The 143574-nt window shown below is 42.5% G+C and overlaps 8 protein-coding genes across 9 annotated transcripts; 4 read left to right on the top strand and 4 right to left on the bottom strand.

Annotated features, from left to right (window-relative positions):
- Nucleotides 1-380: 380 nt before the first annotated feature.
- arhgef49 (Rho guanine nucleotide exchange factor 49) lies at nucleotides 381-16417 on the top strand (the record flags this gene model as incomplete). The annotated part of the gene is made up of 7 exons (XM_083996002.1): nucleotides 381-999; nucleotides 1652-2696; nucleotides 7834-8029; nucleotides 9487-9694; nucleotides 12630-13210; nucleotides 14495-14640; nucleotides 15574-16417. 7 exons carry the CDS (start codon nucleotides 381-383, stop codon nucleotides 16415-16417), a joined length of 3639 nt encoding a protein of 1212 aa, XP_083852128.1.
- A 2617-nt stretch (nucleotides 16418-19034) lies between these two features.
- On the bottom strand, nucleotides 19035-23615 carry tsn (translin). The gene is made up of 6 exons (XM_083996185.1): nucleotides 23430-23615; nucleotides 22175-22268; nucleotides 21965-22061; nucleotides 21405-21520; nucleotides 21244-21323; nucleotides 19035-20220 (listed from the first exon to the last, which is right to left on the bottom strand). The coding sequence occupies exons 1-6, from the start codon at nucleotides 23493-23495 to the stop codon at nucleotides 19984-19986; spliced, it is 690 nt and encodes a 229-aa protein (XP_083852311.1). The 5' UTR covers nucleotides 23496-23615; the 3' UTR covers nucleotides 19035-19983.
- Nucleotides 23616-24790: 1175 nt separating this feature from the next.
- On the top strand, nucleotides 24791-62283 carry fam124a (family with sequence similarity 124 member A). The gene is made up of 4 exons (XM_083996670.1): nucleotides 24791-24892; nucleotides 29991-30022; nucleotides 52957-53723; nucleotides 61280-62283. The coding sequence occupies exons 1-4, from the start codon at nucleotides 24837-24839 to the stop codon at nucleotides 62096-62098; spliced, it is 1674 nt and encodes a 557-aa protein (XP_083852796.1). The 5' UTR covers nucleotides 24791-24836; the 3' UTR covers nucleotides 62099-62283.
- Nucleotides 38342-44772, bottom strand: LOC311004560 (polyunsaturated fatty acid lipoxygenase ALOX15B-like). Its single transcript, XM_083996671.1, has 14 exons — nucleotides 44348-44772; nucleotides 43792-43996; nucleotides 43593-43674; nucleotides 43164-43286; nucleotides 42967-43070; nucleotides 42379-42545; nucleotides 42117-42260; nucleotides 41659-41862; nucleotides 41406-41492; nucleotides 41112-41281; nucleotides 40637-40758; nucleotides 39975-40075; nucleotides 38662-38832; nucleotides 38342-38563 (listed from the first exon to the last, which is right to left on the bottom strand). The coding sequence occupies exons 1-14, from the start codon at nucleotides 44609-44611 to the stop codon at nucleotides 38384-38386; spliced, it is 2124 nt and encodes a 707-aa protein (XP_083852797.1). The 5' UTR covers nucleotides 44612-44772; the 3' UTR covers nucleotides 38342-38383.
- Nucleotides 62284-72687: 10404 nt separating the features above from the next.
- serpine3 (serpin peptidase inhibitor, clade E (nexin, plasminogen activator inhibitor type 1), member 3) lies at nucleotides 72688-78347 on the top strand (the record flags this gene model as incomplete). Its single annotated transcript, XM_083996191.1, has 8 exons — nucleotides 72688-72952; nucleotides 74598-74831; nucleotides 75472-75714; nucleotides 76107-76305; nucleotides 76877-76977; nucleotides 77064-77150; nucleotides 77243-77326; nucleotides 78295-78347. 8 exons carry the CDS (start codon nucleotides 72688-72690, stop codon nucleotides 78345-78347), a joined length of 1266 nt encoding a protein of 421 aa, XP_083852317.1.
- A 281-nt stretch (nucleotides 78348-78628) lies between these two features.
- ints6 (integrator complex subunit 6) lies at nucleotides 78629-104360 on the bottom strand. Of its 2 annotated transcripts, XM_083997512.1 has the most exons (19): nucleotides 104274-104360; nucleotides 100082-100167; nucleotides 99876-99953; nucleotides 99037-99186; nucleotides 93987-94076; nucleotides 92201-92384; nucleotides 87900-88025; nucleotides 87369-87520; nucleotides 86522-86674; nucleotides 86029-86161; nucleotides 85819-85913; nucleotides 85614-85724; nucleotides 84776-84991; nucleotides 84309-84435; nucleotides 84066-84208; nucleotides 83779-83965; nucleotides 82751-83155; nucleotides 81880-81973; nucleotides 78629-80618 (listed from the first exon to the last, which is right to left on the bottom strand). In XM_083997512.1, the coding sequence occupies exons 1-19, from the start codon at nucleotides 104305-104307 to the stop codon at nucleotides 80519-80521; spliced, it is 2664 nt and encodes an 887-aa protein (XP_083853638.1). In that variant the 5' UTR covers nucleotides 104308-104360; the 3' UTR covers nucleotides 78629-80518. The 2 variants fall into 2 exon arrangements, with proteins under 2 accessions (XP_083853638.1, XP_083853639.1); XM_083997513.1 differs by lacking the exon at nucleotides 104274-104360 and having other exon boundaries at nucleotides 100082-100504.
- Nucleotides 104361-105508: 1148 nt separating this feature from the next.
- wdfy2 (WD repeat and FYVE domain containing 2) lies at nucleotides 105509-123150 on the top strand. The gene is made up of 12 exons (XM_083996450.1): nucleotides 105509-105817; nucleotides 107981-108048; nucleotides 110164-110237; nucleotides 111831-111885; nucleotides 113672-113822; nucleotides 115129-115241; nucleotides 116561-116687; nucleotides 117247-117352; nucleotides 118292-118393; nucleotides 121285-121415; nucleotides 121534-121642; nucleotides 123006-123150. Exons 1-12 carry the CDS (start codon nucleotides 105681-105683, stop codon nucleotides 123033-123035), a joined length of 1203 nt encoding a protein of 400 aa, XP_083852576.1. The 5' UTR covers nucleotides 105509-105680; the 3' UTR covers nucleotides 123036-123150.
- Nucleotides 123151-126795: 3645 nt separating this feature from the next.
- On the bottom strand, nucleotides 126796-131604 carry dhrs12 (dehydrogenase/reductase (SDR family) member 12). Its single transcript, XM_083996540.1, has 10 exons — nucleotides 131449-131604; nucleotides 130471-130604; nucleotides 130130-130212; nucleotides 129286-129378; nucleotides 129102-129183; nucleotides 128902-128963; nucleotides 128656-128760; nucleotides 128463-128553; nucleotides 127606-127743; nucleotides 126796-127158 (listed from the first exon to the last, which is right to left on the bottom strand). Exons 1-10 carry the CDS (start codon nucleotides 131502-131504, stop codon nucleotides 127046-127048), a joined length of 957 nt encoding a protein of 318 aa, XP_083852666.1. The 5' UTR covers nucleotides 131505-131604; the 3' UTR covers nucleotides 126796-127045.
- Between the last annotated feature and the right edge of the window lie 11970 nt (nucleotides 131605-143574).

The raw sequence follows: 143574 nt of genomic DNA, 5'->3' as shown, positions 1-143574 counted from the left end.
TGGAGAATGTGCAGGTCACAACTTGTCCACCAGAGCGTTTTGGAGTTGTTGGATTGTGTATTTGATGAGTTTAATGAGGGAAACCAAGAAATCCCATGAGCCTCCGTAGCGTAGCTCTGAGCAGCTTACAGCTCTGCTCCGCTGTTCTAAAAATAGCTTGCACCGACAATTAAAGGTAACGAACCTACTGCTAAGACTATAGGGATTATGGCAATGGGCTAATGTGCCAAAATGTTGAACTATCCCTTTAAAACTTACATGGTTTTCTCTGTGCATACTGATACTGTGTCGTCTTTACATGTGTGATCTTGCTTTTGCAGGCTGCAGATCTCCGTAGCTGCTGACTGTGTGTCCGAGTGCTGCTCGCTCCGCCCGCAGCCATGCCAGACGTAAAGCCTCCTCCAACATGTGACTACCCCTCCACCACCTCCTCCGCCGCCGCCGCAGCCTCTCCCGGCTCTCCCGCTGGCTGCGCCTCTCCCCTCGACCTTGTGATAGACATGGAGCCCTGCATCGCCAACCTCCCCCTGTCCTCCCCCGACCCTCTGTCCTCCTTCCCCCGACACAGACCCGGCATCCCCCACTACCCGGGCCTCCACGGGCCGCACTACCCCCTCATGGCCCGGTGTAACAGCAGCACCCTGCTCACCAACCTGGGGCTGAGGTACTGCTCCGGCAGGCAGGGCCCTCTGGGTGTGGGGCCGGGGCATTATGGGATGGCCCCGGGCTCCTGCGGCCACACGAACGGCGTCAACGGCAGCAGCCGGCCTTACAGGAGTATGGAGAACCTGAACTGGAACGCGGTGGCGGACTCAGGCCTGTGTGCGTTCCCCTACCGGAGCGTGGACAGTGAGTTTATTCTGCGCTACACATCCACCAGCCACTGGTACGACGGACCCCCAGATGGATCTGTACCCAACCCCGAGAGCCTGGCCTTTTACCCTCGGCATGGCGTGCCCAGGAAGGACCTCCCGCTCTTCCCCCAGCTGCTGTTTCCAGGTGGAGTCTTTTCTTCTTCTTCTTCTCGTTTTACGGCGGTTGGCATCCAACTTTTTGGTGCATTACCGCCACCTTCTGTCCTGGAGTGTGAGCCAGACAAGACTTACATTCTACCCCATATCATACATACATAGAAAAATAAATAGGATAAATATACACAAAAAAAACCCACCCTCATCCTGCACTCCCTACAGCTGTCATCAATACCCTACCTTCTATTCCCGCCTATCCATCAAATTCTATAAAACACCCCTGTTTCCTTTAAATAACATAACAAAACTCTAATCTGTGCCCTCTCACTCAGTAATCCTTTTAGCGTGATTTCCTGCACCCCTAACTCCCTGATCCTGCTCTTCATCACCTCCAGAACCACATGCTCCACTGACTCCTCCTCCTGACACCCTTCACATAAACCTGTCTGATGCCTCCCCATTACTTTCAATGTTTTATTCAACGCACTATGCCCCAGCCTTAACCTTGACAACACAATATCCTCTCTCCTGCACCCACTGCCCATCCTCACACCTCTAACCCCCCCTCTGAACTTGATAAAGATGTCTCCCTTTCTCCTCTCTATCCCACCTCTCTTGCCACAATTGATTAGCCTTTCCCCAAATTACACACTTAATCTCTGCTTTACTAACACTTCCAGGTGGAGTCGACGAATGGGACGCAAGGAAAGGCCTGAGGGAGAAGCTCCGCCTCCAGAGCGCACGGTCAGCGGTGGAGCCTATGAAGCCCCTCCCGCTGCGGCCTCAGGTGAACCCGAGCGCCGCGCCCATCGAAAGGGAAGGTGTGCATCACGTGAGTTCGACAGGTGCCGGCTCCAGGTCGCCGTGCACGACATCGCCGCGCATCACCAGCCCCGAGGAGATCAAGCAGGAGGTCCTGAGGCGCTTGCAGCTGCGGCGGCAGAACAGCAGCCCCAACCTGACTCTCCACGGCTCCCCGACCATCCCGAAAGCGGTTAAAACAGCCTGCACCACAGACAACATCGCAGCAAACAGGAATGGAGCAGCAGACTGCGCGTCCGAGTGCCGCAGACCTCCTGTGGGACGCCTTCATATCCCGACGTTCGAGGAGTTCAAGAGGATGAGGCAGAAGGAGGGGGAGCAGAGCAGAGAGTCCACAGCTGGTTCTGTGGCATCTGGAAAACCTGATGTGAAGGAGGCGGGAGGGTCAGCGAGCGAGAAGCCCACCTCTGATCACCTCCTCCCTCTGTCTGGCTGTGGAGGAGGAGGAGGAGATCCTGAGGACTTCGATGGAGACAAGAGCACAGGTGACAGGACGGGCACCAGCGACGAAGGCCTGCAGACCATGACCCCCTCCTCCATCACCGAAGACCCCACCTCCTCCTCCACCTCCGTACACAGCACGTACTCTCCCATCCGCACCGGCCCGTCGCCGCGCTCGCCCCTGCAGCCGCTGGTGGCCAGCTCGGCCCAGGAGAAGGCGCTGCTCGCTGCGGGGGGAGAGGACGGGAGCGGGAGCAGCAGCGGCAGCAGCAGGCGGAGGAGGAGCAGCCTCGAACCAGCTGGGTCGGTTCCTTTCCCGCCCAGCAGGGAGAACTGGGAACGACCCTCCAGCTGCTGCCCGGCGCTCCTTCTGGAGGGGACGGACCTGTCCAGCTACGGAGCCAAGATTTACAAGATGAAGGACGGACTCATCGGCTCCGCACTGGACCTCATCAAGAAGAGGTAAGGCTGGGACGGGGAGAGGGTGGAGTCGAGTCTTTGTGTTTATGTGTTTATTGAATGAATGGATGAATGAATTTTTTTATTTTCGTGTCATGCCACCACTGTGGCCCATCCCATATGGGATTACAAGACACATTTAATGACAAATACAAGAAAAAAAAAGACTAGACAGTCCTTCCTGTTGGTGTTACCTGCCACACAAGTGTGACACATAAATAAACAATTTAAGATTACTTTCAGTATTCAACTATATATCGCTCTTCGTCTCATTGCCCAGGCCTTTTCAAGAAATAAAGAAAATGCAAATATATTCAACTGAAAAAGATGTTTTAGCTTCTCAGCATCATCTAACCACACAGATTCGTTATTTGGATCTACCTTACTAAGCAATTTTTGTCTTATAGAGTAATAGTTTATTTGTAACTATTGCTGTTGCTACCTTTGCAATTAATCCAAACACTTATGTCACCTCCACCAGTTCCAAGTAGATTAAAGCAATAACTGGATTGTCTTTAAATCCACTTAATCTTATTGATAGTGAAATGACATCTATATCCTATAGCAGCAGTACGCAACTACACTCCCATGTTTGTGCCATGCGGTGTTGGTGCACAATGTGTGTGTGTGTGAGTCCATCTGTTTAAGCCGGCGTGTGTTGTTGTGTTATCGATTTATCTCAGTTATTGTGATAACAGCTGTCGGAGCTAACAGCGTTGGCTCTGCAGACAAGGCTGTGGGCGGGAGGCTGGCATGAAGCATGACAGACTGGAAGAGTAGCACCGTCCCCACAGACCCCACTGCCTCTCTCTCTGTCTGTCTCTCTGTCTGTCTGTGGGCTAAATGAATGCAGGCTTCACTCCACTGTGGTTCATTCTGATCAAGGGCAAACAAGAGGGAGAGTGTGTTGTTGTTTCAGTTTTTTTCTACTTCTTTCACAGCACTGTGGTGTCATTTGGGTCCAGGCATCTGTGCGATGTAAATATTAGACGTTGAATACAGAGGAGCTGCTTGATGAGGCCTGTTGAAGGATATAAACTCCACCCCCTGCAGGCTGCAGGCCGTGATAGATGGGAGATAGACGGTGTCTTTCCCTGCCTGTCAGGACTCTCCACTCACTGTTGTTCCTTTGTTTGCACTGCTAGAAGGGATGATGGATGTCTGAAGCTCCTCTGCATGAAGGCAGCACAAAAATAAGTGCTGTGTGTGACTTTCACAATATGAGCCCCGGGTGCAGAGCCGCAGCTTTCCGGCTGTTTTTACAGTAAATCTTTAGGATTTATTAGATAGATAGTGGAAAAATTCCTTTTGTTAGTGATTTTCCAATAGATCCCAATGTGCACCATGACTCTGCAGCAATGTTAGCAGCTCTGTGTGTGAGGCTGCTCTGAGCTGAAGCATACTGTACCATGGCCAACACAGTTTAGCATGTCAGCATGATAACTAGTTCGAATGACACATAAAAAAGAGCTGAGGTATTACTTTACTCCCTTTGATGATGATGATGTTCAGGTATTTCATTCTGGCCAACATAGCATAGTCACATAGTAAAACATTTTCAGCTTGCAATGGTAAAAAACAGAGAAAAGCACCAAATTTTCAACCAGAGAGTGATTTCAAACTTTATTGATCAATTGGACAAGTCATCAATGATAATAATTGTTGATTTATGGTCTCCAATTTAGCACTACGATACTCCAGTCCTTTCTTAGAGCCTCCTTACTCACATTCAACATTGTTTATCCCAAGTGGTTTCATCTTTTATGTTCCAAAAAGCACCCACGATGCAACACTCGGTGCACTCCCTGTGTGATTTCAAATCAACCTCGGGCTCTGTGAATGTTAATACTTGGAGATTTATTAATTAAACATGGCAATATTCTGTGTGATCTCTGCACCCTGCGGTATTTGACTTCAACCAATATCATGCAGCAAGACCTGCACAAAGAGTATAATACGACAAGTGCAGCATTACCACGGTAATATTCATGTTATTACACCTGGGAGCAGTTTTATAGACCACAAATAGAGTGGAGCATTAAAGCAGCACCACTGGGTTAATTGTACTCTGCAGTAAAGGTGCACTGGTTATGTTTAGCGTTCATGGGGAGGCGTGCTGCTGCCATATTTACTGTAGTATTTCCCATTTGTTTCTATTAGATGCAGACACTCAAGAGAAAATATATTGGATTCGTAGGAGTGATGCATGCATCAGCGAAAGTGACAGACGGGCTAATTTAAGCGTCACATTGGGCCGTTTTGAGCAGATATCTATCACCTACGGTTTCCTGATAAATTAAGCTGCAGGTTATTGCTTCCCATGCATCATCTGAGGTGTGACAGCTAATACCATGAGGGGAGAGAGGGGCCTTTAATGACAGTTTGTCTGGGTGAACACCGATTGGATGCTTCGGAGATGAATCTTCAAAACTGTATTAATTACATCTTCCTTCCTCCTCACCGCTCCGCCACCAGTTCGAGCACTTGAGCCTTGTTGATTACATGTGTCGCCTTATGCTAAATAATACAGGTTGCCAGGGTTTGCTGTAGTTTTTAATATAAAATATGTGTGCACGCTGATGTGTCACAGTGCATCATGGGAATGCTGAGAAGTGTATTGTCATGACGTGGCCAGAACTGGGAGGACGGAGTTATGTAAGAACCATTAGAGTGATGAGACCTCGCCACAGGGATACACGAGAATACAAAACAGGCCGCAGCCGCAGTGTACTACATACTGTATCATCATGGCAGAGGTTACTGTGGTGCATTTAATCTATTAATGGATTGACATGAATTTGTTAATTGTTTGAGTTTGGTTTAGAGAGCTAATATGCAAACATTTGCAGTCGCTTCATCTCAAGTCTGAAGATTTGTTGATTTTCTTACTCTTAGATAAGTGTAAATTAAATGTCATGGAGTCTCACACTAATAGACTGTAAACGACCGGGATTTTTAGGGGGAGTAAATGCTGATGTAATGCTGAGTAAAACCTTCTGATTGATTCAGATTAATCATCTGATGTTCCTCGTGTTTATGTAAACACACATTTTTTGCAGTGATCCCTCAAATATGGCTCAATTGTTGTGACAACTACGTATTGGAGGTTCAACATGGTCCTGATAAATGATCAATAACTTGGCCTAAAATGGCTTCAGGGCAGCACTGCGGTAAACTAAGATAAGAAAGTAAATAAAATAAGTTTAAAAGGGCACAAAAGCCTATAATTACACACTTTCTTTTCACAGCCCATTCAGTCTCGAACCTATAGAAATTGAATGAACACAACACAAACATTAATCAGTCAGGCTCTAAATATGACATGTAGTTAGGCCTGTATCAAACAAACCAAATACCACAGTGACAGCAGCAGTTTAATTGATATTAACAAGGTAGTTTACATCAGAGGGAGGAAAAATATTAACATTAGACTGCAGCATTATACTCAATCACATGAGACTGTATCACTTATGTCTAATTTCTGTGTAGGTGCTGTTGTAACGTCGCCATGATTAAAACTAAACCAACCTGCTCCTGAGACCCTCCACCCCCCAACTTCCACCCAACACCCCTCCTCTGTTGTTACACACACTACTAAAGTCAATAAATCAGGAATGTACAGCCAGACGTTGTTGAGACTCTGTTGTGGTGTTTTGACCCTTGGGCCTATTAAACCTGCTCAGCCGATGGGAAAAAACCCACCAAAGCCTCGACTTTTAATTTTAATTGAATAAAATACTGTATATTAATCTCTAAAACTGCTGTTTTAGCAGAAACAGGTTTTTTTTCTTCCAGTCATAGCAGTAATATTATATTTTGCAATCGTGCCTGTTGGAGCATGACGCTCGCCAGCGTTTGAAAAACAAAATCAATACACTGTATATAGTTTGTAGTTCCTGTTGTTAATAATGTATGTATTAAGTCAAAGCTTGACTAATCAATATGACTACATCATGTAATGTGAAAAATGAGCACCGACATCGAGGAAAACCCACGGGGAATTGTTTAGCTTAGCTCAGTTAGCGTTTAGCTCACGGTTCTGGTTTCTTTGCACATTTATTGTTCTGTTAGTGAAGAAAGTGGAACATCTGGCTCATTATGTCAGGAATGTGGGTTTTGTAATTTGCGGTCCTCATCTGCTCCCAAGTGGCCAAAAAAATCCAACAGTGAGACTTGATCAGCCGTGAACATGCCAAGTGGAGTGTCTCCGTGTCTGACGACAGAAAATGAGGAGAGACAAGTGATGAAATGTAACAAAGGTCCCCAGACGGTCCCACCGGCCACATCATGGTGCATGGTTGGCGCCTTAACCCCTGAGCCTCCATAGGACGCCTCTGTTGCTTAGATGTCCTCTGTAGTGTGTGTGTTTTACTGTTTGTGTGCACTTATAAATGCATGCATGAGCCCCCAGAGGCATGCATTTGTTTCACTGTGGTGATATTTCAGTGTGTGTACGTGTATGTGTGTGTGTGTCACAGTCTGTGTGTTTTTGTGGGGTGTCTCAGATCACATGTTGGCTGTTTCGCTGCAAGAATCCAGAATGGATCCACACTTATCAGACAAAGGAATGATGGGAGTGTGCGATGGCTGGCTGACTGGGTGGGTGGGTGGGTGGGTTTTGTGTGTGTTTGCAGCCGGTGTCCCCGTGGTCCAGGGGTTCAGGTGTTAACGTCCACTGATGTGTCTAATTACTGTTCCTCCTGAAGAGGGTTTGAGAGGAATTGATTTGAGTGTTTGTGGTGAGGTGGAGGAGGGATGGTGGAGAAGGAGGAGGAGGAGGGTGGGTGGGGAGGATGGAGGAAGACACAGCAGGGAGGCATGTGAGCTGGAGACGGGAGAGTTAGGTGGAATAAATGGGCAGGGGTGCTGTAAGGAGACGTGAGCTCTGCCAGAATTATAATTTCAACCCTCCTCTCCCTCCTCCGACTTCCCCTCTCTCCTCATTTACTCCCCGTCTCCCACATCCTGCTTCTCCTCCCTCCCCTTTCCCCTCTCCTCCTTCTCCTCTCTTTTCTTCCCTTGCATCCCTCCCTTCCCCTTCCACTCCCTCCCTCCTCTCCATCCATCCATCCATCCATCCATCTCTCTCTCTCTCCCTGTTCTCTCCCTCTCTACCTCCGTCTCCTCCTCTCTTCACCAGCTGCAGTGCAGAGATCTCCGCCGAGGCCCCCGTCAGGCTGTCAGGTGACCGGCACGGAGGCTGTGACATCACCGCCCCCTCGACCGACTGTCAGCCCTCCGCCGTTGCCATGGCAACGTCGGCAACGGCCTGCGGAGCTGAGGCTGGCGACGAGACGCCTGCAGGAGAAGGAGGAAGAGAGGGAGCAGGAGAATGCGTAAGGGTTTTCCTTCTTTCGTTGTCTTTCGTCTTTTTCCTCTGCCTTTTTTTTTTAAATGTGTCGTCTGTGCGCGTCTGTGCTCGCCGCTTCGCGTTGTCGCCTCGCACTGTGCAGAAACACACAGATCTATTGGTATTCAAGGATGACAGGGACAAGCAAGGGGACTGCGACACACACACACACATCCACACATCCACACATGCACATCACTCACACATAGTGATGCAGAGGTATTTGTTGGGAAAAGAGCGAGCATGCAGCACTCTTGTTTTCCAGCAACAGCTCGACGTCTGAGGGTGCAGTAAAAAAAAAAAGAAAAAAAAAAAGAGGATTAAGCCCCCCTCCAGCTGCGGGCTGCTGGTAACTCAGCGCTTCATTCCCTGCTCTCTGCAGCTTGACACCAGCCTCAGCTGCAGCTAGCATTGTGCTCCTCTCTGTGCATCTGCAGAACAGAAGAGCCGGACTGACATGGAGTCGCATCTCGCCCGCTCGCTTGCATGCTACAGGGCTGCAGGTAGTTTAGAGAACAGATGTCGAGGTGCGTCGGATTCTCGCCTTTCTTCGTTCTTGGCTTTGAATCCACAATGGATCCTGCCTCTGCATTCCTAAAGTAAGAGCTGCTGTTCGATAATTCAGCGCAACATGAATTATTCTCCTCAGTTTTTTTTATGTGATTGCTGCAAGCTGTAGATCACGTTGCCTTGTGGTGGAGGGAGAGATGAAAACCTTTCTCCGCCTTTCAGTCATGCGTAGCTGTTAGTTGTCAGAGAACTGTCAACATTAAGGGGAGGTAATCATTGCAAAGCCAATATCTTCAAATGCAATGGACGCCAGCGATGCCCCCCCGGGGTGAGGAGCTGCATGTCAAAGCGGTGACCTTTGATCCTTCAACCTCAGGTCAGCTCTCGGGGGCTTGATAGACCCTGGAAGGATTTTTTTTAAAGCCACGTGAGGAGTGTTTGTGTCCACACAGGATGGTGCAGTGTGTGTCGGGGAATTCCTCACTTCACCTCCAAAAAAGAGAAGAAAAAAGAAAAGCTAGGGGATGCTTTGAATTGTCACTTGGGGGACGTCTCCCATCTTCAAGGCTGGGTGGCTTCAAGTTTTGATAAGAGCAGATATTTGGATGTGCGGCCTTGTTGTGTTCAGAGTCTCTTACAAGGCTTGGCAGACGCTCAGTGCCGAATCTCAGTATGAAATTTGGATTCTTGTCAGTTCCACAAGCCGGGATCAGAGAGATAACCAAGACTAGTTATGTAATGATGTCATGGTGAGTGTGAACATGTTGAGGACGTACACGAACAGACACACACGAGCTGTGATTTGCCTCTTATCACCGCTCTCTCCTTATCTCATCCGAAGAGTCTTGCTCCTTTTTTTTTCTTCTTTTTTTTTCATCTGTTGCCATAGAAACCTAACAGTTTGATTGACGCACGTGTCCTTCCACCTGGCAGCACACCGGTCTGGGCTGCAGGCGCTCCAGCTCAGACGCAGCCTATGAGCTGGCTGAGACGGTGAGGGCGCAGCGCGAGTGCCGCCTCCGGCCCCACTACAGCGACCCCATGCCGGCCGACGCCTCCAAGCGCAAACAGCTGGAGATGAAGATCGCTGCTGCCGCCCGGCTCCACAGCCACCGCCGAGACCGTGACCGAGACAGAGACAGTGGTGAGCACATGACACGTGTGTGTGACAGCTATGTTGCACACAGGCAAAGTGTTTGACATGCTTTCTGTGTGTAATGCATTAAATATTTCATTACAGCTGAGCAACTTTGTTAGCTGCAATGTGATATTATTATAAAACTAGAAAACATTCAGTATGCAAATTATGCAAAGAATGTAACTCAAGGCCCCATAAGCAAAGTCACATTTTTCATTGGAGATAAGAAATGTTTACATTTTTTTTGTTTTGATCTGCATCAAGACCTACACAGCGGTAGACAGTTAGGCTGAAGGGCTGATTGGTGACATTATATTTTGCAGGATTGCATCAGTGGTTGATCTCAGCATGTGTCTATTTTCGCAAGTTTATGCCAAATAGATGGAAAAGGGGAATGTGGAAACCATTTAGCAACATAGCTTTGGTTTTCATGACGCAAACTGTTGCCTAGACCAAAAGGTTTTTATTAATGGTGCTATGCTTATCACTTGATCCATGGTTGATTAGGCCATCAGTCACTTCTTGATCCAAACTTTCCACCTTTAATTTCTCTTTCCAGGAGCATAGGTTTTATGATTTGAGGTCCAATCACAATCCCCCGTTCACAATGTGTCATTATAGACAAGAAACTGTCGCTATGGCTGTAAAATTCATTCTTCCCTTATGTCCTCATCCTCCCTTCCATCCAGCCTCATAATACTTACACAACATATGAACTCGCCCGTTCAGTGGGATAATAAAACAAAACAGAAACATTTAAAAACCCTTAATGAGCTGAGCTTCCTATCACAACATAGGCCTACCTAATTTTTGTTCTCCGGTTTTGTAAAGTACGTCATGTCTTAAATCCACCAGAGTCTGGATTTGCATTTGAAGTAAAAGATGACGTCTTATTAGTGAAGATGTGAAGGCTGAAATGTCTGACTGCCTTGAGGTGAACAGGTTCCAGCCCACAGTGATGTCAAATATCCCAATAAAGGGAAGGCTATTAGTTTTAGTTTTGAAAATTTGGGGACATTGTATAACACCATGAATAAAACATGTGCATTCGATTAAATGAGGAAGCATCAGTCACAGATCTGTGACATCTGTCCTCTCCCTGGATATATTTCAAAAGGTGGACACAAGAAGAGCTTGTACCATTAACAATCCTCATCAGAAAAGTCAATTAAATCTCTATATAGTTATAAAGAGATTTAATCTTTAATTTCCAGAGAATTGTGTGGCTGCCATGAGACAGATGAACAAAAGAATAATTAAAATCTAAGCAACAGAAAGATATATTCAGAGAGGTCAAGGTTTAAAAACACTAGATCCTACATTTCCCATTATGCAATTATAGCCTAATCTTTTTGTTGACCCCTCCCTTCCTGTTAACGTGACAGCTCCAAAACCGAAGTAGCCTACGAAGCAACTACTTTAAGAAACACTGCAGCCTGAAAGAAAAGATAAACAAATGCACAATTTTTAAGTGGTAATTGTAACTTAACTTAAAGTAACTATGTCTAAGTTTTGCTTGTGCTACCACCACTAGTGTTAGCATTAATTGTTTAGGAGGTAAGGTTATATAACTCCCCATGCAATATGCCACTGTTCAGGGCAGCCTGGATGCTACAGTGACTCGGTATCGGAAAATGGTGAGACGAGACAGTCCAACCAGTTAGCATGCTAACTTCAGTAGCAGAAAAGAAGTAGCTAATAGAAATAGAAGCAAAACAAAGGGGTAGCTTTCAACCACTGGAGACAGCACTTGATAAATGAATATAAATAAGTAAATGAATGAACTTGCAACGTTTCCTCTAGACTATTAAGTAAACAGCTGTCAGTGCTAACCTTGGCTATGTAGCATTAGCAAAACTTTAACTGTCATTTTGCTGGAAAAATTTGATTGAACTTGGATGTGTTCAGAGCCCTGGGTAGTTTTATGTACACTCAGACTGAGAATGAATTCAATAGGCTATATTTTAACACATAAACACAACACACACTCAAACAGATCCTATAGACCCTGTCTGAAATATTAAGTTTATTCGAAAAGAAGCTTTGATCACAGCTTATTTTTGTGCGGTTATGACTTGATTATGACTTCCTTCCTGTGGAGAGCCACATCCAGTCTGCCCTGGCTGTTCGTAAATCCCTGGGCTTCAGAGAGCCCCATGTCCTCATTAAACCTCCCTCACCTCGTCAGTAAAAGGTGAATCACCATAAAATTGTGAATGAATTTCCATCTGACGCCGACATTTCGCAATCCATTGCATTTAAAAAAGATTAAGGCTATTAAGAGCTGCATTTGCTTTGTGCGTACATCTCTTATACAACTCAGTGTTAGCCTCACCTCACCTCCCCCACCAAACACACACATACACACACGCACACATATGCTCCCCTGCTAATACTGTGCTGTCAACAGAAGCTCTTTGACACTGGACGCCGGCCACAGAGTGTCAGTCAATATGGCATATGCTAATGGTGACCTTGTTGCTCTTTCCAGAAGATAAAAGGGAAATTCACTAGAAATTGTTTTTTTTCCACAGTGTGAAAAAAAAGGCATTGTGCAGCTTCATATATAATTCACAAAGCACCTGTATAATGAATCAGATGTTTGAAAGACTCATTTGAAACCTTGTCTAAGCAGCTCAGCAAACACAGAGACCCTCATTTTGAACACACGCACATACACCTACACACTTATATTGACATAATATGTATTGACAACAAAGGTTAAGTCCTTGACTGGAGGGTTAGGGATCTAATTATTGGAGAGAGATGATATCTATAATAGTTCCTTCATTTTGACATGGCCAATAATGACTGGTCCAGATTAAATGGGTGCCGCTGTTAATGGTCTGTGCGTCTGTGTGTGTGTGTGTTTATGAGTGTGTGGGTGGAGATTAAATCCATAAACACTAATGAATCTGCACCTCTGCAGCTCCAGCAGCAATTCGTGGTCGCTCAGAACCCCCTGGTGAGGAGCGCCAAGCAGGTCTGGGTGTGACTCGGTCCGGGCAGCATCGCTGGAGCACCATCAGCAGCCTGAGCGCCGACAGCGGCGTGGTGGGTCTGAGCGATGAGCGGGAGGAGGAGGACAGCGAGCCACGCCGCTACCGCAGGAACAGGGGAGCAGAGGTTGAGCGAGTGGACAGCGGCATCGGCCCGGGACTGTCCCGCACCTGGAAGAGACCATCCGCCTCCCTCAAGGCCTGGGAGGCTCAGAGACCCTGTCCAGACTGCGGACTGAGGGACGGGGCCTCCAAAGAGCGAGGAGAGCGCATGTGTGAACGCTGCTCCAAGCTGCGCATCGAGCGCAAAGAAGCCATCCTGGAGTTTCTGAACACAGAGTCGAGCTACGGCGAGGACCTGCGCATCATCAAAGAGGAGTTTTACGGCCCCATGCAGAACGCCGGGCTGCTGACGGCCGAACAGCTCACTGTGGTGTTTGGCAACGTTCAAGAGCTCATCGATGTCAATGACCGCTTCACAGAACACCTGCAGGACAGCATCGACCAGGCCTTTGACCAGGTGACCCACTCTCTGGCATGTTTTGATGATGTTTAATGCTGCCAAGCTTTTAGCACCTGCCCGTGTTACATAATCCACTTTCAGGGTCACATTTATAAAGGCATGCTTTCTCTGGAGTGCAAATACCTACAGTACACTGCAAAGAGGTTTGTAATAACAAAACACGAGGTAAAAAGAGTGAAAATGTGAAAACAAGAGGGACCAAAGCAAACCTCAAATGAGTCCAACTGAGCAACATGCGCTTAGTCAGCAAAGGATCTGCTGCCAAATGATGAAACCAATGTAGAAAGAGTGTATTAGAGATAGTAAGATGGGACATGTAGGGTAGAGCCAATCTGTTTATAACTCAGAGGGAGAGCTGTGGAAAACTGGTTCTTACTTGCAATGCAACAGAGTTGGGATTGTTGAAAGATGATGGATGATGAAGAGATGTAGATATAGGAAGGATGAGAACCACGAGTTGCTGCCATGGGGAGGTTAGAAAAAAGTGCATTGGAGTGGATGTGCAAGCCCTAATGCAACTTTTAGCAACTTAAAATGATCTGAAGGTTAAATAGCTTCAGACATTTCCAAAACAAACTTGTTTTTACATCTTTTTTTGGTGTCAAGACTGATTTTTAATGAGACTGGAAGTTTATTCTCGACCTCGGAAATGGGTCGAGAGAACAACTATTAAGTGGACCTTGAGGTAAAAAAAATGTTTGTTTAGCCAAGTACTGCTTGCAAGGCTGATAGCGAGCTGTGAATAGCCAATATGGACAGGAAGTTGTGCTGAGTGTAAATTAACTGGCTCTGACAGTGATCGCTTGATACATCTGGAAGAAGCTTTGTAAGCAACTTGAGGGTTACTTTACAGTATTTAGCAAACTTTATTTTTTATTCTTGTGTCTTGATGTGCATCCTGTTTTGAGATACTGCACTTACGATATATCCAAACCAATGCGCCTTTGCAATAAGTTGGTCACTCTTTTTGCTCTATCATCTCTGCTGCTTCACATTTCACCTGAAAGCCATTGTACTGCAACTGCTGCCATCCCAAAATATCCACATATACAACACCGCAGCATTTACCTGTAGGCAAAAAGCTTGTTTTTATCCTTATGGGAAGTGATGACGTCAGAGCCAAATTTAAAATCTGGAAATATTCTGCATGACTTTTGATGGATGGAAACTAATATAACCGTACCAGCAGATGACCTGCTAAGACAAATTGTTTCCCGGTGCAGGACATAAATGAGTTGAACGCTGACTTGGCTTGTTTTCTCTCCTGCGGTTCGGCCTCAGGGAGACGAGGACCTGCTGACGGTGTACATCGGAGAGATCTTCCTGGAGTTCGTCAACATGCTGCCCGCCTTCCAGACCTACTGTCTGCAGCAGCCCACCTCCGTCAACATGCTCAACACGCTGGAGAAAGAGAAAGAGCTGCTCCGGTCGGTACACACTATAGAACACAGGGCCTCATCTTTCTGTTGTTGGTCGGTCCGTGTGATGGAAAAGTTACTGTGGGAGCTTTCTCGAGTTCCTGCCACGGCCGCTCTGTGTAATTCTTAATGGAAAAGACAGGGGGTTATCACTTATTCAGAAGAAGGTCTATTTTGAGAGTAGAGCTGCAATGATTCATATTTTTAGACGGCACCAGAGCTCACCCATGAGTCAGGCTGTCCTGCGATTCCTATTAATCAACTTTTTAAGAGATCTCCCAGGACATGCACAGACTCAGGTCTCATCTTAAAGGGATAGTTCACCCAAAATTCAAATTTCTTCTCTGAGTTACGGGGGGGGGGGGGGGGGGGGGGGGGGGGTTCCGCGCAGCAGCAGTATTTGTGTATATAATGGTTGTCAATGGATACCAACTTTCTTCGTCCAAAAAGACACACCAGAAAACATCCAAATACCTCCATACTGCTCGTCTGTAATGTCCCTCTTGTATTGAAGCCCCAACATGAGAAATTGTTCCGCCGGTCAGTGCAAATCACGCGAGATTTGCACTGACACAGGAAGAGCAGTGAACCGAGACACTGGGAGCTTCCGCTACAAACAAGCTTAAAATATAGACTTATTTAATTTTTTTCGGAACAATTTCTCATGTCGGGGCTTCAATACACGAGGGACATTGCAGACGAGCAGTATGGAGGTATTTGGATGTTTTTTGGTGTGTCTTTTTGGACGAAGAAAGTTGGTATCCATTCACAACCATTATATGGACAAATACTGCTGCACGGACCCCCCTGCTGTAACTCAGAGAAGGCACGGAGGACTCTGAAAATTCTCACAGCTCTTAGTTGACATGAGGGTGAGTAGATAATGAGTGAAATTTGAATTTTGGGTGAACTATCCATTTAATTTCCTCTTTCTCTTTGCAGAATCTTCCTGGACGTCTCCCAGAACGACAACACGGCGCTGCGTCGCATGAACCTGCGCTCCTTCCTCATGGCGCCGCTCCAGCGCGTGACCAAATACCCGCTCCTGCTGAGCCGCATCATCAAGGTCACGCCCGAATGCCACCCGGACTACGCGCGTCTCCGAGAGGCCAAGAGTCGCGTGGAGTCCCACCTGGAGCACATCAACATGAAGACCAAGCAGGAGGGCAACGGCGTCACATGGTCGCTCCGGTCGTTCCGCCGGGACAGCCGCAAGAACCGCGAGGTGATCAACATCGAGATGCGAGAGGTGTCGATGAAGACGGTGGGATGGGCGCGGGAGAACACCCGCTTCGTCATGGAGGGGCCGCTCCAGCTGTCGCAGCCGGCCGACGGCCAGTGGGTGAAGAAGGGCAGCAAGGCCCTGAAGTTCCAAAACGTTCAGAGTCTGCTCATGGTGAGGACGCAGCGGACCGGCGAGGCCCCGGGACAGGGCAACGCCAACGACCCGGGCGCCCGGGGAGACCACGTGGAGGGCGTCGGCGGAGAGAGCGTCCGCGACGGAGTGCTGGTTCTAATCAAGGACAAGAGCAGCGGGAAGTTCACGGTGCTGAGAGAGCCCATCCGTCTGGCGAACTGCGTGGTGTCGACGGACCCGGAGAGCGAGGACACTTTCGAGGTGCTCGACATCCGACGGGAGTCTTTTGTTTTCCGCGCCTCGGACAAATCCCGTACCCAGCAGTGGTTCCACCAAATCAAGAGGTACGCTCGAGACTTGGGCACCTGGAGGAAAAGACGCAACGCTCTGCCCAACATCATGATCAACACAAACCAGACCCGCTCCTGAGACCGAGCAACTCCTGTTTCTTTGTTAACACTGTAAATACCCCCCGAACCCCTTCTACTGCAAAATCAGCGGAGAACAAGAAACATTTCTGAGTGACGCCACTAATGTGTGAGATTCAGTTAAAAAAAAAAAACAACTCTTTCTCACCGTCTCTTGAGGGTAGTCGGAGAAAGATCTAGCACTTTTTTCTTACAAAGCTATAAGTGCACCATACTGTCATGAAGTTAAGTACGAAGATTTAATTTAAAGCCGTTACATGAAAAAAAAAGAAAAGAATATCAGATTCTTGGACGACCAAAAAAAACTTGGGCTGCTGTCAGCCTTGATTGTAAAGACTGTTTGCTCTTGGAGAAAGAGAGCCGTGTTTTCAGTAAATAAGGCGTGTCTGTTGAATAGCATGACTGAACATAACTGACTGCAAAAAGAAAAATTGTAATGTCATTTTTTTTTATACAAGAAGACAGTGGTGGTGGTGGTGGTGGATGTGGATGTGGATGTGGGGGGACGGGGAAATGTTTGTTTTGCTATGTAAACGGTAGAGATGTGGTCAAGAGCATCCGTTCAGTGGTTTCCGTTTGTCGTCACTGCCCTTTCCTGTCTGTGCCGCCCTCTGCTGGACGTCGGCGGCAGAGCAACCTTCACTGCCAGAGATGCAGTTGAGCAGAGCCTCACTTATTAACGAGGCTGAACAGACCTCCTGTATCACTGTGTTTGAAATGACAACTCACGTAACAGCAATAATCTCTGCCAGTTTCAAAACAAGTAGCTACTGTATATGCATTTAGATTTTTTTTCTTCCCCCCTCTACAAGGTTTCCTTTGCCGTTCAGGTAGTTCACCTGCTCCGCTTCAGCACGCACTTGTGTGTTGTTGAGTTTGATTTGGTCGATTCAACTTCAAAGTCTCCGATCTGTTCACGTCGTCATCATCACAGTCTCCCCTCGTCAGTCCAACACTAAGGAAGTCTCATAATTGTAGTGCCATGAAAGCAGTTTGTGAGAAGTCTGGTCAGTCTCCTGTGTGTTAACATCACAGGTACAGCCACATCTTAGGGTTGTGGGACAGATATTTGTTTGGTCTACAAAATAAAACGTCAAATGGCATTCTTAAATTGTCAAAGCCAAAGGAAAGTATTTTTAATTTGTATTTTTGTCCAACCAATTGTCTAAATCCCCCAAATTCTTTATTCTATAATTTTATAACAATCATTTCAGAAAGAGGAACAAACATTTTTGGTTGTTTTCAAATAAATGGCTTATGATTTAGTATTTAAAACATGGTTTGAAATAACCTGGTTCTTCCTGTATTATCCCAACCTTGTCCCATGACCCTAAAAGTAGCAAACTGCCATGATAAAATCCTGTTTCTTGAGGTCTACTCACAAAACAAAAACCGTCTGGTGATAATGCGGTTTTAAAAGTGTTAAATTATAATGTGATGTAGCGATGAGCTGTTGTGCCTTGATCACTGTTGGGAATATATTGATAATCTGTCACAGTAGCTTTCCTGTCTGAGATGTGGACTACATCGCCCCCTGCTGGCACTGGATCGACACAAATTTACAGGCAATAGCATCGTTATCATTATTCCTCTGTCAGTCCCCGGCTGCCTGACCTCTCCCGCCCCTACTTAAGTGTGTTTTTACTTCTCTTGGTTGTGTGTTTTTATTTATGAAGGCTTTATTTTATTTAATGCACTTTATTCTGATTCAGTAATACAACTTTCTTCCTGTGTAGCTGCTGGTTAAAACAAAAAAATATTATGTCGAATGGTCTTGTTTATTCACAAATCTCCATGTTAGAAGGAACCTAGTCGGCAAAAAAGCTGATTTCGGTGCGAGTTGAGACGATGCAGTTGATCCCGTCATCAAACCAAAACCACTATTTAAGACCGATGCTGTTTTTGTTTGCAATGAAGTAGCACTAGAAGAGGTAGCAAATCACTGTGTTTGGGACGGCAGGGCTGCTCAACTCCACACCAACACTACTCCTGTGCTGTTGTGAGGGAGGGGGAGGGGGGGCGCTGTTTCAGATGAACCCTTTCAAAATGTACAAAAAGACAAAAACAAAACAAAGACTGCTGAGTTGCATACCATTATTTCCTTTTTCCCTCATTTGCATTTGAAAGGCCTGATGTATTATTTCCCCCAATGAATTCTATTAAAAAGATTTTAAACAACAACCTCTGCCTGAATTCTTCTGTGCGATGCGTTCAGGGGCAAAATCCGACAAAGCTTGAAACGTAGAATGTAGAAATGTATTTACAGTCTTTTTTTTTTTTTTTAAGCAACTGATTTAAACACATGGAAAACACACGGTACAAGTGGAATGCACTTAATACTCCAGGAAACAAAAAAAAAAAACACAAGATGCAAGAGTATGAAAGTGAAATATTTCTATAAAAACACAAGTCAGCTCCACTACAGTAAAGAGGCAAACAGAGGCTTGGATGCCGACAGTGGAAACAAACCTTCAAGACATTTTTCTTAAGTGGAGAGAGAGAAAAAAAAACAGTAAACACAGAACATGCAGTACGTGACATTCTGACCATTTTGTATTTTTGCTCATGGATCTCCAGAGGAAAGCTTCATCACAAGACATATTCATTGGCACTGCTCCGCAAGGGTTTTTCTTGCCATTGGAAAAAGAAAAGAAAGAAGTAATCTAACTAATCACAGAGTCGGTTTCTATTTATGTGAAGTGCATCTGTCTTTTCTTTGGCTCTTCCTCTCCTGGAACCTCTTTTATAGGAAGAAATCCGTGCTTTCAGGTCAGAAACTAATGATCGAAATCCAAAATGGAGACTCAACAATGATGCTGTAAAATGTATTTTACATTTAGGTTTTTGTGTTTAATCGTCTGATTGGTGAATCACAGATTTCCTTCATAAACGAAGCTCCTGGATCTCTGATTGGATGCATCTATTATTCTGACAATAAAATCGAAGAAATACCACCAGGCATCAACTTGTCTGGTCAACGATGAACACATTTTACGGTTTCGTTTTTTTTTTTTTTAGGTTGCTTTTGCAAATCAACACAACAGAACAACCACAGAGAAGAAGCTGTATGCAGCAGGAGCACTCTGGGCGGTCTCTGCCAGTCTTCTTGAATTAATTAAACATCGATTTACTAAAATTAACAAACAAAAGGAGGTTGACTGTTGCAAGTTAGATGAAAACAACTGCAAAAAACCAACTCAGGGAAACAGATGCATCAGATGAAGCTGAGAACACATTTCCAAAAAAACCATCAACAAACCGAACCTTCGATCTTAAAAGCACCTGAACGGGGGATGTCAAAGTGCGGCACCTTCCCTGCCACCCTTCTGACAGACTGCCATCCATCTGAAGCACATCTCATGCACACATACACACAAACACACACACTCACACAGTCTGTCCTAGGCTGCTGGGGCCTCAGGCAGATCCCTGGGTCTTGCCTTCTAGGTGGAGTAAGGTCTCCGATCTGCAGCAGCTGTGGAGAGGTTCCAGCCCTGGGGGGGGGGGTGTAGCTACCGCGCCTTCCTCCCGTCTCCCACAGCCAATCACAGCCTCCCAAAAAACTCTCTACTTGTCGCCGGCACTGGCAGTCTCGGACTCCTTGGCCAGGCCGCGGATCGACAGGTCGTACACCACCTCCTCGATCTTCTTCACGTCGTACTTGAGGCCGTCATAGCGCTTCCGCAGCGGGTCGTTCTTCAGGTTGAGCAGGCGGAAGCCCGAGTCCAGCTCGTTGATGAAGTTGGAGATGCGTAGGGGCCGGGTGTAGTCTCCTGCTGTGACGCTGTTGACTGCCAGTCGTGACTGAAGGGACAAAAAGAAGTACACATTAAACACTTAACTTTTCATTTACAAGAAAACATTGGTGGCTTAAACACATTGGAAACCACATGTCAAGGTATTAATCACAATTCCCCTTTTCCTGAATCCAACAAATACTAACTTACTAGGTTGTTAAAAACCAAGTGAGAGCTTTAGACTTCAAATAGGAAGTTCACTGGGTTTTATTTTTATTACCAATCCATCTATAACTCCAAGGTGACGTCTAATTTCTGGTTCGGTTCGACCAATAAAACTCAAAAAGGCTCAATTGACAGTGATACATGGTGATTTCTTACTGGACCAATTGACCAGATGTTACAACAGCAGCTGCCACTGAGAGAATCTGGACTCATCGGCCATAACATTAAAACAAGTGACTGGTTTTATGGGAGAAAATTACTAATGAGTCAGAATGAACTATTAAAAACAGGTCATGGATATAAACCTGTAAAACCAGTCACCTGTTTTAATGAAATGGCTCATCATCGCTGTATACGTTTATATCGTACATCATATTCAGTTAACAGTTTTAGGTATGGAGCTATAAAAGCTCTTGGCAGGATAATAAAACATCCCTGCAAGTCGTGATGTTCAGTTTCCCCTGAATAAATAAATCAAAAGCAATTAATACAAAACTGAACTAATATTGTTTCTCATTTGAATTATCACTTGATTATCTTCCAAATTAATCATCACCATGTATATAATATTTCAGAAAATAGCAAAAGGATGCACATGGTTTCCCAGGGCCAAACATAATGTATTCAAATTGCTTGATTTATGTATTCAAAAGAAGCTTTAACTCAGTAAATATTTTACAAATTTAGTTTAAAAAATGACTACAGAGATCAATTAGCAAGATCTCTTTGTTGAGTTTATAGAATACTGCATCTTATATTAACTTCATGATGGTTAGGTTGTTTATTTTAGGACTGAATTACAGTGCAGAATTTAAAAAATATATACATAATACACACATACACAGCGTACATACGACAGACTCACCAGTTCACTCGCCATGATCAGCACACCAGCCAGGTAGTCCTCTACGTCCAGGTGGAAGCCTTTCTCTCGCACCACCTCGACTGGAGGATTAAGACGTTGTCAGAGTGAGACGACGTTCCTCAGTAACAGTCACACAGCATCACACATGAACTGGTACTTACTGCCAAGAATCTGAGCCACAACCTCCCGAGTCACAAGAGCTTCACTCTCCAGGTAGACGACGAAGGCCGCTAGGAAAGCCAAGCGCTGCAGGACAAACCGCCAGTGTTCATGGAACCTGAAGGGAGATCACAGAGATCAGAAGGAGGGAAATAAAACATTTAATTTTCAAAAAGAAAACCCATCAAACAATAGGACAAGGGAATTGAAGTTAAAATTGAGTGCAGATTGACTGTAAACTGATGATTCGAGAAATGATTCTTGGTATTACCTGACAACCACAGCTCTGGTTGACTAATTAGACCTTAAGACCAGGGTTTTATCTAAAATGACTGAGTCAAATTTATTTATTTCTAAAAAAAAGAGTTGATTTAGGCAGAAGAAAAAAAGCTGAAGCAGATTGGACGACCTGTGAAATGTTGCTGAGAAGTTGGAAATATTATCTGAGCTAAAAGAAGAGTTCAGCACAGACACCGACACAAACAGACAAGAGGGTTGATTTGCTTTGTAAGCAGAACACACACACACACAAAAAAACAATCATGTGAGAGGTGGCTCGTACCTGTAATACTGCTCCACAGGAAATTTAGTTTTGAGGTCTGCAAGTTGCGTCCGGACTGTGCAGAACAGCTCGCGGGCCTTCGTACATTTATTGGGAACTAATGGGAGACAGGGAGAGAAAAAGATTGATTTAAAAAACTTCAGGTTCAAATATGAAGAAGCTAACATTAAATAACAGGTCAAAACAGTTCACACTGTGTCAAACACTCACTTTCTTTGAATCCCGTTGGCTGGTGGACACTTTGAAGAACTGTCAGGATTTCTCTAGCAGTCTGCTCCAAGGTCTGAACCACCTTACGGATATCCTACAATAAATAAAAGTCTGTAGTTTATACACATTTCTCTTCTAATGTGAGGAAATTTTGACTTCCTGAGCATCTTACAAACGATACTGATAACATGATTTTTAAGATGTATCTTTGTATGCATGGTATTTATGAGCCTCTCATTTACAGATTGATAAAAAGAGATCCAAAATCCCCTCTGTAAAAACTTTTGACTCTAATATGTAAACATGTGTTCAATAATCTTGTTCAAATGTATGCAAATTAGTGCATATTTAATTAGATATGGCTGCATTTGCATATTGAAACATAAAATGTGACAAATCATGTAATACAAAAAAAATGTCTTAATGTAAGTAATTAACTTGGGAAATGTCATGGTCATATTTGGTATCTTAAACTTTTACCCTATTCACCTGTAGTGTCTCACCTTTATGAGAGAAATTAAGCTACACTCGCTATACATTGACAGATAACACTGACAGAGTTAATATGATGATTTTTTTTTTTTAATGAAGCTTAGTGTTATCCCCTGTACTATCAGAACAAAACAACAGGGGCAGCAGAGCATCATGTAGCCTAATATATATTTATACCACTCAAGAAATGTAGTTCCCAGTATTTGCTTCATGTGTCATAATATTACATATTTATATATGATTATTTCATAGCGTGGTGAATGTGCAGGTCACAACTTGTCCACCAGAGCATTTTGGAGTTGTTGGATTGTGTATTTGATGAGTTTGATGAGGGGCAGGGGACCCTACAGTCTATGCAAGGGACCTGCACCATTCACCTCCATTGTGTTCGCTGAGCAGCTCACGTCTCTGCCCCGCGGATCTCAAAACAACATGCACCAACAATTAAAGGCAATGGACCTACTGCTATGACTAACTTATAGGGATTATGTCGATGTAATGGGCGAATTTGCCAAAATGTTGAACTATCCCTTTAACGGACACGTAAATTATGGATTTTTATCGACTGGGTAAAATTATTCTGTACAGATATTTATCGTAATCACTCAGTTGAGGCGCTGCTGCTCAATAAATGAGACTTCTGTCGCCTTTTCTGCAGTTTAACGTGGTGAAAATGTTCCCAGTGTGTCGGCTCGTGTTAGCAGCGAGCTAACCGTCCCCGGGAGCTAACGGTAACCACCGGTAACGGGCGGCTCATTCATACCTCTCGGACGTCCTGGTCGGCGCTCAGGAAGCCCTGGATGTAGCTGAACATCTCGGTGACAGACATTTGTTCTTGCCTCGGTGTCAAACTGACGATGGAGAAGATGAACTGTCGTCCGCTGCTAATTGGTACAGAAAAAACCACACACACACAAACATCAACGTGCACGAAAAACGTCCCCGCCGCTTGAACACAGGCGCGTAGAGATGACGTAGCGCTGCGACGTCACGCAGATTTTTTTTTTTTTAATGAGTTTGACTTGTGATTTTTTATTTTTTTTATTTATTAATTGAATTTAATTTATGTATTTCTATCTATCCCCAAGACTGCATTACCTCGAGTTGTCCTTGTTGACACTTACCTTGTACACTGCATTGTGTGAATAAAATGGGGGGAAAAAATGACAAAAAGTTTTCTGAAATAAATAAAAGAACAAGAAAAAAGAGTATACAATATATAAGTATACAAAAACACTACACAAAGTCCTAGTAGTTAGTAAATGATCAGAAAGAGGTAAAGTAGACATGTTGCTTTACCTCGTCCATCCTGTGGATGGAGCCAAAGCAGCGTCCTTCTCATGTTGCCTTCAAGTGCTGCTGGAAAACAGACACATTACCAGACACAGCCCCACCAAAGACGTTCTTTGACCCCACTCTACAATGAAACAAGCCTTAATCATATGAAACAGTAAATAAATATAAATCTCGATTTTCCATCTCATTAATCTGGAATACGCTTTCAAAATTGTGACATATCCAATCATGATCACTTCGGGTTTTTGGTTTACAAATCAAATCATTGTTTCATTCATTTTCATTTTAAAAGTGTAGTAGGGCTAGCTAGTTTTAGTTTCTAAGGTTCAAGTTAATTACAAACCCTTTATAAATCGTGTCTCAAAAACTAGAACAGACAGAGGTCAAATGATGAAGTGGTAGGAGATTAAGGAAAGTTGGAGTTCCACTAAATTAAGTGGGAAAAGTATGTCGTTGAGTGAAATTGCTGAGTTAGTAAAAACATCCCAGATAAATCTAAATTAAATCTAATGTTTTGTTAGTTTGTTTTGTTTAGTTTGTTTTTTAATCCAGTGTTTTATTCTACCTATTCACATTACACCTAATTTCCACATTTCCGACGGCTCCAGAAGGCATCATCGGGGAGCGCAGCTGACGCAAAGAAACAAGAGCAGTCAGTCACTCAGTCGCCTGTTGCTTCAACTAGTTCACCAGCAGACAGCGGCTTTCCGCAGGTCAGGAGTTACACACCGGCCGGTTCTCACTCCCATCCCGGGGTCACATTTACTCTCTTACGGTTTAAACGGTGCGGTGTTGGTGTTGTTTTCTTCGTTTTCTTCGTCACGTCGGGACTTTGAAACAATGCGGCTAAGTGTTGCTCGGCTCAGTGTTTGAGATGGAGAAAACCTCAGCAGAAGATGACTGCGTGGATTCGGGAGCCGAGACTGGAGGGTGAGTGAAGCAGAGGACTGACACATCCTGAATATCCATCTGTTTTTCTACCTCAGAGCTATTGACATATTCACATATAAAATTAGAATAAGATTAGCATAAGTTACTAAAAATTGAACAAGGTTGGCTAATTCAACTTTTTTTTTCTCTTGTAAATCATTCTAAAGAGAGCATTTTCTACATGTCGTAGGCTAGGTATAACATAACTTAAACAAGTGTTTTCATGTCCAGATGTGCCAAATTAAAGTTTGTAGCCTATAGTAACTCAGTTGCATTAGCTGAACCTTGTCAGATAAACTAGTCGGTATTAAATTGATGGATTCGTTTAAGAAGTTTGATTTCACCCACCAGACATAGGCTAATGAATGAGTTTAAAAGAGGGAAAGACAGTTTTTATATATATTTTTAGGGAAAACTGACACTTTAATGCATTGTTATCAGTCTGGATAGAAATTACATTGACTTAGGTACATTAACCTACATTAATTATTAAAGATAATATTTGGATGTAGTTGAGTCTATTGTTTATCAGATTTCTGTGCTGCACAAAGAAATTCATGTAATGTTAGATCAAAGTCTTGTTCATGAATTTCACCCCCTTTTGTAACTAACCAATGTTTGATGAGGACATATGGAGGAGGTGTAATCCTAATTCTTTAGTGGAAAGTTCAGCCTTAATCACCAACTCATTTGATAATGAGAGTCCAACCAACCAACCAACCACATGGATGGAGCTTAATTCAAGAACACTTTAGAGACAGTAGAGAGTTAAATGAATCACTGTGTTGTTCACTCTGTTTTCAGCCCTTAAACAAAGATGCGCCTCAGTTTTGCCAGTGGTACGTGTCCCTCAACTGCTTGATGTGGTTTTGTTGTTGTAGTGACAGGACTTGTGTTTTTGTGTTGTGTTTTAGTGAGAGACCCCACACTGACCCACAACCCCTTTTAAAGACATTATCATCATCATTATCATCAGTGTGACTAAACACCCATTGTGTTATGTCTAGATTGTTTACAAGCACAATTAGAGTAACTTCTGTTTGTGTTTCTTTTTGGAATAATGAAAACTCTATATAACGTTTTTTTTTTCATTTGTTTTCTTAATATCCCCAAACCTTGTAGTTCCCCTATAGAAATTAGATTGTGTATATTTAGACTAATTATAGCTTAATTGATATAGTTAGGCTATGTATTTAATTATGAAGGACAATGGTCACTATTGACATTAACCATATTCAGCTAAGGCGGCAGTTTTTATTTATAGTTCCTGAGAAGATGAAAGAGAAAGGACTGAAAGTACATGTGAATATCAGCGATAGATAGAACTAAACATTATAAAGTCAATATATAAGAGTCAATCAGATCTCGGACCAGTTTTGTTCTCTTTATCCTCGTCCATCAGTTTCCCAGTGTTGTCAGAGTAACATGGGACCCAGTTATGTCATTAGCTGTGAACTGGAACCAAACAACATAATGTGTGTGAGAGAGCATGTTTCATGGGAAAATGTTTTTTTTTTTTTTTTTTTTAAAGAGAGAGAGAGAGGGAAAGAATGCAGGAGAGCAGGAGATACCTTTGTGGAAAGTGCTGGTGTGAGAGGAAAAGCAGTGGCATCCAGCTGATAACCACAGAGCTGCTCCCTCCATCAGGTCACATCCTCCACCTCCGCCTCACTTCCTGCTCCGCTCCCACCACATCCACTGCTCTCCTCCACCTCTCGACCAATCACAGCTCACAGAGGCCATACTACTGTGCCAGTCTTTTTTTTTTTTACTGTGTTCAACTCATCAGCTCCACATTAACTCATAATTCTGCAGCAAATTAGTATCTCACTATACTCCAATAATGCTATAATTAATCGCTTGGTCCATAAATATTGATGGCCAATAATTTAGATGATTACTTGGTAATTTACTGTAGATCATATTGATTGTTTTAGATGCTGGTTTGACAAAACAAGTAATTTTATGGCCTGTACTAAATGCCTCTATGGAGACTTGTGGCTTGTTTGAGGTGATGCTGTATAGCGGCTTAGAGCTGCACTAATCAATAGTTTAGTCGGCTGTGTGTGATGTTTGTTTTACATCTTATTTGCTGTTTGGTTCAGTCTCATCAACCTCGTCTCCGGGAGCAGCAGGCGGCTGTTTTTAAGCAAACAAGCTCTGATTAACCCACTTTACTCCACCTGAGCAGCAGCACCCAGCAGCACACAGACAAAGTTAGAGACTCACTGTGGAGCATTAGCAGCTAATGAGCCGGATATTTATCTCAGGAGGAGGTGGAGGAGACCAAAGCAGAGCAAAAAAGCGACTGAGAAGAACTGGACTCGGATTTGTCAAACAGACTTCAAATGAACGCTGCTATGTGCCTGCTGGAAAAAAAAAATGTAGGCGATGATGTGTCAGTGTTGAGTTTATGGTTTTCCTTCTCAGCTGGCCAACAAAAGGATTGATGCTGCGTTGAATTTACTCAACGATAAATCTCGTATAATCATGTGAGTAATGACCGTTCATGGGGAAGTAGCGTGACAATGTCAAAGTCTTAAAGAGATTGGAGGAGGTCGGGCTTGAGTGATTGCATGTTCCATCTCCGATCGTCAATCAACTCTGCGTTTCTTTTTTTGGCTTATCATCTCGCCATCATCTTCATCTGTGCTCCTCATCCTCCTCCTCCTCTTCCTCTTCCCTTCCTCCCACCCACCTCCACCTTCCTGCGTCTAATCGAACCGAACCGAAGACACCTGAGTCCGTTCATCTCTCTCCATCTACGTCAAACCGGCTCCCTTGAAGACTCATCCCAGGTCCCCTGTGCAGTCGGAGCTGAGCTGCTGGTGTGTGTGTGTGTGTGTGTGTGCATGTGCATGACCGGGCTGCTGCCTGTCTTCGCTTCACTTTTGCGTTTATTGTCTTTGGGTGGAGATGAAGCGAGGCAGCGTGGCCAGACTGGAAAACGCCAAGTTGAGATGCTATCCGGCGCTGCTGCTGTGTGTGTGTGTGTGTGTGTGTGTATGTGTGTGTGGGGGGCTAGAGCTCTGCCAAACACACGCAACCCGGGGGAGCCGTCAAAACGGACCCACAACTTACTGCACACACCACTACCTCCAACTCTACAAAGAGTCATAAACCTTGAAAAGAAAGAAAGATCTTCTCATCTTTTTTTTCTTTTCCACATTCACTCTTTTTTTTCTTCTTTTTGCTCTCATCAAGGGACAAACCGATTGAGTGTCTCTGTCATTTCTCTGGAACCTTCCGGCCTTTTATTTTTCTTGTTCATTTCGATCCAACCTTTCCTCCCTTGCTGCAACACCCACATCATCATCTTTTGCTTTTTACCTTTCTCCGCTCACCTCCACTTCCTCCCACATTCCCATCCATCCATCCCTCTCTCTCTCTCCTTCTCTCTGCTAATGCCCGTTAGTTAGATTGATAACCTCCTGCTGCAGGAAACAGACTCGCTCCTCTGTTTCCTGTCGTCCCACAGCTCCAGAGGCCTTATTAGTTTAGAGACGGACTCACAGGGAGGGTGTACTGTATGTGTGTGTGTGTGTGGAGGAGAGCTGCTGGTCCTCTCTGGTCGTCAGCTGACTCCTGCGGGACTAATATTATACCCAGGTTGTGTCGTTGTCCATGTGAGCTGAGGTTTCACGGACTGGTTCAGGGGAATTAGAACCTGTGGGACGCAGCCTCGCTCCTCAATCAGTCTCATTGTATATGGCCATGCTAGCTCTGGTATGTCTCAGGTACACATATTTGTGTAATTGCACAAATTGACTTTTTTTTTCCTCCCCCAAGAGATCACATTAGCAAGAAATCTAATTCTGCTTCTCTCCCAGTTTGAAGATGGGAGCTTTAGATTAGACCAGTCGGAGCAAGAGCTTACATGCACATATGTGTGTGCGCACCGAGACATGAAAGTTAGAAACTTAACTTAAATAAGGAGCTTAAAAGTCTGATTATAAGATAAATACCTTCCTCATATCTGAAGTTAAGTGTGGAGCTGAGGTCAGGACACAATTAGCCTAGCTTAGCATAAAGATCAGAGGGAAGGAGTTTGGCTCTTTGTTGCCATTTCTTGACGAATGGTTGCATGAGATATAAATCATAAAACCACAAACTGTTATTGTAGTATTTCTCTTTGTGTTCACATCAAAGAAACAAAATACACTGTAGTTCAACTAGTGAGCTTTTCGGAAAAGCTAGGCCTCCTGACTTCTCTATTCATGCTGCATTCAGGCAACATCATGGGAATGGGAAAAATGAGAAAACCTCCAGTTATTCCAACAATGTGTTTACACATTTTTCCAGGATGGTTGACCCTAATGCTCACTTTTGAATAGATATACATAAATCAGCTACTTTATTATGTATATCCTACTTTATTAATTAGCTGAATCAGTATGAGGAGTTGTAAGTGCCAGAGATATAGGTAGATAGCCAGGTAGCTATCTGTACCTGTACCTGCAGTTTGTTAAACTCTTCTGTATCATCAATCACCACACTGAAAAGTCTGGAGCTGATTTGAAGTACATTCGATCTTATTGGTCCTTTAATTCTGCATTGATGCCCCATATTTTATAAGTAGCCTTTGTAAGAACTTAATATGTAAACCGAGTGGTAAGCACAGCAGTTACATAAAAGTCAAAAGCTTTTATCTCTGAAGTGTAGTGGAATTTGTTATGAAATAAAAATACCCAGGTATATTACAAGTGTCTGAGACCTGTACTTGGTCACAGAGAAGTGTGAGTATGAACAGCAGCACTTATTACAAACAGCACTCGGAGTGAATGTCCCTGTGTTTTATCCCTTCAGACAGAAACCGCAGTGAAATGTCTGAGTGCATTTTTGGTGACCTTTCCTCTCCAGTTGGACCTCTCCTACTATTTAGCCAGATGTCAGCACTTTATTTGAAATAGGAGTGTGTCGTCCTGTAAATCATGTTGATTGCACTTCATGCTGTAATATAAACTCCTGTCTCCTCTCTCTGTTTCTTGTCCTCTCTTTCTCTCTCCTCTCTCCCCCCATCTTCTCCCCTCTCATTCTCTCTGTGTCCACACATCCCCTCTGCCGTCCTCTTTGTCTCGTCTTCTGTTGTCCACTGCAGGTCTGACTACAGTCCCCTGTCCTCAACGAGCAGTAAGTAAACCACTGGTGACTTGAAACATTGTTAACAGTGACTCATGCACACACGCACACACATATACACACACAATCCTCCCCTGTTCATGGATTTATTTTGTCAGTGTGTATTAAGGAGATAAAGTCCTGGTCCTGAGCCTGTGTGTGTGTGTGTGTGTGAGTGTGTGCGTATGTGTGTGTCGTGTGCTTATTGCTCCTTAAGGCCTAAAACAGGTTTTAGGGAGGATTCATGGCGAGCTGCATGACTGATTATGTGGGTTCTCCTCCCTCCTTATTACAGCTAAACACTTCATATTTTTCACATTTGATTAGTAATTAACAATGAGTCAATTGTTAAGAAAATAATAGACAATGGATAATTAATCAAATAGCGATTAATCATCTTTAAACAAATAGTTCTCAGCCTCATTTATTACGATTGTCTGCTTCTCTCTGTTTTATATTTCTGTAAACTGTTTTAAACTCTTTGTCTGACAAAATGAAACACAAGAAGAGATCTTTTTCTCTATTTCTTGATATTTTACAGACTAAACACTTCATCCATTAATCGATCACATGGGATAAAATCAATCATTAGCACTACAGGGAAATTAGGAAAAGTAAAAAATGGAGCACAAATGTAAGCTTTGGGAAGGATGCACATTTCAGATAATCAGTCTAGTTGTGTGAGTGTGTTTGTGTGTGTGTGTGTGTGTGTGTGTGTGTGTGTGTGTGTGTGTGTGTGTGTGTGTGTGTGTGTGTGTGTGTGTGTGTGTGTGTGTGTGTGTGTGTGTGTGTGTGTGTGTGTGTGTGTGTGTGTGTGTGTGTGTGTGTGTGTGTGTGTGTGTGTGTGTGTAGATGTGTGTTTGCAGAGGTTGTGACCTCTGCCTACACTGGCTGCCAGGTCTCTAACCCTTGCACAATGGGAGGATTATATCCAATATTAGCCCATTAATCTGGTCCACAGGAAGCTGCATTATCCCACCCGCACCACACCCGCAAGTCAGGAAGTATAGGACCACATACACACACATACACACACACACACACACACACACACATACACACACACACACACACACACACACACACACATACACACACACACGTATCGAGAGATTCAGCAGTGTCTGGTTTGGTCTTTCCCCTCACGTTTCCTGTGTCATTCCCGTATCAGATGAGCTTCTGCCCACTATTGTCTCCGTCATTACTGGAGGTCAGAGAGGGAACGACACGTGCACTGGCACAAAAAAAACACACAAAAAGGAAAGTGTGTGACCACAAATAGAAAGACACAACTGCACTCGAGCTACTTTACTCAAAGTCATCGTGTGATTTAGGACTTTACCCGTCCTCACTGTAAAGACCTTTTTTTTTAGAAGTGACTGAAGCGGCTGGTAGGTGTTTGTTTACTTTGTGTAACCGGACAAACAATTGTTTATATTGTGTTTGTCACATTAGCAGTAAATTTTCACAGATGAAAAGAACCTGACTACAAACCGACTAAATACTTAAAGTGAAATCTGACCACAACAGAGCTGTTTGTGACTGTGGTTTAAAGGGCTGCTTCATATTAATGGCAATTAAGTAATTATTGTCTATGAGATTTTACTGCTACACCCCAAAGCAATAGTACTTTATTAGTTGTCTACATATTACATAGAACAAACATTAAAGCTATTGTCGGTTCAGAAATGTTTGTAGTAAAAATGACTGCAGGAGTTGTTAAGATATAACTCACCTGTGTTGTTTAGTGAAGGTAGACATTAGATACCAGCTACTGTATATCTCTTGAATGTTGGCACATACAAAACAGTTTTTTGTCATTTGGATTTTGTTCTCACACTTTTATTTATAAACATTTAAAATGGACATAACCACTAACTATAAACCAGCTTTGGAAAGATTTCTAAACTTGAACACAGTCATCAAACACTGCTTTTCTTCTGTAGTAGGTGGCTGCAGTATCATCACATTAATACACCCATGTAGAAACTATAACACAGAGTGAATGGTTGTTGCATTTTCACCTTGGTTTTCATCTGTCATTTTGTAATATCAGGACTTCCTGTCATGTAATGTCACTTAGTAGTGACTTTCTCCCACGCCTGTGCTCCCATACATGCTGCTAGTTCATCTTATTTTTCCCCTTCCCCTGGATGAATTGTGCTCCGTCTCCAGATGTGTGTTGACGGGTGTTGTGTGGCTGGATGAGCCTCCTGAATCTGCCCCTAAACGCCTTCAGAGCTTTCATTAATCATCCGCTGCTGCAGTATCTGTGATGTTTGCCCAAAAGGAAAAGCTGAGACTTCAGATTACTAAGCAGCTGGATGACTTACTGTGTGTCAAGCCTTTATTGCCATTCGGGGAGTATCTGTTGCTTGAGGGACCTTGACAAAATAAACCGAGAGAACGTTTTAAAGACATGGCAGGACTCTGTTGATGATCTCTGACATTATTGAAAGTCTCCTTCCAGCACTCGTTCTTTGTCTTAACAGCAGTTGTGATACTTTGTATAAGACAATGAGAAAACATGTTGTCCACATCCCACAGAGAGATTTGGTGAAAGTAGCAGCCTCTGTTTATTTGTCAAGGACGGGGGCAGATAGATGTGAACTGCTGTGGTGACAGATTTTTCCAAAGATGTGAAAGCAGAAAATCCTCATTTATCTGAGCAGCTCCGTGTGTGGCTGAATGTTTTTGTCCTCAGTGTGTGTGTGTGTGTGTGTGCGCACTCATGTGTTCATTGCAAAGGTGAACGCAGCATCAGTCGACCCTTGTCTGCAGCCTCCACAGAAGTATATTTAGGTTTTGGTGTAGAGCACGTTCATGTTTACACAGGTGGTCTTAACCCCTGACCCTTGACCCCGGCTCAGACCAGCTATAAGCCCCCTGGAGACAGACTGATAGGCCCTAAAAACCTCCATCAGTCTGATCGAGGTCACACTCTACTGAAGCAACTCCAATGGCAGAGAGTCTGTTCTGAAATGGACACTATAAAATATGTTTAAATATAACAAGCACTGAAATGTCAGTGTTGTCGCAGTGGCAGTTCAGGATGAAGCATTTGTTTTATCTTGCTTGTATCAAGACTTGTTTGTTTTTCTTTAACCAAATTTCAACATACAAGTTGCAGTTTGCATTATAAAAAAGTTTACGTTTTTCAGGTTGTGTATTTATAACAGTAACAAAAACAGAACAAATGTAATTGCTTTGAAAAGCGGAAACATCAAAATATAAATAATACAAATAATATTCGACTGCAAATAAGATTTGAAAACAAACACAGTACATTCATGTTTGTGAGAAGGTCCTTTCAAATCTAAAATATTTTTGTAAAATGAGATATTGTGACTATACAGATATTTGATCTCCTGCTGATTTGAAGAAGAAATGGACAGTCTACTCTGTATAGTTTATATGGTAACTTTATTTTAACATAGAGAGACAGAATATCAACAAAAAATCTGGAAATAATATCATCATGTAAAGGTTATAAATGAATGTACATTTGATCAAATGAAATAAGGGCAAAAATCAGCAGGGATCAAATACTTATTTTCCCCACTGTAGGTGGTCCGCATGTTAACAGCTCCAGCAGGATCAAGCAGGGCCCCGGGTCTCTGTGGTGGTAAATAAAAGCCAACCATGTGCCTGACATCTACAGTGTACGCTTCAAAAATGTCTCTATACAAGCTGCTGTGTCTTTAACATAAGCATCATCCTGCACTAGAATAACTTATGAAGATGTGGAGTTTGCTATATAGGACTGCATTTTTAATAAAAGACAAAATCTTAACCAAAACATTTTATCTAGTTAAAACTTTCAGGTTGCAAGCTGCTAAACTGCTGCAAGAGAACTGTTTCCTAACAACTACAACGAGATTTAAAAATGTTGTGTAACATTGTAGATTATCTCATTGACTTACAGTGAGGTTTTTTTTTTTGCAGTGTTTAAGATTAAAACCAGTCTGGGAAGTGGAGCAAGTGGCTCTTGCAGTCACACAAAAAAAAACTGCTAAAAAAAACAAACTTTCCTCTGTGAATTAGCATTTATTAAGTGCAATTTTCTTATCTCTCAGGTTTAAAGATTAGAAGTTGGAAATTGCAGTTGCAAGAATTTCAAGCACCAGCAGTGGTGTGACGTGACGTGATGATGGGGAAAATGCAAATTGCAGCCTGTCCTCTCTGCTGCCTACAGATGCTGTGTGTGAGTGTGTGTGTGTGTTTCTGAAGCATCTTTGAGCTTTCAATTGAAGGTAAATAGGTTTTGATTCAAGAGGCCTCAAGTGAGCCCCACCCCAAACACTTAATCACACAACCTCACTTTCTATTGGTCACAGCAGATGATTGTCCATTCAACCAGAGTGACCTGAGACCTCTGCCCCGAATGGTTTTCTGCATGTGTGTGTGTGTGTGTGTTCATACATGTAAGACAGAGGGGCTTGGCCGTCAGAGTAATGAATGTTTTTAGGCCAGACATGGGGGGGATATTCAAACTGCCCAGAGGTCAGACTGTAACAGAGAAGAGAGACGCATACAAATACACTAACAGAGATGTAAACAGACTCGAGAAAAGACGTGCTGGATTTGTCACACTTGAATTCCTGAAAAATATACTGTCAATGTATTTATTATGAGCAGATGGAGACTCATGAAAATTTATACCACAGCCTGAATCCAGGGGAGAGAAAAAATTGGATGAAAGATGAAAAGAAAACACGAGATGGATTCAGAAGATCTTGCTTTTTGCAGGTAGTGGTGAGCAAAACAAAGACTGTGAAAACACCCTTTTTTCCCCCCTGAAAGAGACGAGGAAGGAAATAAAGATTTAAAAAACAGTGAATTAAAAATAAATGTGCTTGAGCGTGTCGAACAGCTCAGTGGGTCTTTTATACCACAGAGGTCAAGATAGGATTGATAGTAGTGGTCTAACAAAAGAACAGGGAGTCACAGGGGGTTATATTTTCAGGGATCAACCTGTCACCAGCAGATGTTCAGTCAGTGAGACAAAGACACATATGTGTATGTAGGAGTCAAGAGGTAACATCCAGGGCTGAAAAATGAACCCACCATGCAAGTGAAAAGACTGCACTTCCTTGAATGGCCACATGAGGCTCTCTCCAAAAGCGAGTCAATCTCCACAGACTCCCATGTTAAAATAGAATTTATTTTTTTATACAACTCAGCTGTTTAAGTTTTATTGAGGCTTAAAGTTCTGTATAGTTGAGGGTCTGTTGCATTGAATGACAGATGGGTGAGCGTATGCCTGCCGCAACCTGGTATGCCCTGAAGTCTTGACTTCACACATGCCCCGCCCATTTTTGGATTAGCCAAGAAGGAGGCGGAGTCAGGCAATTCTAAAATGCCAACTCCTGTGTGTAATTTGAATCGTCTTGTGGACTCAAATGAGAGTTAAAATGACTATACACCCAAGTGTTTGGCACCGATATCTGTATCTTGGGTCACATTAATAATATTTGTTGTGATGTGTTCGTGTCAGTGGGAAAATTAAAAAGTAAAAAACACTTTGCCTGCCAGTGCATCCAGTGATGTTTTACTTAGACAGACAGTAGAATAGCAGGAGCAAGAACATGTGTGCGTGTGTGAGTCACTCCCAACTCCACTCTTTAAAATGTGTACATCACCAACACTGTTGTGTTTCAGCAGCTGGATCAAATATTTACCAGTGAAAGTACAGGGTCCAGTAAAAGTTTTACTTCCTTCTTTTAAATAATTCAAAGTTTTCTGTGGTTTTAAGTTGGCAGTTAGAACCACTGGGGGCATCACGCAGACATGTCAGACATGTACGATATAATATACACACAGGCTGATATAAAACACAGATGTATGTAACACAGATATTCTAGACATGAGCAAAACCAAACATCTGCTAAACATCACAATGCCAATTACCTAATGTTGATTCTCGGACGTTATGTTAATGTCCTGTGCCTGCTGGGCTTGTAGAGGCCCAAACCTATAGATCTTATAGATGCATCATTGAGGACGAGAACAAGCAAAGCTACACCCACACACAATTACAAATTATGTAGCTCTAGTGAGTATTTATCAACATATGTGTCCTGTCTCACACTTTAAATACAGGTTGAAAGGATGTCTCTGTGTGTTCAGTGTCTCTGTGCCCTTCATCAGGATAAACATGACGCACTTGTCTTTTTAGAGGAACAGAGCGGAGTATCTCTTTACATGCCAAACCACTCACAGTGATGCCAGCTGAGGTGTTTTCACACAGTCAATTAGCCAATTTAAATGGCACCTAATGGATCAAGGACCACCCATTACACCACACAAACACACACAGAGACACACAAACACACACAGACACACACTCTTGGGGCTTTATGCCTAGTTGAAAGTAGAATATATACTGTATAGAGCCGCGTTCTGCTATAAGGCTGCTTGGATTAAGTGTTACCAAATGTGCGTCTTCCAAAATGAGGTTTGGATCATGAGGCCAAGATCTCAGCTTAAATATGCTGCAGTTGGCAGTTTGTTAATGGTTTAATTGAAGCAGTGCTGTCTGTCAGCCTTGTTGTGGGCCTTTTCATTCAAGTGTGAGCTCACTCGGTGCATAGTCAGTGCACTATGTAGACAGAAACATGATGACTATGAGGTAGACGCTTTCGCAGATTCACTTCGTTCCTTTTCCCCAACCTGGGTCCAAACAGGACCACATTTGGGCCAGGTTCAATTTATATTCAGACTAATGAGAAGTTTGGTTCCATTGCATTACAGCTGTTCTCACATCTGCGTGTTAACGTGTCTTAATAACTGCACTGCATCCAAGATTTTTCCCTAATAATTTATGCGCAGCAGCTGTGTGCTGGTTTTCCATTGATTGATCAGATCTGGTTTTAAATATTTAACCAATAAAGACCTAAAACTGGTGGCATTCAGCTGTAATGTGAGGGTGTTGTTTATCTTTATTAAATAAACATGCACAGACTCTAAAAGCTATCTTCATTGGTGATGCTCTTTACTTTGTCTTCTTTATCCCATACCATTAGCTATGAAAAATACCCATGGGTTTGTGGGTTTACTGATGTTCATAGCTGAGAGACGTGTGTTAAATGTTCAGCTAAATGGACGTGAACGTCCTCTAATGTGTTCCAGTAAAGAGAAACAAACACCCCAATAAATCTGTCACCATCAGATCCATACAGAGCGCGCTGCATGTTAATGTTTGAGTGAAGTCATAGGGCCGTGGCGGCATCATGATATCTTCAACTCTCTGTCTGTCTGTTAAGCCAGACCGAGGTGTCCCTCCCTCCCAGGTCTGTCTGGACGGTGAAGATCACATGACATACATGAACTTGGACCAGCTCCTGGTCACTGACTCCTCACTAAACTGCTGCTTCTAATCTTTTCCCAACAACAGTCGCCTGTAACTCATCTAATCTATTTAATCCTTAAGTTTAAAACAAACATCTTTTTTATTTTTTGTTTTTTCAGCCAAGAATCGTGGCTCCACTTTACCGTCTGATTGCTTTTATCTCCTGTGAAACTGCAGGCTTGGCGGTGTTCGCATACAGACCTCTTTGTATATTTTGCTTTGGGAAAGGAAGTCGGCAATTCTCTTTTAGTTTCAGGTTCAGCTTATACTGCACTTAAAGAGTCGTATCAGGCAAAAAATACAGAGCCACGTCAATTTGAGTCTTCAAGACGTAAACAAGCATGTTTGCTCTCATTGTGTCATCATATGTAGTGTAATTTAAGGCTTTAATTACATGCAGAAATGCAGACTTGCATTTTTTTTCCATGAGCATTGAACTAATGAATGAGATGCAGCTGACAAGCAGAAAGCTTCATCAGACAAGAAAGAAATGTCTCAGTCTTTGTCATATGAGAAATAATTTTTCCTAACTAAGTGTGTGTTCATTTATTTCTCAGGACTTTCCCACCCTGTCTGTAACACACAGTCTCCATCTTATTGGTTCTTACTGAATGTAAACCTGTTTAAGTTTCTGCTTTTTTTTTTAGCAAATAGTAAATGGTGCATTTGTTGGTGAATTTTTTTTTTCAAGACTGATCTTCACAGAGGATTAGGACATTCAGCATTACGTTGCAATTAAAAAACGCCTAAGTCGAGTTATCTCGTCTTTGGCAATCTACGCTTGGTTTCACAGTTTCACAGCCCACAGCTACTAGACAACACACATACACTGCATTGGTCAGGAAAAATAACAGTTTGATTAACATTTGAGTTGAGACAAAAACAATCAAACATTTTTGTTCAATGAACATGTGGTACAACGATGTGACAAACTCTTCAGCGTAGCAGATTCACATCATATCTTTATCTTTTTATCATATCTAAAATTGACCAACAGCTGAGGGGGTCACACCCTCTGAGCTTCAAATGGCAACACTGTTTTCTACTTCCTCTGGATCCAAGTATGTGTATGGGATTTCCAGGCCCCTGTTTCGGACTTTGATGGCTGTGCTCAGCACTTCAAGTTCTCCCTGGAAGAGCTTGATCAGCTTGCGGGGAACCTCCTCAGTGAAATGGTCTTCATTGTACTGGCCAAGCTGAACCTAAAGAACAATGGTTCATTTTATTTTTTGTTCACCAACATTCAATGTAATGTAATGTTTACAGTATGTAACCTTTCAAAGTAGTCTTAAAAACTTACAAAGTCTGAAGACTGCTTGCTCAGTAGCCACATGATGGCCATGCCCTGAACTGTTGTGTTGACATCAGGGAAAGTCTGCAGCATCGTGGCCTCGCTTGTTGTCCCCTTTGCTGTTGGTGGAGGGAGTTGTAGGGCGATGGGAGTGTTGGGCATCCAGCCACCATAGTCATACTACGATAAACAGATATTTAATGGAGGACTGGTTAGAATGATTTGAGGGATGAGCGCACACTAAAATATTTCAACAATGGATGGATGGTCATAATATTTTGGGACAGAGACATTCATGGTCCCCAGAGGATGAATGCTATTTCACAATCCCCTGATTTTTCCTGTATCTCCACTACTAGGTACTATTTGTTCTGATAGAAATCTTTCAGGGCTGGATTGGCATTAAGTTTGGTTTACACGTCCATGTTTTTTCACTGGTATCACCACTGGAGCCAAATTAAAGCAGAAGCAAGCGATATTTTTATGTTAATACAGTATAAGTCTTAAATAGTTATTTCTTCCGACAGCAATCACTTACATAGAGTGTTTGGACCGAAACACGGGTCTCTCAGTCCCTCTGCTCTGCTCTGAGCCGAGGAGAAAACTTTTCTCGTATCCTACAAGTTTTATCCAATGAGGAGAGAGAACGGCATGCAGGGCTGTGTGTGCAGCCAAGGGATGCGCCTGAATGTGGTGACGTAGGGACGAGGACTGTTATGGTGCGTTCAAGGCAACTCGTAACTCGTGTTTTTCCGACCTGTGAAGTCGTACCAGTTCAATCTGGTACGAGTTAACGGGTCAGAAGTTACAAGTGGCCGTTATAGTGACTTTCACAGGTAAAACAGGTCGGAAAAACACGAGTGGGTTGCCTCTGCCTGAAACGCTACAAAGTCGTAAGTCGTGACTTGATGCTGTAATTTACGGTTTCAAAAGCCTGCCTGGAACGCAGCATTACCCAAAACGACCGGATCGCTTACTTCTGCTTAGTACCTTCACCTGTCATTACAATAAGCCTCAGTTGTATTTTGTCTTTTGTGTTAATTATGAAATGTTAAAATAAAAATCATAATGCATTGTTGGCATTGTCCTTGAGCATTTCAGCATTTGCTGTATTTACCTGGGAGCACCAGCAAGTACAGACTCAAAGTCCTGCTGCTTGTAGAGTTTTGGCTTTGTTTCCTAAAAGTTACCCTCAAGGTCAAATGTGGCCAGCATTCATCTATCTCTCTCCAGTAAAGAGAAAAACTCAGAGGACTCTTCAACCCATCCAAAAAATTACAGCCACACCTTAATTGAATAATCAGTAAATTAAAAGGATTCACCTGTCCAGCATTCACAGCTGCATGCTGGGCTGAGCCAGTGAAGATCACCATGGTTACAAACTTGATCAGCTCAGCCACCGTGGTAAATCTCTGAGGAATTCCTAAGAATTAGACAGCAAAGTAAAAGTTAAGTCTGAGTCATGATTGATGTCAAATATGTAAACACAGTCTATGTAGCCAACATGTATAGGACCATTTTTTCTTTTAAAGCAGTACTAAAGAACTTTCAGTTTTGGTTGAGTTTGGCGGCGCCTGTGGACCAAAGCGGTAGTGTTTTGCCTGAAGGAAGACTCCATTTCCCATGAACACTAGCATGAAGCCCTGTAAATATCCTGCATTCAAATTAACAGAAGACATCAAAACTAAGTTTCTGTTTCCAGTGGATCATTTCAAAGTGAAAACACAAACATAATCCATTGCTAAAGTGCTGTTTTGCCTGTTCCCCCCTTGTTGTGACTCGCAAAAGTGAAAGTGAAAGTAAAGTGAGAGCCGGGTTCCTACCATGCTCCTCAAAGCTGCTTAGTGCCAGAGAAAGAGATACAGACCCCCTCAGACCACGACAGAGGTGTCATTCAACTTGGTGTAAGTCGATGTATCATCACAAAAGTTATGAAAATATTTTATGAAGGTTGAAAAGTTACTTAGTGCTGCTTTAACCCCACCTGTCTCTGCTTGAGAAAGGAATCCGTGTTCAAAAATGTCCTCAATCCACTTCTGCAGCTCAGAGTCTTTCTGGACCTCAGCGTCATTCTTGTAGTAGTAGCTGAGTATTCCCTCCACAAACCTTTGAGAAATGTGGAGAAGTACTGTAAAACACATTTCTACTTGACTTGTAGTGTCTATTCCTTTAGTTCAAGACATTAGGGAATGGTGTTTTTTGGGAAGTTGGTGCCATGGCTGAGAGAGTGGACAACATAACTTTAAAGTAAGTTTTAAGTTAAAAGCTGAGATCTCCAAAGCTACCTATAACCATCATCTGACACACATTGTACAAACTGTGTTTTTCACCTCACTGCACTTTTTAGGTCTCTGAATTCATACAAATTAACCCAACCAAGGCAAATTAACCCAACCAAGGTGTAGCATAAGTCTCCATCTTGTATACAGAAAATGCTGAATGGAAACTGCCAAAAGTACCTGAAGATGATATCCCAAAGCCGCAGTCCATCATCCCTGTAGTAGTAGTTTGGCACATCCTGAAGTCCACGCTCAGCAATGTCTTCTGGCATACAGAGGGAGCTGTAGGTCACTGATGACAGCGATCGCTTCAGGATTTTCAGCATTGCCTCTCCACCAGAGGATGCAAACTAGAGAACAAGCACATATGAAAGCAATGTAGTGAACAACAAACAAACAGTAGTCGTGATACTGAAGAAAAAAAATAAACACCCTAATGTGCAAGTAATGGTTCACTGAAGGTGTCATTCTTACCCGGTTAAAAAATCCCTCCTCAGATATTAGACGCTGTCGAGCCAAGAAGTTGATCTGCAGACTGTAGCGTGCGTGAGGAATGAGCAACTGAGGGAAAGAGGGAACTCTGTTATTCACAATAGTACTTGTCGACCAAGTCAGAAATCTTGATGCCTCTACCCGTGTAGCAGATACAATTACAGTTCATCAAATTCAGTAGGTAGAAAAACAAACAGCAAATTACGGTCAATTCTTCACTCTCCCATTCAGTTACCTTGTACAGCGGATGCACCATGGGCACGTTGCGCAGCAGTGACACTGCAAAAACTTCAGCCAGCAGGTGAGTGCGCAGCAGGTGGACGTTGAGTTGATGCTCGCTGAAATCTGCACTTCTCACAAAAATCTTGGCCATCAACCAGTCGTACTCAGAATCAGCAGGGACAAAGATTGGATTGTCAGGTGCTGGTGTCTGCTTCAGCTATAGGGTGCAGACAGAGGATCACAGTTAATTCACCCTCATTGATCCAATACCAGCAGAGAGGATACTAAGAATACTAGCCACAGTAGCTGCTAGTTGCAAAAGATCCTAGTGTCTTTCTTTAGGGCACATTTATCAAAGCAAATGCCTCCTGAAGCAGCTGAGCCAACATCTCACCTTTCAGCGATATCCACCTTAATCAATACTCTAATTTCCACCCTTAATATCAACCATATTAATCTCGCTTATCTCACCTGAATAGCAATTGGCATCAACTTGTCATCAGGTGTTTTGTGGAGCAGAACGAGGGGAGCCATGAGGTAATGCTTCTTCCCATTAATGATGTTTGGTTCAAGTCCATCCAAACGCTTGTAGTCACACAGGTAGATGTTGCCATTCTGTTTGATTTTTTAGTGGGGACAAGAAATTACTTGACTTTCACCTATATTGCTTGGATATGAAATTTGCATACTGAGTTACTATTACTAAGTTTTTGAGTCAGTATGAAACACTTACCTTAATTTCATCTGCCAAGCTACACTGACCCCTGAGGAAGACCATGTCATCAGTGACAGGGAAATTTCTGGGCAGGACCTTGCAGCGTTGAATCAACATGGGGTTCACACCATTTAGAAACTGGTAGGCGAAGAGAGCATCCTCCCTCCAGTGTTGTTGGACATATTCTGGAGAAAGAGCAAATTTTAATGTCATTTTCATTATCTTAACTGGGACAACGAGGATATGATAAACAATGTGTTTCACAGACTGCAGTCTGGTATGAGGTGTTATTTATACTTTTTTCAAGGACAGCTCTGAGTCTTGATTGTTTGCAATTTACTACAGTCAATAGTTTTCTCATTAGCAAATCTGAAAATTATGGTGAAATTTCTTCATGTTTTGACCAATGTTTCCTCCTGCGTATTTTTATCCATTTAAGGAGGCAAGTAAAGGGGCCAATAGATTATTCAGTATTAATCTTATCACAGGGATAATAACTTTTGAATATTTCTTAGTTGGCGTAAAGGAATACTGGTGAATGTAAAGTATTATACATACAGTATCAAGTATTTTATTATCCTGTTTCCTGTTGCAATTGCACAGCACCTGATATTTTCGTCCGTTTGCAGCGGAATACCCGGTTGATGGCCTCAAGATCAGTCCACCTCTTTTTGTTATCATCCAGTCCCTTCAGGTGCAGTTCTGTCAGTCTGGAAAACAAAAACAGACACTTCGTCATGATTCCTTAACTAACTTTGATACGCAGACAGGTTGAAAGATTTAGATAGCTTTGAGAATTTTACACCGTTGCTGCAGTGAAGAGAAACTCTTTAGCCTTGGTGAAGGAGAAGCGGACCTCACAAGGCAGCGAACAAGGCCCATCCGCCTTCATGCAATGAGGTATTCCCTCTGCATACACATGCCAACTGGAAAAATAGCACAGGAACAGCAAATTTAAAACATAGTATGAACAGAGTTATGAGGGGATTTGAACAGTAAATCTGCAGATACCCTGGCTGCCATCTTGACAAACATTCATACATTCAGTATAACAACTGCCACATATGTCATAGTGTAATACATTTTAATAAACCTTGGCAGGTGTCACAGTGTCATAAGATGGTTAATATAACATTATGTGTGATAGATATATCCAAACAAATATGTGTGAGGTTTGGATCTACGTTAGCTCTGGGGTGCAAGATGCGCATGCACACGCTCTGATCTCTCACCGATAGTCCTCTGCTCGTTGTTTCAGTTCCTGCTCCCGATTGTACCGTCCAAGATGATGGTCGTCTTCAAAGATTTTCAGAGCTTGAAAAGAACAGAAAGATTTTAAAATGTTGAAATGGCTAATATTTTGGATGTTATTTTCTGTATTGTCTCCTGCCATTGTTGAACAGTATGTTCTGTAAACTATTTTCAACAAACCTGTTGCCTCTCTGAAGCGGTGCACCTCATTGTCAGTGATCCAGCGGTAGATGGGAAAGGTGTAGGTGTCTCCCTCGGGAGATTTCACTTCCACTTTGGTAAGGAACCATGACACCTCTGGTAGGAATGGAAGACGCGGTTTGTCTAGCTCTATCAGAACCAGCTTTCCCAGAGAGGTAGGGCAGGACGCAGTCGAAGTACACACCTGGAGGTAGAAACAGTTTGTGTACATGACATGGAGACGACATGTATTTGCTCACCAAGAACTGAGCTGTAGCACCCAAATAATTAGGATCCCTAATGAAAAGAGATGAGCAAACAAAACATGCCCTGAATATGATACCAATATTGTGAGGCTGATTATGGGGGCTTTTGGTTACTTTGGTCGTCTTTGTCACTGGAAGTTGCAGAGCTGCAAAAATCCTGTTGCTGCACACACAAGTCTGAATTGGCCAGAGTTTACATCAGCCTCTCTAAATTGGTATTGAATGTGCCTATAGGCAGAGATGAGCCAACATGCTGCACATTTAAACAGAGTGGGATATTCTCTACTTACTGCTCCTGTGACGATGGATGCGGCTCCTTTGAGGCCCACAAGCCGCTTACGATCACTTTGCCCATCTCTGCCCACCAGCTTTATGAAGACATTGATGAAAGTAGTGGCAGTGACACGACTGGTTGTGGATATTGTCACTTTGTAATCCACCATTTTCAATCTGGAAATCGTTATAAAAAATCCTGGTTGGAGAAGAACAACAACTAGAAAAGCACTTCCTAACGGAAAATGCGTGTGAATGCTGAAAGCCATTGCTGAAGCCATGCTAAATTAGCTGTAGAAATTGACAAAGACATACTGGAATGGCATGTAACACAAACAGCTAAGGCAGGAATCAAACCCTGGATCTCATGATTGGCAACTTGGCAAACTAACCTCTCAACCACAGAGAAGATAAAACATACTGAGTTTTATACCGTGATAAATCAAACACTGTCCGATGCAGCTGTAGTTTAAATAACAAGAAGCAAGTTATCAGAAATAAACAGGAAGACTGGGGGAATGATTCACTAACAAAGTTCTTGGGGCAAGATTTGAAACTGCAACCTTAGAGTCATCAGCCCAGTGATCTAACCACTTGACTATAGCTGCATTCCACGAGAGAAAGGTAGAAGAAACACCTGTATAACAGGCTCACTGCTTAAAAAAAGAAAGAAAGTGTAAATGAGCCACACCAAGTAAGCAGAGGACTTTTTTGTGACGTGTGACTATTTTTTGGTGAATTTTGACAAGCCCTTTCCAGCAAATTACAAAATTGAGCTCCTCCCAGGCTGCAATTAAAAAATATTTAAGATTGGGGTGGTGTTTAGCTCAGTTGGTATAGCACCCGTCCCATGTGTTAAGACTATAGTCCTCACTGCAGGCGACCCTGGTTATTCTCTAACTCTCTTTGCGTTTTTGACCAGATTTTTAGCCAGAAGACAAGTGTGGCTACAACCTGTGGACAAATTCTTGTGTGTAGAGTATAGCTTTGGTAGCAGTTTCAGAAGAAAAGATCCAGTCGCTTTTTTGGCTCTCCTGCACTCTAGCAATGATGTCACCACTCTGACCAAACGCCATACACACTCATTTAATTGAAAAGTGTGAAATTTGTTCTCAGTTGCTCATTAGGACGAGAGCTCCTAAAAAGCTCCACAAAAGGGTCTGACTCCGCCCATTAGTCTATTGACATGCATGTTAACAAATTATGTGCGTTATGGTCGGACATGGGCTCAAATAAGCCTCGAAACATAGTTAGAAAATCAGACACAGATGAAGAGAGAGCTCACGAGAGAATAAGAAAATATATAGACAAACCTCTTGTTAGGTAGGAATTTGTGGTGATGCCGGTGAAGAAGAAGAAGAAGTACCAGAGTCCTGGAGGTCTTATGCTGAAGGAGTTTATTTAGGCTCGATCGAGGAGAACAGAAGAGTCGTCAACACAGCATAAGTGCGTGATGCCACCTCAATTCTAAGGGTCAAACAGCAAAGCTCAGATTCTTATCTAGGGGTGGGGTGTTTAAGTCACATCGGCTCATAGTGCATAAACGCACCTCTTAGCAGGGCTTTGTATGAAGTTTCACAGGTTTCATAACGCTGGTTACTTATTTATAAATCAGTGTATGTCAGGGAAGGATGAGGAAGTGTTCGAGGTCAATCAGTGCAGAAATGTCTTGAATACAGCATATACATGTTACCCCTTGTTAGGATCACATTGTTGTTTGTTTTGGACACACCACAGACCTATATCTGATAAGATTTGTTTGCTTTAACACAATACTTACAATAGTCACCACACTCTATCATTGTGTAACTTAAGGGTGGATTTATACAGTGCTTGATTTGTGCCGGATCCTGCCTGAACAAGATCTGGCACCTTGCCGGCACCTCACCGATTGGATCCGGGACCTCCTCTGTCAATCAAATGTGTTATATGTGTTTAATGGCTTCTGAAGCTTAAAGCCCCAGTGTGTAACTTATTTGGCTTTTTATTAGCAAAAATCAAATATTGCTTTCATAAATACGTATTTCACTGAAGTCGAATCACACCCGCATACAAATGAAAGCTTTCTCGTACCTTAGAATGAGTTGTTACAAGTCGTTACAAATATACAAGGGGGGGCGCACCGAACCGAGGCTGCCATGTTGCATCGCCATTTTTTTTACGTTCAGTGGCAGCGTGACTGTAGGTAACCACGGAAACTCACCGGAGCTGTCGGCTCAGGGAGAACGTTTTCCAGGTAGCGCCTGTTAAAACTGTCACCACTGTGTAGTGTGAGGAAGGACAGGGCACTGATGTTGCATTCAGGTGCAGTCAGGCAGACGGCCGCGGCAAACCAACCGGATGTCATTTTACTCGAAGAGAGTAAGACGGGAAAACGTGTGTCAGGTAAACAATACGACATCACCATGACAACATATTGTCACGCCTGTGTTGTTTTGCCTCGTGCTGGCGGACCACTTGTTTACATAGCCGCTTGTTTATCCTGTTACATGCAGCGTCTGTTGTCTGTCTGACGTCTGCCTGATTTCACGTGAACACAACATCAAGAATACGTTCAGATATGCTGCAGCACCGCTAGATGGGGGTAATTCCTACATATTATACCTTTAAACTTATCAAAATGAAACACAGATGATTTCTGATCATTTATTTCTCAGACCGCCATAGCGGTCATATTGCAGCTGCTATGTCACAGGAGTTATTACAATGTTTCCATTTCGTGACTTCTGCCGCCGCGCTTTTTTTTTTTTCCAAATGCGCACCGGGGCAAACGCGCGCTATAGAAAGGACACAAGTGTGCACCAAATTTCACACACAACGTAAACAATGTGACTGTATACATGTAGATAGTGCAGCGGCAGAGGTCTGTTTTGGCCCAAGTCCCAAGGGAGTCGGTGTAGTAAAAAAAAGTTAATGAATTGTATTTAACAACAATTCACACGGTAATTTAGAGAAAAGTGCATGAATAAAGAGAAGCAGCGTGCTAATGAGCTGATCTGTGCGTGCGTGCGTGCGTGTGTGTGTTGATCTCTCTTGTGCTCTGTTTAGATTAAATAAACACAAACAGGCTACAAACACACACACATTGGCCTCTCGTATTTGTCAATCGTGGTGGTTTATTTTGAAAATTGTTATAATTTTGAAAATTGGCCTGATTCTCTCGTGATTCTTGGTTTGACTTCCTGCCCCAGGGCTTTGTATTAAGTTTCACAGGTTTCATAATTATACCACTGGTTACTTATTTATGAATATTGTATTGTGGGGTGATGTCAGGGAAGGATGAGGAAGTATGCAGCACAGACTTCACCAAATTCAAGGTAAATCAGTGCAGAAATGTCTTGAATACAGCGTATACAGTTACATGATTATTATCTCCTCTGCTCTAAGACACACTACTATTACCCCTTGTTAGGATCACATTGTTGTTGGTTTTGGACTTTTTAGTTGAAATATTTGACAATATGAAGTAAATTACAGAATATCACCGGCAGTCAGAGGTTCTCAAACCTTTTTTCACATCAAGGACCTTGAACACACCACGGACCTATATCTGATAAGATTTGTTTGCTTTTCAATGTTTTACTCCAGGAAGTGTTTTGAAGCCCATGACCACAATAGTCACCACGCTCTATCACTGTATAATTTAAGGGTGGATTTATAGTGAAAATAAATTATCCCCCTTTTTTTACAGGGGACCACCCTTGAGGACCTCCACCTCAAAACATGTCCCACATACAGATCATGTACATGGGAGACTTTAGAGAAGGTAACTTGGCACAATCTGAGTCACGGTGAAACGTCTGTGTGTTTAACTCTGAAATAATAAGCAGTTAAGGTTTTACTGAACTTTATATTAGAGTCAAGACTTAACATTTTAATTTCCTTGGCACCGCTCAAACTGACGTACGAGTATTGGACCTTATATCTTTTCTTTTTTCTTTTTTTTTATTCCTTCTTCTTTTTACCAGATGACAAAGAGGGGCCCCCATCTTGAATTTCCTCCTTCAGTTGTTTTGACTTAAGCTAAGGGCCAGGCTGGCGAAAGCATTGACTGCAGTGCTTACACACACACACACACACACACTGAAACACACGCACACACAAAACACACTCTGAGGCCTTCGTTGAGTTTTCGCTGCTAATCACTCTCATATGTGCAGGGGCCACTGGAAGGCGTGTTGTTTTATCTCACGTCATCATCTGCGCGTATGGCTGCGAGCATGTGTTGTCGGTTAACACTTAAACGCAGCGCGAAGGTAAAAGCCTCTGGGAATTGGAAACGACAGGCCCGTCTATAAAGGAGCAAATAGATTTTGTGTGTGTGTGTGTGTGTGTATCGAGGACAGTTGTGTGCATGGCATGAATGTGTGCGCAGTCAGTCGAGTCAGAACATCAGCATCGGCTTGAAGACTCGAGTGGATTAAAAGCTTAGAGACACACTCCTCCAGAGCTTTACACACAAACCCCCTTCATTCCCTTCACAGGATTGGGGTGACTTAATCTCTAATTTATTCTCCTCAGTGCCAGCTCCCCATTAACCCTTATTGCTGAAGGAAAAGCCTCAGTCAGACTGAACATGTACATGCTATTATAGTCCACTGTATCCAAAATAAACTAACTCAGCACTTTGAGTATTTGTCTGCTGCAGTTTGTTGTTTTGAATCCGTGACTGATGCATCTGTGAATCTTCAGAGTTTATATAATTAAACTTGTGCTAACAACTAATTTGTCAAACTCACAATAAAACACACAAGATTTTCTAAAAAGCTCTGGAGGTCTCTTGATGAAGCTGGATAGAAAAAGCCGACAAAGATGAAAGCTAAAGATAAATAAAAGGAAATCTGTAGTTTTTCAGGCTTTGTTTGTTACTTCTCCAACCTTTATTGAGACAAATAGTGCAAACACCTCTTTGTACTGTTCAGTGTAGTTCAACAGCACCAGAAACCGCAGCCTCCATAATGATGATGGAGTTGAATCAACAAAAATGAAACACTGTAACCTTCATGAAGGTTGGATTTATTGTAGGACTGCATAAATGTTGGGTTTATATGAGTTTATATATATTGATAAGAGCCCAAAGAAAAAGCATCAGCGGAAGATTTAAAGTGATATTCTGCTGAAACGGTGATATGCTGTCAGAGATTTTACATGCCTAAATATACAAACAACAGTATCAGATAAAGTACAAATTCCTTTTTTGTGTGTGCATATTTTACCTATTGACCTAAACAATAAAAACCTAGGTTAAAAGAAGGTTTGAGGAACAAATGTGTCTTTAAACAAGTCCAACGTGCTACTTAAGTCTTAAGACCTTAAATAAAGTTGATTATGTAACACACCTGTGTTAGGCCTGTTACAGTATCTCTGTGTGGATCAAGTTTCTAATTGAAGCATGAAGGACTGATATCTTCACATGATGATACTGCCTTCAGTTTCAATATCAGTGTTATGTTGTGATGAGGAAAGATGCAGCACAGACAATGTACATGAATAACGGCACAAACAACCTATAAAGTCTTATTATCATTCATGTTTTTGCAGAAAAACATGAATGATGAAAACATTTTGTGACAAATAGGAGGATATGTTTCTATGGATGCTTCGGTGGATTTTGATTGGCATGTAGCTTTTTGTTTGCAGTGTCTGTCAAGGATTTAAAAATCTAATTGGATCGCACTCGTCCACGTGTTTCACACTGTAGTTTGGGTCGAGATGTGAGATGCCAAAGAGATGGATAATGATTCTAATGCGATCAGGCAGAAGGAAACAAGGGTGTGTGCTGTGTGTGTGTGTGCAGCAGTGTGTCTGTGGCCTCGATCCAGACCCAAACTTAGGTTGTTATTTAATCCCTGTGTCATTTTAGTTACCGACATCCCAACAAGAACTTTGGCTAAATACAGAGAAATAAGGAAAAACAAGGAAGTAGCACTGGAGTGAGGAAAAGAAAAACCAGCGATCGAGACAAAACAGCTGAAAACATGGAAAGAAAAAGACGAATAAGAAGAGTAGAAACTTTAACAACATGAAACTGAGACGTTTGGACAGGAAGGAGTTTTGAACCGAAGCTGCAGTGACTCATTTTATCTCCTGATTTGCCGCCGCGCTGTTTTCTTTTTGTTTATCATCACTTCTATTGTGGCAGAACTTGGACAAAGGCCTCGGCTCTGTTGAGGCTGTTTTTCCGGCTCATTTGAGTTTCTGACTCCTGAGTGACTCCTACATGAGCTGAGTGAGTGTGGTGGAGGTTTGTGTTGTGTGTGTGTGTCTGTGTGTGAGACTGTGCGATGTGCTGTGCAGTAAATACCCTTAAAGATCCCTATCATCCCTGTGTTTGCAGCATTGATGCCACCCACATGTCAGGGAGACAGACATTGATTCTAATGGGATCAGGCGGACGTTAATGAACATCGGGCTCTGTGTGTGTGTGTGACGTGTGTGTATGTTTCTGGGCCAAGCCGTCTGTGCCCGGGCATACGGCTTATGCTTGCTGCAGATCCTTCCTTTATCTGGTTAGACTAAACTGAGCCACTTAAGGACACTTTGAGTCTTGGTTTGACAGCATTGTTTGAGTCAGAATCCAAACTTAAATCTGCTTATTGGACCTGATTCCTCTCAAATCACCTCATCCAATCGATTTACAGCTCAGTTTGTTGGAGTTTCAAGTTGTAAAAGTCGATGACTGACATTCAAGTCGTCTTTCTTTTTGTAGTGATATTGTCCATCACAGATAAGTCATGAAAACAGAATGAGGAAGTATTACAGTATAGATATACTTTAGAATTGCTCACTTCACATCATCCTCTGCAGAATAAGACTGGGAAAGTGCATTTTGATTTGCTTATACTTTGTGGTTTTGTTATTTTTGGTCTATTCTGCTATTTCATGTAAGTGATGAGGGATTCCTCCTCGGTTGCTCACTGGTTTCTTCCTTTGTCTCACCCATTAAAGTTCTTTATATGGGGATTTAGTTTGATTCTAACTATTTCAGTGGTTTCACTCCCAAATGGTTGTGGTTGTTTTAATTTATACAGTAAAAAGAAGATGAGAAGAAATATAAAATCTGGGTGAAGATGACGTCTGTTTTGTTGCCACCAGTTCAGGCTGATGAGACACAACTAGATCGAAATGTGTTTTTATCAAGTTCAAGAATGAAACTCTGCATAATGTACAAATATATCTTGAGATTCTATTATATATGAGAACATATCTATGGGAAATAAATGTTTTTTTTTACCTTCATCTTTCATTATAACGTATTTATTGAACCATAAACCCGGTCTTGTGTATGATCCTGGCCCCTGAGCTCACTGTGTTGTTGCTCCACCAAAGGCCACCTTTATAGCAATGTTTCACTGTAACCTAATCTTAACATTTAGTAAATGTCGCCTCTTTGGTCAAGTAGAAACTGTCCTTTTGCAAAAGGCCAGCAGGACTCCTGAGACAGAACCTGTCCCTGTTTGGCCTCTCTGTTTCATGGAGGGATTCTGGCAACAGTCAAACACTCTGCTGTGCCAGGGACAAGAAGTCTGTGTGTCCCCTTTTTTTCCCAAACCACTCCTCAAAGCACAAACGAAATGGGACAAAATCCCCCGAGGAGTCAGATAAAAGGCCGTAGGAAAAGTGCTCGCAAAATAAAGAATGAGAAAACACGGGAGATAAGAGGAGATACTGTCTGAGTGTGTAACAAGAGAGAGAGAGAGAGAAAACAACACTGGTTAATATGGCTGCAGTTTGGGAACATGTCAGCGGTCGTTGTGCAGCAGCACCTGTGCCAGGGTGCCAAGCTTTTCTGGGTCGGGGGTTCAGGAGGCGGCTACACCTGAATGCATCGCTCCTGCTGTGGTCTGGAACATTCCTCCGGGCTTCAGTAATGACCTCCTAATGGCACTAATGATCGTCGACAGGAGAGCCCTGCTGCAGATGAGGGGGGTGGAGAGAGGGAGGGAGGAAGGTAAACATAGAAATTTGGAGAAAGATGGAGTTAGTTGTGGATGAGTGAAATGGAGAAGGACAGGGGGGGTGAGAGATCTGTGGGTGGAGGGAAAGAGGGAGGATGAGAGAAGTCGAACAAAGAGGGAAACAGAGGAAAGGAGGAGGAAGGCGGAGGGATAGAGGAGCTGTACGTCACAGATCTACAGTCATGATCTTAACCAACCATTATGTTTTTACTCACTCAACCTAAACCACTGCTTGACCATATTTCCAGTCTTCAGATTCTGAACAAAAACCAGCTCCAAACCTGGTGTGTGGCTGGTGCACATATACCATCAGATCCTGATTTTATGAATGCAACACCATCGCTTATTGAGTGAGTCTGAAAAATCTTCAATTATTGTTCTGGCCGGCTTGTGCGGTCCAACCAAAAACATTGATATTGAGTGTCAAACTTCACTGATACTGAACCTACTGTAGCTAGATTTTTATTTACAGGGGAGAGGATTGAAAAATAAAGTGGGATTTCATCAGAACCATATGAGACACACGTAGCTTCTTTTTCTTTTGGCTTCACAAGTTTCTACTTGAAAAATATTGATTATAATTTTGTCTTCTCCTCCCCTTGTTTCCTTCACCTTGTCCTTTCCCTCCCTCCCTCTGTCCTCGTCCTGTCATGTTGTTGTATGTGGAGGTGAGTTATCCATGGGAGAGCTCCAGGATCCCTTCCTCGTCAGCGTCCATCTCATCGCCGACCCCGGCCAGGGCAAGTTCCTGCAGCGCGCCGCCGATGCCGTGCTGGCGTGGGTCCACCCTGAGCTGCAGCTCTTCCGGGTCTCGGAGCGGGCCTCCGTCTCCCAGCGGCCCTGGCCCAAGCACCATCCGAACGGCGGCCCGGTGGAGGCCTTCCAGCCGGCCCTCGCCGTCATCGTCTTCCTCCAGGAGGCGTACGGCGGCGAGGAGCAGATACTGATGCTGCACCGCGCACTGCAGAGGCCGCCGTGGAGGTACCACCACACCGAGAAGGTCAGCAACGGCCGGCGGATGCTGCCGCTGACTCCGTGCAGCCAGGACTTCTTCACGCTGTCTCCCGGGACGCCGCTCTGGGCCGTGCGACAGGTGCATTACGGGAAAGAAATAGTGCGATTTACAGTTTATTGCCGACATGAGAACTACGTGGACATGGTGCGGCTGTACAAGCTGCTGCTTCAGCGGAGGGTGGCGCAGAAGAAGGAGGACTTTTGCTTCTTCGTGGTGTACTCCAACCCAGACATGGAGATCCAGCTGTCGTTCAAGAGGCTGCCGCGAGGTCAGAGCCCGCTGGTGCTGGAGTCGGCCGTGGTGGAGGTGAGGGTGCGGGACGTCGGAGCCCTAGTGCCCCTGCTGCCGCACCCCTGCAGCCCCATCAGTGAGGTCCGCTGGCAGACGGAGGACTACGACGGGAATAAGATCCTCCTGCAGGTGAGAGTGCTTCCTGTCACTGTCAGATTTTAACCTGTGCAAAAAATGGATGGATGAAATTGGGAGTGTACCTATGTTCCCCAGGTCCTATGTTCCCCGATCGGGGAATATAGGACTCTCTTTTTGAAAAAGGGTCCTATATTCCCCGGTCGCAATACATACTGGGGAACATAGGACCCTTTTTCTGAAAAAGGGACCTACTGTATGTTCCCCACTGTTACCAGGGAACATAGGACCTTTTTTCAAAAAAAGGGTCCTATGTTCCACGTTGTTGCTGGTCGATGGACTCTCTCTACTTATCTGGACTCTCTATCTATCTGGCCTGTCTAGCCTCTACCTGGCCTCTACCTTTTTACTAAACTTAACAAACTCCTTTCTTCATTGCCTAAACCCAACCAATGGGACAACTACACTTCTCACTCAAAATCACAACTCAACTTCTCACTTAAATATAGGCAAATATATGCCAAGTCACTCACAACTCCACTACCAGGTATGGGTACAAAACTTGCATGTTCCCCGGGAACTTTTGGGGAAAAGCGGTCCCATACAAAGTGGGGAACATAGGGATGATCCCCTGAAATTTTAGCATGTGATTTTTGCGTCTTTCAAAAGATCCTCAAATAAAAATGGAGAGTGGTGAATCTTATCCACTATATAGTAAACTGGGAGTGAATTTGGATGCAGCCCCAGAATATAAATAGGATATAGACATAACATACTACTTGGAGGTACATTATCCACCAGTCATATATTATATATCTACAGTCAGTTATAAGGATATCCCCAAAACTACTGAACTGATTTTAATTCATTCTGATGAAAACTTGGACTAAAAAACATTTTAGCATTCTTTAACATGCTTTATATTCAGGCTCACGTCTCCTGAAGCGTATTTATTTCCCAGTTTGCCTTGCTCCAGACTAATCTGTCAGTTTCATTTTCTATTATTGAAATACGTTTTTATCTGCGAAGTTCATACAGAAGAGCAAGCAGCAGTAAGTGTCCTTAAACCCTCTTATCATCTAGACTGATTAAAGTTTGTGCATGACCACACTGTACCTACGATGCACTCTCACACAAAGATGGTCTTTGTTTCCTTGTTTGGAGGGTATCAGTTTCAGAGTGGGAAATGTGTCCAGGCAGCAGGGGGTAAGTAGTTTTTTGAAAGTTCAATCCGATTAGCCTGCAGTCCATTACTGGGATTGGAACAGCACTGAGGGAAACAATAAGCTGATCTATCATGACAAAGGACCATATGCATGATGTCGAACTGCCACCTGGCCTCAGGTCATGTGATCACTGCAACTCTCAGCCTGTCAAAAGTGACACAGCGAAGTGGTTCACAGGCAGAGCAGCAGCATGTGATCAACTGTTAATATCTAAACCTGTATTTTGATTTTATGACCATCAGTTGTGTCATAATGTGACAGGTTTGTATCAGTTTGTTGAGGCCGATGGATTAAAGGGAAGGTCACAGGGTTATGTTGGATAGTCATGAATAGTAGTATAACAGGTGTGCATAGTTCAGTGGTTGAAATTGTAGTGCAGTGGGAAAGTGCTGTTTTCATCAGAAGATAAACTGCTCAAAATATTCCTACATGAAACACATATTTTAAATGGTATTGAATTGTTTTGATGGACATGTTTAAAAGTGTCTAACGCACATTTTCCCCCCAAGTCCCCATGCACGGCAGCACACGGCTCTGTTAGTCTGTAGTGTTGATGTTCAGCTCTCCAAACTGGAATACAATGATGGGAATCTACTGGAGATAATGTGCCGACTACTTCACACAACCTCAGATATCCCTTTTTAGATCCAACTAAAAATCAGGCATCCAGTTTCTGAAAGTGTGTTTTTCTTCTTGAAGAATGGTGCTCAAGATAAAAGCTGCACAAAACACTTCACATCTTAAAGGTCATTGGAAGTTTTTTTTGTCATTGTCAGACTAGAGCGAATGTATCTTTGCCGTTTCTGTGCTGCAATATCTTGATTCTCATCAGACAGACGATCTGTCACGTATGAAATATCAGCTCAGGCTCTGAACACTGAGACTTCCCGTGAGTTTCAATCTGCTGTGAGAAGCGGCCGGTCACAGGCCTGAGCCCAAACAGCACCAAAACCAGAGCATTTACAGAACATGAACTGCAAGTGCACCATAGTTTTTTTATTTTTTGCATTCATCCAACACTGATCCAGAATGCGATCTGAAGGGAACCGATTTTAAACCACTTACTGTTTTGTCAGCTTGTAATTTGCAGCTTCAACCCTCCATTAGCGTTGCACAACACAGAATTTTTAGCGCTATGATTGGACGTTTCTGTCTTAACTCCCCGTCCTTCAGTTTTTAATGTCTATGGGCTTGTACCTTTGGACTTTCTATCAAAGAACCAGTTATTTTCTTGCACAGCTGCTCATCTCTTGTACCCACCATTCAACTCATTTCATGGCCACCCACGTCTAGAGAGGGCTCCAGCTGTCAATCATCTAATGTTGCCTAAACAGAAAATAAATGGGACTTTTATTTTCGGAGCGCTGTATGCCCAAAATAACTCCTCCAACTGTCATATTTAGGGTTTGTGGATTGGGAACATAAAACTGTGTTAGTACAGAATGGCAGTTAATGGTATTTTTCACATCGCTGATTTAAATGCCCATTATTCACTTGGATTTGTCTCAGTGACAGAAAAGTGATGTCTTCAAATGTTGAGTTTTGTTTGACCAACAATAAAAGATATTCGGTTTATTATTATATATATGACCAAGAACATTAGGGGGGAAAAACGATATTTTAGCAACTGGAACAAGAAAAGGTTTACATTTTTGTTAAAGGGACTACGAGAAGTGTTTTCACACCACATTTCCCATGAGCCTTCGTGTGCACAGTGAAATTCTTGGAGCAAAGCATTTGCCAAGAATGTTTTCATTAATCAAGAATGAAAGTCAGAGGTTCGAAGACGATCAGATACCGTCGTAGTTCCAACAGTAAATGATGCCAACTAGTAAACCGGCGGCGTTATTCCCATGACCCGCCGGGCAGCATCAGAGAAATTGAAACTCATAAATGCTGGGCGAGTCGACCACAAAATAACTATAAAGACAAAACGATATATTTATCGAAAATTGACCCATTATTAACAAGTGTGGGTAACGTAGATTCATCCACATTAATATGAGACTCTTTTATAACCAAAAGCAAACTCCTCGGGGTCTCTTTAAAAAAAAAACCCAAAGAATTAGTCCACTACTTCGATAATTGATTGATTCTCTCGTTTCAGCTCCTCAAACATTAACATTTTCTTTATTTTATAGTAAATATTTCAAACATGAAAAAGTTCAAGCTCCTCAAACGCTGCCCTTTGTCATATCTGATTGTAAACTCAGTATTACTGTGCTCTGAGATCTGACAACTTATTGATAGACTGAAGGAATGATGGACAGATGTTTTGATGATGAAAAATAATAGTAAACTGCAGCTCTAGTTGCAAATTAATATTCTGTTGACCCACTAATGAAATAATGAGCTCATCGTTTCAGCTTTAATGGGATCAAAGCTCTGAAAAGCACCACCAGGCTGCTGCGACCCAAACCTCTGAGCAGAAGAAGAAGAAAAACGGGTTTATGAAAATGAAATCTCATCATTTCTCCTGCCGTTCTGCAGGATGAGGATTAGTGTCGAGTTGTGCTGTTTTTTGGCTCGCTAAGGTCACATCTCTGGCTGACCTGGCTTATCCTGAGATAACTGAAGCTTACAAGAGAGAGGGTCTGATCATCGGCATGTCAACAACCTCATTACCCAGAACCCCCTGCTGGGGCTCCTCTCTAGCATCGTAGCATGTTGTCCTCATGGAAAACTGGACAGATCCTGTCATGTCGCATTAGCAAGACGGAGGCCCACAGGCTCCAATCCTCTGAACATGCACATGAAATCATTTTAATAAATAAGAGACATGTCGTGGATCTGCAGCATCCTCAGCTCAACACGGTTTCATCAGCAGGTAGTAACACTCACTGTCTGCTGCTCCACTGTGTGAGAGCATGAGAGAGGGAGGGAGGTTTGTAGTGTGTAGTCGTACAGCTGCTTCTTGGCTCACAGCGAGGGAAAGAGACGGAAGAAGAAAGACAAAGTGAAGGAGAGAATGAGCCAAAGATAAACAGGAGGAAGTGGAGTGGAGAGTGGAGAGAGAAGAGAAACAGAGGGAAAGATGGTTTAGAGGAGAGGCCGACACTGAGCAGGGAGGGAAAACACTGGGGCTTTGTTACACACACACACATACACACACACACACTTGTATTCCTGTGAGGACCCTCATAGACAATACAGTACATTCCCTTCACTTTTCCTACCATCACATCTACATTAATCCTCCCTAATGCTAATATAATGGCTGTGTGCACTGGCAAAGTTTGAATTTTCAGTTTGCATCATTAAAATGTAAAAACATAAAAGAATAATAATGAATAATGCACTGTTTAAGAGGAACACTAGATATATACTTTGTAAAAGGAAATATGTGTCTGTAGTAACCAAATTGACCTTTTTTTACTCAAATGTTACAGGCATTATAGTTTGTCATTTTAGGTCAAATATGTTCTTTTAGAAATGTACTGTCAAGTCTTTACATCATTATTAAACAGTGTTTATCAAGTTTTGGATCAGATATATCGACTGCTATTTGAAACACGGTAAGATTTACAGGCTAATGTTAATATTATCGATTGGTTGCTGTCAGCTACATGAGTCAACAGCTTAAATATGTATTTCTGCATTTCTTAAGAGTGATTTGTAAAATGTTGCTTAGTAAACACTAAGCTTGAACATCTTGTGTTACTGGCAGTAGTGCTTTTCTCACTCATTTCTCATCCAGCCAAGTGGATAGGTTTTGAAATACAGGCCAGACCAATATATTGGGACAGATACATAGCTATTTTTCTCCCCACATTTCCACACTTCTTGATTTTTTGCTTCAGGGCGTTCACATTAGAGTCATTTTTTAAAAGAAAATTAGACTTTTACGACTCAAAAGAGGGAGTTGAAGGCAAAACAGATTAAAAGAAACAGACAAGACGGGGAGGATTTTGGCAGGAAAAATAAATCCCACATTGAACCTCTCACATTGACCTCATACACTCATCATGGTGCAGTGCACAAAACACTCTAAAAACATAATGACAGGGAGCGACACTCACCTACCTGCTGTGTGTTAAAGCAGCAGATGATGAGAGAGCTGCAACACACTCCTATAAACAGGTGTCCTCTTTAACGAGCCATTAGCTTAACAAGATGTAAACACTTCTTTAGCATCACAATCACTTTTAATGCAAAAACAAAACAGTCCAACTTTAATATAAACTAAAAGAAAGGAGTAAATTCCCAATTTCCATCAGCAAATATGTAATTTGTTTCTGAATTAGTCTCTCAAATAATGAATTTGGGGTAATTCCCCCAGCTATATTTTCGTATTTGAGCCATTGTGATCAGCAGAAACACAGACATCACTTGTTCCCCGCGGTGGCTTCAGTCTGACAGGAGCAGATGGTAAATCACAGTTCAACTCTTGTTCTCAGGGCATTTAAAGTTCTGCTCCTATGATATTTATCGTTGTTGAATCTGAACATATGGAAATCTGCAAACTCTCCCTCCGTCCTCCGCGCACTCGGAAATAATTGTCTTGAGGCTGCCGTGTGGAAAGTTATTGCTTCTGCTTGTATTGTTTGGTCGGAAAGCCGGATGGCAGAGAAGAGGAACATTACTGTAGAACAGAAACATGGAGAAACTATCAGCGTCCAGAGGAGGACGAGGAGGAAGAGGCGGTGCCTGAACACGCCAACGTACGGAGAAGGAAAACACAAAGAGGAGAAACCAAACTGACAAGAGCAATGAAATGAAATCTGCTGCAGCAAGAACATTTTCACGTTCATTCCTTGTTTCTTACATTTACAGACCTGTTATTTTTGTGAATGATAATCACACTGTAGCTCTGAGCTAGTAGTTTGGAGATACTCTGGCCCATAAATGTAGGTGTGATGCTCTTGGGGCTCCTCTGGACGCTAATGGATTCTCCAGCTGCTGCCGTGATTCATAAAGTGGCCAGGCTGAGAACAGGGGGCAAGCGGGGGCCTTTTTGTAAACCCCGGGGTTCCCCTTGTTCTCCTTCCTCCATCGCCCCGCTGCCTGGTTTTCGTAGCGTGAGCAGTGCTTGGTTGCATGCGAGCCCACGGAGGGAGGTTAATGGTCTTGAATATGCACCTCTTTCCTTTGTATCCCCTGTGACCTCATATTTCACTACATCCACAAGAAGATGAGAGAGAGTGGCTTAACTCTCCTACACTACAACTCTTTTCCCTTTTCCACAAAACATGCAAATGATCTTGTCAAACCGCTGTTTCAATAGGTCAAGAATGAAGCTTCAACTTCAAGCAAAACATTGTGTGATCTTAAGAAGTGCGTTAGTGTCAAAAACACAAAAGGGGAAAACCCCCGAAATCTGAGCTTTTAAACAAGCAAACGAAAGTTCAGAAATTCAAGATAAATGTTCTTGACAGTGGACAAACCTCCAGGAGATTGGGGACATTGATTTCAAGTGGGCCATGTGTGTTTAAAGCCCCTATTGCTAAGGCAGCTGCTCTGAGTCGTAGCCAGAGGGTTGCCCGTGCTCAGTTAGGCTGAAACAAGGTCTCTCTGCAGTCCCTGCTTGACCAATGGGGCTCTTAAAGGAGCAGGTACTCGAAGCCCAGAAGGTCTGCAGCTGTGCACAGCTGTGTAGAAGGACGGGGCCGAGTTTGGCAAATAATCAGATGACTCAGGGAGGGAAGTCGGTGCTTAGCAGGGGTTTGGTCGTCTGTAGTGGAAGGAAGGCTTTCAGGAACTCTTGAACCCAATTGACGACCCGTCTGTGAGTGTGTGTATGTGTGTGTGGGAGGGCTGGGGGAAACCCGGGGTACATCTCAGTTCCCTTTATTTGATCAGTCCTTGATTGACCTGGGAGTTGTTCCAGTTCTCCATCTCGAAGGGGCATCCAAAAGCTTTTAAGTGTTGCTCTTTAGAGCGAGGACGGTTCTCTAAGGAGCCGCGAGCAAGAACAAGAGACTTCACCAGATGTAGACGATTCAAATTCATTTCTTCACGCAAGGAAAAGACACATACAGTACGAGGGACATATTAATGCAGCTGCTGCATGTCTCCCTGGATTTACAGCTGTTGGACTGTCTTTGAAGATTATCTGTGTTGGTCACAGTGTTGTCGGTTTTGTTTTTATGCATATAGCCGTATGGATTTAAGAGTGGTCTGATTCTTGAAACAGAGCCATAGAGTGCTCCTTGGAAGGATGTGTGGGATGAATATGATAATACACTCTTCAGACAGCTCTCATCTCATTTACCACCACCACCAGGCTCCAAGCTCTCGCTGAAAATAGCCTGAATATCTTTACAAAAACAATCAAAAACCTTGAAAGCTTGAAGTTTTGATTGGGGGTTTTAGATTTAAACACCCTAAAACTAGCTTTTCTGACTTATACAGTTCCTCATCTGTGTCTTTTTCTTTCTTGTTCAGGTGCAAAGTGCATACTCCAAACACAGACAGGATCCCGAATCAGCATCGGCTCCTTCCACCTTCACCCGCAGCGCCTCCTCCTCCTACAGGAACCGCCGTTACCATCACCGAGTGGCATCCCATCCCAGAGCCCACCCCCCAAACTCCCACATGTCCCTCCCCCTGGGCTGCGAGGAGCCCGATGAGCCGGAGCAGCAGCAGTGGCCCGACACCCGGCACCATCCGGACAGCTGGAGGCCCCAGTGGAGGGGCCACCGGTCCAGCTCGCTCTTCTCTCTACCAAACCTCGGTTCGGCCAGCTCCCGCTCCAACTGCTCCTCTCCGGGACCGGCCCCCACCCCCCATCACAGGAGTCAGTCCCTCAACAGGCGTTCCTCCCTCATCCCGCCCTTCCGACTCAACGTGGATGCTCTGGTCGGGGCGGAGGAGACGGACGTGGACACGGGGGACAAAGTAACGCCGGCAGCCAGCAGCGTGGACCTCTCGGTGGTGTCCGCGTACATCCAGTCCAACATGCCACAGACTTGTCGGCCGTTATCGGCGCCGCCCGAAGACATCGGACCCTCCCTCTCCCCCGACATCCCGGAGAAAACCTTCAAGGCAGCCACGCTGGGTCGCATCCCAAACAGCTTCTCCGCCACCGCGACCTTTATGGGGTCATGTCCCCAAAGCAGCGGCGGGACCACAAGTGCAGCTCCATCCCTGAGCGACATCTCCACAAACCAGTCGGACAGTTGCAGCATCATCAGCGCGCCAGTCGAAGGGGCCGACAAGGCAGAAGAAGAAGACGAAGAAGAAGACCAGGAGTTCTACATTTGATGGATTGAACTAATAAACTGTAAAGTGAGAGCAGTAACACTCAGCAGTAATGACAGTGGGAGCAGCTCTACTCTGCCCTCTGGTGTTTGTTAGTAAAACTACAGGCCAGTGACCGTGTGAACTGGAGCACAACACAAACTATAATATTTAATGCTCTCGGTGTATTTGTGAATTCTGCATGTAGATTTAAGCTTCGTAAATGTCAGGTCATACTGTATATGTAAATGAAGTAACACATTTAAAGGTTCAATCACATAACTGTGTACAGATACACTATTCAATAAAATTATTTCTCTTTCCAATGTCCTCCACACCGCTGCTTTAAGGGAACTCACCAACCTTGGTTCTCTGTTTTATTTACTTACCGTAGTTAAAGTTTGAGCATCAATGTGACTATACTATATATTTAACATACAGGAAAAAAATCCAAAAAGAGTCTGTGGTGTCTCTTAAATTGAAGGTAAGAGGTCATGGCATGATTTAGTGACAGTTTTTAGACTGAGTTTTATATTTAGTGCTGAATTCAAAAAGTTTAAAAAAGTGGGCAATATTCATGTTTAATGTTAATTATCACTATATCATTTTCTTTTCATTGGAATTATCAAACATGAGACGATAAGTCAGATGATTTGCCAGACACTCAAGCAGAAGAGGAGGAGGAAAACATTAAAATAAACTAGACATAGTAAACTAAACAGTGTAACAGCCGGACACCTACAGAATAATAATAGGCTACTATAAAATATAGTGGTCACTGGTCACAATAACTTGTACTGACTTAAGTTCTTGACAAATTGCAGTGAACAATGTCCTTGCAGAGGACCAATAAAGCATCTTTATCTTATCGGTGAAGTGCTTTGATAATACAATGCTGCCCTCTTGTGTTGAACTTTTAGGTTGGACAGATTTAATTTGGACAGGATTACCTCACCCAGAGATTTTATCATTTAAGAGCTGTATCTTGGTTTTTAAACTAATATCTACATGAATGACTGTGGTTTATCCACCCTGAAGTGTCTCGGGTCTTGTCAGAGCTGCTGACCTGAGGCCTGCGAGGCTCCTCTGCGTCTGGGGAAATCCTCAGCAGCCTCCTGTTTCAGCTCGGCCCGTGAAAAACTTGCGTCTCTCCGCAGCCTGAGCACTTTAACAGGTGTGACTGTCTGTGTGTGGCCTCTTCTACACGCTCTGAAGAGGGGAATCCAATAATAGTGCTCACTGGTTGTCATGGCGAAGTCTCCTTGCAGCCCTGCAGAGGTGATGTCATCGTCGGCCAATCAACACAGAGAGTTGTGTAACGTGTTGCTTCCACCGTGCAGAGGTTACACACGAAGAAGTCTGGAAAACAAATCAGTGTGCAAGTTGAGATCCCGACATCCGTGACAGTTTTACATATTTTATGCGAGAGTCTAAATTAAATTTATGCCCTAAATTTTACAGCTTGTGCATGAAAGTGAGGCAGAGCTGTGCAGGAAGCATTTTACACAAGTAGCACAAACTGATAAACTCTGGGCCTTATGAGTATTTCACTGCTTATTCTTACTGAACTGAAGCTCCAGTATTAACTATCACCTTAAAGTCATCCAGAGTGTTTATACACAGATTTTTGTTTTTATGTTTTACATAATTTAAGTCCTGTGTTGGGCCTCAGTCTCTCCCTAGTATCTCACAGTTATATATATCTGTAGGTATCTCTGGACACATTTGGTGCAATGAGTCCGGTGAGAGCAATCATCACTTGCAGCAGTTATTCCTAAACGAGGGTACTTGTACCTCAGGGGGTAGTTCTGCAGCTACAGCACCAGGGGGGGTAGTATGAGTGGGACAGGTTTAGGGCACTGGCTCAGCTGATTTACAGTATATCCACGTTTGAGTTTAGTAGGTAAAACAACACAAACATGCAGTGAGATGGTGTGTTTAGTGTCACAGTAACCAACAGACTACCATCTACTACTGTTGGCCAAATATTATTATAATTATTACAACTAAGAGAGGCCAGGAAAAATCATGAAGTGATCCAACAGAACATATCAAATGGTTGGCTGAAAGTAATAGAGGAAATAGTTCAAAGAACCACTGTGACTTACATGAATGTGCATGTGCAGATATAATGTAGATCCACCAAAAGATGCCATCTACTGTAGGGTTAGGTCACCTGACAGAGCTATTTCAGACATAGAAAACATGTTTTTATATATAAAGCATATCTTATCATCCATGGAGGCAAAAGAGAAAAAGTAATAAATAGTTTTGACATAATGTTCAACCTCCTGCTGGAGCCATTTCATCAAAAGATTTCAAAATACAGCCAGATGAAAAACAACATTCTTTGAATATTGTAGATAATAAAATGTAAAAATATGACATTTATTAAGTTTTTTTTTTTTTTAAATAGAGTGGGCATATTGAAATGATACTTTTAATGATACAGAACAAAAAAGATGGGATACGACCAGTCACGCAGTAAAACATTAAAGCATGGTGTTAATAAAAGAGCATCAGTATAAAAAGATGAAGTTCTTTTGATCACTGACTGCACATCTGATGAGGCTGCAAGAATCCCTAATTAGACGGTGTCTACCGAACCTTATTAGTGAACTTAACAAACGCCAAAAACATGTTAAAAAACTAATTTGTACTGAATTAATGAGTTATAAACATGAGTGCATTTATGAATGTGGCTATCCAAGTAAATAACCAGATGAGTTAAACCATAACAATTATATGTCATTCCAATTCAATTCATTTATTTAATTTCATTCATCATAATGGAGAATTTAATTGTGAATGCTGTCGTGCGTGCACATTATTGGAGAAGTGAGGAAGAAAATAAACCTAAAACCTGCTTAGAATTTAAATTCCAGTTGTTTCTTACAGTATGTTTGAATTGACAAAGACTCCGGTGAAACCTGAGTCAGTTAATCCATGCTGTTTAATAATCCCTGTTCATTGGATGTCTCTAATTCAGTTTCCCAAGAGACATCCATTGACGTGGATGCTTGTCAATCCTATTTGACTTTAACTGTACCTTGAAAACAGAGGACAGGGGCTTTCCACTTCAGCACTGGCAGCAGATGGCGCTAAAGTGCAACAACAGACACAGGTTGGTTGAAACTGTTTCTACAACTCCAATTTCACAAAATTTCACAAACCCGATTCTCAGGCTACTCAGTTCTTCAGAGAACATGTGAGATATTTCTCAAACAATTATTTCCCAGCATGTTCTCAGACGCCTTCATCATCTCCTGAGCGCTCACTTCACTCACCCACTCCCCTTCCTCTCCCTGTGCTCAAAACAACAACCAGCAGCATTTTTTTTCCCATGGTCCTCCTCCAGAGCCACGCTCGTGTTCCTGCGAGGTGAAGCCTACGTGGGACTCGTCCCCTCACGTCGCCCCTCTCCCAGTGCCAGCACTAGTGGCTCTAATCCGCCGTGGCGTACCTGGCAGATCGCTCTGGCGACACCGGCGTTGTTGCAGCCTGGCCCGGCCCCGCACACCGGCGTCCCCTCTAATCCCTCCCAAAGGCCCCGGAGCCTGAGGGGAAGTAGGGCACTGGAGGTGAAGCAGAATGAGTCAGTCAGTCAGTCACAGAGAGAAGAGAACTGTGCTCAGTGCATCTCAGTGCTGCTGCTCAACCACTATCACTTATAGAGCTGTCACTTCTACAGGCTGCCTCAGCACTCTGTGTGTTTCAACTGCAATATTTCAACTTTGACAGCCGTTTTCGTTCTTGTTTGATCTTTCTCTTCTTATCCTTGTTCTGCTGTTCTTGTTCTCCCTCTGATGTTGTTATCCTCCTTGGTCTGACAAAAACTTTAAAACACAGGATATGAAACCCAGAGTGGGTCTGTGTGGTGCAGTTTCTACCCTCCTCCTTCTCCCCCTCCTCCTCCTCCTACTTCTCCTTCTCCGTTCATTATCATTTTTCTCCTGCAAGGTCAATGGTCACGGGCTGGAGAGGGGACTCGGGGTGCGAGGTTTGAATGGAGAGCCTGGGGACAGTCTCCACCACTTAGGGATTAAGTTGCTGCCGTGTGGAGAAAGGCGGAGGCGTCGCAGAGTCTCACAGACACTCATCAATGAACATATCTGGTGATGGAAGGAGAAAATTCTCATGGAGCAGAAACAACAACAAGCTGCTGGAAACACAGACTGACAAGCATGTGCACATGTTCAGCATTAGCATCACCGTTAAGGACATTTCCCAACGTATATAACTTGATAAACAACTTACCCCAAACACTATAATGCTGACTTTCTATCATGAGGAGTGCCAGGAACTAGAAGCTCTGAAATCCTCTGGGGTGAAATGTTCTATTTATTTTTTGTGTTCATTGAAATTTCTGTGGTTTTTCAGAAAATTCACACAAAAACACGCCTGAATTGTAAAATACTTGAAAAATTCCTTTCTTAAAACACATGTCAGCGCCTTACACTCTCATGTTTAGGATGTTAGAGATTGCAAAGCAGTGTCAGCTTTTAAGACATTTTGATTATCAATAATTGATAATAATGGATTATTTAAAGAGTTTAGATTGAAGTCTGTCTTGAAGTCTGATCAATGAAAATGAATCAACAACTTTTTAAGTGTATGAAAGTGACTTTGCTTGTTCATGCCTCTCAGATGTGTGTAATTTCTGTTTTTTTTCTCATCATGAATCAAATATGTTTTTTTTTTGTTTTTTTTAAACAGCTGCTTTAATCAAAAGCAGCATTTCAAAGACATGTAGACTGGAAAATGATAAATATAATTTCCTGACACTTTAGAAACTAAATGATTAATCAGTGAATTCAAAAGTGAATCTGTTGGTATCAGCCTGAGTTTTAAGAACATGAATAACGACAATAAAAACTTCTTTGATATTAGGGGGGAAATAGAGATTTATATATTGTTTGCAGGGTTGGTGGTCAGATCCCGTCTGCATGTTGAACGGTCTCAAGCTGCTAATGGTCTGGGGACCATGAATTTTGTCAAATTTAATCTGTAGATGTTTAAAAACATTACAGACTGAGTGAAAAAGATTTGTCAGAGAAATTAAGTCAGTGTGGTTCATCCTCTGAGGAACATGAATAGTAGTATATGAATAAGTAGCCTAGTTCAGTCCACAGAGGACTCAGGACGATGTTGCAGCTTTGAATGGTCTTATCCATGCTTTTCTAAATTACAGTCTGTGTCCGTATTAACATTGTAAAAAGCTTCAATTTTGAGTTCCCATTTGCATATGAAGACTTGAGCCTTGACTCAGACTCCTAAAGGGCAGAGCAGCTCTGTCCTGTAGTATTGGCTGTAGCCTGGTACAGTACAAACTGGTTGGCATGCCAGGTCACTACTTCAGCTTGACCTGGCTGTAACCAGGTGGCAGCCGACCAAACTGTGGGGTAAACTGGCAGCTCAAAGAGCAGCGAGGGTGACTGTTGTTAATATTAGCATGTTGTAACGAACCGGTGCCAAGTGTACATAATTACCTGCGTGCATAAGTGAAGAAGAATTATATGACCTTTAGTGTGCATGCAGCAGCTGCCGGTCAGGCCGATCAGGCCTCCCGAACACACCGCTCCACCCTCCGTCGTCGTGACCCCTCGGAGCAGCGGCAGTTTTGCTTTGCAGTCGTTCCAGGGATCAGAAAACAAACAGCACAAATCATTATTTCTACTTCACAAATACAAACCTCTAACATAATGTTCCTCCAACAACAGGCCTCCCAGCCGCCAAAGATAAAAGCTGCTGTTTATGGTGGCATCTTTTCAAACAATTGTCTTTGGTCAGTTACCGTGTCATCTCATCTCCTCCATCAAAGTCCTTAAAATTCCAAATTCCCGCCGCGTCCAGAGTCGGGGCGTTGAGTTTTAAAGAATGTGGCGATTACATTTAATGAAGCCGAGCCATGGCTCCACTAATTAGTCAAGTCCAGTAATGGCCGGAATCCTCTGTTAGACAAAGCAGCCAAATACCTGATAGCTACCAATCATGTTCTCTCCATGGGAAAAAATGCCCACGATTTATTTTGCTGACTGTCATGTCCCCAATTAAGAGGGACAGTTGAGGGGAGATCACTCCTAAGCAGATTGATTTTAGGTGAAATAAAGGGCATACTATCATTCACTGTGGCCAATTCATTCAACTGCATGTGCATGTTGTGCTGGAATAAGTGTAATCTACACAGTATGCATATGTTGAATGATGACTAGTTAGACTATTCCCCTCCTTAATTTGCTTGCTCTCAAAGTCTCAACATCACAAGAGTTTAAAAAAAAAAAAGACAGATCTAGAGACTCTCCGATGATTTGTCAGTGTATAACTGCTTTAAAATGTGATGACATTCAAAGCTCTGATCCTTGTCGGGGAATTAAAAAGACATCTTGCAGTTTTATCTTTTTCACTAATGGAGAAAATGGAAGATTCGGCACCGATTGTTCTATTGCTGCTGCCACTTTTACTCCAAGGTTGTTTGCCACTTTTAATGACAATCACATCTGAATAGACAGGGGGAATGGTATAATGACCGGGTTGTACTTTGCAGAGTTCAAGTGTGTAATTTATTTCATTTTTCATTTTCTGATATGTTTCTTTCTCTCTCTCTCTACAATACGGTACTATACGATACAACACGACGCGATACGATACAATATGGTACAGTAGCCTACAGTATGGTACAACACAATATGATACGATACGAGATGATACGGTAAAGATGGATTGTCATAAAAAAAATGTTGTGGGCCCAAGTCTCCATTCTTAAAAGGCAAATGGAAAATGAAGACAGATATCCTTTACTGAACTGAAATGATACAAAAGTTTCACAATAGATTATTCAACCACCTGTTTGGTACAGACTGAATTATCTGGACAGATCTTGGATGCTTCGCTGTGATATTTTGTGGTTCCTGTAGGTTGAACCCTGGTGACTCAATCCTCTGACTTTTCCTGAGTAAAAACTGTGTTGACGAATATAGTCTAATCCCCTGATGACATTTGTGATTTTTAGTGAAGTAGTTTAACAAAGATAAAGAAACATTTTCCTTTTAGGATAAATCAGTATAGATGCTGTTATTTTGCACCAAGCGCCACCATCAGTTCAAAATTTTAAATTGTTCAGCACTTCGGTTCAAAATAAGAGGGTGAACATCGTAAACATCATTCCTGCAAAAATCAGCATGTTAGCTATGCTCGTGTTAGCATTTAGCTGAGTAGCCTATAGATTCTCTTATTCTCATCTTGATTTGAACAGATTTGGTCATCCATGTATTAGATTCGGAGTTAATATAATATACCCTTATTATTTGTTTTTTAAAACTCAATTCAACTTTGATTATATTTGGTCTAAATGAGCCTCTTACTGTAAGCTGCACATCAAGCTGATAAAATGTTTCCTGATGGCTGAGATGCTGTTGTTCATCACATGCTGGAGCAGCAACATGTCCATGATGAGTGAGTCCACATTCCACAGAGTGAAAGCAATTAGAAACACTGACGCAGCAGTGTGACGCTCAGAGCAGCAATGTCTTTTGATCAACACAACAAAAGGCTGAATGACTTGTATAACACAACGGATGTCTTAGTGTGTGTGTGAACCAGCGAAGTAATAATGACAGGATCTGACTTAAAGCCCCATTTATTTTAGATGATATTGTCTTATATTCATGTATCTCACATAGAGGTAGCTATAGGCTCGGGAAAGTTTTACAAAAACAAACTCTCTATGAATTAAAAATGTCTTTTATAAAGGTTGTTTATGGTGAAATTGCATAAGTTGCAATTGCATAACTGCAAGTGGCCACTATGACAATTTGGCATGTGTGATGGCACCATATTAATATAAAATATTATATAAGTTACCAGGGCCGTTAGGGGAGAAAGGTGATTTTTAGGGGCCCACAGCCCAGTAGGGGCCACAAAAAACTCCAGTAGCTTAATCTTACTATGACTAAATTATTCTCAATATAACCATGACTAATATTCATGCTGCATCAGCATGAAACATGCAATATTTTAGAAATTTCCAAAAATATAAATCTGGTTTCCAGAAAGGGGGGGGTTGGAAAAAAGGGGCTGGGAGCAGAGCCAGCAGGCAAGGAGCACAGAGCTTGAGAGCATCATTAAAGTGCCTACGAGGATTTTCGGAAAGCAAAGTGTTTTCACACTACATTTCCCATGAGCCCCCATGCGCACTGTGAAATTCTTGGACCGGTGCAAGTCAAGACGGACGAAAGCGAAAGCATTTGACAACAATGTTTTCATTAATCAAGAACGAAAGTCGGAGGTTCGAAGACGATCAGATACCATAAACAATGTCAACTAGTGATCCAACGGCATTATTCCCATGACCCGCCGGGCAGCGCCTGGGAAACCGAAACCAGGAAATGCTGGGCGAATCGACCACTAAATAATAATATCAAAATAACGATAAAGACAAAACAATATATTTATCGAAAATGGACCCAAGTGTGGGTAACGTAGATTCATCCACATATATCCACTAATATGAGACTCTATTATAACCAAAAGCAAACTCCTCGAGGGTCTCTCAGGTGTACAGGCGGGGCTAGCTAGCTACTAACTTACATTAGGGTTGCCAGCCGTCCCGAAGAAGAAGAAGCTTTTCTTCACTGAGGCCGTGTGGTGCTGTACAGCGCCTGCCCAAGCCTCCATGGATGTCTTTGTTGCAACCATGTGGCCACACGTGCACAGGCCTTCGTGCCAGCCCCATTCCCCCGAGAATGGCAGTGACCGTGTGGCCTGGGGCTTGGCCCACGCACGGGCCTTCACACCTGCCCCATCCTACCCTAGAGTCCCGGGGACCCCGTGGCCTTGGGCTTGGCCCTAATGTGCAGGTCTTTGCACCGGCCCCATCCACCTGAGAGCGTTGGGGACCATGTGGTCTGGGGCTCGGCCGACGTATGGGCCTTCGCAACCCCCCCCAAAGAGCATTGGGGACCACATGACCTGGGGCTTGACCTGTGCAAGCTTGTTATTACATAACACAGTAGGTACACAGGAATCCCTAAAGCATGGTTTAACATGATGAATAAACTGATAACAATACTGGATAATCCAGTATTGAGAATAAATGTGTTAATTGGTGAGTAAGAGCTGCTCAGTAATACTAGCTAGCTGTTTCCAGTCTTTATGGTGAGCTAAACTGGTAGGAGAGTCTCACAAGTCTGGTAAAGGGAATAAGTAGCCTACATTTCTCAAAATGTCACTCATTAATCAAATGCTCTGTGCTGCCATTTCGAGACTGACATTAATTAAGTCACGCATTTGACTTTAGGCCATAATTACAATACTAAAATAATAATAATGGTAATTTTCTCCTTACATTAATGTGTTTATGGCCTATTAATAGTTCCCAACAAGTTCACTTACAATTACCCAGACCGTGCATGCGTGCCGAGCCGTGCCGTGCTGTGCAGAGCGCGCGCGTGTGGGAGTTTTTCTTTCTTTCTTTTCTCTTTTTTTCCCCCTTCCCTCTGCCCGGTTTGGGATTTGCTGGTCGGTGACATGCCTCCCTCCGCCTGGCTCCTTATAGCCCCGGGGAGGCAGGAATCCCGGACGAGTGGTACGGACATCGCCGACGGAGACCGGCGGAGCTGTTCCCCTTTAAACACGGTCTTATGACTACAGGCTGCCTCAGTGAGAGACGACCGGAGGAAGCACCGGAGCACAGACCGACAGCACAGGACTCACTCAGTGACAAGAAGCCGGTGACAGTGACTGACAGACAGCCGGGGACAGCAGAGGACACTTCTTCCCCCCTGAAGAGGCTGAATGGTTGAGAACAAGTGGAGTTAACCGGATACTACCTCACCTGTCTGCAGGTAAGGACTTCTGAGTGAGGTCATCACGGCTGATACAGAACAGAAATAACATATTAAAAAAATCAATAGTCCATTAAGTCAGAAGGTCATTGTATTATGGATTTTGGTGACATTTTATTGGAATTGATCAGTTTATTGATGCATCATCTTATTATTCCTAGTGATCTTGCAGTACTTATTGATACTTCCCAGATGCAGTAGAGGTACAGAGATCATTGAGATAATTGCATTCAGTTTTGGCAGATAATATTCCCATCACTGGATACAGTCATTCCCCAATGTTACCTTTTAATGTTGCATAGGCCTAATTACTGAAGTGCAGCATTTACATAGTCAGTACTGTGTTATTTATGTTACTTATGGCACTTTGGCTTTGACTTAATTGATAATATCCTTCAGTGCCTCATGTTATCTGCAACCTCACCTATAATCCTGCGATTATTCTGCAGGACAGTTATGTCCTTGAATTATTCTGTGATAAACAGGCAGCTACTTTATCTATATCTCCAGTATTGATATTTATATCTGTATGTATTACAATAAGGCAAAATAAGATGTGCAATCAGGTGATTTCTGTGTTATGCATCACAGAAGAAAAAACTAAAACTCATGCATTATCATGCCACAGATCACTGAGAGTCTGTAGTCGGCCACTGGTCGACCTGACTGACCTGGACTATGCGTTTTCTCTCTCTTGCCTTCACAGGATTTTTGTTTTCGTGACCACCAGTTGCACCCTGAGGACAGCTCCCCTCCTGCAGCTCAGAGGAAATGTGTCGCCTGTCGGTGGCTTCACTCTTCATTTGCCTCTGGTTGGTGAGGAGAAGCCACTGCAACAGCAGCCTGCAGGACAGCATGGGAGAGCTGCACACCAGGTTCGCCGTCAGCCTCTATCAGACGCTCACCGAGACAGAGAACAACTCCAACCTGATCGTGTCTCCAGTGAGCGTCTCCTTGTCTCTGGGGCTGCTGCAGCTGGGTGCCAGGGGCAACACGCTGGCTCAGCTGGAGGGAAGCCTAGGATACAATGTGAACGGTAGGTAGGTTTCTACATATACGGAGGGGGGAAGGCTTTTTATTCAGGGGAGCATTAGCTGCTCCTCATGCGGGGAGAGTGAGGTTGGAGAGGTTGTTTGTGGCCCTCAGTGCTCGTTGGTACCAGGTGGTGTGGAGCGGTGCTGCTGCTGCTGTTGGCCCTACAGAGCACAGTGGTGTCTGGAGCCATAATACCTGCCTCCACGTCCACACCAACTCTAATCTCATTAACCACTCCTGCAGCTCGGCCCCAGGGTCGAGAGGTCACTGTGTTTAATTACAAACAAAATGCCAGTTGCAGCTGCTGTTTCTTTTACCTCCGTGATGTGATCTCACATGTCAATCAGGGATTGATTTATTGATTCGTGCAAATGTACACTCAGCCCCATTGAAGATGAGGATCTCTCTCTCAATGGGCCCAGAGTCCTAAATAAAGGTTTGGTTTAATGAATGAATGAATGAATGAATGAATGAATGAATGAATGAATGAATGAATGAATGAATGAATGAATGGCATGGAAAAGGTGGATACTGGGTGTAGGAAGATGGCTGAGCACATGACTTCTAGCTCCAAAAATAAAGTCTGACATTAATTATCACAATTATGTTGTACTGTTATTATCATTTTAATACATTTATTTTGTCAAACTGTTAGAAAAAAAAAAGTAAAAGCACTGCTTCTTGGAGCTTAAGATGACATCTTCACATCACTTGTTTTGTGTAATCAACAATACAAAGCCCAAATATGTTCTCTACAATCTACAATGATATCAAACAACAAAAAAACAGAAAAATTCTCATGTTTAAGAAGCAAATGTTTGACATTGTCGCTTAATAAACGACTTGATTAATTATCAAAATAATTTCTGATTCATTTTCTTATGATGAATTTATGGTTTCATCTACCCATACATGTAGTTATGTAAAACCGTTTGTTGTTATGAAGCAAAGACGTCACCTATTGGTAGAAATCATACTGTGTAGTAGCAACGATTTATTATGAGATGAATGTTAAACATAATACATGCCAGTGCAGAAGCTGATGTAAGCAAGTACACAGAACATTTTTGCGTGAAATAATGCAAAATAATTTAGCTGAACATTGTTGGAGGAATCAGAGAAATAAGGAACAAGGTTATTATAGATATAGATAGAAATCATTTTGAAGAAGTGAGGAAAACGGAAAACAAAAAATAACATAGTCGCAGTTCCACCTACTGAAAAGCCCACAGTGACAGGGATAAGAAAAAGAAAATAACAGCAGACTACAGCTGACTGCTTCTGCCCACTCATCATACTGTGACTGTTATGGACTCATTGAAATGTTGCAGTCATGATAAGAGAGAGTCTGTGTTCAACCTGAGTTTGGATCATCTCATCTGTAAATACTCAGAGTTTATCTGATGACACGCTGGCGCATCGCAAAAGAAGGAATCTGTGTCCTGCAGAGATACGCTATGAAGTCACAATCTGATTTTAAAGCAGAGCGAATGGTTGATAGATGCTGAATCTGATAAAGAGTTCACAGTGTTTCAGTCTTTCTCCAGATTAATGAAGGGGAACTATCAATCTACACACAGCTTTTCTTATACAACAATGAAAGTTTGAAGACTGACCTGTCCTCTCTGTGTCCTCCTGTGTTGCAGATGCTCAGGTACAAGACTTCCTGCTGCACTCGCAGGGCGACAGCAGCAACACCAGCCAGGCGATGTGGCTGCAGCAGACCTGCACGTTGTTCATCCAGAGCGGCGTCCAGCTCCTGACCGAGTTCACGCAACACGCAGCGACCTGGGCCAACACCAGCGTGATCCGGACCAACTTCAGCCAACCCAACCACACCCGCGGCCAGGCGGAGAGGGAGAGAGCGGCACACACACACGGTAAAGGGGTCAGCTTTATACTTAGAGCTCCATGGATGAAACTTGCTTTTGTCAGAGAATTATTATCATCTATGTCGCTTTAGCGTCTTTTAGCTCCTTGTTTTGCTTTTACGGGACATTAACTGTGTCGTTTAGCACCAAATGGATAAAGTTACTGACTGTCCGGTGAAGAAAGTGGATAGACAGACAGATATGGATATTTTCCTCTGGAGTTGTTGAAGGTCAAACCAGAGCTAACATGAGTTCCCAGTGGGAGGATGATGTCGCTCTATTTCCTCACGTCAGCCATTAGAGCTTCAGACAGAGTAATTACAGTTATTATGAACGGCATGTTGTTTGTTGTGTAGCTCATCTGTGCACCTGTGCCCAAAAAAAATTCAAATAATGCAGCTTTAATGTTTTCAAATTAAAATTCATAGTGCATTGGTTCCAACCAGCCAAAGAGTGAGTGTTACTATTGAGACACTTTTCTATTACCTTTAGGTGATATATACAGAAACATAAACACAACTCTCAGTCTTACCTGTACCGGTGCAGTATTGCATCAGAGCACTGCAGGCTGCTGACGTCCGACAGACGAGCTGCAGACCACATGCAACTTTACATTAAACTCTCCCCTTCCCTTTTTGTCACCCACCAGACGAGACGTGGCCCCTCCAGGCAGGAAGCAGCAGCGGGGAGCTGTCGGGCTCGGGCGAGGCCCAGGCAGAAGCCCTGTGGTGGGGCCACCGGCTGCAGATGGCCCTGGTCAACACGGTGGCCTTCAGGGGGGTCTGGCAGAAACAGTTCCTCTTCACCAACACCCAGAACCTGCCCTTCACGCTGTCCGACGGCAGCATCATCAAGGTGCCCATGATGTATCAGGCCACAGAGCTCAGCTTTGGTAAGAGACTCCATCCACTACGTTAAGACTTAAACTTATTAAAGCAGAAGTAAGCAGAATGTTTGTGTTAATATAAGTCTTAAATAGTTCTATCTTCCGACAGCAATCACTTATATAGAGTGTTTGGTCCGAAACACGGGTCTGTCAGTCACTCTGCTCTGCTGTAAGCCGAGGAGAAAACTTTCTTTGTATCCTACAACCTTAAAGGGGCGGTCCTCTCTGACGTAGGGATGAGGGCAGGGACTGCTAACTCCATCCGCTGACAGGAAGTTAGCCAAAACGACCGGATCGCTTACTTCTGCTTTAAACATTTAACTTCTAATCAATATCACTTCAATGAAAGAAAAAAAATCCACAAGTTGCACATCTGAACTCGTCGCCCTCCTCGCCAGGTCAGTTCAGGACGGCGTCAGACCAGCGCTACACCGTGTTGGAGCTGCCGTACCTGGGCCGCTCTCTGAGCCTGCAGGTGGTGCTGCCCAGCGAGAGGAAGACGCCGCTCTCCTCCCTCGAGTCCCAGCTCACCGCTCGTCAGCTGGCGTCCTGGGACACCGGCCTGCGCAGGACCAAGATGGACATTTTCCTGCCGAGGTAAAAAAAAAATGCAATTTTGGTATAAAAGATGAACTTGAATATACAAAGCGGGACAAATGCCTTTTGAGGGTGTTGTTAGTGGGATGTAAAAAGGCTTTGACCAGAAAATGGTTTAAGAAAGACAAACCAACAATAAATGAGTGGATTGGTATAATTTATAAAATATACATGATGGAGAGAATTACTTTCACACTAAGGACCCTAACCCAAACTGATCATTTCTGAAGAATATTGGTCAAAATGGCTCAGCTGTGTGTGAACTATAAGACCTGATTTCAAATAGATGGCAAAGATTAGGTCAAAACCTTTAATAGAAAATGTTTTTCCCTATTTCCAAGCCGGATCTTTATGTTTTTATGTATGATGTACTTATGTTGTCTGAATGTCCAAATCTTTCCTTTGTCATGTTATGTTATGTTATATTATGTTATGTTGTATGTCTTGTGCCCAGTTGGTGCATATGTGTGTTACAAAAAGAAAATGAATAAAAAGTTTTAAAAAGTAAAAGAAAAAAGTGGGTTCGATAACTCAGATTTGATGAACAAACTTTTTGTTTTGGTGTTTGCAGGTTCAGGATGCAGAACAAGTTCAACCTGAGGTCGGTGCTTCCTGCCATGGGCATCAGCGATGCCTTCAACCCGGCAGCTGCGGATTTCACTGGAATATCAGGTCAATACATCAACATATTTTATGAAAGCCGTTCCCTAAGTGACGGTGGCTGTGCTGGCAGCTGACAGTCTGTTTTCCTCCTGCAGTGGAGGAGGGTCTTTATGTGTCTGACGCCTTCCATGAAGTGCGGATAGAGGTCACGGAAGATGGGACGAAGGCATCTGCTGCCACAGGTGAAACAAAGTCCCATGCGATAATGATACAGAGCAGAAATGAGCGGTCATGACATGAAGTTGCTAAAAATAAGGTTTTCTTACCCTCGCAGCCATGGTGCTCCTCAAACGATCCCGTGCTCCGGTCTTCAAGGCGGACCGGCCGTTCTTATTCCTGCTACGACAAGTCAACACAGGTATTTACTTTACACTGGAGACACATCAAAGTGTTCACAGTTCAGGCCTGAAGCAGCATCGCATGTTGTCCTATGTGTTTTAGCTTCAACGTCATTTTAAAAAGATGTTCTAGCCAGAGGTTTGATATGAAAAACACTTGACATTTGCATGAGTTGTGAAACTGTCACAGTGAACATGAAGTCTGCGCTCATTTAAAATTTATATCTGGTGAAACTATTTATTTTCCCCTGATGAAAGATCCAATACAGCAACTGTCTCTGTGTCCAAAGCCTGACACGTCTCATTCCTCTGAGCTCTGTTGTTGTCCAGGAGCCATTAAAGCACATCAGTGAGCCACACACAGCTGCACTGGGTCACATTTTCCTTCAGCGGATAACACTTTATAAGTACACACTATTAAGCATTAATAAATACTGAATTCTTCATTTATAAAGCAGGAATAGACACATTAGTATATAGTTTATTAAGCATTAGTTAAGCTTTAAATATCTTAATTCATTAGTATGTAGTTTATGAAGTAAAAAATGTTTTACTCATCATTGATAAGCACTAACTGTAATTATAGTGTGTACTTATAAAGTGTTCGCCTGCAATTTTCTTACTGTAACAGTTGCTAAAAACATGTCAATTATAGAATATAATAATCCCCATTCTTAGGTCTGACTTGATCAATGCAGACTTGATTAATTATGCAACTCTGCTAATGATTTTCAGTATTTTAAAAGTAGTTGCCTACAATATTAAAGCCTCCGTGTGTAGGATTTGAACATTTCTGATTTAGTGACATCTAGTGGTGGGATTAAAAACACACAGCCAAGGGACAGTTTGGCCAATGAGCTGAGAGCAGAACTATTTCCATTCTTACACCTTCAGCAGAATTAAAATAAATTGCAATCACACCCTATATACATTGTGGCTTTGAGATTGTGCCTTAATGTGTGTTTTTTTGTGTTTTCTCTCATTGCAGGATCTGTCTTATTCATGGGTCGAGTGATGAACCCAGCGGACCAAGCGCCATAAAATCCTCATACACAAACACACAAACTCACACACACACACACTCAAACCCTGACCCCTATTTCACTACCGGTATTTATTTGTGGACCAACAGGAGGGTCCATGGACACTTCAGGAAGAGGGACAATATTTTTGTACATATCTGTAAATAAAATTTTAATACATGTTTTTACATTTTGTGTATTTTGATGCTTCCTTTCGTCAACGTGGATTTAAAAGAATTAGAGACCCAGAGTCACATCTTTACAGAACACTTTATTTACATGGCCCTTCACAGTGTAAAATAGAAACTTTATTCATGGAAATACTTACAAAAAGGCCATTTTCCACTGAACATTCTCTTTAAATAGTACTCTAGGGTTATTTACATCTTTACAGTGTATTCAAAATACTCTTTTGGTAGCGGCCTCTTCACAAACAAAGACAAGTATGGCAGATTTTGGTCCCTGTCCAAGGAGGGAGGGAACGGAAGAGGGCTGCCCTCTGAATCGGAAATCAACCCTTGACCTCTAGACCTTCATTCGGTTTATTTGTGTATATTTGAGAAAATTCAAATTTGAACAGGCCTTAAAGGAAAATGTGAGGATTGTTGTTGTGGTGGGCGGGGGAATAACAACAAATCTGCAACATAAAAAAAAGTAGTTTTCTCTTTTAAATTACATTAAATAAACATTCTCAAATTTACACAAGTGCATTCACGGTTAAGTGACAAGGAGTTGGTTTGAGATTCATGGCGAGGAGGAGAGAGGGAGTTCAGGGTGTAGGGGGAGGGGGGGGGGGGGGCAGGTGGGTTGGTGGGTTATGTTATTTGGCAGCGACCAGCACATTGGGACAAGCTGGCATCCAAGACCTTGGTTCATCAGCGCTCCGGAGAGGTTGGGGGGGGACAACAGTTTGTGTTGCATATCGGCTGTTTCAGGCTAAAATAAGACAAAGATGGAGGGATGGGGCTGGGGCGGTAAAACTATCTCCAATGTTATTGCTGATCGTGATGCATTAGTATCAGTTCCTGAGCTTTTTTGTCCCTGTATTTCAACATTTGTAACCAATGATGTTGCATCATTCATAAATGATTTTACTTTGTACTGCGTTGCCCTCTCGGAGAGCTCGCACTGCAAAAAGACACACTTTTTAAAGTTTACCGTCTCCAAGTGTAATGAAAGCTGTGGATCATTACTCCCTCCCTCCCTCCCTTTCTTTCTCACCCCCTGAGGGGAACAAATATTATTCATTCTTTAAGTTACTACTCAGTTATATAATAAACTGTCAGTCTGGTAGTTAAACCACAAGTTTGACAAATTCAAGATTTGAATTGAAGCATTTACCCATTTAAGAGCACAGCAGCGGAGTGCTTCAGTTAGTGGAGTGTAGAAAGTGAAAAGTTCAACAGTCACACACAGAACGACAGACGCTTCCTCCCACAGAACCAAACGCAAAGAAGAAGAAGAAGAAGAAGAAGAAGAAGAAGAAATGAGAAGACCCAACATGAAAACCGAGAACGAGAAAACCGAGAAGAGAACGAATGAACAGGCATGGGTGAGCCGAGCGTCTCTGCTGGATCCCATCCGCCCCTGAGTTGGCTGAGAAACGTGCACACGACTTGAACCCTTCCTACAAAGAAACTGAACATAAACATCTGTGTGTCCCCCCCACCCCCCCTCCCCAGAGGTGTCCCCCGTTTAGTCCTCCTCCCCCTTCATTTGAGAGATCATTCACTCTCATTCCTCGCTTTAAAAAAACAACAACGGACAGTCAATTCAGGGGAGGAGAAGTAACCGAGGTGGAGACGCCTGAGGACGGGTTCACAGGTCGGAGAGCAGGCCCAACAAATCTCATTGCATAAGGAAACACTTCCCCTGCAGCAATAAAATGCTCCCCCCCCCCCCCCTTTTTTTTTTGATATCTTGCATCATCCAGGGTCAACACTGCTTTTAATTCATACTGTATGGAAACCAACACGACCATCGCTGATATGGATTTAATGGAGATGAAGTGGTGAGAGCCGGAGAGCTGGATGCTGCCACGTCGTCTCGTTTCGTCTCCGCATTGGGGTCCCCCACCCTGGTACGGGAGGGTTTTTTTTTTTTTAGGTGTTTGGGGTGTGGTTGTTTAGGAGGATGTGGAGGGTTGTCGGGTTTCACTATCAGTAAGTTCAGTCTGGGAATGAGCCGGTCTCAGAGCGTGTCCACGTGGTTCAGGTTCATGTTATTGGATCTGTTGTGGATCTCCTCGAGGAAGTTCTCCAGCTGCTCGATGAGAACTCGCTTCTTGAACCTGTGCAGAAAACAAACACAACAACACATTATAACTCAGACTTAACAGTTCACATGTTTGTATAATTATATTTTCTTATTTAAGGAAGAAAATACAGATGTTGTGTTGGTTATCACAGCTCATGCACTGCAAAAACTCAAAATCTTTCCAAGAATATATGTCTTATTTCTTGTCAAAATGTCTCATTTCTAGTCAAAACTAATCTCTTTCCAATTTCCAAATTAACTTGTTTTTAGATAATTCTCACTTGTTTCAAACAAATTTTCACTTGAAATAAGTAAAAAAAATCTGCCAGTGAAAGCAAGTTTTTTTGTGCTTGTCATAAGAAAGAAACACTTGCTTCACTATCAGATTTTTCTACTTATTTCAAGTGAAAATATGCTTGAAAGAAGTAAAAAGTGTCTAAAAACAAGCTAATTTTTAATGTGACAACCCTTATTTTGAGTATAGTATATGATTTGTTTTGACTAGAAATGACATTTTGACTAGAAATAAGACAAATATTCTTGGAAAGATTTTGAGTTTTTGGAGTGTGGATATTCTGTTCACAGCGTATTACATACAGTATATTACATTGTATCAGCTGTGTGTGTTGTTCTGCCTCCTTGATTTCCATCAGTTAAATCGACCCTGGTTTGTTTGGCTAGGGGGAGTTCATTTTCTGATGTGGTGGCTGGTAACATGAGAACGCCTCAGGGGACGGTCCTGTCTCCGTGCCTCATCACCTCAGACTTCCAGCATCAATCTGAATCACGCCCCCTGCAGGCGCTCTGATGACTCTGCAGTGAAGCTGGTACAATAGCCACTGTAACTGTGAAGATGGTGTTTGACTTGAGGAGGAGAACTGTGACAGAACTGCGCAAAGCACTACGAGTACCGAGGTCTCCACTTGAAAAGGACCGACTCTTCTTTCTGAGGAAGTGCAGATCTTTTGATGCAAGACGGCGAAAATCTTCCACCAATCTTTGGAAGTGGGTGTAATCCACTGTGGTCTGGTGGGAGAGCAGCATCTGTGCCAGACAGGCCAGCACGATCAATACACTCATCATTTGGAGATGCTCTGTTTTTTTTTTTATACCGAACTGCATTTTGAGCAGTTCTTATTCCAACTAAACCTTATTTAAGATTGCACACCGCCCTACCATTCCTGATGAATATCTTTTTTGCAGCTGTGGTGGTTTTAATATTTAATTTTTAATTCCTTCCTGAACCTGAGTCTGATGTAACATGCCCTTATCTGTCTGTCAGTCAGTCTGGTTACCTGGCCGCCTCTTTGATGATGTTTTGGAGGAAGATGAGCCGCGTGTCCAGAGTTCCCTGGATCTGCTTCAGGAGGAGGAAGATCTTCTCATAGTCTGAAACAGAAAGAAGGCGACTGAGGATTAATGACATCCGAAGCCCTGGGTCCAATTCTCAAATAATATATAGAGACCATCAAACACTGATAACATACAATAATGTAATTTCTTCTTCGAAAAAGTCTCGTTATTGAGGTGTTTGCTTTCAGTTTGCAAATAATGATTATTTTCATTTACAGATTCTCATCTTGATTAGTGATAAAGAATTACACATAAGCTTTGATTGACCATGGTGACGTCCTAAAATATTTCTAGTTGGATTAACAGAAGTATTCAAGATATTTACATGATATAAAGAAAATCCTCATGATTTTACAGTTTTGCTTAATAAATTACTTTGACATTTCATTAATTTTTTTAATTTTCTTTCTGTCTGTTGACTGAAGCTGATACTAGTTCATCACAGATTAATTGATTATCAGTCCATGTCGGACAATAGTTCATAAGAAACTGCAGAAACAGATTTGTTATGACATTATACATAAACTGTAACTTAATTACATTTATGTTTTTAGTTTAAAATGTCTCACTACATATTTTAGTCACAATTTTTATTGATCAAATTTAAGTAATATATTTACCACTAGTTGATGCACAGAAATATATAGTTGCCATGTTCAACATTTTTAAGTTAATTTGGTAATTTTTCTAAAATTTGAAAATTTAAATAAGATTATTTTTGTTAATATAAAAAGTTAAACGCAAACACATGAGGATAAATATTTAAAAACAACATGCTGGGTGTTATATACAGTAGGAAGCCTTTCTACTCACGCCTGCCGGGTTTCCTGATCTCCTTGGTGATGAGCGCCCTCAGCTCGTTGTTGACCTTCGCCGTCTCCGTGTGAATGTGCTTCTTCAGAGCCGCGGGTGACAGGTAGCGCGGCGGCTGGTCCTCCACCAGCACCACCTCCATCCCCTCCTCGCTGCCCGGCGACAACTCTCCCATCCTGTGCCGCCCGTTCTCCTCCTCGTCCTCCTCCTCGTCCTCCTCCTCCTCGTCCCCGTGCCGGAGGAGGTCCTGGGGATCGGCAGCCGTGTGGTTCTCCAGGTGGTTGACGGGGCCCGAGGGGTGATCGGCCTCCGAGTCCGAGCCGCTGTCCGAGCTGTAGTGGTTCTGGTTGAGGTGGTTGATGATGATGATGTCTGGTTCAGGTGCTCCGTCACTCATGTCCAAGTCTGTGAGATCACAGATTTAAAAGATGCCACCATTTGTTTTTGTTTTTAAATTTTGGTGATAAATTAATAAAAAAACACATTGAGCCAGAAAGGTTTGTTTTATTTACTGTGATGTTAAAGGTCCAGTGTGTAATAATTAACAAGGTTTATTGGCAAAATCTGAATATACTTCCCAGAAATATATTTGAATAAGTGTATAATAAAATATAAAACATTTTTGGTTTTCGTAGCCTTATAATTATTCTTTTATGAATACATTTAGCAAGGGTCTTGCTTTAGAAAGTGTTGCCATCTTGCGGCGCCATGTTTGTACGGTTTGTTTCGCGAGTTTCACGTTCAAAAATTAACCAACGAAGAGGAAGGTGGAAGGAAAGAAGAAGGAGCAAGTAACAGCAGACATATCGTAAATCGATTTAGATCTTCACCTCATCGCTCCATGCTCCTGAAATACTCCCAGTCGTCCCAGTCGTGGAAGACAAGTTTTTTTGTCCTCCGAGGCCACTGTCACTTTTCCGACAAGAGGGGTATGCGTGAGCGAGCAATCTAGAATCTGAACGCTAGATGTCTCCCCCCATTTTACACACTGGACCTTTAATGTGTTGTTGTCCCATTATAAATCTCACCTGCTGTGGGTCGAGGGCTGGCCGGGGGCGTGACCGGAGGGGTGTAAGCCCGGCCCTGACGCAGCAGAGGCGACATACAGCGGCGTCTCTTTGGACCTCCGCCCTGCATGTTGTTGCTGTCTCCCGGTCTCTTTCCCTTGTTCTGCGGGCCCGTCACAAACTCATCCGCCTCGTCGATCATCATGCCCTGAGAGAAAAGCGAGAGAGGAAGACAGTTAACGATAAAGTGTAACCGTCGATCTGCGCGATTTTTCATCATAAAAAGATGATCGGTCTCTGGGATTAACCTTCTTGTCCAGTTTGAAGGGGTTGCCGAACGTGTGCAGGCGTTTGGGCTGCTCGGGGTCGGCGTCTCGAAGAGGCTGAGGAGCAGCTTTGAGGAAGTCCTGGTAGTTGCCCATCTGGGCGATTGGCACGCTGTGGAGCTGGTCTGGACGGGAGACAGGAGAAAGTCACCAACATGGAGGAAGAAGAGCAACTCGGACCTTCTTATGATGAAATAAATGTGGGGAAACTGCACGGCGACTTACCCGAGTCCTGCCCTCGGACAGCACAGACGCTGGTGTTGAGCAGATTCCTCCTCATTCGGCTCAGCTGGTCCAGCAGGTGGCTGCGGGGGATGTCGTAGGGATTCCTGAAGCTCTGAGGCTTCAGGCCCTGATGAAGACACACGAGACGGAGGGGAGAGGAAAGTGAGCGATGTGAGTTTGAAGGTTTTCTGTTGATATACCGTCATACTAGCTCTAACAGGGAGGATACAGCTTGAAAGAGGACAGCCATCTTTCAAATGACAGAAAGCTGAAGCGCTCAAACAGGCTACATAAAACATCCCAATAAACACATCAGGGGGAGAGTAGGATGGAAAGACGTGAAGGACGGAAAAGTCTGACACATTCACGAGACTGCTCTAAAGCTGGAAATCAAAATTGCTGTAAAATCAGTGTGGAGACAAACTTTGTTATATGAAGGTTGAATAATAATGTAAAAATAATCTGACCTTGTTGAGCAGTGCCAAGTGAAAGCCTTGAAACTCTTTGGGGTTGAGCTCCAGGGGCAGAGCCGGCCCCTCTCCTGTGAGACTCTGCAGCTGCTGGATGAAGTCTCTGCGCTGGGCCAGAGATATTCCTCCGGCTCGCCAGCGCACCTTGATGCCGGCCTCGGACGACGGCTTTTTACCAATCGAGGCGATCAATCTGTCGTACTCGATTTTTGACTGGAAATAAGAAAGAAGAAAAAAAAAAATCTGATATGAGACGTAATGCAGTGCAGGAGAAGTAGTAGCATTCACTCTTACTTGATGTAGAACATAATAAAAACAAGATAGCAAACACTTTCCTTTAATCCTCCTATTTAGCTTTTACGTGCAATGTATAAAATAAAATGATAAGGGTTTATAGTTTTAAGTGTAAGCGAATTTTTGTGTTTATGTATTTGAAAATAAGAAATCTTCTAGTTGACACTTGTGTGGTGACTGGTGACTGTATATAACAATACAATAAAACAGTTCTAGTATCTTCACATGAGAAGGTAAGATTTTACATTTTTAAATGTCCTTGCTGATACCTTCATTACATCGCTTCATTAATAAAATATAACATTTTATATACCATTTATTATTGCTGAAGAAGACCAATGGTAAATAATATAGTTTTTAAGTTTCTCAAATTATCAAAATAAGAGAAACATGTTAGATGCATTAGTATTTAATTATGTATTAATAAAACAGTCATACAAAAATAAACAAAAGTTCTAATCAACAACTTTATAATAAAAAACGACTCGCATAGACTATCTTCTATGATACATATGCGCCCAAACATAAAAAGACAGCTCACCTGCTGACTGAGCTTCTTCAGGTAGGAGACCACGCTGTAGCTCAGGCCGTACTCCATGTTGTCGGCCAGCAGGTTCGGAGCTCCCATGATTCTCAGAGCTTTCCTCAAAGACTGGAGAAGAAAAACAGAGATTGTTTAATGTAAAACCAGATTGTTTAATGTGTCAAATCAAAAGCTAAAGAGCTGCAGAGGGACCCCGACTCACCCCGATGTAATACGGAGGCATGGTCTTCAGGTAGTTCTCGAAGGATTGCCGCCACTTGATGGTTGGCTTGAACTTGTGCACTTTGATCAAGTCATCTGCAGAGAGACAAACGTTAAGTGGAATAATTGAGCGCTGTACAGGAAATAATGGCAGAGGATCACGTAGAGAGAAACTGAAGAGGAGGATTAGAAATCGATCCATCTCTCTTACCCAGAAGTGGCAGAAGTACGGGGTAGTTGTAGGGCATCACAAACAAGTTGACACAGTTGAGAGCCGTGCTGGCCTTTAAGTAGCCGAAGGGTTGGCCCAGGTCACTGTACTTGGCACTGTTACATACAAACACCTGAGAGACAGAGAGCAAGGGAAGTCAGCTCTATCACAAAACAAAAACAACCTTTAACACGTCCGCTAAATAATAATAATAATAATAAATGTATGAACCATCCTTTAGAAGAGAAACCTGCACTTTAAGCTGCTCAGCTGTTAATATTCAGGTGTGCACCGCAGGTAATTTACCATCAAACCACCAGGAGACTTGAATACAAATAATGTTACACAGCGTTTCACCTCGTTCCGCTTTAATTCCACCACTCAGAGAAAAATGAAGTAACTAAAAACAAAATGGATTTCAGCTTTTGTTCTAATGCCCTGTCTCAAAAACAATTTCTCATGTGTGAGTGTGTGTGTGTGAGTGGTGCTGTACCTGCCAGCAGGTGTGTGGGGACTTCCTCTCTAAAATATACTGTGTGAGAGGCGAAGGCTCCAGTTCGTACTTGTCGAAGGGCACCTTGTCTATCACCATGGGCTCAGCGTCCAGGCAGGAGAAACGGACGTGGGGGTGGGCTGAGCGAGGGGGCTGGAGAGAAGGAGGGAGGGAGGGAGGGGGGGTAAATACAGTTATAGTACATGTTAACACACAGGAACAATAAACACTTACTAAAACTGACCATCTAATTTTAGATCTAAATGTCCTTTTTAGCCCATCTACAAAAAGACTATCTATCTATCTATCTATCTATCTATCTATCTATCTATCTATCTATCTATCTATCTATCTATCTATCTATCTATCTATCTATCTATCTATCTATCTATCTATGTAAATAAAACATGTGTATTATTATCTATGATTATGACCTGTCCACTTACTTCTTGTACCTTTATTTACAATTGGTTTGCCTTTATTAATCTAGTTTTGACCTTTGTAATTCTGGTTTATTACCTTCATTACTTCCCTTTTAACTCGATTACCAAAGTAGGAACTGTTTTTTTTATGCTGTGTCCATGTAAACACATAAATAAGCCTGTTATGTGGTAACTCTTGCTGCTGATTATGTACCGACTCTTCTCAGACACAATTCTGCTTCAGTCCTTTTAAAAATGAAACATAAAAACCTATGATTACTCTGCTGTTGCTCTAGTGGGTGATGATAAAAACAAAACAACACAATTCTTGCATTCATATCTTTGACATTAACAGTGTACATGGTTAGAACATACAAACGATCTACTGTAATTTTGTTTGGACGATTCGTCCACAAGCGTCTTACCAGGGTCGGGGAGTTCTGGTCCGGCCAGAAGGCCTCGGGGACGGGCCAGTGGCCGATGGGAACTCCGGTTTTGGGGTTGGGTCGTACGTAGATGAGCTTGTGACAGCAGTGCCACGGCTGCGGGCCAGACTTGAGCGCCTCAGCCGGAGCGTCTGTGCAGGGGGAAAAAAACATAACGGGGGGGGGGGGGAGGAGGTTCACTTTACAGCGACTACAGCAGCTCCGACAAGAAGGTGTTTGTGAGATGTGACACAAAACAAAACTGTTTTGATAAACTGAAAACAGCGCGTAGGCTGTTAAAGCACGAAGGTGGGGGTTTAAACAGAGACATCCACCAGCTGTTTATGAACAACAGTGAAGAAAAGCTCAAAGAGGATTAAAAAAAAAAAAAAAAAAAACAGTGAGTGGGAGAAAGCAAAGAGCTTCTCCACTAATCAAACAGATGCAGTGCAGCGAGTTGTCAACGAGGTCTTTAGAAAAACTAAAAGCAGGGAATAAATATCATGTAGACAAACAGAGGCGTCTCTTTACCCTCGAGCGGAGGGGGGTCGGGCCCGGTCTTCTCGAAGTTTATCACCACTCCGCTCTGAATCTTCTGCACCAGAGACTCCAGACACTGATTCAACATACGCTGAGAAAACACACTGTAGGAACGACCTGCAACACACAGACACACACATTTAAGTATAAACACTGAAAAATATGAATGAGTCCAATAGAGCGTGTAGGATTGCACTTTACTGAATCTGATATAACTTAAAACAGTGTATACACTTGTTAATCTGGCTCCTTTCAACTCTAGTTTAGTTTAAAGCTGCATTAATTTGAAACAAATCTAATATTCTGTCTCTTTTCAGCTCTGCCAACACCTGAGAGAAATATCTGGCTCATTAGCTGCTAAACGCTCCACTTTCTTCTCCCGCTCGTCTCCGTCTTCGTGTGTCTGCCGCTTGATGCCGAGCAGGTAGTGCACGGAAGCGCGCAGGGTTTATCAAAGCTTGTTTGTTGGAAGCAGCTGTCTTACGCTGGACTCACAGTGTTTTATGAGCCATAAAAACAAAAGAATGAGCTAAAAGAGGCTAAAAAAAGAGAGACTCCGCGGTGCTGAGGGGAGCTACAGAGACGGGTGGGAACTCTCTGTGGGTTTGTTGTAAAGAGCAACCGCCTTTACTGGGTAATTACGTGTTATTTCATCCACACTTAATTTGGAAAATATTCAAAAGTGCAGATTTAAAAGCTGCAAATTACATCAAATTTAAAATCTCTCTTGATTTGTTTCATTTAAGTGGAGAAAACACAACTGATTGCTGCTCAGATGTCTTGTACTAAAGAGGCATGTTCTTCCTACATCTGGAGAATACATGTAATTTATTTTACTTTATTTAATCAGGTTATCTCATCAAGATTAAAATCTAATTTCCCAGAGGCCTGAGGGGGAAAAAAGCAGCCGCAACAACAAAGACAACAGACAAAGAAAATGAAATATAAAGAAAAGTATTTAAAATACCCATAAAAGACATCAAATAATGAAGATTTAAAATCTCTAAGAGAAATGTGGGACTCCAGATTGAGGATAGTTTGTAACTTCTCTCCATTTAAATAGTGTTGATTACTTGAAACCAGTTCTGGACACTGAGGGTGTAGTAGTTACTGGATCGTGTGACGTGTGCTGATAATATTAGATTTAAGCTTTGACAGCGGAGCTTTATCAATGAATAACACGAGTTTTGTTACGACTGTACTGAAGTCCAACCCACAGTGGGGGTGTGTTTTTAAAAGCTGGAGCATCTATGTCGCAACTACAGCGCTTCACCTGCAGTATGTGGTGAGTGACACATTTTTACCTTCGGATAAACAACTTCATCTCCTGCAAGTCGGATATTGCACTTAGTCATACTGCGATTTCAATAATATTCAAATTCATTGTTCAGCCTCATTTTAAAGTCAGGTGCAGACTGTGGTTAGGTGCACAAACAGTAAAATCTTCATATATGAATAAAAAGAAAAATGAAACTGAAGGTGAATTCTGGGAAGAATCCAAAATGTATGATTCAGTTATTATTGTGTAATCCTGATACTTAGATGACTAACCCATTGTTTTGTTTGATACTTTCCTTGTGTGAGAGAGAGGATGGGGGATTTCAGATTCAAAGTTAAACCCATCCAGGTGTTTTACCAACTTGAAACCAGGACCCAAACCTGCTGCCAGCTGCCAGAAGTCAAACGTGTACAAACGAGTACAAATGCACCAACCTCTCCCGACAACGTTCCTGGATGAAAGCACACGATGCTGTTGAAATGCAGAGTGCTCTTAGTTTCATTTAAAACTCGGCAGCGTCTGACTACGGTGTAATTTCAAGCGCCCTCTACTTAACAAAGTGCTTATCTTTTTACGGTGGGAGTTGGTATCAGTCTCTCTACACAGAGAGGATGCAAAAAAGGTGCATTTGCATGAGACGTGGCCACGGAGCTGCGGAGCTGCGGAGCCGTGAATCTGCTTCGGTTTTTTAGTCGTCGTCGTCGTCACACACAGGAGGACGCAGTAAAAGGTCACACGAGTACAAAATCAAAAACGCTTCATCTTCCCAAAAGCTACAGCTGATTAGTCTAATTCAGCCTTCTGGCCCGGTTCGTCCGCTGCCTCCAACTTCACCTCCAGTGACCTTGTTGTGCACCCATTCACTCGCTCATTTCAAAAGGCCGTGGCTTTGTGTCAGGTCTGCCATCAGCAGTAAAATGGACAGGCAGCATGTACTGTAGACCCCCGTCGGTGACAATGGAGCCGTGTCATGTTCTGCATTCAGCGCCCACTGACTGCCACACAAGCTTTCGGTTGTGTGCTCTGTTCTCTGTGTGCGACGTTAATCTTAACCTGCCATCAGCATCATTCTAGTCTGTTCCTCCTGCCAGCTGCTTCCACCACCAGGCAGGCAGCAATGAGGACTGGAGACAGCAGGGATAAAAGTCTACCTCTATAAGTGGATGTTCTTTAACACTGGTAGGTCGGCAGCCAGCGTTTGGGTTTTTCTCTCTCTCTCCTCTCTCTCTGACTGCAGCCGGGGGGATTACAGATGAAAATCCTTGGCCTGAGAGTATGCAATGGGGCCTCTGTGAGTGGGATGATGAATACAGCTCCGATCCTGGACCAGGTGGGAGAATCTGGAGCCTCAGTCATCATTTACTGCTGAAGTGAACTTGAGCAAAGCATTTAACCCCCCCCCCCCTCCTCCTTTCCCAGGCGCTCCTGGTGGTTAAAACATGAGCATACTCAATGAGCGCTCGCTTGTTACGGGATCGTTCCCATCCCACGTGTTAAAAAAAAAAACCAAACAAAAAAAACTTAAGTCACTTTCATTATTGAGCAAGATGAAAGCTCCGGGCTGTCCCCTGACGATTTAAAAAAAAACAGAACAGTTGCCAAGGCGATCTTTATCTCCATCAAGTTTTTTTCTCTTACCAAAAAAAAAAAACTCATTCTCCCTTTTCTGTGTATTGGCAGAGATGATTCATCAGCGAGGCTGCAGAATGCATTAAACAAATAGCTATTTTGATCTGGTGTTATAAATACTTTGAGCTTGTCCCAGCATGTTCCACTGTTGTAGAAATTAGGCCTGTGTCACTCCCAGGAGGAGTTCGTCCATGATGTTGAAGTTCTAGCATGGATGGCGTCTAGTACGCACAGTTGGCAGCTTATAAGAAGTCACACCTAGCTAAAACTAATGGAGTCAAACAAGTCCTCCTTTAATGTCCAGTTTTTATTGGAGCCGTTTCAGAGCAGTGTTGAATTAACTGTGTGATCAGTTTGCAGGATGTAGTTTGTTGTTTTGAGCTGTTTGATAGAAACAAGTCCCAGTACACAGCGATGTTTTCACATTAGCCAGCTGCCTGTGCAGTCTGAGTCTACTGACTGAGCATGACTATGTAGTTTTCACTTTCGTTTCTCTTTGCAGGTCATAATTACTTCGACTTCATTAATGAAATATAAATCCTGCAGACACAGAAGCGTCCGACTCGTGTTGTGAGATGTTTTCTTCCCTCCTAATTATCGGACTGTTTGTAATATATTATTGGCTGTAAATGATGTAAACGCAAAGGTCGCTGACTGGCTGAGTGATCAGGTTACAAGTTACATCGTTGGTCAGCCAAATGCCGCGTGACTGAGTCATAAGGTTACACCACTGTCAGCCCACTGTTGGGAGTATTTCCACCGGTGTTTGCTCTTTAAGAGTTTATAAATTTGGCACCTTTGTCCGTACATTAACAGACTTAGTTAACAGCTTCTACAGCAATGTTTTTTCTTTCCAAAAAGCGACAAATTCAGCGACTTTTTGGACAAACTTGAGGGTGAAGAGTCGCCAGAGTGAAGTCAAACATTACATGACACTTCTAAGTCAACTAACCACACAATATCTGGCATGAACGAGCTAATGACTTTCTCTTTCAGCCAACCGAAACCACAGAACAGGTGTTGCAACCCAAAAATATGTTAATGACAGCACTTTCATCTGGAACAGGGCTGTATATAAAATAGTATGTGACTGAGTATGAAACAAGTAAACAGATAAAAGGCTGACACCGACACACTTCTCTGCCTCGTCTCTCAAACTCCACTGTCTGAGTTTATCATGTGAAGTATAAAGTCGAACTCTAACCTAGACATTTTCTCAGACTTGATAATGTTCCTCCATCATGCAGCTGTTTGTAGAGGCTGAGTGCTACTCTGTCTCACAAGTACGCTGACCTTTAAAATTGGAGCCTCTTTAAGCGATACACTCTGCAAAACACACATCTCAACCAAAACGCCCCCAGCAGCAGCAGTGCAGTCCGCCTACCTCCTGTGACCTCACACATGGGGGTGATGGGAGAGTCGTCGGGCGGGACGCCTCCGAGGGGTTCGGGCTCCACTGAAGCGTTCCCGGGGATCCGCAGCACCAGAGCGAACAGGCGCTGGTCCCAACGGAAGGGCTCCTTGGTCAGCTCGCTCCCCGGCAGCGGCGTGGTCAGAGGCAGGTGGAGCTGGAGGAGGAGGAGGAGGAGGAGGAGGAGGAGGAGGTGTTAATGACAGAGGGAGTGTAGATCATAACCAGAGACAAGGCAGTTTCCTCTTTAGTAGCATTAGTTGTTTTTAGCTGTTGGGATGATGTTAAAAATTAACGATAATGTATTTTTATGAGAATACAGACAAAGTACCTTGATTTATCAGGTATTTACTGCCCTGTATAATCCAAAAATCATATATTTCAACTTATTCTACATTGACTTTTCTCATTTCAGCATGCAGAACATTTGCATCATGCTGCGATCACAAAATAAAATTTAATAGGCAGCTACAACAAACTGTTTTATGGCATTAAAGCAGCCACTTCAAACTGAAAATGTCAGTGTTCATCTCTTCACAACAGGAGGCTCTATCATTTCGTGTTTGTACATTTTCTTTTCAGACACGTCTCCGGTCAGCCCAGACTTTTAAATAACCATCTGCTAGAAAAGCTGCAATTTAAGTCAGCTGTCCCCGCCGAGCGAACGCCACTTGGTAACTTGTGCCGCAGCCTGAACGGGCACAAGCCTGAAATTATCACTGGAGCCATGAATTAGAGTACTGCAGCAGAATCAAGGATTTAGCACAAGTTTTTACCTCTCTCTCCATCCCACGGGGAGGAGAACCAGAAACATGGACGGCAATTTAGAGAGGAGGATCAAAAATAAATAAATAAAGCTGAAGTTTACAGAGTCATGGCTTTAATCTGACATTGTTTGACATGTTTCTAATTGAAGCTAATTTGTTTCCAACTGTACTGTTACTGTATTGATATATGTTAGTGTTTATTGTTTGTTTTGTCTGGTTGTTCTTGTTCTGTTAACGGCCTTGTTGAATTGTGTCTATTATGGTCTGGTTTGAAATAAACTAAAGAAAAAAAAAAGAAAAAAAGAAGGAATTATTAGCAGATCGCTGCTAAAATCACTGTTGATAAGACAAAATTATTTTAAAACATCATATTTGGCTCTGGGGAACTACAATTTGCCTTTTAGAAGACTACTTAAAAAATAACTGATTGGGTTATTTCAGAAAAGCAAAGTATTCAGTGGCTGTTGGTTCAAAAATGTAATTAGATTCTGGTCTTTTCGACTTCAAGGATGAAAAATTGAGAACATATAAACACATAAAACTAGAAATCTGAATGTTTGGGATTTGGGAAACTGAAAGAGGCTTTTTAACCATTTATGAGACTTTATAGATCAAATTCTTGATCAATTAATCAAGAAAATAGCTGATAAATTGTTACTTGCAATCTGACCAGCGGTATAGTTTCTATCATTCATCTTAAGTAGAGATACACATGTTGAGCTGAGTGGTATCTCACATTGACAGAGGGTCAGACATGATGGCGCTGCTGCAGAGTCATAGGATGAATCTAATTTTAACAGACTTCATTGAGCGGCGTCTGTGTGAATCAGACTTTCAGTCTCAGTGACACAGTAGGAACGGGTTTGATGCTTGTGTTAAAGTGAACAAAGTGGGATGAGACGAGGCTCTCGAGTCGTCATCCAACCAAGCAGGAGTGCTCTCCTGATTGGCCGGGACCCTTCCGGTCTTTTTTACGGAGGCATTGGGCTGACCTCGTCATGGACTCCGGCGCTGCCCGTCAACTTGTTGCCGTCGGAGATTGTGATGATGATGGCCGGTTCGAGGAAAAAGGGATTCCTTCCCTGCAAAGAGAAAAAAAAAGAGAGAAAAGAAACAAAACATAAATTCACAATGAATTTAAACGTTAAAGAATGAGAGCAGATAAAAGCAGCGAGGCAAATTAAAAACAGGTTAAGTGCATTTATAGAAACCACCAGCAAACTCATATTGGAATTGAGCCCCTATATATTTAAGGCACTTAAAGCATCTCAAGCACAAAGGAGCAGATTTAACCCATCAGTGCATAGATAACTTACAGGAGATCTATTTTAAGTGAGTGGGTGTGTGAAACAGAGAACCTTAACTCCAGGGGATAATAAATAGAAACAGGAAAAGTGCACTCTTTAGTAGAGAGCGACTACATCTACACCTCTGAGACACACACTGCAGTAATACGTTCGCTCTATCTTTCAAGATGGCAGAGCGTATTACCTGAGGATCTATATGAAACCCTCTTTTCTGCTAGACCTCACAATATTTCACGACATCAGCACAGTCCGCTCGGAACAAAAATGAAACTAGAGCAGCGCTGCATTTATCTCTATACATCGGCCCTGTGGGATCTCCACAGAGGCCACGGGGAGAAAAAAAATGTGGTGAGTTAACCTCAACGCAAGCCCGACAAGTCCTGTCAGCAAACGGTCAACGCGCTGCACCCCTCGCTGACTTCGCCGAGTCATACGGACTTCATAAAGGCCATCCTGTTCTGACAGCGGTGCCATTATTAATGGATGTGGACCCCGCTCAGTTTGAACTCTACCTGTAGGCTGCGGTTTCTGCTGAATGATGGATTTGTCCGGTAACACAAACAGCCCAGTGTAAATAGAGCAGAATACTACCAAGATCCACGGTGCTGTAGGTATCCATGACAACCTGGATTTTTCCCCCCTCCTCCTCCATCCCCTTCCTCTTCCTCCCCAAAAAATCACTTTATGATATCAGGCACTTTCTTAGCATGCTAATGAGCGGGGAGATGAGGCCAGAAGAGTGATGATGATTTCATCCATGTCACATTAGCTCACTTAGCTTTTCACTGCCGCTACGCGTGTACGCTCCGCTCCTGACAGAGCTTCAAACACAGCTATTAAAATTAGATTTTGGGGGGAACTGCACCAGCCCATATTGACAATACAGAGCTAGACAGCTCTACTCCTTTAATCTTGTCCTCTACACTCCCGGCTGGTCAGTGCATTGACACGTGCAAACTACTAATAATAAGTCACCATACAGAGAAATAATCAACTATTTTGATGACGAGTGCTTGTTTTACTGCTGAAATGTTAAATTTGGAGTTATTTGACAGAGCCAACTAGCTGTTTTTGGACTTGCTATTGCCCATAGACTACATTGATTCATTGGAAAGATGATAAATGCACTGGTCGATAGTGAAAATGATCATTAACTGCAGCCTTAATCAGGTGCAGACCTGTCAATATGGTCAGCTACGGCCAGGTGCAGCTGAAGCAGCAGGATGTGTGGTCTGCTAACACAGTGGCAGACTGATGGAGATCCATTAGAGCCTTGTTTACCTCCCCCCGCTGACACGTTAACTGATGGCCAAACATCACCAGGTCATATCATTTCCTCGCTCTCATCCTTCCCTTGTCCTCTTTCTTGTGCTCTTTCACTCTGCTCTTAATGAAACCTTGATCTGTGTCAGGATTCCTCTCCTCCTCCTCCTCCTTCATACCCTCTTCCATCTCCCAAGGGACAGTCGTCTCAGATGCCTGGCAACCTGGAGGGCTCTTTGTTACTGTAGAGAGAAGCACTCCAGGGCACTATCAGCTCCCCTATAGGGCCTTCCTGCTCCGTCTTCTGCCTCTCTCACTATCTGCCACACAACATCTTCACACCTTCAGCACTTGGGAGCACGGCAATGACTAAATCAAACTTGACTTTTCTTTATGAGTTAAATTGGAGAGACACAAGCGAAAGATATCGAGTTATTAAACAGGGCACTTCAAATACAAGGCCGTGCGAACCAGACCCACTGCGTCGCTATGGATTGGCTTTGATTTACAGATGTTGAGGCAAATTGAGATTGAACAACACATACGACAGGAAGCGTGTGTAGTCAGGGAACTGATGAAACCTCTGTCAGGTCTGACTGCTCAAAGAAATGAACTACACCGTGGGGAGAAAAAAAAAAAGAGGGTTCAGCCGGCTGTTCCCTCGCAAACATGAACATGACACGGAGTTTCAGATCACGAGATTACGAGTTCATCCCTACTAACATCTACTCACCGTGACCTGTTTACAGTAAACCTGGCTCCTGCTCTCAAACAACAGTTAGCTAATAAACAAAATCACTTTAAAGACGCTGCGCCCTCGAAAAATCCTCTCCAGCAAACCGGATAGAGCTTCAATTAAAAAGAAACAAAAAGACAATAAGAGCTCACGGGAAGCGCGGTGCACTCACACAATTAGCCAATTAATCAATGTGTGGAAAATGATTAGCTCATTTATCAAGCGAAAATACCGAACTTTTAGCTGGACTCTAATGTGAAGATTTGTGTCCTTTATAATATTAGAAACTGAATATCTATCTAAGATGTAGGGAAAACAGTGATGGGTGTTCTCCATTTATTTTCTCATCAGCTCTGTAACAACGGTTATTACAACACTTCCTTTGTAAACGAATGTACTGGATACTAGTAATTACAATTATGGTTATGATGTCAGAGTCAAATTGTGGATTGAGGGGAGTGCGCCCTCTGTGCTGAAATTGATCTTCTGCCAGCTGCGAGGAGGCAGAGGAGAGAAAGACAGAGAGAGAAAGGGAGAGATAGAGAGAGAGAGCTGGTCATTAAATTATAATCATTGTCAAATCCACCTGTCATTAGAGGTCAGCACAGTAACTAGTCCAGGACACTGTAACCTTGACCTCTGCATGTTCTGTTTGCGTTTATAGACACGTGTGCGCCCATATCGTATCCGACAGCGCGGTTGGCAATTGACATTCAAAACTCATGGAGAGCGTCAGACGAGCTTTATGTTGTGCTGTGTGTGTATGAATTACTATGGATGGTGGGATGGGCTCGACTTGTTCCAGACTGGAAATGCTGGTTAAACATTCATTACTGCTCTCCCACCCCTCCTGACTTACCTCCACACAGGGGAAACAAGACATCCAGATTCTGTACCAACCACATGTGTGCAGACTCTCCTTGCAGTCAAGCTGGATGTGGACTAGACTTTTAAGCTTACGTTAATAATATCTGACTGTTTCCCTGGCAGGAAAAAAAAATATGCTGGACTGAAGTCAAAAAAATATTACAAGGTGATGTGCTACATCTCCTGAAAGCTGTTTTCTCATATTTTTTCCCTTTCTGATGAGACTCAATTTTGTGTCACACTGCACAAGACACAGTCATGTGTTGCAGATAAATAAGGCTTCAACACTCTGAAAACTGCACGGACTCACTATTTCTATCTATTGTGGATACAGAGGAGTGTATCCACAATAGCTTCGCTTTCAATAACTGCCTCCCTGAACTGGAAATTTGACCACAGAAACTAAACTGGTGATGTCATTAGGCGGCACTCTCTGGACTTGCACCAGTAACACTGAATTAGTTACAGACTTTTGTGGGCTCAGTGAATACTTGTTGCAGCCCCCCCCCCGCCTCCCCTCAGCCCCCAGCTGTGACTCAGACCCACTCTGCTGCTCGGCCGAAGGTGAGACGTGTTTCTAATTCACAAATGTTGTTGTGCAACATAAGAACAATAACATCAGAAAAAAGTTCAGTTTAAAGCTCAATTTCCCCGCTAACTTTCTCTACCATTGTAACAACTGTATAGTTTTTCCTTGAATGGCTCGAAATCCACAACTTTGTGTAAAACAATACATAAATAATTCAACCGCTTTCTTGTGAGAGAAAATTCTGATGTTTGTTGCCGAGCTGCACGGAAAGAAAAACCAATCCCAGTTGCGGAGCTTTCCACACTGGATCGCAGCACAAGACGAGAAAACAAAAAAAAGTCTTCTAGAAAAAGCTTGGTAGCAATGCTTAATGCAGGACAGAAGACAAGAGACTTAAACTTAAATTGCCATAAACATTTTAAAAACGGCCATGGGCGAGCTGGAAACTACACTAAGTGACTGTTTATTAGACCCATCTGGGTTTAAATAATAATAATAATATAACTCAATCCTGAAATAAATCCCATCTCCATGAAGGTTTTAATACTCAGTTTGTTTTAAACTCACATGAGGAGTCACTGATTCAACTTCATGGTCATTTTGAAAAGTTGTACCGATGATGATGAGGTGTTTTGAATTTTTATGTCAATGAGGGCAGACTAAATATTAGAGTCACGTCTCCAGTAAAATGCAGCACAACCTCCAAACTGACCATTAGGTTGAAACATTTCTCTAAAACGGTTTCAATAAAACTCAACATAATAAAACGCCAATAAAAAAAAAAGAATGATGATATTTAAGGCAAATATGTTGCATTAGGGTGCATTAGTTTTAGCAGGGAGTGCCTAATAAAATATCAAATATCTGTAAAGACCTCATTAGCCGTTTATCCCTCTATAGCTGCAAGAGATATCATGCAGAGCTGGGTCTTAATAGTTTAGTTGATACAGTAACTGTTTAGAAATTTAGCATAAGGATATCCATGATTTAAGAGCATAATTCAAATGGTGACATCAACAGCGGTTTCTGACATTAAGTAGTTCCTGTTTTTGTTTTTTTGTCCCCTTGCACTTGTTGCCATTATGTTTGTGTCTTGAGCACATGACTGAAAGTGTGTGGGGGTCACAGTATGCAGGTGGTTGATGCTTGTAAGACTGGGGGATAGGGGAAGAAGGTGTAGGTGTAGGGGTCTGTGGAAGGAGGAGGAGGAGGAGGAGGAGAAGAGGGGTGGTGGTAGGCGCATACAGCACCTCGCCCAATAGTACTTTCTAAAAAAACCCAAAACAAAACAAAAAAAACCCTGCTTTTCCTTTCTCTGTGTCCTCTTCAGGACTACGTACCTGTCCATAGTTGTCTATCCCAGTCACTAATCTATTGAGATTGAGTAAATCAAAAGCGGTCCTCAAGGACTGGCCAATAGTTGTGAGTCCGGTTGCTTGGAGGTTCCTCAGCTCTGTCATGAAAGTGGCGTGGCTCTCTTTCCATCCAGCCTTTAAGGAAAAAAAATAAAAGAAGAAGAAAAAAAAACACAAACAAAAACAAAACATTTAGTTATTACCACCATGCATGAAGCTACAAAGCAAACTCCCACTGTTGTAAACATAAGACAACTTCTGCATATGTCTTTTTTTTTTAATAATCATCATCATTATTATTATTATTATTCAGAATTGATAAAACACTTATATAAATATAGGTCGCTTCCTCTCTCTCTCTCTCTTTGCCCAAGCCAGTAATTTGACAGCACAGCAGCCAAAGACCTTGATCTGTTTCACGCAGGCTAATGCGACCGGAGCCGGGTTCATAAATCACAAAGTGAAGCAAAAGTCGCCATGTGCGCCGTGACAATTTGGTCTAAACAATTAAAGTAGGCTAGTCTGTCACCCGCCTCCCCTCTTCATCCTCCACCTCCTCCTCCTGCCCTCACCCCCCTCACCCTCACCCCCTCCCCAAAAGATATCACCTCGCTGTATAAATAACACCCAGAGTTCCTTGCTGCTCACATTGAAACAAAATGTCGGCCATGTTTTAAAAGGGGTATGAAAGCTCCTCCTGAAGATTTTTCCTCTACACAATTGATGTAGCGATCACAACGTGGTGGAGCGATGGAGGAGGAGGAGAAGGACAGTCAATCTGCGCAATGTAAAGATGATGGACATGACCCGAAAACAAACTCTACCTTTATCCCGAAGGGAACGTCTTCAAAATTTACCAACATATACCGGTCCCCTCGGCTCGCCGGATCTCTCCCTCTGAGCTGTGGAAATAGTAGAGAATTATTTACGGTTATCGAAGAGATCAGGTTTGACAGGCTGAGCTTTGCAACAGTAGTACAATGATGATCTGGGGGTCTCCCAGTATTAATGTGTCCCGTGGTTACAGTACCTTCATAAAAGTCTCAACAGCGCCTTTTGCTATGTCCAGATAGGTAGTGCCCAGATGGGTGCGCTGGTTCATTGAAGCGGACGTGTCTATCAGAAAAAGTAAAACGGGCATTGTGATGGTAATGACACGTTCTGCATGGACTTGGTGTCAGTACAACCGGTCAAACGCAAAAAAAATCTTTTGTTCTCCTGCCGCCTGTATCACCTCTCAGCTAGCTAGCTAGCTGGCTAACTGTCTGTCTCACACATTCTTTCAAAAAAGTGTAAGAATAGTGAGTGTAGAAGCCCTTTCCGGGCGAACTAAACTAAAAAACTCAAACCCTAGGGGCAGGTTATTGATTCACGAGGGATTTTGATAATTTTTACAATATTTTGCAAATATTCCTAAGTTTCATAGTAACAAAGTTCCCCCTCACAGAGAGTCCCTGCTTCTCCCTACACTGAATGCGCTGTGTCTTGTCCACCGCTTTTAACCTAAGCTCCGCTTCTGGCCCCGCCCCCCAAGCGGTCTTTTACCGTCACGTGTACCATCGCTCGCTCCTCATTGGCTGTCCCAGGCCACTCATTACCATATCCAAATAAGGCGAAAGCTGAGAGTCTCATGCGCATGCTTGCTTGCCCGAGAGGCAGGAATGCAAGGAAAATATCCTGTACATGCATTTTGTGTTAAAGAATACAACATATATGGCGACGCACGGCTTTTATTGAGCATTACTGCAGTTGTTTGAGTGTATGTCGTTGAGAAACAGGCCCGTGTCCGCCCTGAGAACGGATTACATAATCAACATTTACTTCATCCTAAGGACGGGCGTGGGCTACTGTGAAAGACAACCCTTGAAGACTATAGAGAGGAAACTGAAGGGGAAGATAGACAATATCAAACTGAAATAAAAAACAAAACAAAAAAACAGTGAAACATTAGACAAGCAATGCTCCCAGGGAGCCCATGAACTACTCGCTGGCACCAGGGCACCTGGTTTTCATGTGATGACCAAATAAAGACAGCTATTCTGCGAAGGGATCTGAAGGAAAACAGGTTTAGCTGAATAGTCGCTGCAAGGGATTGACATGCGCGCACACACTCACACACCCTGCAGCTCGAAGATGGCCATACTTTGTCTTTCTTTCCCATGTGTGCCATGAGCTTCATACTTAGGTCACAGAAAGAAATTAAAACCATCTTTCAAGCAAGAGATTTGATAAGTGACATTCATTAAAGTAGTGGGCAGACTTCTGCTGGTGCTTCCCACACAAACATAATTTCTTATTATTTGAGATAAATATGTTTCAACTCATCTACTACACACTTGAGAATCATTCCTATTGATCTTCCAACAGACTACACAACAGCCCGACTGATCTAGGTCCACTCTTAATGCCACATGACACTCAGCCCGACGTGCACGATTGTGCAATACAATTTACATAATGTAGCTCCTTGGAAAATATCATCACTTCCGCAAAAATAAGAGGAAACCATCCGGTGGCTAGTGATCGGAAAGGGAGGAAGGTCTCTTTGCCTCTTGTTTGACAAGAGTTGTCTGGAGCAAGACACACACACAACAGTTCATTTTCCGGTGTGTCACTCACACGTTTTTCAGAATAAAATTACGGATGGTGTTTGGCATAAGAGCTTGGGAAACAATACAAGACATTCATTGCCATTATATTTTTTGTACTTACAGTCAGTGGTGGAAAGCAGAATAACAATCAGCCCACACTTTAGGTCTGAAGCTTATCATTTCATTTCATTTTTGATAAATGTGAAATTGTTTTTGTGAATAAAATGTCAGAAGCAATATAATAAAAATGCTTGTTACAATTGTTGACACCTCAGTGTAATGTCTTCAGGAGCTTTGTTTTATCAGAGGATGGATGTATCATAAAGAACAAAGAAGTGCATAAAAACTCCACATTTGAGAGACTGCTACCGGCAAATATTTGCTTTTTTATACTTGAGCACAAATCTGGCATACCAGCTCTGACAATGTGGGCTATTTAAAAACCATTCTGTTTTCACTTCTCCGCAGTTATTTTATAGATAAGGATTTAATCAATATCTCCATTTGATGTATAATATGGTATGCAACAGCATAAAGTAGTCAGCACATCTCTTTGACCAGCTATAATGGTGCTTACATGTTAATAGCTCCTTAATGGGAACATAGCCCTCTGAAATGAGCCAACAGAGTGCTTGATACAAAATATAGACAACTTACAAACAGTTTATCTTATTAGACTTGCAAAGGATATGAATGGTTTTTCATTTTTGCATTCATTTTTATAGATGTGCTAAGTTACTATATTACAGTTATATTCATTTTTTGTTTGTCTTGTTGCTACATTATTATTTAGGCTGCTGTACAATTTTTAGACCTTTATTCTGAAGTCCACACAAACAGTGACCGGAAATAACTGTTCTCGTGTTTCACGACTTTTTGTAAACAACCTCCAAGACATAGATCTAGCCTACTTCACATGTTTTTAAATGTGTCACGTTGTTCTGCTTGTTGACTTTTTCACACAACACTAATTCACCTGCACAGATCAAAAGTATTCACACTTACTTTATCGACGAGGTTTTGCTTGGCTCGAAAATGTTAGACTACCAATGACTGTTGGCTGGTCAGTAGAGTTTTATTATGAAAGTCACAACCGGAAAAGTGATGTTTTAATGTCTGCGACTCTTGATTACTACTTTCTGCGATAGTGAACATGTGTTAAGTTACCAAAAATAACTAAAACTGGACATGAGGTTGTTTTACCTTCAACATAAGAGCACCTGAAGGCTGCAGGGGTCACATTCAGTGCTACTAAATACAAGTTGGACACAGTGGAGTTATACTCTCCTTGTTACTCTATGATTAATACATGGAGTTTGATTAACTTTAAATGCAGTGCTTGAGATAGTACAAGTAGTGGGGAGAGCAAAAGGGGAAGAGTTATAATTTGTCAGATAGTTATTTGAATAAATAGCAGTGTGGTTAATGCATCAGTGTGTTAATAACAGACGTTTGAATACTTATTTGAATAGGTAACACTGTATAGGTGTCTCACTTTCTGAAGTTCTTAATAAAGGTAATGATGAATTTTCGTATTTGAACTGCAATTAAAAGGTTTATTCAGTCAAAAGTATTTTGCACTGTATCCCATCAAGTTTGCAACTGTATACATTAATTTACTTTTGTCCCTGGATTACAGCCCATTTCTCCACAGGGCAAGTGTTTGGTGTGCTAAACAGACAAGGAGGAATTTTATGACTCAAAATATGTTTCACTAAAACCTAATTAAATAATTTGACTGTGAACTGCTCAACTTGAATAACTGCATTGATCATCTGAAGTTGAACTCACAATTAAAACTGGACCTGACATTACTGAAAGGACCATGACTGCTATGAAATGACCTAATTTCTATGGGCTGGAGATGTTGTTGAATCTGAGTTTCGCGAGATCGCACGTGATTCACACACGATGGAACGGGCCTGGATAGTGATTGGTGCATTTATGAGTCTGTCTATAGTCTAACCAATGAGCGCTCAGGAAACCAGTAAACGGGCCCCGCCCAATATTTTAGCCATGTGGTTGTGTGCAGAGCATAGTGCAGAGCCATCGCTCTGGCTGTGTGCAGTCAACAGTAGGAAGGTTGGAAGAGTGAATGTTTTGTGAAACGACACTGTAAAAGTAAAACAACGAGGATAATGGAGTTTTAGAGGCTGAACGGTTTGAGCCCATGGATGTATTAGTTTGAGCCCTATGATGAGGGGGAAAGCATTTTTTTTTTTTTTGTTATTTTGTAGATAAAGTTTTAATCCAAGTCATTTCCTTACATAAAACCGAGATTAACTCACAAATAATAGAACTGAATGGGTGTGTGTTGATGAATGATTATTTTTTCCGCATATGCATAAGAGACTAAATCTTCAATATAATTTTGTTTGTGTATTTATTTGTGTGTCTGTGTGTGTCATTTTATACTGAGCACTGTTCAATAGGGTTGTGAAATGAGAGAGAGAGAGAGAGAGAGAGAGAGAGAGAGAGAGAGAGCATCCCCCACCCCCACATCTCTCTCAGAAGTGATTCCTTTGATTTGTTGGGGGTGGACAGGACAGTAGAGGAGCAGTCAGAGCGTCACACCTCCCCCACATTCAACTTTCTTTCAGTGAACATAGTAGTTATTAGTAGATGTCTTACTTTGTTCCACAGTTGGCAGCCGAATGAGCCACATGAAACTCCATCAGCCAAGTTAACAAAACCCCAGACACATAGAGCTTTCATGGGGGAGCTGATTGCTGAGCTCTGAGACAAGCCTCCTGACAGTCACCCGCTGGATTTATGTGCCATGTGCGATGTCCATGCTGCAAGCCACAGTTCAAGCCCCTCCACAGGCCACAGGAGGTGTGACACATTGCCACAGTCAAAGCCAAAACCAGCAAAAGGACACACTGTGGAAACACAGGGAGTGTGATGTTGCCCTCTGGCTGCAGCTGGACAGGAACAGTTTTGCTGCATTGGATGACAGACAAAAAAATGAAACAAAAACATGGCAATTTTGGCAACATGGCAGATGTTGTAAACAGTGTTGTGGTATGATGTATGATTAAGCACATATGTACCATGGCCATTTGATTATTTTCCCATATGTCTTTATAGCCACTTAATTGTGTCCTGTTCAACAAAGGCACTGTTATTATAATTCCAGTTATAACCTGTTATTAATATCATAGTTCATTTAAGAGCGACTTGTATTATATTTGTGAATCTGAAGGTTGTACTAATGTAAAGATTAAATAAAGTTATCTCTTTGATAAAGCCATTTATTTCAACATTTTAAATAATCCACTATGAGACTGGGGATTACAGTGTCTCATTTGAAAGTTGCAAGATTTTATTTAGAGTTTATATAATAAGATATTTGTTTATGAGATAAGTACAACACTGTAGGCTAACTAATGTGACTTTTTGAGATAATAAGCTATTTGTTTACTATATAACCACAGAACCCTGTAAATAATATGACCTTTTTAGATGTAATACGCTATTTGTTTACTACCACAACACTTTTAAACTAATGTGACTTTTGAGATGTAATAATTAAGCTATTTGTTTAGGCTACTAAACCACAACACTTTGACTAATGTGATTTTTTGAGATGTAAGCTATTTGTTTACGAGATAAGTACAACACTTCGTAGGCTAACTACGGTCTTTTTTTTTTTATTTTTTTTTTTTAGATGTAATAGGCTATTTGTTTACTATAGCCACAACACCTTTTAACTAATGTGACTTTTTCAAATGTTGCTTTTATGTTGGAAATACAGAGGCAGAAATTGAGCCGGAAGTTTTATTTTGTTAACCGGAAGTGCTCGCTGTCAGTGGGAGTGTGTCTGTTGTCAGCTGACTAGCAGCGTCTCTGGCAGCCGTCACAACACCAAATGTGTGTGTATGTGTATGTGTGTGTATGTAGCCTGCCTGACAGCTTAGCCTAGCTAGCAGCCCTTAGCAGAAAGCTCCGCAGCCTCAGCCGCAGCCGTCGGACCGGTCTGGGTTATGTTTCCCGGAGCCAGAGAACCGTCCACGGAGGTTCGCGCAGCACCGATCCATGGCGGCCGAAGTGCAGCCCCAGCCGCAGGCTCGGAAGCCGTGCCTGCTGAGCAAAATCGAGGGTTTTCAGGAGATAGTGACCGCGGCGGTTATCATTCCCAAAGAAGACGGCGTTATCAGCGTGTCTGAGGACAGGTAACGTTAACGTCCAAATCCCGATTAATTTCTACAGCCGCCTCCTGCTGCCTCGTTTTGTCTCGTTAAAGATCACCACCACCGGTTCTCCCGGTCGCTACGTTAACTGCTGCAGCTCGCGCACCGCCTGGGTGTTTAAACTTCATAATAACCGTTAGTTTTTTAAATGAGCGTTATCGAACGTTTCCATAAAAGTGTCAGGTGACAGTCATTCGAACATTACACCTCTGCTAACGGCTGTGCGCGTGTTAATGGGACCTTATATAAACATTTAAACCACTGACTAAGCATGTAAACGTCAATAAAACATGTACCGTACTTTATCAGATTTAGCCGATAATTTATACAGTGGCTAACATCGGTAAGCTAGCTACCAAAGAACCCATTCAGAAACAATGTACAGTCTCTCTGTGTTAAACATATTATTGCACTGAGGACGTTTTTTGAGTGTGTGTAATAGAGCACAGTTTCACAACCATGGTGTTATAAAAATAATAATTTATGTTTTCCCCTCACATTATCCCAGTTTTACCACCTGCCCGGGGCTTTGTATCTCTCTGTGTGTGTATGTGTGTGCTGCCAGGAGTGTGTCTCCAGTGTATTGACATCTGTATATGCTTGAGGGTGTGTGTGTCTGTGTGTTTGAACCTGCCTTTTTGCATGTTCAAAGGTTGTATGCCTTGCAATGCCTTTAACCTTAGTTACTATATGATGTATTTTCTTACAAGTATAGTCATTTATTGCACTGTGGCCAAGCTGCAGTATATGATCCATATGATCCCTGATTTAGTACCATAACCACCCATCACAAACCTGCATGATTGTCTCCTGTAACATTTTTATTAGAGCCAGATCTGCTCATAAAATTTGTTATTGAGGGGAAAATGTTAAGAATATGGACTAAGCATAATGGATCCACTTAGCACAAACTGGGAAAAAGAGACTGTAAAGCAGCAGCAGTCAAACTTTTCATGCTACAGGGCCACATCGGGTGAAGAAAATGTAGGTAGTCCTGACCCATAAGTCTGTTTTAAAACGTGCGTATTGAAAATTATTTGTGCTGTCCATTTGATTGATTAATTGAAAATTAGTGGCTTGGTCTGAATAATCGGTGTCAGGTCTGGTATCATATGAGGTGACTGTCGGTCATTTTCCACCTCAGCCTGCTCTGGTTCAGTGTTGTGAGAGCAAATGTTTGCTCACAGATGTTTGTAGACACAAGTAAACTGAGTGGGATATTTTTTTATTCAAGGTTAATCTGATCACAACATCCAGTTTGTAGTCACATGAAACAACAAATCCTTACATTGTATAAGCAGGCAAAAGCTAATTTGAGCTTTTAAGCTTCACAGTTAACTTCAGTGATTAATTCATTATGAAAACTAGTTGCCGATTCTCATAGTTCTTGCTCAAAAATTGAGCATCTCATGGAGAAATTTGGAATTCTCTAAACCGCAGGTGTTGGTGGTGACTTTGGAGAGTATCACACACATTGTATTTCACTGAGCTCCAGCTGCACATCCTCCTGCACATATTTCCCCCTATTCACACACGATTATCAACATGTAGGCAAGTTTAACTTCTTCCCACAGAGTTGAGAAGTGTGCAGCAGCTCTCAAAATGTTGAAGCTGTACAACATGTGTGCATCATGCATACATACGCACATGCAGCTCTTTTCCTTGCAGGCTACAGTTTTAGTCTCAGCGTGCTCAGGTGGCTGCTGCTCCCTGAGAGCAACTAAAACGCTCAGGGTTGCTCAGCTCAATGAAGCTGTGACATTGACTTTCAAAAAGTGTTGTATCAGAGTATAAAAAAACACTCGAGGAGCACATCCGAGTGGCAATTTATGTCCTTGGTTAGTTAAAGTTTATTGTTACTGTTTCAGTAGTTGAGGTTTTAGTATCACTTACATCATGATAATATTGTTGTGGAGGTGACAATAAAAGCCCCTTGCCTCAGCTGATTTCAGCTGTTCTTGTATGGACAATAGGGTGTTTGGCATGAACCCAGAGAAAGTGTTTACTGGATGTGCAAATAAAAACATATTCCCCAATAACCCTAAGTACCCTAAGAATGGGACATGTGACAAATCTAGCTATATTAATTGAGTGCGCTCAGTAGCCCAATGCAGAAGCTTAACCGTTATTGGTCTCACCACACAGGGCAATCCGAGTATGGCTGAAGAGAGACAGCGGTCAGTACTGGCCCAGTGTCCACCACACGATGCCATGTAAGTATTCTTACTCTCTCTTGTTTGATCTCAGAGTAAATTTGCTGTGTGTCATGAATGTTTTAGTTTGTAATTTTAGTCAGCAAAGTGGTCCAGATAACACGTGTTCTTCTTGGAAAACAGACCCGTTGTTCATTCCTCTTTTTTTTTGTCCGCTCTTCCTCTGTGCGGGCGTCTTTCTTCATTGTGAGTAACACAGTGAATCACACAATGAATTCGCCTCTCAGAATGACACAGAAGTGTAGAGTTTACATATACAAATCGAGACTCGGTGTCTGGGCTCCTCCAGGATCGTTCACTTCTGCTCTGATCAGTTGCTGCATTGCTGCACGTCTGTGACACTGTTTGTCCTTGTTTCCCTCCAGTTGTGCAACTGAAGGAAATCCTACGCTACCATCAGCAAGATCTGTAGCTCACAATAGCTGAGGCAGAGACTGCATGCACTGTGTTAAACATTTTAGTTTAACAGAAGAACAGAATGAAAACAGCAGTCGGGATTTACAGATATAGCAATTTAAATGTAGTTATAGACAGAGGGATTTATTTAGGTTTTTCCATTTATCTTTGCATTGGCACATTAAAGGTTTTCTTTTTTCTGGAAACTTTCACATGAGGTCAAGTTTCAGGGACTCTGGTCCCACGTTTAGTAGGGTTTTTTTTTTTTGCCTTCTAAATCCCAGCCAACACGTCCAGGAAATTGCGACACAGCAAACTGTTTTCCAAAATAGTTCAACGGTTAACATAGCGGTTCACTAAGTTATCTACAATAAATTCATTTTGGGGTTATTGCCCTCACATAAAATCAGCCAACAGGCTCCCAGCAAAGATAACATTCTTTATATATTTTGTCCATTTCACCGAACTCTTCAAAACACTAAGTATGCTGTTCCTTCTTGTGCAAGAGGAAAAAACTAAAACATGTTTGTGGTTACGTTGTTGTAGAGAGAAGCATGCTTACTGTAGACTAGTACAGATGTATCAATCTGACAACTGCAATGCAAAAAAATACACTATATAAACCAGAATACATTTCTTTGAGTTCATTTTTGTTTTAATGAAATATTGTAGGAATAAAAACCAGATGAGCAGAGGCCCTGAGGCCGAACAAAGCAGAGTACTATTCAGTGTGCTGAGTGATTAGCCCAGAGGGGAGGGCAGAATAATAAAGGCACCTGTATCTGACCATTGTGTGTGGTGCTTTTGAAGCCTTGGAGTCTTTCCTGTACAGCAACATCACAGACACAGAGGTTAATAGCCGCGTACATAATTTAACAGTGGTCTAGGTATAAAGAGGAAGGAGAAGCATCAAGCTCAAGTGATGAACATTGATTCAGAACTCACGAAGAACATGCACTGATGAATCTGATCAGCTGATTTTAGCGTACATGTCAGATGATTAGCAGAAAGAAAATTGCACAACAAAAAAGCCAAAGTTATGTAACATCAGAAAAACATCAGTTTTTATATAGTTTTTTCCACCATGGAGCACAGAGAGGTTTCTTTCTGAGCTGTGGGATCTGATGCTTAATTTAGAGGATTGTTACTTAAAAGAAAATTGAAAGCAGAATTTTATCAGACATATTTTTTAATCAGATTTCTTTGCTCTTGATATCTGCCTCAAATGTTCATCCAGTTATATTTTTGGAAGTTATTCAACCCACTCTCTGGCTTTACCAGAGCTTTCAATGGCATCTCATAGTCATTTTCAGAGGTAATTCAGTCAAATATGCAAAGTACATTCACTGAAGGTGAAATGGTGAGATGGAGCTGAAAGCTTAGTCAAAGCAGGGAGTGACAATGCAAATACTTCTTTTGGCAATCAAGTGTCTTCAAGGTTAAGAATGAACTCAAAACTCCTCTAGTATCATCGCATATTATTTGTTGTTGGTAGGTTCACTGCTAGATTTCTTGTTTGATGGTTAACTTTCAGGACAGTAATGCTGAGAAGGGCACTGCAGCAGAACAGAAACCACAGGGACATTGAAATTACCATAACACTGCACATTTACTAGTAAAAATAGCAGTTTTTTTAGACTGGTGTGTTTTTCCAGAAATAACAACAATAGCATGCAGGCGAGTGTTCACTGTCACTGCTGTTTGTTCTTGTGTCTCCAGCGTCGTGCTCCTGTATGTCCTTTAACCCAGAAACCAGGAGGCTGTCGGTGGGCATGGACACTGGAAGTATCTGTGTAAGTCCAACCAGCAGCCTGCTTCCCCTCCACACACACACACACACACACACACACACACACACCTCTGGCCTCTCTTTGTCTTTTCCTCACTCACCTCAGGGCTGTACTGTTGTTTGCTGCTGTGGTTGTGTCGGGAGGATACGTGTCGTGGCAGTCGGCTTATTGACAGGAAGCTTTTGCTCTGATAATCATCATCTCGCTTTTGACAGATAAAATGGATCACAGATGTAACTAACAGTGTGTGTGTGTGTTTTTTTTTTTTCTGCTGAGAGTCTTGGCTGCTCTTTAGTGCAGAGTTTGTTTATTCAGTTGGAATGAGAGTTTTGTCAGGTCACTGCGAGCTGCCAGAGAGGAAAGCCTCTTTCAGCTGTGTCCAGGTGGTCTGGACGGATGCTCAGCACTTTTCTTTTTTTTTTTAGAAAGGAGTCCGACTATTAGTCTTTAGTCAAATATGAAAGTATTTTTTTATGTTTTAAAGATCTTTTGGGGCAGTTATTTTACTTTACTTTGCTACAGTGAGGGCAGGAGGAGAGCCTTTGTCCTTCCTTCTGTCCATCCAGGTTACAGTGACATTTACTTTATCTCCCCAGAGGATGATCCTTAAAGCTTTGGCACTGTGAGCGATCATCATTTATTACCACCACACTCATCTGTCTACATCCAGGATATATATCAGCGTTTAGTTGGCAGATTTGGTTTTGATCTACTCAGCACATTCATGGTTCTCAGAGGATTATTCCTGTTCATTGTGGATATGTCATAAAACTTTCCTATAGTGCTTCCTTTTTCAATAAATAGGCACGTTAATGTAAGAATAACATTCTTACTTCCCAGATGGTGAAAGAATTTGATTTTAATGACCCGGTGGCATTTCCTGTCCAGCCTCATAATCAAAATAACCAATACTTTGCAAAAGGCCAGACTGATGATGATCTGGTTTGTTCTAAGTACTTTATCATTTGACAAATAACTCTGAACATGATACAGATCAGGTCATTTTGTTCAGAGAGATAGCATCGACTACTTTACACATTTTGCTTTGTTGTTTTATAATTCGTGGAGTTGGGAGTCGTTTGTTTTCACTTTAAACCCTCAGTCAGACTCAGAGATATCAGAATGTTTCCAAGGGCTTTCATCTCAGACCAACCTTCAAACTTCAAGTTCCTACAAGTGATTAATAATCAGGGGTGGTGGCCTCAGAGGAAATAACACTGTCAGACTTAGAGCTCTTCTGTTTTTTTTGCTGGCCTATGCACAGGCCTGTATTTTTTTTCCCCACCTCAGTCATTTGCATTTACATTTTTAGATTGTGTTTGAACAGTGTACTTCTACTTTCAAGCCTGACTGAACTTTAAACAATGACGTTTTAAAGAATCTCAACTCTTGAATCATCTCCCAAGTTAAGCATGTTTTGTTTAGATACTATATATATAAACGTTCAAGTATCTGTATCCAAACTGAAATGTAAACACACATGAATGGGTCAAACAATATTATGTTATGATTGTGGCAGAAAGTAAAGAAAATGGGTGTTTTCCTATTCATATATTTACTTTCTTTTGCGTCTTATCTTCGCTTCCTGTCTTTCAGGAGTTCATCCTGTCAGAAGACTACAACAAGATGACCCCAGCAAGTACCTACCAGGGTGAGAGAGGAAGTGTGTGTGTGTGTGTGTGTGTTTGCGTGCATGCATGCATGTCTGAGTCAGTTAGTATCACACATTTGTAAAATAAAAACAAAAATATACCAGTGCTGGTGTTTTGGCTCATTTTTATTTTTCAATCATTAGATCAATTTATTTGCAAAATGAATCACAGTATACTGTATATAGTTTTTTTTCCTTTTCAAGGATGTGCAGGTAAAGTAGAGAAACCCATCTGGGGCTTATGTTAAAACCTCACCTCAGTGTAAAAAATTTAGAGAAGAAAAAATGGGGAGAAGAAAAATGATAAAAGAATAATAAGACTGTAGCCACATTGATTTTGATATCTTGAAGTAAAATCCAAAGCCAACACCGACCTGCTCTGCTTACCACCACATTAAACCTGGTAAAAGCTTTTGGTAAAAAAAAAAAATCAGAAAATGCAGAGGACATTGGACATAAAAAGAACAATATGATGAATGAGCAGTGTGAAGACTAGCAAGGCTGCTGTGATTCAGTTAAGAAAGATTTATTCAGAGAGGGCAAAATGGCCTATGAAGTATTTGATGCACTGGCTTTTGGCAGCACTGGAAAGAGAAGCTGATGCTGCTCATCAGGAGAACAAATGATTCTGATCCACAGCCCGTCGTCTCACTCTGGGGTTCACTGTCGGCGCAGAGGGAGAACACGAAAATCTTTTTGTGTCTAAAAACTCAACCAGTTTTAGCAAAGTTTAACTCGCAGTTTTCAACTTGTGCAGATATTGTCGAGCCATATTAAAATCCACCCCAGTATTGTTAATGGATGATCATATTATGCACTTAAAAACAGTTAAGTTTGAATATTTCATATTGTGTTATTGTTATTGACCTTAGAGTCAAGTATCTGTGTGTCTGTGTGTGATTTGAAATGATTTTAATACATTTTTTTTTCTACCATAGTGTTTATCTCATAGAAAAATCAAAGATGCTATAATTAAAAAAGGGGATTCAAGTTACCGTTTTTTAAGCAAATAATACTCAGTCTCTTGCCCCCAAAACCCCCCAAAAACCAAACAAACACATCTCTATCAGATACACTTTGAACTTTATTTCTCAGTTTTGGTAATTCTTTGAAATCTCTGAATCGCATTATTTATTATTCTGCAGCCCATTGTTACTGATGCACTTTAAGGACAGTTCAGCCCTTCTAAAGTCTGCTCGGCTCTGTGTGTTTAAGGCTTTGAAATCTCTGCAGCCTGAGGATTATTTGCTCTCTGGCAGTGTTCATAATTCATTTCTTTCTTTTTGAGAATAACTCACTCAGAAATAACTGGACCAGAGCACCACTGATCGATCCCCGAGTGTCTCCTCTGCAGCCGCCGCTACCGCTACATTAGATGATTTTTTTTATGTGTGAACGAACGCACATAAGGAGGAATTGATTCTTTGATGAATGCAGAGCGATATATTCATAGTTGAGCTTTCATGATGTGTGTTTCTGTGATCTGGTGTGTAGATGCATGCCTTTCTCTCATGTGTGGCTGTGTGAAATTTTAAGGTCTTAACACATCACTGCAAGCAGGGTCGATTTTCCTTTACAGAAGGCAGCGATGTGATGGAAAACTGTTGTTCTTCACGGTAGCCCTGTTCGAAACAGGCTGTTAAATGTGAATTTCTGCTCAATCACAGGCCGCAAAATATGTGTTTTGATTGTTGGCGTCCCAGGATCTCTGCACAGTCGCCTGCATTGTGATTGAAGAAAATCTCATGTGATGCATTTGTGTGTTTGTGTATATGTGTATGTGCAGCTCACCAGGGCAGAGTGACAGTGGTGCTGTTTGTGCTGGAGATGGAGTGGCTTCTGAGCACCGGCCAGGACAAAAACTTCACCTGGCACTGCTCGGAGAGCGGCCAGCAGCTGGGGACGTATCGCACCGCTGCCTGGGTTTCTGGACTACAGTATCCTTTAATGCCCACTCCTCGGTCTGTTTGTTGTCTCTGTATTCAGGCTTCCCGGCCCCTTAGAGGCTGCTCGACCAACCTGACGGATAAAACCTCCAGCTTAATGGAGTGGAGTGAATGTAGCTAAGTGGGAAAGTAACAAACCATCTTTGGTGCTCTGAGAGAAATCTCTGCTTTTATTATGACAACACAGTCTATTTTAAGGCCACAGCAACATATAACAGGGGCAACTGAGATTAGCTTCCAGTTAGTTTGTATTACTCGGAGGGGCTAACAATAGGCATCAGTCATGCTGTTGTCAAGGAAACGGGCTGAGTAGGTTTCTGTAATGGCCAGATGAAAGGCTGTGAGTGCTCGGCAGCAACACTGATCCATACCAATGAGGCCGCCATTAGGTCATCAGAGTGCCTGCTCGTGTCCTGCTAGCCTCCACATGCTAACCTGTCTGGCCTGCTCGGCTGGAGCTGAGCTGAGCGGTGACAGTTAGACTTGTTTGGGTTTGTAGTGACTCTGAAGGTGATAATGACTCATGTTGGACTGAATCTAATGGGTGCGATGTTTGATTAGTGGAAGTAAGGATGAATGAGAGGGAAACAACAAACAAGAGGGTTTTCATGGTTGGAAGGGAACTTAGATTTATTTCTATTCCATCTATTCAGACAGTGAAGTATATGACTTGATACTAATTAGTAACTTATTAATACATGTATAAATGTTTAACTCTAGCTTGTTAAACTCAGCTATAATGGGTTTAATGATTATATTTTATACTTAATTCTTAACTTATGCTTAATAGTGTATAGTTATAGTGTAATTCACTTTGTTGCTTAATTCAAAAATGATTGTTGAATAGGATTCAATGGGGCACAAATTGTGTATATAGGATATTTTAGCTTTAATTTGTAAGCATAAATCAGATTTCCATTCAAATTATCAAAATTGAAAACTTATTTTCCAGTATTAAAAATAAAATCCTCAGGTTACGTCCTGTGCAGTCATCGTTATGGTCTTGTACAAGGCGGACAGTGTTGCATGTATGATTTTGGTCTGCAGTGACTGAACCAGGTCAGAAGACGACGTCCGGTGAAAGGGTGAGGAGTCATCCACTGACACACTGCTGCTACACTAACGCCGCCCAGGGCTTCTACTCACATCATATTGGTTTCTGTGTTCTCCTGAACGATGCTGAGTGGAGGTGCAGTGGGAATTTGCTCGGTTTAGTTTGTAGTAACAGTTAAAAGTCTGAATCCATGCATCAGTAGGACTTGGTCTCTTCTCTTCTTCGACCTTAACATGAACCCAGATTCGACGTGGAGACCAGACATGCGTTTGTCGGGGACCAGTCGGGTCAGGTGACCATCCTGAAGCTGGAGCAGGACAACTGCAGCCTGGTCACCACCTTCAAGGGACACACTGGTAAACTACACACACATTCTTCTGTTTGCTGGTTTATCTCCTTATAACTGAACAACAACAACAAGGAGTTGAATGATTCATTTTATTTTCCATTCAACAGATTGAACCATAATGAAATTTATTGTCAGTTTCATCCCCAGCGTGCACACTGAGGAGGATGAATTCTCACAGCCAGAGGACACAAGTTTGCTGAATAAAAGTGGCATCAATTTTTCTTGCATGCTATTTGAGATGTTTTCTGTACAAATATTGGCCATCTAAATTGCCTTGCAGCAACGTTTGAGATAATTCCTGCTTCCTGCTCTGATTTCATGCACCTGCGTACTCGTACAAATATTAGTTTGTGAAAATGAACAAGTGTCGCTTCCTTGTGTCCCTCATGGGCTCCGGGCTGAGATGACACAGAGAGTCGTGGGTAACTGAATAATGCAGATCACAACTGATCAGTGGCCTTAAAAACAAACATAACCTACAAAATAAACACCATGACTGGAACAATTGTACAGTATGGAAAAGTATGGAATTTGATTTTATACATTTCCAGGTCTGGAAAAGTATGTAAAATGGAAACTATTGTATGGAGATATATTTATCTTAATACTTCTCTGGCTTTGGTCTTATCTGAAGTTGTTTGGGAAAATTATTTTGTATGCGCTATTGTACCTAGCTATAGTCTCCTGGAAATTATTTGGTGACATAATGGCATACAAATTCAGAATAATGAAAATAAATTAATAATTTAGATGTCACAAATTATTTGAATTTTTTTTTTTTTTATGGAGAAGTCTGGAAATTAGGGTCTGGAAAAAGTATGGAATTTTGAAATGTCAGATGTGTAGGAACTCTGATTGTAGTTTAGTAAAGAACCTCAATAGCTGCAGTAAATCCATAATAGTTGCTGCCACATTGTCCTCAGGCAGGTTGCAGATCTATTGAGCCAGTTATGAAGAGTTTTTTTTTTTCTAAGGTCTAAGTCCTTGATGGTCTTTACGCTCAAGAAAATCCTTTGTGGTTGTCAGTGGAGTTCACTTCAACAAAGAGGACACTGAAAAATGACTTCCAGCGGGTGCTGAATGGGAATTAAAGTCTTTAGAAACAAGTATGATGGTTGGTGTTAAATTATAAAGAGACACGGTTGAGCTCAGGGTCACTAGAAAAGATCTCAAGTGTAGTGAAAGGACTTTTGTAGCATTCGAATCATTAGAATATCAGAAAAAGACATGACATGGAGGAAAGCCACAGGGCGTCGTGTCTATTAACGGCCTCACCTTTCTATGGCTTTGTCCCTTAATCTCTGTGTGTGTGTGTGTTTGCCGCAGGTAATGTGACGGCGTTGTGTTGGGACCCGTCCCAGAGGGTGCTGTTCTCCGGCAGCTCGGATCACTCCATCATCATGTGGGACATCGGAGGGCGCAAAGGCACCGCCATCGAGATGCAAGGACACAAGTAAGAAAGAAAGAAACAAATAAAACAAACAAACCACTGGTGAATAAATATTTCTCATCCTCTCTCATTACTCATCTCACTGCACCACACTGATAAGGTGTAATTAAACGCTCCACTGCTTTGTGTTGATAGATTTCTATTGTCTTTTTGTTTTCATTGCTGAGCTATTTAAAGTGCTGCTGCTATTCTGTTTTAATGTTTTATTGTTGTCAGCTGTTAAAGTAGAGAAGTCATGGAAATACGCTCATTCTGTTTTTTGCTAAGAGTTATGACAAGTGCTCTCATGTTTATAAGGTCATTAAGAAGCGAGAGCCCTGAGCATTTAGAATTAAGATTTGTACCATTTTGTGCCCAGGAGATGTTAATTTAATTATTGTGTGTGTTTTTTTTCCCCCCAATTGTAGTTTACATTTATTTTATGAATTAAATTAAATTTAATATGTAGATACATTGAGAATGGAATTAATTGTTATATTGCAGCTCTATTCCAGTTCATATTTGCAAGGTAAATTGTGTTTATTCAGTGTGTGTGTGTGTGTGTGTCTGTGTGTTGCCACAGTGACAAGGTTCAGGGCTTGTGCTACGCCTCGCACACTCGCCAGCTGATCTCCTGCAGCTCAGACGGAGGCATCGTCATCTGGAACATGGACGTAACACGACAAGAGGTGATGGAGTGTGATATCAACCCTCAACACACAAATACACGGTCATACTCAGAGTCTCAGAGACACACTGAGAAGAAAATGTGGAAAAAAAAATAAGGCGCTGTGTATGTGTGTGTGTGTTTTCATCTGTGTGCGCTTACATCACTGTGATACAGATCTTTGTGCTGCTGATATTCTCTCCAGAAATCTATGAAAAAATCACCAGATTAACATAATGTTCCCTGATTTCCTCCTTTACAAACACACTCAGGCAGTTTAATTTCAGCCTGCAATCGTCTGCTCTCCCTCTGCGCCCTGCCAGTCTCCTCTCAGTTAGTTAGGACTTGATTGCTTCTTTATTTACCCAGAGTCACTTTCATTGTGGCTCAGTGTCACTCAGTCGTGCCTCAGCCTCAGTTATTTGGCCCCAAAATTCTCATCTCGATTTTATTTTCTGACTCGTTGGATCGAGTCGAGCCGACGTCCCTCTCGGCGAGCTTTAAAAATAAAATCAGCAGCTTGCTGTTGTTCCCCAAACGATCACTCACAGTTGTTAAACTAAACCCTGCTCGGTGCAGTAGGATACTCGGGGACAGTTGTTAACAGGCAGATTCATTAAAGCTGTGGGAGTTAAAGTGAGAGGCAGTAGAAACACTCATTCAGAGTCATTTAATTCCTCCTGTGGATCAGGGCTTTAGTGGCTTGTTCGATCCTTGAATTGTTTGCTCAAGTATCAGAACAGTTGTTCCAACGGTGGCGCTATAAGGAAAGCTACACACACACTGGTGACTCGTCCGGATCAATCATTCATTTCCTATAACTTTATAAAGCCAGTTAAAAGCCTGACACCTGTGGGTTTATAGAGTTTGTTAAGTACATATTAAATTGCTTTTCTTTTAAAGTGTTTTCTTCGTCTATAAAGAGGAAAAATGTCTAATTTAAAAATGTGTGTTTGCACAGACGCCCGAGTGGTTGGACAGTGACTCGTGTCAGAAGTGTGAGCAGCCGTTCTTCTGGAACTTCAAACAGATGTGGGACAGTAAGAAGATCGGCCTGCGACAGGTATCACACACACACACACACACACACACACACACACACCGATCACTTATCGTCTTTTATTCATATCACTGATAAAGCGCTGGACCTGAGACAGTTGAGACGTCAGTGACTCTGGATCTGTGGCTCCAAACACACACACACACACACACACACACACACACACACACACACACACACACACACACACACACACACACACACACACACACACACACACACACACACACACACACACACACACACACCTCACTGTCACTGCCACTGCTGCTTCACTAATGACAAACAAACATCCTGCGGCTGTTTTATTGCCTCAGTCTCAGGAGGAGTTTGATGTTGCTGTTACTCATTTCAAGTGAGTGTGGGTGTGTGTGTGGGTGTGTGGGTGGGTGTGTGTGTGTGGTCTACAGTTCAACGACACCGATGCAGCTGTTCTTTGACTGCGCAATAATTGTCAGAAAGATTTTGCAGCATGAACCAAACATCATGCAAATGCAGTTGTTTTGTGTTTGTGGAGATGAGTTCCATGTTTCTCTCAATCACAGAGTTTCCTGTTTCACATGGAAAAGTCTTGAGTGTAAAGCAGCAGTACACAACTGATAATGCCGACCAAACAAACCCTATAACCTAACCCTCCTATCTAAACTGTAATTCTATGAAAATGGAGGAAATCCCCCTTTTTTATCATTATTATTTATTAATTTACTTATTTAATTTCCTCTTGTTTTTTAATTTATGTATTAGTTGAACTATTTATTGATTCATTTCCTTCCTCTGCTCCTCCACATCCTCTCTTTTACTCTCTTTCTTTTCTCCATCTATCGCATCTTCCTCAGTCCTCACCCATCCACACACGCGCGCGCACACACAAACATGCAGCAAATATTTGGTCTTAAATTGTTTCGTTGATAGTTGTTCTTGTCCTGTTTGGGTAATTGTCTGGTATCGTGTCTCCTTCTTGTTCGCGTTCTCCTGTTTTATAAATCTTTGTTGTCGTGTTGTTAATTAGAAAATAATAAATGGAGGAATTGTCATGACCCTGGTTCAAGTAGCCACAACAAAAAGTAAACACACCATGATTGAGAAAATAAAGAAGGTTTCACTGAACCAAATTAGACCAAATTGGAAAATCAAATTTAAGTATGAGATAAATGAGATAAACCTAAAAATGAAGCCTAAACAGACATAATCAAAACAAAAAGGACATAGGCAGCCAGGCCTTAAATACTCAGGTGTTCCAGGTAAATGATCACCTGCAGACAGGAAGTCAGGGCTGTCAAACATGATGATAAAAACACAAAAGGCAATAACTGTGGTGGTATGTGACAGAGGTGCGGCCTCTCCAGTCTCATGACCTGGACATACTCAGACTTGGATCTCATAACTTTGGCCTTGACCTGAAAATAAAAACTTGTAACTTCACATGGAGTAAACTTCATGTTTCCTCTGTTTACCTCGAGACACAGGGATCATTTTCTCAAGATCTTGAGAAAGGGAACTTTGTTTTCCTCGAGATAACGACATAATTAATCAGAGATGTGCCTGAGATGTCCTTCGCACAGTAGGTCTCTCAGTCATCATCCCGTATCCATGGAGACGCCCGGGGCCTCGGAGAAGGTCAGCTATGTAGTTAACAAGACATCAGGCTGCGCTGATAAAAGCCGAAGCCTCTCTGACCTCTTCTTCTAACGATGACACACGTTATCGTGTTTAGTGTTTACAAAGACGTGAAGCTCTTTCAGCCGGTGGCAGGTCGGGATTGAAGAGCTCTGATGGGATGTGTCATGATATGATGCCTTGATCAATATTTTCCTTCAATGAAGAGCCTTATATAGAGTTCCTACGCAAGTATGGAAAGTATAGAATTTGATTTTATACATTTCCAGGTCTGGGAAAGTATGGAAAATGAAAACTATTGTATGGAAATATATTTATCTTAATACTTATCTGGGTTTGGTCTTATCTGAAGTTATTTGGGTTAATTATTTTATATTGATGAGGCTACAGTCCTCACCGCAGGCTCGAATCCCGCGTCCTGCATGTCATTCCCCCTCTCTCTGCCTCCCCATTTCCTGTCTATCTCTCTACTGTGTGCTATCAATTAAAGGCACAAAGCCAAAAAATATACTTTAAAAAAAAATTATTTTATATTGGCTACAATCTCCTGGAAATTACTTGATGACATAATGGCATACAAATTCTACGACGGAGTATTAGGGCCACATTGACAAATAAAAAAATCACAAACTTCGAGAATAAAGTCGTAAATGTATGACTTTATTCTCGTAATGTTGTGACTTTTTTCTCGTAGGAAATGTACGACTTTAATCTCGTAAATTTACAAATTTATTCTCATAAATTTATTCTCGAAGTGTGTTTTGTTTTGTTTTTCTCAATGTGGCCCTAATACTCCGTCGTACAAATTCAAAATAATGAAAACAAACGATTAATTGAATCATTTATTTACATGACACATCTAAATACTCAAATGTCACAAATTATTTGCATGTTTTTACTGAGAAGTCTGGAAATTAGGGTCTGGAAAAAGTATGGAATTTTGACATTTCAAATGTGTAGGAACCCTGCTTATAGACTGTTTCATTGTTATCTCAAGATTTCCAATTGTTGATATCTTGGGAAAATAAAGTTTTATTTTCTGAAGATCTGAAGGAAAATGGATGAAATAAAATGTGTGAATGTGCGGCTCCTTAGGGCTTCGGTAAAACACAGCTGGCTGCCAAAAACAAGGGCTTTTTTTCCTCCACTTTTCTTTCACCTTTTTTTTTTTTTACCCTCTGAAGCTTTTTCCCCCCCGACTCTCCTGCTGCTGCTGGTGAGAGATCACAGTGTTGCTAATGTAAGCTGACATGTTGAAGTCCTCTCGTGTCCCTCAGCACCACTGTAGGAAGTGTGGCCAGGCAGTGTGTGGCAAGTGTTCGTCCAAACGCTCCACCATCCCCCTCATGGGCTTCGAGTTCGAGGTGCGTGTGTGCGACAGCTGCCACGAGTCCATCACCGACGAGGAGTGAGTAACAATCGACCTCTGTTGTTGACTTGTGCTGACCCTTTGTGCTGCCAGCTTCCTCGGCGCTCGCAACCGCCGCCGGTGAAGTAACCGGCGTTACCCTTTTGTGTCTCCGCAGCCGCGCGCCCACGGCCACCTTCCACGACAGCAAGCACAGCATTGTTTACATGCACTACGATCCCACCACTGGAAACCTGCTCACCTCTGGCACCGACAAGGTTATCAAGGTCTGGATGGGAACAAACACTTTCTGTTGTATTCCTGAGTCTCAGATAAGACAGACACGCACAAAACAGGAACATTTACACACTCACTCCTGAGGTTTTAATCCATCTTTGCTATCAAGAAGGTTTTAGTTGTTTTGTGTTTTTATTTTCCTGGGAGGTGACCCAGCAACCCGCTCTATCTAAAAACCTGATAAATTTTAATGAAATTTGGTGGAAAGTTAATGACAAATCACCATGAATTACGCATTGCTGTTTTTTTTTGTTTTTAAAAAAAAATCTAACTGGGTGTGTGAGTTAAAGGTGGATGGAGATAATTTGGGCTTTTTCTTTGCACCATTTCTAACAAAATTAAATGAGGCTATAATTCCCTCTGGAGTAGCACAATTTAGATTAAATTCAGAGAACTCAGCTTGATACACAATGACTTATCATTACAGCAGAGTTGAAGCTTTATTCATATTCTCATTATTATTCTGTCAAAGCTTTGGTTTAAAAATGTGCAAGTGCAAAAACTCACAGAAAGACTTTCTTTTTGTCCATCACATCTGGATCCAGATGTAAATTTAAAGTAGAGTTACACCAAAGCATTAGCCCATAGTGAATTAACCTTTTGCAGCTTTAAGCCCCTTTTAGCTCATTTGTTTTGATTCTGCTCACAGCCACACACACTGTTGTAGCTGAGTCTCTGATAAACACATGGTGCTGCTGATGACTCGGCTCTAAACAGCAGAGTCACAGAGTAGTTGAACATTTAGCAGCTAATGAGTCAGATATTTCTCTCAGGAGCCGCTGGAGAGAAGATCAGAGACTTGGGTTCATAAAGAAGACAAAAACACAATTCAATTCATAATGCAGCTCTAATAGGTTCTGTAACTGAAATAATAATGAATAACAGTTGATACAATAATAATAAATCAAGACATTCTAATTAAAATATTCAGTAAAGAGGTTTTAGAGGTTTACACTCATATTACATAAGTTATTTTTCACCCTGTGCGAATATTTACTGTTTCACTGCAAATTATATGATTCAATCATGTGTTCAGTGGATTCCCCCATGTTTGTTTGTAATTCGTAGTTTGTGTGGTTGATAATGCATGAAATACTGTAATCATTTTTGAGCATTTTCCTTAATATTTAGATTCTTTTGTTCTTGATTATTTTTCAAAACAAAATGTTAAAGTTTATAAACCAAAACCGACAGAATCATGTCTGTGTCTGGTTTTCATATGTAGGTCACATGTAGGTTTCACTCCTCACCTGTCTGAACTTTAAAAGAGCAGAAAAGCCTCTTTAACATTGAGCTCATCAGCGTGGCCTGTATTTGAACAACAAGCTGATTATGTGTTGTGTTTCTGTGCAGCTATGGGACATGACTCCTGTGGTGTCCTGAGGTCTGTGGACGAGCGGCCGTCAGCAGGAACCTGTGTTCGTCCAAACTGCGAGGCTTTAACAGCAGCAGCTGCACTCAGAAAAAAAAAAAAAAGACAGACAGAAAGACAGACAAAGGGCTCATCCAACAGTATCGATGTCAGCGGGATAATATTTAACAGCTACTCAACAACAACAAGCAGCGGCCGCTGCACGTTCACAGTGAGGACACTGCAGGCAGTGAAGCCTGGGAACAGGACAGGCCTTGGTTGACACGAGGTTACAGATGGTTGTGGGTGTTTGCTTGTGTGAAAGGTTGTGATGGGTGGGCATCTTCCTGTGTGTGTGCGTGTGTGTCTGTGGTGTATATGATTGTGTGGGAGGGGATGAGGCATTTGACTTTGTAAACATTTGACACACTTTATTCACTTAATCTTCAAGCATTCCTCGCCACACGTCATACTGGAAACCGTCGCTGAGATTTTCCTGCACTGTCTGTGAGAGCCCTCAGAACAAACTTGACATTTCTGTAGATGCGAAGCAGCTTGTGAAACTGGATCGTAACTCTCTCGCTGATCTAATCTCATGTTCAACAGATTCTCCACAAGAGGGAGCTCTTTAATCATTGTCAAACCAGATTTACACCTGCACCACCTACAGGAGAGCGAAGCAGCAGCTGCAGCAGTTAAGGTGTGATGTGTTCCCTGGAGACTAGTCGTTGTGTTTTAGGTTTCATATTTGACTAGTGCACAGTTGGTTTACTGAAATATCAGACAACTGATCTCCAGGGGCTATTTAATGCTAAGATTTGCATACAGTCCAGGCTGTGGCTGTGAAACACCAAATCTTAGGATGTGCATTTGTGCATGAAGATTTAGTAACAGAATCAAGAATAGTTAACCTGTTTGAACATCGATAAACCTTTTATAACATCAAACCAAGTACAAGACAAAGTGACCCTGTAGAAATTGCCTTCTCTAAACAGCAAACTCTAAAATTAAGTTAAATCTACATTATAACATGTTTACTCAGTGCTCATTAGATGGACCATTCCGTTGTCAAAATCTCTCCAGATGCACCATTGTGCAAAAGTCTGAGACCATTTTATGATGTTATCGGGAACTTTTTCACCTTCAGTGTAACTAAGAGGACACGTAGTCGTGACACTGCAGTTGTAACTCGTTGCCTGCAGGTGGCGCTACTGTCAGCGCTGCAGGAACTGCTGCATTTCTTGCCTGTAGGTGGTGCTAATGAGCAACATCTGCAAATGTATCTGCAGATGTTTTGTTGCAGGGGTCTGGCACAGTTTAGACTGAATCTGCATGTGTGAAACTGCTGTAGCAGCACATCTGCAGATTACACAGCATCAGCTGATCCTGTGTCCAGGTGCCTCACATCACTCACACTGTGTGTTTGACTTCCCGGGTTTCATAATCAAAAACAGTCATATCTTTGGTTTGGAAACGGTTCATACAAGGCCACAGATCTGAACAAATAAGTCCTTTATTGGAGTTTCTGTACAGGCTGCTGTGTGTGTAGATCTCCAACTTGTCTGGTATCAGGATATCCACCTTTTTCTTTAAAGTTAAAGTGTGAGTGTCTACTCGACTATAATGCCCCCTCCATTAAGCATTACAGATAAAACTGGATTTCAGGCAAAGCTCCCAAACCCTAAAAGTTGGTCCACGATTACAAACATTAACTTTATTTTTTATTATTCAGGCATCTGAGATCTTCAAGAATCCAAATACAGCATCTGAGACTTTAACTTTATTGAGATTTGCTGCAACTGTAAGAAACTTTAGCATCTTTGGTTTGACGTTTACTCTCAGTGTCACATCATAAAGCTTCAGTATCATGTGTGAATCAGGCAGATCTATAACATATCAGACAATGTAAACAGGCTCTGATGGGATTTCAAGCATCAACCAGTCGATCTGCTCACTGGTCTTTGAAAACAGTTCTCAGTACGTTGTGTCCTGCTTTCGGTGGAGCTCTGTGATGAGATTATTTATTATTCACATATCATCAACCTAATCAGAGGCAGCACATTAATACTGTACATGTACCAGATTTGACGGGGAGCTCATGAGCTGTTCTCATTGTAACTGTTATTATATTACTGTATACTGACTTTTATGTCATTGCACTGGAATCGAGAAGCAAGAAAACACATCGAATCGCTGCTGTAAACGAGGAAAACATGTCTTTTTTTATTATTATTATTATAATTATCATGTCTGTGCTTTAATGATCAGATAGTAACTGAGCTGATTTCTTCGGATGTTCACAACCCACTGAATATTTTCCAAAGATGTTTGATATTAAGATTGAAGAAGTGAATCATTGTAGTTTTGATTGTTTTCAGAGACAGCACATCCACAGCTCCTCCATAAAGGTACATTCACAGCAGCTGTTAACTGAGTGTGAACCTGAGGGTACAGATATTTTTAAAGGACCATACCAGTGTTTTTCTGACGTTTCAGCTCCCTAACTATAAATCCTGTACGTTTAGCTTATTTTTTTTTTTTGCTGATCAGTTTCTAATGCATGGTGAACTGATTTCAGTTCTTGCATGTATTTATCCAGTGTTTCCAGCTAATTGGCAAATCACTCTCTACTGGAATTAATGTGAAACTGTGGCTGCCTGGAGGGACTGTTAAAAGAAGAAGATTAGAAGAAAAAACCCATCCCAGAGCTAAATTACAATAGAGATCAGATCAAGTGTGTTTGATTTAAATGGGCATGGTTGCTGGTGCAGTCCTTTAAATGTAAAAACCCAGACTACAACATGACCAGATAAACAATACTTACACTTTTGTTGCAGTGAAAAGAAAACTCATCTGAGGCCAGTTGTGACTGTTATTGTAATTTTGTGTGTATAAATAATATATTAAAAGAGCCAGGTGTTTTCACCTTTCTGACCAGAATTGTGTTTATTTTCTGCTTCTTTGAAAACATACTTTGTCTCAATGCTGGTGAATATCAAAGTAATTAAAATACATTTACATTTTCATGAATTAAGCCAAATTTGTTCTAAATTGCTGAACAAATGTCCTTTTAGTTCCAAATTAATACACACTTTGTCTTTTGGTTCATAATGAAACAGTAAGAACTACAGTATTTTGGCTATTTGACACATTTCCATATGTACTGTAGGTCCAAATCAAAAAATGAATTTGGCATAAAACTGAAACAAAAACAGTCAATGCTCACTTTTAAACTGCAAGATGTTTGATATTTTGACTTGATAAATTACAGAAATGATTAACTGTTTGTTAAAAAGTGTTCATTGATGAAATTTATGTCACTTGTCTCGTCAGCTACAGATTTTTTCAAGGTTTTACACTAAATTGTCTTCATTGAGTGAAACCTTTGAGTATTTTTGTGAAATATAAAAATGAGGAAACTTTGTCTGTGCAGCTTGTTGAAGGAGACAGACATTCATCTCAAGAATTTAGTGAAATTTAACAAAATATTACACATAAATGTATATCAAAGGAGGTTAAATCGAAAGCAACTGAACTTAGTTATTTGTCTAGGAAGACGTTTCACCTCTCATCCAAGAGGCTTCATCAGTTCATGTACGCAGCTGACCAGGCTGGGACTGGTCCTGGTCCAGCCTGGTCAGCTGCGTACATGAACTGATGAAGCCTCTTGGATGAGAGGTGAAACGTCTTCCTAGACAAATAACTAAGTTCAGTTGCTTTCGATTTAACCTCCTTTGAAATACTATGACCTGGACAAATGAGAATATGCACCGACATAAATGTATAGTTAATTAGCATTTTGTTAAACGTACATTAAAGCATCTCTGAATAACACATTTCTCCCCATAGGCTGTATAAATACAATATGCAGCATTTTATATTAAGAGAAAAGGCTGCAGCATCTGTACACAATTGTTCTTTGAGGTATCACAAAAGTATAAAAAAAAAACTCTCTTGTATATTGAAACAATTGCAAAAGACGTGATTATGTAAACATTAGTAACTATTAATGAGGAGTGCTTGGTGTATGTTTGGAGTGATGTTAAGGTTTGAACTTGAGGGCGAACTCCTCCAGCGCAGTCAGAAGTTTCTCCTCCTCCTGCGGCGTGGACCTGGACGAGGCCAACGGCAGGTGTGTCGCCACGGCTTTACGATCTGGAGGAAACATCACAAATACATATGAGACGACAGGAGAGACAATAAAGGTATAATGCAACTAAATTAACTGATCACAATAGACAGGAAGGCATCGTTCTTCATCGCTGTACTTTTACTTTAATGTTCTTTGTGCTAAGATACTTGTAGGTAATTTTGAATGTTTTCAGTGCAGGACATTTACTTAGAACAGAATATTATTATTATCTGGACATTGCTGGACACTTGGGGCCATGAGTTGTAGCTGCAAACACAACATTGGCATGAATGTTTGATCTGAAGCAACATTATCATTTATCTCCTTTTAAGTCTAGTTTGGTCTCTTCCATCTCCTGATGTAAACAACTGGCTCTCTAGCAGCTGGATATTTCTCCAACTGCTGTTAAACTTTGACAGCTGTAACAAAAGAAAAGAAAAGAAAAAGACAGAATGTGATTTGTTTCTGACCCTGGAAGAAGAGTCCACTGGGCTGCTTCACGGCAGCAGCGGACGCAGCGAGCCACACTATGGTGTCAGCGCCCATGGCCTCCGTCCTCAGTCTGGTCTGCATCTTAGCGTGGAAGGACGGCATGGACGTCTGGACGGCTACAGGAGGAGAGCAAAAGTGAATCAAAGAGGAAACATTTTCTCTCATATTTACAAGTTATTCAGCTATAATTCTTTTAGTGATAAATGAATTGAGGAGGAAGAGATGCAAAGTACAAAATGGATGGAGATTATTTTCAAACGGGCTGTTGCTTTGGTATTTTCTAGGGCTCTCAAAGTTAGCTCAGTGAAAATGTGTCAATGCAAATTCCTTCAAATGCCACTGTGTTTTTGATGCATGATTAACGCATGTTAATTAGTCACTGGAAATTAATCAGCTGCAGTCAAAAGCTGAACCTTCTCTCCTGACAGTTTCCACTCAAAAGGCACTTATTTGAGCAAATGTTATTCTTTGTAAAAAGCCTTTGAGGGTTTCTGGAGCCTATTCGTCATTGTTTTTTTTTATTTTTTTTGCTTAATGTGTAATGAGACTTAACAAATAAAAACCTGCAATTAATTTGCAATTAAACAGGAGGAACTGTGTATGTGTTTTTTCTTTCATGATGAATATTATTATTATTATTATTATTATTATTATTATTATTATTATTATCATAGTTTATTCTACTCAGTTGTATTTAGATGACCCTGCCTATTATTGCCACAAAAAAAAGACAATGTAAGTATTTGCATCTTCTAATGCACTTTATATTCCTTTACTATGCTAAAAATAACACAACATGTATGATATAACATAAAACAGAAAATGATCTGTTTACCTGGTGTGTCGGCCCAGCCTGGGTGCATGGAGGAGAAGTGGATCTCTTTGTGTTGAGAAGCCCATCTCTCCGTCAGGATCACCTGCTGCCTCTGCCATGGCGACAGACAACACAACAGACACACCTCAACAAACACGGATACACGACACAATCACATCTGTTCAAACAGCTGCTGTCAATCAGTCTCCAGTACTTTGTTCTGAGCGTAGGCCATGGTGCCGTCAAACGTCCCCTTCTCAAACTGGAGGTCGTCCACGTTCATCTTCTGTGTGAGCATGCCGCCCGACGACACCGTCACCTGAGAGCAGGTGGGAGCAGATATTTGATTTTTACTTTTAATAAAATGTTAAATTCACATGTAAATCTGCGTCTTTAGGCAGAAAGCTGACAATGTCTGTGAGGCCTAAACTGTTCAGTTGAAATATGAAACTGAACCAACCACTCTGGGGTCTTCAGCCTTCTTCAGTGCAGGTATCAGTGCAGTGGTGAGGACGTATGTACCTGCAAATACATAAAGAGGACAGTTCATTCACACTTTGCTCTTGACTTCATCTTATAGAGTCTGACTTTTTCTTACATGTATTCTTTATTTAGACAAAGTCATTTCCAGTATTAAAAAAAACAACAACTGTTCATTACCAAGTGTATTTGTAGCAAAGTTCTTCTCCAAACCCTCCTCTGTTAACTCTCTCTGGTTGACCATGCAGCCTGCATTGTTGATCTGGTGAGACCGACAAGTGATTTACCAAAATTACAATAAAAAGCTGTGTGTGTGTGAGAGAGACAGAGAGAGAGACAGAGAGAGAGACAGAGAGAGACCCACCAGCACATGGACACTGTTGTCTTGTGAGAAGTTGTGGGCGAACTGCCACACCTGCCTCACACTGGACATGTCGACCACGTGGACGTGAACGTCCTGGGAGTTTAAAAAAAGGAAAACAACAACAACAACTGTCAAACCTCGGCCCATACACACTGAAATATGACTTTATAATCAAATGTGTGGTGTGAATCTGTTGATTATTCTACTAAAAACCAGGGAATAGTAAAAATGGCCTGTGGGTTAATGTGATGTGCACTACAGCCTCTTGTTTATCCAATCAATGGTCCAAAAATCCATAAATATTCAATTTACAGTGGCAAAATTTGGACAAAAGCAGTGTATTCTCAGACTTTCGATGCAGGGAACACAATAAGTAAAAAATGTTTTGCTCGCTTAACAGTTACTTAATTGTTCAGATCGGACATTTTCAAAAGAAATAGTTTCACCTAATGATTTATTACCACAACAAAAACCCTGTGGACAGCTAATGATGTCATTAGATCATGTTCATTTAAACCTTATGATAATTTGCTGTATGCCTTTGTTTGAAGCTTATCTTGCTTTAAAACTCAGTTAGATCAATAAGAATGTATTGAATAAAGATAAATAACAACTTTCCCTCAAAGCTGAAAAACAAAAGTGCATGCATCAGTCCCTGGTCCACAGGGACCTCTGCTGGACAAACCATGTAACAACATCACAGTCTAAAAGACCTGCACAAGTTCAGTTCCCTTTAGAAACATGGAAAGAAAATCCACAAAATCTAAAAATCCCAATTAGCAAATAAAAAAAAGAAAAAAGAAAAGAGAGGATGACACACCTTTTCATGTGACTTATTTCTCACCTGATTTTTACTACGTTCCACGATTTCATCTTTGGCTGCGTCTGCTCGGCCTTTGTTCCGACACACCATGTGAACAGTTCCTCCTGAACACAACACAACACAATATGAAATATATAATTGATAAAACAGGTACAAGTCAGTTATCTGATAAAATAGTGATAAAACAAAAAGCCAGGGAAGAAATGTGAGTCTGGGTTTAGTAGAAGATAACACTGTGAAAATATAAATGAAATACAATCTATATGACCCTATTGATAAAACACTTCCTGGTTGTTTAAGCAAACCCAGCTAATGTTAAAAAAAAAAATCCTGACACATGACTCCTGATGATGAACACTCACCTCTGTTGGCGATTTCCTGTGCTGTGGCTTTTCCGATGCCACTGTTGGCCCCTGTTATCATGAAGGACCTCCCGCTCAGGTTCACGTCCAGGTCTGAGGGAGCAAAATGCTTCGCTGCAGCTTCATAGCCACCTCTGTCAGGAGCAAACAGGAGGACAGTGAACGCACCACACAAACAAACACATGCACCAGCACCAACTTATTAGGCAGGTGTCATTTGGGGAGACATTAGGACATCATAGCAGCATACGAGCAATGAGCACTAAAAGCAGCAGTGCCATTAAAACTCATTTCAAAGTGTCAATTAAAGGAAGTGATCACAGTTATTTCTGAAAGTGCAAAAACAGTGCAGTCAAAATTTGTCTTCTTTGTCCGCTGCAACATATTAAGTAAATGAAATGTAAATGTAGCATTGAACAAACAAAAATATATGTCTGGTATTTGGAAACTCACTTAAATACAAATGGTAGCCTACAACCTGCAGAGGCTTTGTTTCAATACACACTAGTCCCTATCAATCCATTTACTGAAGTGATGTTGTCACATGTGTAACACTGTTGCTGTTGTGAGTGTTCACTAATGAATGTGCACTTTTGTCTACCATGTGTTTTTTATAGATGTCTTATTCGCCTATATAGATATGGCATGCATTTTTGTCGTTTACACCCATGTAAAAACCAATAAATCAAAAATACCAGCAGTGTTTAACAATAATTCAGGAAGTTGTAATTCATTGATTGACTTACAATTAACAACTTTCTGAGGCTTTTTTATTATATTTTTTTCTGAAGCCCTTTTCAACCAGTTGCAGTCATGTAAAACTAACACAGGTAGGCCCTATTATCACTAACTCAGCAACATATGGTTTCAACCTTGTTCTTAGGCTTAAGAAAGAAGATTAGGTAAATGTTGCGCAAACCTCAAACACTACAAAACCTTAGTTGAGACATCTCAGTGGAAATGATTCGCTGCACTTACTTGGTATATTCCTGGAGTCCTTTAACGAACCACACCGCGTTTCTGTAAATCGACATTTTGTACAAAAAAAAATGTAAAACGCTCTTCTTCTCAGATTGCTGCGGCGTTAACGGCGGCGTGAACACAGAGGACACAGTTCAATGTTTACGTTTCATAAGAATGACTGAGCTTGTTATGTAGTAATGTGGGCGTGGTGGATGTCATATGCGCGTGTGACCCCCGGAAGTAGACGGGAAATAAACAACAACGTGGTGGTAGCGCCGCCCAGTGGTTGCCTGAGTTTCTTTGTTTATTACTACTAGTAACTCTCGTATTGTAAGCGGCCGCAGAAGCAGCTTCGTGCGTGGAAAAATAAACACAAACATTAGTGATTTTTAATTAAATACGTGTCATTACAACTACAGTGGACGCGTGCAAGTGTAGATACTTAAGCCAGTGATTCGGCGGAGACCGACAGTTGTCAGGATGGCCGAGTGGTCTAAGGCGCCAGACTCAAGGGTTACACCTTCCTATGAACAGGGACTTCTGGTCTCCGAATGGAGGCGTGGGTTCGAATCCCACTTCTGACATGACTTTTGTTTGCCCCATAATCCATCATGTTTCTGACCTATGAATAACAACAAGGGCGCACACATATAATAGGCCTATAATCCGTTTTTTTCTTTTTAATCACGGATACGTTTTACAGCGTCGGCTAACTAATCCAATCTGTAAATAGCTTGTAGATGTTTACAGGATATTCTTTATGTTTTGAATATTGGGGGGTTGTATTGTTATTCTTATTTTTATGATGTTTCTATTTGTGGAATGCAGCATTGTAGCACTGATCCATCAGATCAAATCTGATTCTCACCCCAATTACTATAGGCTACTGTAAAGAATTATTATTATTTTATTATGTATAGTTTGTTCTTTATATTTTGCAATTTTATTATGTATAGGTTGTTCTTTATATTCTTATTCTTTCTATTCTTATACTATATGTTGTTATCGTCACTGTGTGTCTGTGTAATGCTGCTGCTGCACTGTAATTTCCCAGCTTGGGATCAATAAAGTCTATCTATCTATCTATCTATCTATCTATCTATCTATCTATCTATCTATCTATCTATCTGGCTTGTAAATATTAACTGCCATATGTAAATATAGTTTATTGCTATTGACAGAATCTAGATGTATGAATATTTATTATTGAATAAATAAACAATACATTTAAAATATATATGTTTTTTTCAGTTTGTAAAAAATGTTTGAATAGTGGTTTTGTGCAGAATCACATAGCCAAGTTTCCCTGTTCAAAACTTTGAGATGTACTGTAGACAAATTACGTAATTATCTTACAAAATTTGAAGTCGAAATTAATTTTTCAAGGCTGTAGTGGGGGACTTAATTTAATGTATTATTAAATCCAAAGTCGTGAAGTGTAAGTGACCACAATCCATAGAAAAATTGACGGAAAAGTTTATGTAAAGCTTGTCAAGGGGGTAGATGTGGCGATACTACAGCAGCAGCGCCCCCTGCTGACGACGGCCGGGAAATAAAATCTCAGAGCGGTCTCCCATCCAAGTATTGACTGGGCCCGACCCTGCTTAGCTTCCGAGATCGGACGGTATTGGGCGTGCTCGGGGTAATGTGACCGTAAAGAAGAGCTCGAGATATCGAGGCATTTTATAGATGACACTGCACTACTTCACACTACTTCCTGTGAACTGTGTATTCGTGTCGACAACGTGACAGTGCTGCTAGTGGTGGTGATACTGTTTGTTCATTCGACATATCAGACCCAATAAATTAATCAGTCGCGATTGATCCTTCAGTTTTTACAGTGGCAAAGTGTCGCTTCATTCAGTTTTCAGCGGTGTTGTCACACGAGTTCATAAAGAGTTGTTAATAGTATCCATTTAAAGACGTGTATCGATGATCATTACCGAGCAGAGAGTCAAACAGCCTTCGAGCGAGCGTTTCAGCACAATTGTCAGGATGGCCGAGCGGTCTAAGGCGCCAGACTCAAGGTGACAAACCTTCCTGTGAACGGGACTTCTGGTCTCCGAATGGAGGCGTGGGTTCGAATCCCACTTCTGACAATACTTTTCTGTCCCCACTATGTGTATGTTACACAAGATGTAAAGACTCAATCAGCCTCACAACAACGTAGTACCAACACGTGTACATGTTTTCTGTTCTTTGGCACATTGAAACCATAACATTTTCTATTTCTTTAATAAAACAACCGTAACCCTAACATCTAGTAAAAAAAAAAATCTAGTCTTTTTTTCCATTAAAGTCCAATTTGTAAAGGCCTCAAAAGCAGCAATTAATATATTAATTTATGATTAAGAAATATTTTACAAATTTGCAGCTTTCTCTCTTGCTATTACGAATAAAAACAAATTACAGGTTGCTGAGTTGTGGGAAATCATCCAGAGACCAGGATGATACCCTAGCATAGAGTCCCATCTGAAAAAAGAATAAGAGAAAAGAATATACGAACGGTTATTTTTTATCCATATATTTCTGCATACAACATTTTTTGTTTTGTTTTGTACCTTCCCCATATAAAGGTGAATTGCAAACAATTTAAGACACAAACACAAAATAATAGGCCTATATAGTAGGCTACATCAACTATTTTTTTCTTTTTCCTATTTTACTTTTATTCTGTCTTTCTTTTATTATTTTATTGTGCTTTTATGGCGATATGGATCCCCTTGGGTCTGAAATAAAGAAATGAATGAATAACATACAGTATTAAACTATTTGCATTTTGTATATAAAAAAAGTTCTGTGGTGTGTGCGATGTAGGCCTACTTATGTTTTTACATAGGCTATGTAGTGTATGTAGACACGTGTTATTTTGTGTTATTTTTATTATTTTTAAATAGGCTAACAGTGGCTGTATGTGTCCAAGAAAAATGATCTCCATGAAAAAAAGTTATTTCTCTTCTTCTACAACCAGTGTTTTATGCTGATGTTCCTGGTCAAAATGAAATATCTTAAGTAGGACTACATCTACCTATGGCAAAGCAAGAAGAACAACAGCTGCAATAGACACAACAGTGCATTTTTGGAGTTGTTTTCATCAACCTCCTGGATCTCAACATTTGGAGACTGTAGTAGCTGAATGATTCCGGTAGATGGCAGTGATGCCTCCACCTTAATGTCAGTCACAGAAGAAGCGGGACAGACGCACCTGTGCAGGTACTGGGTCTAATTAACCCGTATTTAATAGCGCAGCTGTGCAGCACCGTCAGGTCCTCAGTCACTATCTTTGTCTTCTGTGTCGTTTGACGGCGTGGACGAGGCAGCGTCAACCGTAGAGCTACCATGGCGTCCGCACTGATGGCTTGGGTTTGGATCGTTCTGTCTCTAGCCCAGCTCAACAACGCAGAGAGCCACCGGTACGCACACGGACGTCTGGCCGGGCCCGACGAGGGTTTCCCAGCGCCGGTTTGGTATTTCCTCAAAGGTAAAACCTTCAGCTCACACACATTACTGCTTTACAGACACATTTAGGTTTTTAAGTTTGGAAAATTGGGGGTAAGCAAACAAACTTGGTCCAAGAAGTAGTCGAATTGATATACTTTTCCTTTTTGTTAAACATGGCACATTTTAAAATTACCCTTAACCTATTTTGTTTCTCAACATCGGTGCAACATTCAATGTGGCATTCAATTATGTTTTGAGTTTGTTTTGCCCTTTTGGATAAGAACTTGGGCAGGATAATGCATTTAAAAAAATAAAAAAAGGTCCATATTGTAATTAAATCCCTGGCTAGAGCTGCCATGTGTTATATCTCCTGGCTGCCAATTAAGGCTTTTATGAATATGCATTAGGCAGGTGGTTGGTGATTTTACTTAAGATGACTCCCTCCACAAAAACCACCTGTGGTAATGTTGTTGTTTTATCACTTATTTTTGTATGGACTAAACATGCAGTATTCCTCCTTTCATTAATGATGTTTGGAAGTACCAGAAGCCAGATGTGTTAGGCTACTGTTGGGGAAACAACAAGAAAAGCAAATGGCAGTTTGCTTTTATAGTTACAACCTCTCATCAAAGCCTTTTCAAATGTGTTTGCAAAGGCTTTGTAAATTGGCTTTAATTGTTTCTCTTGTTGCAGGGGAGGGAAAAGGTCCAGAAACGTCGGATTTAAACCAGCTGAAATACCGCTGCACTAATGAAGCGCTCCTCTTGCGCTTTTCACTCATCCGATACACAAACCTGCATCTTGAAGGTAGGTTTGACTCAAAACTCCTGCAGTATGTTTTTGCCTGAATGGCTCATCAAAAATCTAATTTGTCTTCCAATCTTTTCCATAGATGGGCCCCATTTATTGTCGCTGCAGGATGACTGTCATAGTTCGGTTCAGATCTATAGGCGGTGGATGTTGGTGAAACTTCCATATACTGGTTGCCACACAGGAATAAAGGTAAAATGTATCATTCTTTCCCAACTAATGACTAATAATTGACAGATTCTGAGGAATTTTAATGATACTTTGCATTATGGGTCCAACTTGACGTTAAATAATGATTTAATCAAACCCACAGACTGGGGAAGGAGTTGATTCCCATCCATTGAAGCTCCATTATTTTGACCAACTGCTGAAGGAGAATATGACAGGCATGGCTGTCTGTGATGGCGCAGAAACATCACCTCAGGCAGTCTCACCACTGGTAGCTTGTGGAGCTGCACGAATTACTGTGGCATTGCCACAAGGCGCAAAACTGAAGAAAGTGAATGACCTCGGTAAGGACCAGCCAAACAATACACAGTTGGAGGTTATGATTAAACTGACTGTTGGTTTGAGCAGCATTTTACAGCAATCTGCACACTCTGTCTTGTGTAGATTTTTGATCATAGTTAACTGGAAATAGCATGGCAATTTTAGGAGATGGTTGATTAGAGGGGCATTTGGGGTGGTAATCGCCACAGAACATCAACCTGTGGAGGCCTAATCTAGACGATCAGTATGCAACCAGTAGAACTATGAAGTAAAATTTCTGTCAAATTACTCAATATGATGTGAAAACACTTGAATCTTTTTTCTTTTTTCCCCCTTTTTTGCAGGTCTTCTCACCAGTGAGGAATACTTGGTCAGACAATGGAAGACCTCCAGTAAATTATTTGTGGTGATATCAAAGATACCAGAGAGAGTAAGTGAACTACAAAACATTCCAAAAATCATGTATTTTTAAAATTACCATGAAAACTAATTGAGGATTTCATAGGATTCTGGCTTTGAACTGATTTATGTCGACGCTACTGGGAGGCTGTATGCAGTGCTGGCAGCTTGTTCTTCACTACCAAAAAAAGCTGGGAAAGAACGTGTGAGAAGAGCTGCACAAGAACCAGATGTATACAACACGTGGGGCTTTGATGAGGTTCCCACTGAACCATATAATCCACAAAATCCACAAACGACGGAAACGACACCAACCACAGCCAGCTCGGAAACAACCACAACCAGCTCGGAAACAGTTATTGACTTTGCTCCAACAGAGGGAGAGGGAGACTTCAATGAATTTTGGGGTTTTGAAGAGATTCCTGAGGGACCATACACTGGAACAGATGTAGAGATTCCAGGGTCTCCTGCTACACCAACCACAGCCGTTACAGAGACGACGACCACCACCACCACTTCTGCTACGCCTACGACGACAACCACCACTTCTGCTACGCCTACGACGACAACCACCACCTCGGCTGCGCCTGCCACAACAACCACCACCACGACCGCGCCTACAACGACAACCACCACCACCTCTGCTACGCCTGCCACGACAACCACCACCACGGCTGCGCCTGCCACGACAACCACCACCACGGCCGCGCCTACGACAACCACCACCACGACCGCACCTACGACAACCACCACCACGACCGCGCCTACAACGACAACCACCACCACCTCTGCTACGCCTGCCACGACAACCACCACCACGGCCGCGCCTACGACAACCACCACCACGACCGCGCCTACAACGACAACCACCACCACCTCTGCTACGCCTGCCACGACAACCACCACCTCGGCCGCGCCTGCCACGACAACCACCACCTCGGCCGCGCCTACAACAACTACAACCACGACCGCGCCTACAACAACTACAACCACGACCGCGCCTACGACCACCACGGCCGCGCCTACGACAACTACAACCACGGCCGCGCCTACGACCACCACGGCCGCGCCTACGACCACCACGGCCGCGCCTACGACCACCACGGCTGCACCTACGACCACCACAGCTGCGCCTGCCACAACCACAACGGGCACTGCTTCTGCCACTTCTACAGCAAGCGCCTCTACTACACCACCAAGCGCCTCGTCCACCACGTCAAGTGCCTCCTCCACGACAACATAGGATTGAGAAAGTGTACCTCAAGATTTTTACCGGGGGGGAATTTTATGTTTGTAAAATATGATGGAATATGTTTGTAATAAAGTTAATGTTTTGAGAAAAGTCTGTTTCTGTGAGTATACACTAATACAATGTCTACACTTGCATAGATTTTTGTGGTAACTTTAGTTCAACACTTAAGTGTCATTTATGTACAGGTGCATCTCAAATTAGAATATAATGGAAAAGTTTATTTATTTCAGTAGTTCAATTCAAAAAAGTGAAACCAATACCTGCTACAGATCCATGACAAACAGACTGAAATGTCTTAATTTTAATTAATTGTAGTGATTATGGCTTGCATGCAATGAAAACCCAAAATTCAGTATCATCAAAAATAAGATTACATCAGACTAATTAAAAAAAAAAAAGATTGTTAATACAGAATCGTTATGTGCACTCAATACTTGATTGGGGTGGCATGGAGGCAAACGGCCTGTGGCACTGTTGAGGTGTTATGGAAACCAGGTTGCTTTGATGGTGGCCTTCAGCTCGTCTGCATTTTTTGGGTCCCATCTTCCTCTTAAGAATACCCCATAGATTCTTTAGGATTCCAGGAAATTTCCTGGAAATCTTAACAGGAAGTTTTCTGGTAAATTCTGACTTTGAATTTCAGAAAACACAGCAGATGTTGTGCCCCAAATCATCACTGACTCACTTTACACTGGACTTCAAGCAACTTGCATTCTGTGCCTCTCCACCATTTCTTGTCTGTATAAAACATGTCTGACCGTCCTGGGTGAGGGATCCCTCTTCTGCTGCTCACCCTGAGGTTTCTCCAATTTTTTCCCCTGTTAAAAGGGTTTTCTTGGGAGTTTTTCTTCAATGTGAGGGACTAAGGGCAGAGGATGTTATCATGACTCATTGTACCATATGGCAGCGAATCCCACCAGACTCCAGGGTTTCAGCAATAGAAATGTGTGCACCTGTGTCAGCCCTGAGGCCTAGACTTGTTGGAGCCTGTTCTATAAAACTTTACTGACCAGGGTGGCGTGGGTCGTGACATATTTATGGGGGCTCGTCCGAGGATCTAAACCGTTCGTGAGTTAGTATATTTGGGATGGTATTAGCATTAAATGATAGCATTAGTGGTAGGTCAGGGTTATTCTGTTTAGCTTAGTTTTGGCTCTGTTTTTGAAATGGGAAAGGCGACTGAGTTGTTTTGCGCAGCTCATCAAAAAGCGTACACAGCCAGGTTAGATAGAAACAGAGGGGTGTACACTTGGGCTCGGACCAGCCGAGCGAGTCTGGACCTTTTCATTGGCAGAGCCGGTGGTGTTAGCGATAGCTTTAACAGTGGCTGGGGTGCTTTGCTAAGTTCAGGACAGTGGACTGGGTTGAAGTGAGTGCGTTCACCCGTGTGTCGGGTTTTTTTTGTCTGGCTTAGCGGTGTTTGTTAGCGGGGCTGGCGTAGCTCATTGGTAGCCGTATATTTTTTCTGGTGTGGTTGTTTTTCCGCTTGGACCCGTTGTAATGTCGACGGACGTGGTTGATGGCGTGTTGGCAGGCGTGGACCTGACCCGAGAACAGTTCAGAAAGCTAAAGAAAGAGCAGCTGATAGCGTTAGCCGAGGAGGAAGATGTTTCATTGGAGGACGGCATGAAAAAGCAGCAAATTGCAGCTCGGTTGATAGCGGAGTTGGGACTGGAGGAGGTCTGGATAGAGCAGAGAGAGAGAAATGGCTGAGAAGAGGGAGTTGCGAGAATTCCAGGAGAGGGAAAAGGAAAGGGCCCATAGAGAGAAGATGGCCCGGTTAGAGGTGGAGAAAACCGCAGTTGGAGGTCGGCAACCTGAACTGAGGTTTGATTTAAATCGAGCTTGCCCATTCATGCCTGTGTTTGAAGAAAGTGCTGTTGATGTTTTCTTTGAAATGTTTGAGAAAGTGGCTGCGGAGTGTCAGTGGCCAGAGGAAAAGTGGCCGTTGTTAGTACAGAGTGTTCTGACAGGGAAAGCCCAAAGAGCTGTGGCCGCTCTGGACGCTAGAGTGGGGTTGGAGTATGATGCACTCAGGAAAGCTGTTTTGGAGGCCTATGGAAGTATTCCAGAGACTTATAGGAGGCAGTTCAGAGAACTCAGAAGACAGCCAGGTGATTCTTATTTGGATTTGTGGCGGCGACAGGAGGTGGTTTTTGATCGCTGGGTTAAGGCATGCAAGGCTTTCAACCACCTGCAGCTTAGAGATCTGCTCCTCCTGGAGCAATTTAAGCTAAGTGTTCTTAAGGAGGTTGAAGTTTATTTGAATGAGCATGATGTGTCAACGCCCAGGCGTGCAGCTGAGCTGGCAGATGGCTATGAGGTGGCTCATGGGGGTGCCTCAGCCATGGTCAGTAGGAGGAAGGGATTTGAGGACAGAGGAGAGGAGCGATTTCCGAGACAGAGTGAAGTAGGAAATTGGCGTTCCTCGGTGACTGAAAGGAGTAGTTTCCCACGTTCGGCTCCGCTGAGAGGGCCAGCTCAGGTCCCCAACCGGCAACAGAGCTCTTTTGGCGAGCTACGTTGTTTTTGGTGTCACGAGGTGGGTCACAAGAAAACTCAGTGCCCTCGTTTGGCTAACAGGTATGGTGCAGCTAAGACTGTAGGTGTTGTGTCTGTGGAGCAGAGGCCTGAGGAGGAGTTACGAGGTTATGAGGGATTCATTTCAGAGGGTTCCCTGTCTAAGTCAGGTAGGGGATTGTCTGTGCCCACTACTATCCTGAGAGACACCAGGGCTAAGCAAACACTAATCAGAAAGGGGGTTGTTGACCTGCCCAGCTCTAGCTTCACAGGAGAGTTCACTGCGGTGCTAGGAGTCGGAGGTGGTTATAAGTGGCTACCGATACATCGCCTCTACTTGCGGTCTGGGTTGGTGAGTGGATTTGTGCTGGTGGCAGAGGCACCAGACCTCCCATTTGGGACCATGGACTTTGTGATGGGTAATGATGTGGCCGGAGTTGGGGTTTCGCCTGGGGTGTCTGGATGTCCTGTTGATCCTCCTGAGACTGGGGAGTTGGAATCGGAGTTCCCTGGGGTTTTCGCCGCCGGTGTGGTTACTTGTGCGCGGGCTGGCGAGGGAGTGGAGGAAACTGGTGTGCTGCCGGAGCTCGCACATCCTGTGTTGGGTGACCTGTCTGACTCCCTGCTCAGCCGGGTGCATGATAGTTCGCCGTCATCAGTAGCAGCTGTTGAGGAGGACGGAGTGAGCAATGTTGGGGGAGATCGGGGGCAGCGGGGAGTGGATCCCAGAGAAGGCGCTAGTGAGGGGGCTGAGAGTGAGGAGCAGGTACTGAGAGTAGGAACTGAGGAGGTCCCTCTGAGCCGTGAATCACTGGTGTGCAGGCAGCGTAGGGACCCTTCGTTAAAGCATGCACTAAGACTAGCAGTGACAGTGCAGGAAGCTAGAGAGGTGCCTGAGTGCTGTTTCCTTCGAGATGATGTGCATTGTGGGAAGTGGAGACCCCCTACTAGACCTGCAGATGCCCACTGGGCCACCCTGGAACGGGTGGTTTTGCTCCAGTGTTACAGACAGGAGGTGTTGAGGCTAGCTCATGGGTCCGTGCTTGGTGGGCACCTGGATTCCAAGAAAACCATGGACAAGATTTGTTGTCATTTCTTTTGGCCTAGTATTCGGAAGGATGTGAAGAGATTCTGCCAGTGTTGCCATGCGTGTCAGATGGTGGGAAAGCCAGGGGTTGCAGTACCGGTGGCTCCTCTACAACCTCTACCTGTGGAGGAGGAACCATTTGCACACATAATGGTTGACTGTGTAGGGCCGTTGCCAGGGTCTGAGAGGGGAGATGAGTGTCTTTTGACAGAACAGGTGGTTGACCCAAGGCAGCCTGGAGATGTTTTGAGCTGTGTGTCGTCTTTCAGGGCCAGGTTGCGGTCGGCGGGTGAGGCAGCTAGGAAGCACCTGTTTGCCAGCAAGGTTCGCATGAGGGTCAGATGCGATCGAGGGGCTGTGGTCGGACGGTTTGACCCAGGGGATGTCGTTTTGGTTTTGAGCTCTGGCCCAGGGGGACCCCTGGGACCGGGATTTGTGGGTCCATGTAGGGTTTTGAGGAGAGTCGGTGACTTGAACTGTGTTGTGAGCACCCCAGATGGAGGGTCGAGGACACGGCTGTGCCATGTGAATGTACTTGGGGCTTGCAGGAGTCCTGTGGCGACGGTGTGCTGTGCCATGCCAGTTCGGCCTGATGCTGGTGGGGTTGGAGGCTGTGGGGATTTGTCAGTGGGCGCTCCGGAGGTGGTTGGTGCCAGGCTGTGCAGTACTGGGGCTCGTGCAGTGTTGGAAGAACAGTTAATGCATTTAACTGAGCCATGCGGTCTCCAAGTGGAGCGTATTGCAGGCGGGAACGGCGCCATTGCGGATGCCCAGCCCTGTCCCTGTTTTGATGTTTTATGTGAGAGTTGAGTGAGGCTAGGTTGCGGGAAGGTTTGTAGGTGGGTGTCGTAAGGACAGTGGAGAGGAAGGGGGGAAAAGGGAAGAAAAATGGAGAGAGGAGTCTGTTGTGTGTTGTCCGATGTGTGTTTTTCTTTTTTTTCTTGTTTATGGAGGGGAGGAATGTTGCGGTCACTTTCGTAGGTGAGAGGGGGGGCTGCCATGTTGTGTGGTGTTTTGATTGGTTGCCTGGTTGCCTGGCCGCTTGGGTCTGACGTGAGCGGAGGGAGCGGGGAGGCTGGGAAAAAGCCAAAGAGAGAGCGGCGTGCTCTGACGAGGCGCCCCGCAGAGAAGTGAAGAAAGTTGACGAAGCTGCCTACGGAGAATCCCCTCCACCGCAAGTTTGAATTATCGTTTTAGTTATTGTCTCGTCTAAACACAAATGAACTGACAAAGCCACGACCGTGTGACGACGGACGGAGGTCGATACACGCAGGACGCTGGAGCTGGTGGCCGGTCCGGTGCCACTGAAGGACGCCGGCCTGCCCGGAAAGCTCGCCGACCCAGCTACAGGTGGGGAGCGGAAGCAACCGGTGAGGCAGCGAATCCCACCAGACTCCAGGGTTTCAGTAATAGAAATATGTGCACCTGTGTCAGCCCTGAGGCCTAGACTTGTTGGAGTCTGTTCTATAAAACTTTACTGACCAGGGTGGCGTAGGTTGCGACACTAGACGAGCTGAAGGTTGCTATTAAACCAACCTGGGCTTCCATAACACCTCAGCAGTGCCACAGGCTGTTTGTCTCCATGCCACCCCAAATTGATGCAGTAATTCAAGCAAAAGGAGCTCCAACCAAGTATTGAGTGCATATAAATGGACATACTTTCCAGAAGACCTATCCTGTATTAACAATCATTTTTTTAATTGGTCTGAATTTTTTGAGATACTGAATTTTGGGTTTTCATTAAATGTAAGCCATGATTATTACAATTAGGCTAAACAAAGTCTGTGTGTCATGGATCTATGGAACTTTTTTAATTGAATTACTGAAATAAATGAACTTTTCCATGATATTCTAATTTACTGAAATGCATAGGACTGTGTAAAGCAGTGAACAATGAACTGCCATCAATGAACTCAAGAAAATGTGTGGTTACAGCACCATTGGATTGTTTATGAGTCATAATAGGAGCTCAATACTGACTAAACATATGAATCTACTATGTCACAAGACAACATATAGCTATGCTTATATGCTTCTAGCTAATTAAGTTGAAACACTATAGCCTACTTAAATAACTAGCACATCTGAATAGCATGTAAAGCTAAAAGGAGCAAAGACCAAAGTGCTGGAGCAGTACAAGGTT

Source organism: Trachurus trachurus (genome assembly GCF_905171665.1).
Source record: "Trachurus trachurus genome assembly, chromosome: 21".
Lineage (NCBI taxonomy): Eukaryota > Metazoa > Chordata > Actinopteri > Carangiformes > Carangidae > Trachurus > Trachurus trachurus.
The sequence above is the reverse complement of the archived record's forward strand: the minus strand, read 5'-3'. Positions and strand labels throughout refer to the sequence as shown.

Coding starts and splice junctions, on each gene's coding strand:
- LOC311004560 (XM_083996671.1), bottom strand. CDS start 44,611: ATGGCTTCAGCAATGGCTTTCAGCATTCACACGCATTTTCCGTTAGGA. Junction 43,071..43,163: donor CTCTTCACTGCAGCAACGGT/GTAAAATTCTCA, acceptor TTTGTTTTCCAG/ACTGACAGAACTGCACCTGA. Junction 38,564..38,661: donor GCAAGCAGTCTTCAGACTTT/GTAAGTTTTTAA, acceptor ATTGTTCTTTAG/GTTCAGCTTGGCCAGTACAA.
- tsn (XM_083996185.1), bottom strand. CDS start 23,495: ATGTCTGTCACCGAGATGTTCAGCTACATCCAGGGCTTCCTGAGCGCC. Junction 21,521..21,964: donor CCTGTGGAGCAGTATTACAG/GTACGAGCCACC, acceptor ATCTCCCTTCAG/GTTCCATGAACACTGGCGGT. Junction 20,221..21,243: donor TGATCATGGCGAGTGAACTG/GTGAGTCTGTCG, acceptor TTGTCCCTTCAG/TCACGACTGGCAGTCAACAG.
- ints6 (XM_083997512.1), bottom strand. CDS start 104,307: ATGTGGCTCATTCGGCTGCCAACTGTGGAACAAA. Junction 99,954..100,081: donor CTGTTGAGACTTTTATGAAG/GTACTGTAACCA, acceptor CTATTTCCACAG/CTCAGAGGGAGAGATCCGGC. Junction 86,162..86,521: donor CCCCACACACCTGCTGGCAG/GTACAGCACCAC, acceptor TCTGTCTCTCAG/GTGTTTGTATGTAACAGTGC.
- fam124a (XM_083996670.1), top strand. CDS start 24,837: ATGGAGAAAACCTCAGCAGAAGATGACTGCGTGGATTCGGGAGCCGAG. Junction 24,893..29,990: donor TCGGGAGCCGAGACTGGAGG/GTGAGTGAAGCA, acceptor TGTCCACTGCAG/GTCTGACTACAGTCCCCTGT. Junction 30,023..52,956: donor TCCCCTGTCCTCAACGAGCA/GTAAGTAAACCA, acceptor TTGTATGTGGAG/GTGAGTTATCCATGGGAGAG.
- dhrs12 (XM_083996540.1), bottom strand. CDS start 131,504: ATGTCGATTTACAGAAACGCGGTGTGGTTCGTTAAAGGACTCCAGGAA. Junction 128,554..128,655: donor TGGCCTACGCTCAGAACAAA/GTACTGGAGACT, acceptor TCGCCATGGCAG/AGGCAGCAGGTGATCCTGAC. Junction 127,744..128,462: donor AGGCTGGGCCGACACACCAG/GTAAACAGATCA, acceptor CTCCTCCTGTAG/CCGTCCAGACGTCCATGCCG.
- wdfy2 (XM_083996450.1), top strand. CDS start 105,681: ATGGCGGCCGAAGTGCAGCCCCAGCCGCAGGCTCGGAAGCCGTGCCTG. Junction 117,353..118,291: donor TGGACGTAACACGACAAGAG/GTGATGGAGTGT, acceptor GTGTTTGCACAG/ACGCCCGAGTGGTTGGACAG. Junction 121,416..121,533: donor GAGTCCATCACCGACGAGGA/GTGAGTAACAAT, acceptor GTGTCTCCGCAG/CCGCGCGCCCACGGCCACCT.